This window comes from Juglans microcarpa x Juglans regia, chromosome 5D (genome assembly GCF_004785595.1).
Source record: "Juglans microcarpa x Juglans regia isolate MS1-56 chromosome 5D, Jm3101_v1.0, whole genome shotgun sequence".
Taxonomy (NCBI): Eukaryota; Viridiplantae; Streptophyta; class Magnoliopsida; order Fagales; family Juglandaceae; genus Juglans; species Juglans microcarpa x Juglans regia.
The window spans coordinates 12,703,372-12,847,550 of record NC_054602.1 but is presented as its reverse complement, the minus strand read 5'-3'; the positions used below and the strand labels follow the sequence as shown (position 1 = coordinate 12,847,550).

The 144,179-nt window shown below is 36.2% G+C and overlaps 8 protein-coding genes, 1 long non-coding RNA gene and 1 other non-coding gene across 13 annotated transcripts; 3 read left to right on the top strand and 7 right to left on the bottom strand.

The window, feature by feature from the left end:
- Positions 1–6,168: 6,168 nt before the first annotated feature.
- On the bottom strand, positions 6,169–8,411 carry LOC121264972 (WRKY transcription factor 28-like). Its single transcript, XM_041168389.1, is given in 4 exon segments — positions 6,169–6,887; positions 6,890–7,080; positions 7,520–7,663; positions 7,777–8,411. Coding segments are annotated over 4 exon segments (987 nt in total). The 5' UTR covers positions 8,232–8,411; the 3' UTR covers positions 6,169–6,690.
- A 10,792-nt stretch (positions 8,412–19,203) lies between these two features.
- Positions 19,204–23,653, bottom strand: LOC121266275 (two-pore potassium channel 3-like). The gene is made up of 2 exons (XM_041170055.1): positions 22,064–23,653; positions 19,204–19,907 (listed from the first exon to the last, which is right to left on the bottom strand). Exons 1-2 carry the CDS (start codon positions 23,200–23,202, stop codon positions 19,760–19,762), a joined length of 1,287 nt encoding a protein of 428 aa, XP_041025989.1. The 5' UTR covers positions 23,203–23,653; the 3' UTR covers positions 19,204–19,759.
- A 2,737-nt stretch (positions 23,654–26,390) lies between these two features.
- Positions 26,391–34,285, bottom strand: LOC121264322 (DNA-binding protein DDB_G0278111). 4 transcript variants are annotated; one of them, XM_041167449.1, is made up of 8 exons: positions 33,847–34,285; positions 32,435–32,500; positions 31,066–31,131; positions 30,910–30,959; positions 30,718–30,782; positions 26,907–26,998; positions 26,702–26,773; positions 26,391–26,618 (listed from the first exon to the last, which is right to left on the bottom strand). In XM_041167449.1, the coding sequence occupies exons 2-8, from the start codon at positions 32,450–32,452 to the stop codon at positions 26,580–26,582; spliced, it is 402 nt and encodes a 133-aa protein (XP_041023383.1). In that variant the 5' UTR covers positions 32,453–32,500; positions 33,847–34,285; the 3' UTR covers positions 26,391–26,579. The 4 variants fall into 4 exon arrangements, with proteins under 4 accessions (XP_041023383.1, XP_041023382.1, XP_041023386.1 ...); XM_041167448.1 differs by having other exon boundaries at positions 33,883–34,285; XM_041167452.1 differs by lacking the exon at positions 31,066–31,131 and having other exon boundaries at positions 33,883–34,285.
- A 13,425-nt stretch (positions 34,286–47,710) lies between these two features.
- LOC121264321 (probable methyltransferase At1g29790) lies at positions 47,711–49,173 on the top strand. The gene has a single exon (XM_041167447.1). The coding sequence runs from the start codon at positions 48,004–48,006 to the stop codon at positions 49,171–49,173; it is 1,170 nt and encodes a 389-aa protein (XP_041023381.1). The 5' UTR covers positions 47,711–48,003.
- A 2,867-nt stretch (positions 49,174–52,040) lies between these two features.
- LOC121265694 lies at positions 52,041–56,903 on the bottom strand. The gene is made up of 3 exons (XM_041169383.1): positions 55,261–56,903; positions 53,170–55,179; positions 52,041–52,666 (listed from the first exon to the last, which is right to left on the bottom strand). Exons 1-3 carry the CDS (start codon positions 56,768–56,770, stop codon positions 52,041–52,043), a joined length of 4,146 nt encoding a protein of 1,381 aa, XP_041025317.1. The 5' UTR covers positions 56,771–56,903.
- Positions 56,820–56,926, top strand: LOC121266652. The gene has a single exon (XR_005940873.1). It is a non-coding gene; the product is annotated as a small nucleolar RNA R71 (small nucleolar RNA).
- Positions 56,927–69,673: 12,747 nt separating this feature from the next.
- On the top strand, positions 69,674–73,793 carry LOC121264048 (coatomer subunit zeta-1-like). Its single transcript, XM_041167090.1, has 6 exons — positions 69,674–69,767; positions 70,923–71,082; positions 71,535–71,682; positions 71,793–71,870; positions 73,390–73,474; positions 73,684–73,793. Exons 1-6 carry the CDS (start codon positions 69,765–69,767, stop codon positions 73,741–73,743), a joined length of 534 nt encoding a protein of 177 aa, XP_041023024.1. The 5' UTR covers positions 69,674–69,764; the 3' UTR covers positions 73,744–73,793.
- A 21,229-nt stretch (positions 73,794–95,022) lies between these two features.
- On the bottom strand, positions 95,023–97,833 carry LOC121265693. Its single transcript, XM_041169381.1, has 5 exons — positions 97,605–97,833; positions 96,794–97,543; positions 96,507–96,708; positions 95,639–96,173; positions 95,023–95,421 (listed from the first exon to the last, which is right to left on the bottom strand). Exons 1-5 carry the CDS (start codon positions 97,831–97,833, stop codon positions 95,023–95,025), a joined length of 2,115 nt encoding a protein of 704 aa, XP_041025315.1.
- A 15,402-nt stretch (positions 97,834–113,235) lies between these two features.
- On the bottom strand, positions 113,236–115,697 carry LOC121265692 (myrcene synthase, chloroplastic-like). The gene is made up of 7 exons (XM_041169380.1): positions 115,440–115,697; positions 115,079–115,346; positions 114,617–114,992; positions 114,249–114,464; positions 114,035–114,173; positions 113,655–113,903; positions 113,236–113,550 (listed from the first exon to the last, which is right to left on the bottom strand). Exons 1-7 carry the CDS (start codon positions 115,680–115,682, stop codon positions 113,248–113,250), a joined length of 1,794 nt encoding a protein of 597 aa, XP_041025314.1. The 5' UTR covers positions 115,683–115,697; the 3' UTR covers positions 113,236–113,247.
- Positions 115,698–137,376: 21,679 nt separating this feature from the next.
- LOC121264095 lies at positions 137,377–138,935 on the bottom strand. The gene is made up of 4 exons (XR_005940452.1): positions 138,788–138,935; positions 138,633–138,693; positions 138,189–138,351; positions 137,377–137,449 (listed from the first exon to the last, which is right to left on the bottom strand). It is a non-coding gene; the product is annotated as an uncharacterized LOC121264095 (long non-coding RNA).
- Positions 138,936–144,179: the final 5,244 nt, after the last annotated feature.

Here is a 144,179-nt window from a genome sequence, read left to right as displayed (position 1 = left end):
TGGTTGTGACAGCTTGGGAGATGTTAAAAAAGCACCACTAGATCATCATAGTAAAAAATGCTGAAATTGACTTGTATATAACTTTCCCAATTATTTTGCAAATTCACTGCTCATCCCATGGAGATTTCAACCCATATTTTTTTCCAAGGTTGTTGTATGTATCAAGTATCGATTAGGACAGGTAACCTTTTTATTTATTTATTATTATTTTTTTAACGACAGTTTATATAACTATATTTTAGAATAACGTCATTGTTGCGGATGTGTTTCCTATTTAAGCGAACGACTTCTAGTAACTTGCAACAAAAAGATCAGAGAGGCTCAATGCATGGATAGTATTCCAATTTTTAGATAATTTAGATGTAATCTCAAGCATGTTTTTTGACCTCTATTTATATGAATTGGGTGTGTGATTTGAAGGTTTGTCTCATGGCTTGACCTTCTTTGATCCTTGTTGGATCGCAAATTAGTAGGACTCTAAAGCAGCTATTATGCTAGAAAGAATTGATAACAGTTAGATTTGACTTAAGTGTTGGTGTATTATGGAGGTTGGTCCTTCGATTTGTACTTCACAACCCTTTGACCTTTGGTTTGTGGGCCTCGAACCTCTATAGTCATGGGCTCGGCCCACTCTTTATGAGGAACTAATTGATCCTCTAATTACTTTATATAAATACTCGTGTTGTGTAAAAGGCTGTATGTATATCATACTATCATTTTCTTATAAAAATACATCTCAACCTTTACAACTTTAACTCAACCCTTATGGCTAGCAAGGTTACAGCATCCCCTCAAAATGTACACAATTTAGATAGAAACTAAATTAATTAATTAATCTGAGGGTAGGAATCTGGTCTTCAACATGCTGTTTTGTCTATATTGATGCCTTGCCTTGATTCCTGAAATTGCATGTGCATGGTTCGCCAAATAAAGCTAGATTCCTTATTTTATTTTTTTTAATATTTTATTGGTAATAGGGGATAAATGGTCCCTAATGACCAGGGATAGTAGCCTCTGGTACTGGGCTCTCCGAATCTTTACTCGGCCGGTTTCTTCCCTGCTTCTCGTATGGGTCTTAGCCCATCACTTGCCTTGCATTCCCAGGCCCAGGATTTATTTGGTCGTGTCATCATCATTTTAAGCCCAGCCCATCTCATATATGAACATTTAGGGTACTTTTAAGTTTTAACATCCTCTAGATTTCTTAAGGTAATCTATCGGATGGTTTTCTCTAAACTTTTAACTATTGCTTATAATTATAACTTAATCGCAAAGATTTTGACACGTCAACATCTATCACTTTGAGATTCAAATTGCTAAATATGTTATATACTAAGACAATAAATATTTAAATTGACTTCCAAAAAAAAATGCACTTAGATGCAATAAAACCCCTACCATTACCCACTTGTGGGTAGCCCAAGTGGTAAGGACGAATTTGTGTGCATGAGCCCCATGTCAAATGTTTGATTCTCCCTAGGATCAAACTGTAATTTAAGTGAGAGGTCTTGATGGTGGGTTGCTGTGCTTTGTCTCTTTGGAGGTTTAGGTTCAATGGGTGAGTCCTAAGGACTCTGCCGTAGGGTGGTTCCCATCTTTAAAAAATAAAAAATAAAACCCTACCATTGTTCTTACCAAAACTTAAAATAAGAATATGTTTGTCAATTTGATCTTCGTATATTTACGTGCAGTAGTTTTTATATATATATATATAAATAAGCACCTAATATTTAAATTAAGCAGCAGTCCTCCTTTTCGGGTAAAGTATGTACCTAATAATTAGCAATATTAGTCAAGGTTGTACGATATATTGGCCTCTTAAGCCATATATATATATATATATATACACAAACACAACTTTAATTAGGCAATTACTTGATGCTCACGACACATGATATATACATACATATAATAAGACATGTAATAATAATTAGCTTGGCAATAGGGATTCGGGAATACCTAAATTTTGGGTTTTATATTATTTAAGAGTACTTCGACCGTTTCTTAAGGGTTATGATCTACTAATGCTTCAAACAGCATATATATATATATATATATATATATGATCTTTTTATTAGTTAATTTTGGGTGTTGGACAGTACATTCATATATGCGTGTGTTGGATTGGCATTAATATTTGAGCCCCCTACGTACCTTTAGGCAATTACTTAATTGATGCTCACGGCACATATATATATGCTCCATTTAAAATATATATATATATATATATATATATTTATAGCTTAAGACATAAACAATATCTTTAATAGTTAGGATCCTGGAAGAGTACGTACCAAAGTTTTGGGTTTTACATTCTTAATTTATTTGGTACATCTTGGTCCTAATCATCTGATCTTAATGGTTACTAATTAATTAATCCTTCAAACCGCATCTTTCTGATTCTTTTGGTTCTGGGCATGCATGCATGCATGTTCCTATATTAATTATTGTTAGGAATTTGGACCTACCAAATTCACTCTCATGATTCACTTTTTTGTGAAATATGAAGAAAATCATAGAAATAATAACAACACAAGAATTTACGTGAAAACTCCCAAATGCAGGAGAAAAACCATCAGACCCAGAGAAGAAAATACACTATGTAAAAAATTATTACAATCACACAATTTTTCTCTTCACCCCAAATGACACCCACAAAGCTTTCCCACTAGTAAAACTTTAACTCTCACCTCTTTCATTTTTATAAGAAAAGGCTAATAGAGGACTTTTCTTAGAGTCACAAGTTACTAATTAAGCTTATGACTTGGTGTAATTAACTAAGAGGCCAAGCACCTTATTTATAGGCCATGAGGCCTGCTCATCAATTCTCTCCCACCGATGTGAGACTCCAAAGGAGCAAACCCAACAATTATATCATGTCTAGCGTGGAATTGTATCATCAATCAATAATTCTCCAAACAATAGCTAGCTATTTTTTAGTGCAATTAATAAAAAAATAAATCTTCTTATTAGTCACTGTGTCAAACCCCGCACCCCACACCCTATGTGTGAATCGGGTTTACTAATAAGTAAACTGGTTCTACGTTTTTCCCCTCCCTTGAGGAGAGAGAGGTCAAAGAGAGAGAGATTGAGGAGAAGGCAATCGGAGAGAGAGAGAGGCCGATGGGCCTGACAAAAAAAAAAGTTACGTCAACTGTGGGGTGAATAGTGACTGATATCTCGTTAATAAATATTCGAGTTCTATTATTTAAAGTATGGGTTCATGATTACAATTATAAAATGGGTGGAATCCATGTTTGAGACTAAAATTGAGTAATTAGTTATGGCGAAATCCCTTATTATATATTGCGTCGGACGATCTATTGATCTTTAAAGAACAAAAATATGATGAAATTTAAAAAGGGAACGAATTATTAGGTAGGACGTCCCTGAGGAGTCGGGGCCATCAGCCAATATGCATGCATGCAATGCCCTAAGGAGTAAGGGGTACGTACTCCTATCTAGTTGGCTTTAAACTTTAAAGTCTTAAATTAGGGGCGCTCCTCCCTAGCTAACTAGTTTCTTCCGGCCTGGTTCCCGCCGTTGCCGGTAAAGTCCATTTTTTCAAAAGTTAATACATTTCTTGCATAGTCAGTATGTGTGTGTGTGTGTATATATATATATATATATATATAATGAGCTCAAGCATGAGCTTTTTATTTAAGTAAACTTTAATTCATGATGAATATTACCATATCATAAATTAAAAAGTGTTATATCATGTTAATCTTTATTATTGTTTAAGGCTTAGTTTTCAGATTTTCTAGACATGTCAAATGCACCATGCATTAATTTATTTTCCAAAATATCCCAATATTTACTAGACAGTTTTTCATTCAAAAGTAGTGATCAATACATACACATATACATAATATATATATATATATATATATATATATATATGGAGAGAAATATTTTAGCCACAAAAGGATAAATATTAAATAAAAGTAAACCCATAAAGTAATATTATTTAATGTGGTACGCCGTATTGTAAAGTTACTTTTGTTATAAAGTAGATCTAATGGATGACATGAAACCATATCATTTTGTGGGTAATTTAATTTTTTATAATTCTTTCGTGTCTGTAGTACTTTTTCTATATGGAAAATGCTAATATGCCGCCTGACTTTGTCCGCTCATTTTGACCGCTCATGTATTTAAATTTGTTTTTATTTTTTTACTTAATGATTAAGGAAGTGATTTTTAGTATATTTGTATACTTTTTTATTTTTTAAAAACATTTAAATATGTTAAAAAATGTAAAAATAAAAAAAATGAAAAAAATGAAAATGGATATTTGTGCTTGTGGACACGCCCATCGATCAAAGCTGGGCGGCACGCTAACACTGCCTTTTATATATATATATATATTTATTTATTTATATTTATATTCCAAGAAAAACTAGCTCTTCATGAATTGTAATTTTATTACTTCCGAACTACCTATATATATATATATATATATATATATATATATATATATATAAAATTATTTAGTTTCAAAGTACTTTTAGTGGCTATATTTTTTCTTCATATGGTTTGACTTTCATTTAAGAGTTTTTCTTTGTCCCTAGCTATGAGACAATTCTATATATATATATTGGCTTTCTCACCCCTATATATTAATTATATATATGTGTGTGGGTGTATGTATAGTCTAAATAGACTGCATATACTCAAATTCAACTTACAAAATTAAAGTTGATCATTTAATATGCATGCCAGCCTGAAGAAAAATCCTGACTTTATCTCTAATATCTGTAAGGGAAGTAAAGTAGGCGTAGTACTATATATATATTAATTAACCTCATGAACTATATATATATATATATATATATATATAGTTCACCTATATATATAAGTACTCATGAATCAAGTTTTGGTATGATCTTTTACTCATGTATGGCAGAATGATCATGCATGCATGTGGTCTTATTTAAAGAAAATATTAAATTATAGGTAAATAAAGTGTAACAAGCTAAATATATAACAATAGCCAAAAGTCCAGATTCTTTCAGTACTTGCTCACCAAATTAACACAGCTGGTGTAGCGCGCAAGCTGACTACGAATCCTACACATAGAGAAATAAAAAGCTAGCATAGCTAAAATCCAACTTTAAACCTTATCATCGTCAACGTCAAAGTCGGGAACAACCACATATGACACATCAAATTAATGCACACCCGGCCCTTTCGATCGATCCCGCTCAATTGACAAGATTAATGTCATTCAGAGACAATCCAGCTGATCACTAGATGATGATCAGCTAGCTGTTTATATTATTAAGTTTGGCTAATTTGCATATATATATATATATATATATTATTTAGCTGCAAAATTAGATAAGGGGGTAGATCTAACTTATTATAAATGGGTGAGTTTTTCGTTAGGAGTACGTACGTACAGCCCGCCCAAAGCATGATTTCACCATCCAGATTAATTGGTGATCAGGGACCATTTCCTTACTAATTTATGGCTTGAATTAAATCACTGAAAATTCTTATTTGGTCCCGGATCCAATTAAAATTGACACTGCTTTAGGAGACAGAACGGTGCTATATATATATATATATATATATATATATATTTATATAGGTCTTGGAGCTGATCTTTCATGCTTTCATTCTTGACCCCTTTTTTTCATAGACTTGCCCCCACTTTTTTTTTGGTGAATAACGTGCAGTCTTTCTAGTTCATAATTTGAAGGAATCAACGGTACTTGCCAACATCTAGAAATAGGGCACGTAATTCTTGCATTGCTTGCACGTAATTGGCAAATTGCAATGGGATCGATCGGAGCATCTTTTTCAACATTAAGAGAAAGCGCGCTAATCAAATAATAAATGGCTTGTTAATTTGGAAATAGATCTCATCCTATCTCTTTCCCAAACATAAATCAAATACAATTTTTTCAAACTAATCATTACGAAAAATAAAAAATAATTCAACTTTTTCAAATCCCTAAACAAAAATAATATTATAAAACTATATTATAACAATATTTTAACTTTATAATATTTTTTATTCAACTTTTTTTTCTCTCCTTTCCCAAAATCCAAAAAATACTAAACTCAAGCTATCTCATTACTATTTACAAACTATTTTACTATTATTTACAAAATTATCATCTTATTCACTCTCCAAACGAACCAATCTGGAAATTCAAATTAAGACGGCAATAAAAATCCTTTATTATTAAGATAAATCGATCTAAGAAAAGCTAGGATATAGGTCGAATAATCTCTTCCATTTGATAATCCTCAAAGGATGATCATATATCATACATCAAACAAGCTGGATGCTAGCTAGCTCTCGGCCGATTGAACAGAATTCTATATATGTGCCGTACACATGTTCTTTCTCTGAAACCATGCACCAGTACTACTCATATAGGTAATGAAGTACTGCACCACGTACCAAAACCTCATCTGCTTCCATACATGCATCTCGCCACAGAGGCGTGCAATTTAAGCAGGTTACCTTCAATATAAAGACTCAACTTTCACAGCTTCTAAATCGACCTTGTGAAGTGGAGTTCTACGCTTCCCGAGAACAAAGATGATCAAGTGAAGGAAAACTCATCAATTACTCTCAGGGATTAAAGTCATCAGAAAGATGTAAATAATTAACTAGTAAGAATATTTACAATGAGATCAGAGAAAGAAAGAAAGAGATATTTCGATCAACGATCATGGCTCTTGTTGAAGGAACATAGAAGGAATAATGTCTTGCAAAAGTCCGTAGTCATGAGGAAGTTGATACTGCTGGTGATGAGGGTTATTAGGATTAATCTGCGAGTAATTAATGGAGCCAGGTGCAGTACCCCCACCAGCTTGGCTTGTACTAATAATATGAGGCATCTGAGCAAAAAAGTCTTGGGGAATAAAGGTCGGTCGTCCCCTATCGGCGGTGTGAACATGGAAGGTGGGAACATTGCAGCCGCATTTCCTCTAAGCGTTGCGGGGATTGGGTGGTTGTGCTGACCTTCGTATGTAGTAATCACGGTGGATGGATCTTGGAATGACCTCTCAACGCGTTTCTTAACCGTGCACTTCTGAGTGGTACACCGGTAGTAGCTCCTGCTTCATCACAAACCAATATTAGTGATCAGTTCTCTGGATCATTAATGTTATAATGATCATCTTGCTCCTTTTGGTTTGCAGAAGACTTTAGGGTTTCATTTTCGTTGCAGCAGTTATGTACGTGATGAAAAGGAGGGAGGGGGAGAGAGAGAGATCAGAGAGAGAGATCCACTTGATATGGGAAACTAGTAGCTAGGAATGAAGGAATCTTAAGCCAAAATGATCAAATATATACAACATCTTGCAGTAAAGTTTCAAGTTGCTTTTCTTTTCCCATGTGCTTTGGGAAATTAGGAGCACAAGGAATTAATGCAAGCAACCAAGCAGATGATATGCAAAATGAACCAATTAAGTTTATGAACAACTCATAAGCTGTTAACAAAAGGAACTTTTTCTCTAGCTGTGTGCTTTTGGGTGCAAGAAAATGACAACCAACCTTGGAAAAGGGCTATTCTTGACAGCCTTCTGTCCATACTTTCTCCATCTATATCCATCTTCCAGATGATCAACCTCACTCTTCGTCATAAAGGCGAACCGTGGCTCCCTTTGTTTCTTATCTCCTTTCTTCTTTGCTTTGCTCCTGTTCATGTTGATTTAATAACCATATCAATTCTGCACCAATATCCCATCCGCAAGATATTCTCGAAAACAAAAAAGAACATATACAGATTTACATTCAAGAATTAAACTTACACTTTCTTAGAGCTTTCCCCTCCAACTTCTGTTTCTTTTGGCTGCTTATCTTTACTACTCTTGCCTGAATCTTCTTCGGCACCAACCTCAGTGGAGGAGGAAGAGATCGAGGAGTTTGGAGTCACAAGAATATCACTACCAACACCACCTAAATCTCCAACTTCCATCGGCTTTGGGTTGCTTTCCATTGAAGCAAACACTTCGGAGGAAGAAGGCGACAAACCGAAGGCGCTTGCCATGGAATTATAGTCCATGGGTGTTTGCAAACACTCGGTGAAGCTCATGTAATTAGAAGGATCAAAACCCTGCGAACTGTAAGCAGATGAAGCAGCAGCAATGGAAGCTGGAGGCTTGTGATTGTACGAGCCAGTAATACTACTCCCACTGGCAAGATTCTGATTATCTTGGAACAGATATTCATGGAAGTAAAGCTGATCTTTAGATTCATCAGACATGGAGGCCGAGGTAGGAATAAAGAGAAGAATTAACAGATGATCAAGAAGCTGGAAGCTTTGACGGGAAGCTTGTTTTTTGATCAGGTCCTTTAATCTTGTTCTGTTCCAAGACTTCTCTAGCTGTCTAGACTTATCTCTGTCTCTCTCTGATCTCTCTCCTCTCTCTTCTCTCTTCTCTCAGCTGGTAATAATGTAGTCTGAGTTTTATATATATATATATATATATATATATATATTTATATAAGGAGTATTAGAAAGAGGGTGGGGATGCATGGGGGTCTAGGTTTGAATGGGACTTGCTAATATCACTTTAATAGAGGAGGTTGACAAAACACCTTCCAATCAGAAGACCAAAAAGTGCTTTCTCAGACGGAACATTTGCTGGGCCATGACTCCATCCATCCTACCCTCATCCTAAATGCATATATATAATAGTACTACTAATCTCAGAGTTCTCTTATTATAATCAGTTTCTCCATTGGCTACACTTCGAAAAATACCAAATTATTATTTTTTAGTATTAATTAATAATTAATTATATAAAATGGCGATCGAGAGGGTAAGAGTACGAGCTTATATTAGTCCTCTAATATCTGATGAGTAAGACTTTTTCCATCATCAGTTTAATTAAATTATATTATTGCATTGGCCCTCATGATGAACTTTCCTAGATATCATAAAACTCGATCTTGTCATCAGCACTATATATATTGCATGATCTTAGTACTCATGATAATGTTTAAAATTGGAGCACTACGTATATATAATCTTAATGTTAATGCAGCTTTTTAAGTTTGATCGAGTAAAAATGCATGTTAATGTAGTACTTTCTGGTCAAATACAATATTAATCGGTCTCATCATCATGTGTTATAGTTTTATTTGTTTGATAAATCACGATCTGATCATGATGATCATGCTTAATGATCAACTAACTCTATCAGCCCAAAAATAAGATCCGATCATTGTGATCGAAAGGACGATCAATGTGCATAAATTACTACATACACGAATGAGAAAATTAAGGCAGTACTACGGACTAGTTAATTAGTTAGGGAAAAGAAAAAAGTAATTCTACATACAACCATAAAGTACTGTTAATCCTTAATTCTAATGAGATGAATATAAGTAGAACATGTTTATTAATTTGAAAAAAGAAACAAAAATGCATGCATGCAATTACTATCACACCAAAAAAACAAAAAGAAGAAAAGAATTACAAGATGCTCGAGTTAATTAAATGACTAAATCAATTAATGTTTGGTTTCTTGTTTTCTTATAATTAATATTAGGTGTCGAGAATTAATTATTATTTCATCGTGGAAATCCCATTTTCTAGTCATATATTGGATATCATGAGAGTGTTTGATCAACTCATATTTTATGGAAAACCATGGAGTTATTTAATATTAGTAGGAGGTGATTATGTACGTACGTAGCTAAAGGTTAATTGAATGGTACAAATATAAAAATTAAAAAAGTTTAAATTTGAGTACTAGAAGTACTTAAGTAGATTCACACATGATGATCACCACTAATTATTAATCGGTACATGATGAGTCTTGATCTCGCCTAAATATAAGCGGGATCGATAAAATTGATATTTTTTTCTTATTAATTAATTATTAGAAGTCGAAAAAGTCCACAGATTAGTACAAAAGTACAAAGATTGATCGAGTGGCACATGAGACTCATACGTGGTTAATGAAATTGCCAAATATTCCTAGACTAATTGTACTCATACTCCCAAAGAGATCATTTGCCATGGCTTTTAACCATTGTGTGACTTTTAAATTAGGGTTAGCAGACAATTTGGAGAGAATTTAAATGGGAGATGATCAGCTCATGAAAGTCTTAGCCTATGTTTGGATGTCAAGATTGTCTCAATACATCTCAAACCAATCTTTGATACGATCCATTACTTATTTAATTTTTTATAAAAAATTAAATACATCTCAACCTATTTTATACATTTTAATTTATTTACATTAAAAAATATATCAATGAGGCTTGCAAAATACAACTAATAACAGATCGACTTAAATCATCTGAAATTAGCTCAACATCTACACGCAATCTAACCCTAAATTAATAAAAAGAGCTCATCATGTATAGGGTGATCTACTAAGCTAGTCGAGGGGAAACGCACAGGAAAAAGAAGAAGAAAAAGAGAAAATGTGTGGTAAATTCATGGGTGTAGATTAGAAATGCCGACTATATGCAATAATATTAGGTTTGAAAAAGATGAATTAAAAAGCACGTGGCAAGGAAAAAAATTAATGGAACTAGTAATCGTACTGCATAGGGAGGGATCGAAGGGCAGAAGCGTGAAAAGGTAGGAAGAGCAATTTAGAGATCAGCGTGAGAAAAGCATTTAATTGGATGAAAAAGTCAGCGAAGACTTATGAGCAAATGGGGCGCAGTCAGTCACGGGGGGTGAGGGGGGGGGGGTGGGGGGATAGCGATTTGGCCTTTTGCTTTTTTGTTTTATTTTATTTATTTCGGGGGGGAGGGGTAGGGTCAATCATTCAAACTTCTTCACCATTTTCTGGATTATTTTTTCATGGAGATTAGCCATACACGTGTCCACAACCCTCACCGTCATTTGACCGTAGCCGACACAACACCCGGCACGTGTGAGACTCTCTTCGATCAACCTTTTCCTGCTCTAATTGCTTGCTGATTCTCTTCCAACGTCAGCAAAGTGGTGGAATGATTTATTTATTGTCTTTTTCTCGTGCTTGTTTGCTAAAAATCTTCAAAAAATAAAAAAGATTTTTATTGAGACTAATATTCGTAAAAAAAAAAAATCTTGAGTACTCATGTCCAAAATAGATTGCAGTTGACTCCGTACAGTATATATATATAGAGTTTTGAATCTAATTAATTCTACCATATCTGAATGACACGTGGCCATGATAACTTGAGATCGATCGATGAGATCAATTGAATACAAATTTTTTTATTATTTATTTTAAATGAAAACAGCTAATTATTATTATTATTATTATATATATATAGGTTATCCCATGACTAGATATACAGCTAATGAAAAGACCAAAGAATTCAACATGCCTAACTACGTGTCTTATATCCGTTCACATGATATAATTTTATTTATTAATTATAATTAATATAATCAAGTTTTTAATTAATTAATTTCTTTCGTGGCCGTTTGAATGTGAATGATATTCTTAAATAAATTTATGTGCAGTTAATATATATCACTAGCTAATTGAGTATTGTTACAGAATAATTACTGCAGTTGTGCACAAATTATACGTTACATGATTATTTCTGATCTTTTATTTTTTGTTTTTTTGTTTTTTTTGTGCAAAACGCACCAGACTTTTTGGCTTCTTCCCCTCTCTCTCTCTCCAACGTCTGTCTCATCAGCTTTCTCTCTCCGACTCTTTTCTGTCCTCGACTTTCTCTCTCATCCCTCATCGTCTCTCTCATTGTCTCTCTTTATCATCTCGGCTCTCTCTCTCACCCCGACTCTCTCATCAAATCTCTCTCTCATCCTTCATCGATTCTCTTTCTCATATTGGTCTCTCTCTCATCAGCTCTCTTTCTCTCTCATCTCTGCTCTCTCTCATCTCTGCTCTCTCTTATCTCGATCTCTCTCTCATCGTCTCTCTCTCATCATCTCTCTCAATCTGGTAGTAATTTCGAATTTAAAAAATGTATAATTTGAATGATGTTACGTAAGATATGTAAAAGTGGCTACTTCCAATAGTTGTTGCTCCCAATATTTTTTCCTAGCTAATTATATTAATTAAACCATTATCTGTATTTACAGTGAATGAATGCCTACAACAAAAAAGAAGTAAAAGAACAAAATACCCTTGAAATTCTTGAGATTTGGTCAAAAATAGAGTAGCTTAGAAAAATCAAAGGGCAAAAAGATAAATTCCACCGCTAAAATACAATCTAGCTAGCTAGTAGCCTAATATTATCGTTGGTATTAAAGCAGTCAAAACACACGATCATGTACATACGTGGTGAGCAACTGATCAGAATTAAGAGGAAATAAACTCTTAATTTCTTTCAATGGCATAAAATACATCGAGAATTATTTTTTTGGATATAAAGTCGTCGATTTAAAATGAAGTTGTAATTAAAATAATTTCATTTATAATTTACAACCTTTGCGCGATGCCGTAATTATAATTAGATGAATATTATTCATTTGAGCAATAATCAAATAATTAGAAATTGAATTAATTAACCACCTAGCTAATTTTCCTTAATTTTATTATTTGGTACTAATTAATAATTATTGATCATCATGTACCATATATATATATATATATTATATAAGTGCAATATATCTACCTGTTGTGTGACATATACCTACCCGATGAGTACGTAACAAAATTATCGGCCAACATTTTTGTCTGAAGAATGCTGAACTATTATTTTGAAATTAATCTTAAGAAGCTAGCTAGCTGGTTGATGAGATGATCGAGCGGTCACATATTCATGATGAAAAGACAGCCATCAATTTTTTAGGTCTAACAAGATATAATATCACATCTAACGAAATAATATATATATATATATATATATGTATATGCTGAATTACAAATTTTAAAATAATAATAATAATAGAAATTAATATTTTAATAATATTTTATTCAACTCACCTAAAATTATTTCAACTCACCTCTGAATCTAAATAAAAAATCAGAAAAGGAAACATGACCTGTAAAAATCACTACTCACACGTTGTGTATAAATGATGTACTGTTCCATAACATACATACATACTGTATACATATATACATACATATATAAACTCATGTCATCATGTGGGTTTATAGATGATTATTAGGACGTTGAATCCAGCTTTCTAGAAGGGTAAAGATTGTTGTTTTCTACTTGGATGAGGTTAATTAATCAAAAGAGAAGGAAAATATTTTAACTATAAATAGATTATATAAAAATAAATATATAAATTGATGTAATTTGATGTTATATGTTAGATTATAAAATTATTTTTATTATAAAATAAATCTAATATATTTTATAAAATCATATCAATATGTAAATTTATTTTATATAATACCTTTGTGTTTATAGTAATTCTCAAAGAAAAACATGATGGCTGCATGCACATCAATTATATATGGAAAGTGTGCAAGTATATACATATTCCAACTTCATAGATGAGAAGGTGATCATGAGGTATACGGAAGCACGCAAATGGCTATAGTATTGTTATAAGAATACATGGCATGAGGGGCGGTTGCTTCAGTGAGAAGACTTTGATCGAATTGCCGTAGAGCTTGAATTCTTCTTCTTTTTCTCCTTTTTTTTTAAAGCTAGAGCATGATATTGTTGACCATCATTTGTTGTTGTGTGTGTGTCCATTATATGTGACATAAAGTATGGTTTGGTATTGGTATTGGGAGTCCCTGTCAATGTAGAAGAGGGCAGGTTTTTTGTTAGGTGTGCACTGAGAAAAAGAAAAGAAAGAATCTTTTAGATGTAGACGCATGCATTTTGGGTAGATCAGCTAGCTTAAATATTATTGCAGTGTGTGTATATATACACAGTACTACCCAATTAACCCCTAATTTAAGGAATTGTTGATAATCATGCACCTGATTGATTATATATCTATCTGATCTTCTCCCAGCTTGATGATCATTTCCTATAGCTAGGCGCTGCTAGCTGCGCCTCATGTAAACGTCACTGCTTTCACTAATTTGCCTAACCCCATGACTGCGAGAAGGTGAAAAGAAAGGTAGTACGTACAGATTAAGATAATTGCGTCTGCTTGTTGCTAAGCTGGTTTAGCCCTTTAATTTAGGCGCTCTCGTTATCTTTTTGGGATCCCAAACACCCAATCGGAGTAAAAAGGTTTTGTAAAGCAGCCAATCTCAACACATTGCTTAAGACATGAGATTTGCCATTGGTATCTATACTCATGTTAATTAATTGGCCATTATAGCCTAATTAATTTGTCACACAGTAGTGCATATATGGGAGTTTTACAAGGTTTATACATACATACATACATACATATATATATATATATATATATATATATATAAACATGCGAAGATGTCTCTCTCTATTTGTTTTTTCTATTTTTCTGGGCATACATGCAACTGTTTTGAGAACTTAAATGATAAAGTGATGTCTCTTTTTCTTTAGTTCCGGCCATATATTTTCCCCCCAAAAAAAAAAAAAAAAAAGAACTCTCTCGTGATCATTTTAATTCTTGTCCAGTTTTGAAAATCTTATCATGAGGCCTGTATCATCTGTTCCGGCCATATATTTTCCACCAAAAAAAAAAAAAAAAACGTCTCTCGTGATCATTTTAATTCTTGTCCAGTTTTGAAAATCTTATCATGAGGCCTGTATGATCTTCAACATCTCCATCTTCATTCATGCCTTTGTATAGCTCGCTCATGACTTTGACACTCGGGATGATCATGAACTGGGTTTGGTGGCTGGTAGGCCTTGAAGTCGAGTCTTTCAGAGAAGCACTACTAGTCTGATCTTGACTATATACAATTATTGTTAGGTCACTGATTGGATTCTTCATTGGGTCCTTGCACCTGTTTGGTGGGGGATATCCACTATTTCAACTATAGTTACATTACTGGTGTAGATTAAGCTTACCTGCAGTACTAGTACTAGTACTAGAACACGAACAGAGGCTGGCTGCCCTAACACGTACAAGGTTTAATTTCCAGTAAAAGCTAGATTCTGACCTTTCACTTCACTCTTATTATTGAGACATGACGTCCAATTATCTCAGCAGTAAAAACTACAACCGCACGTGCACATCATGCAGCAGCAAGCTCCAGTGTACATGCATTCATTTTTGATATTTATATATAGGAACACATTCCCTACAACGGTGTGGGCACAAATATTAGGATTGATCAGTTGTTTTGTAGATCCAATTAAACCCTAGTTTTAAAGAATAGGATTGATCAGTTGTTTTGTAGATCCTATTAAACCCTAGTTAATTTCTTTAAAACAAGTGCTACATATATCCTTATGATCATCACCTAGCTATTAGTAATCCTTGTGCATGTCCTTGAAAGTTGTGTGTGTATATATGTGTGTGTATATATATATATATATATATATACCGATGCATGCATGTCGACCTTGAAAGTGAGTGTCAATTTGACCTTAATTTTTTTATGAGACCTGAAATTCCAAACTCATGGGACAATATACTGTAGGAAACCAGGAGAGACTTTTTTTTTATAAGGGTTTGCCATCATGACAAGTTTGATGACACTTCATATATGCATTAATCTGTTTGGATCATAAATATATATATATAAAAAGAGGAAAGATTATCTTTTCCTCGTTTCTTTCTGAGATATTGGATACTGATATGAGGAGATCGTCATCATGTACTGGTTCTGGGAGAAAATGCAATCGATCGAGCAGCAATCTTTTGGTGGGGGAAGAAGAAAATTTCAATTTCATGTGGGCAAGCATATTATGATCAGAGTACATCAATCCACATCACTGAAACTTTTGACACATTCAAAACTTTTATTTTCTTCATGATATTCTATATATATATATATATTATATATATATATATATATTATATATATATATATATATATTATATATATATATATATATATATATATATATATATATATATATATATAGATAGATTTCTATTGACTTGAAAGCGAAAGTCAGCATGCAGCTAGCAGTCACTATATATAAACCATCCACTCCACTTGGAATGTTCCAAATAGGTCAATATTTCCGGTTTTTTAAAACATCACGATGCAGATCATTTAATAAGAAAAACACATGTTTGGGTCTTTTCTCTATTAATCCCTGACCTGCTGGCGTTTAAGTAGCTCATGATCTCTTGCTCTAATGTGAAAGGTCTTCTTCTGGTTTGATTCTTTCATAGGTCAAGAATTTATTTGACTGATTTTAACTACTAAGAATTCGGTTCGATTATAGTTTTATAATGATATTAATACATCAAATTATATAAGACGTGTCACATTTATCATTAAATGATAAAGAATAATTTAATAAATAATTATTTAATTAAGATAAATATATTATATCTTATATAATAAGATAAAAATGAGATACAGATAGTATGGTATATTGAATTTTTCATTTTATAATATTAATTATTTACGGATTTCTTATAATATGCCCCCACTGTCTTTTTTTAAAGAAATATGGCCCACAATTTACTAACCGGTAAACCAGAAGATAGACAAAGAAACGACCTTTTTTCTCTAATCAAAATAATTACTTGTTTATTACTGCGTCATCAGCTGTCATGAAATCACAAAAATATATAAGACGAGTTGATTGACCGGCTGCGCCACACCATATATATATATAAATATATATATGAACTTGTTGTTTTTATTTTTATCTTTTGATTTTTGGCTTTGATCTTCTTATATATTCTTCTTCCTCCTTTTTGGTTAATGCTTTATAATAATAAAGTAGAAACAGTCTTTGCTCGCCCAGTCAAGATCACCACCGAAGACAGTCCACTTCATTATAATTCAAAAGTTTGGGAATGATTCCTTTAGCTATGTAATTCATGAGAGAGAGAGAGAGAGAGAGAGAGAGAGAGAGAGAGAGAGAGAGAGAGAGAGAGAGAGAGAGAGACTTGGTATGCACTTCTTCATCATGAAAAGTTTAATTAATGTCCTAAAAGGATGTTGGATGTGGAAATTCTTGTTAAAACTGTGCATGATAAACTTTCGAGGGTCCAAGCACGTGCTTGATCTTTTCATCCAAAATCAAACTTCATGACCAGGATTTTACAAAAGGGAGGTACGGACTGCTTAATTTGATGCGGAGCTTTGAAAAAACTTTTCAAAGTGATCGAACTAATTTCAAGGAAGACATGATCAATGTTAACATGACCATGAGGCCGGCCATCTACTTTTCTTTCATATGATCTTCAACATGATTATAGTTCACAGAACGCTTCTTGTGGATTACGATCGAAGGATTTGCTTTAGGTGCATTACTTAAAAAGTTGCAAAGTTAGTACGTACGACTGCCAACATGAGATGAGAGAGAGAAAGATCAGATTGACTCGGAAAGGTGCAAGTTGATGGATTCTTTTGTCAATCCAAGCTATTATTGATGTGGGTTTTCATGTTTTTGCAAAAATGACCATGGATATTAATGATTATGAGCGGAAAAAATGAAAAAAAGGCACATGATACACGCACAAACTACACACATGACAAGATCAATGAGAACAAAATAATAGAGTTTCGGCCTTTTTCATCATGATTGGTATTAATTAATTGGTAACAACACCCTCACCGTTTCATGATACCCTCATTTTACTGACCATCTTGAATTGTAATAATTAATATATGTATGCTAGCTAGCTATACATCATGATTATGAAGCTAGCCTAGTTTGGCTTTGAGGCTCTTCGGATTCCTCTTTCTCGGATTCTAATAGCTATATATGCGTGGTATGGGCTACCACCTCCCCTTTTAGTTAATTCAACCATAACGATCATTAAACAAACAGCGCGCTGAACGAGTATGGTCAAGATTACTATATATGAATCGACGGAGTTCATGAGAGCTTGGACTTCAAAATCAAATTTTCAAGGCGTTGACAGATTCTTGTAGCCTTCGTAAAGAGCTGCGTTTGTATATGGACCCCCAGTACCCCAACTTGGTCTCTCTCTCTCTCTCTCTCCAAATGCGTAGACCCTTTTGGAAAAAAAAAAAAAAAAAACCCATAAAAGAATGGAGTAGACTCGATCGAAAATATATATGCTAAAAAACAAACGAGTTTACGCATAAGAAGTACGTAGAAGTAGCGGTGCAACTCATAAAGTCACGACGACTGATGAATTGTTTCAGACTATATCTCAAGTACAGGGCATTTAATTGGGAAAACAATGGCTATATAAAGTCGCATATTATAAATTCAGCAGTAAGCAGGATGGTTCAAACTCTACTTATATAAAATGAATGAACGTCGACCAAACGATTTGGGTCCGCACTCATGGTCGTCTCTCTAGCTAGCTATCCGTCAAATGGACGTACGTGGTCCGCGTGTAATACTACTACTACAGCACTTAGTTTTCATGAGGATAGGAGTCGGGACCCCAAAAAGGCCTCTGGTTTATTCAATGCTGCCCTTTGAGAATTGAAAATTTCGAAGCTAAACTTGGAGATCACCTCTCAGCCAGTAAGTTGTATAAGGACCTGAATTCCCGCATGATGCATGGACCGGCAAACCCAGGTGACCAAGTCCCATGGAGCCAGTCAGCCACCATATCTAAAAAAGTACAACACTTTCCTGCGTCTATTGCTTTCATAGAAAAATAATAATAATTTAGGAAGTGAAATCCCGATTACATTACCGCAGGCCAAAATTTGATTCGGAACAGCAAGAAAGAGAAAACAAGCGTTGAGATTTTTAGGCAGAATTGGCATAATTATTACCTACAAGATTGAGCTGCCGAAGAATATTTGAATCCATATTTTGGGCTGGAAAATAAGATTTATGCAGTTCATAGAAAAAAAAAATAAAAGAAAAAAAGAAAAATGCTAAATGTACTTAAAAAAAAAAACTTACAAAAAATTTATTTCTCCACATGTCAGATATTGATACGTTGAAAATCATAAAATTTGAAATTTAAAATTTAAAATTCAAAGAAAACTAACAAAATGAGTCTGATAAGTAAACGTGTAAATAAAACTGTAAATACATGTAGCACTACTCAATAAAAAAAAAAGATTATGAAGACAAATGCTCTTTAGATGGGCAGTTGAATAGGGAGAGAAATCCTTTTTTTTTTCTCTCCTTCATATTGAATGGAACCCAATCAGGCCGGGAGATGGAGATAGATTTTAAATGCTGCATAATCCCGACAAAACTATCTTTCTTTGAAGAAAATTACAAACATTTGCAATGTAAACCCCCCTCTTCCCTACCTACCAAAAATAAAGAACCAGTGATCATAAACTTTCATAATTATTGAGTTTAGATTCTTATCCTCAGTTTTTACAAAAGAATAAATCCAAACCCATTTGTACAGAAGCAAATATATATAGCTTCAATCAGCAAAATTGTTCTTCATACTTAAACCCCTCATGATCTATCACGTACTATAACATGATGGGTATGAGCAAGTTGGAAGAAGCAGTAACTTTCACCATCTAACCGGTTTTTGCACAAGTGAACAATAGAACCATGGGAGCTAGGATGCGTTTTTAGATGCACTTGTATCCATCATGCTTCATCCAGTACTGTTATTCTTGTTGAATAAATTCAAACCAATACCCAGAAATCCCACTAAGAGAAAAATTAAAATGCTTAGCAATTTGAAGAGTTGAAGTTTCAACGGACATGGAAGAGGAACAACTGATAAGACAGTGAATCTCATCCATCATCTGTACGCAACTTGAATAGAATTAGAAACTGGCCCTCGTTCAAATCAACTCTATAGCTGGTAGTATTTTTCTCCCGCCTTTCTGTGGTGCTATAAGAAGAACCTAGAGTACTTTAGTATCAATGATGACTCCCCATGAGATCAGCAAGAGTTATCTTTCCACAGTTTCCTGTGTCAAGCCGATCAAATTTGTTGCAGATCTGCATAATGTCTTTCTCAGATACCTTTCCCATCTCCTTGAGCTTGTATATGACATATTCTGATTTACTGCACATAAAAAACCAGCATAAATACTCAACAAAGAGTCATCCTAACAGCTTGGGTTGACTTCAACTCAAGAAAAATGAAAAAATACATGACTAACTGAGAACTAAAAGAATGAAAATTGATGGTGATATCAGAGATCTGAAAAGGTAGGAAGTATGACCAAATAAAGGGACTATACAGCTAGTATCTTCAAGAAAAAGATTCAATCAGATTGAAGATGATATATCTGGGGGCTTTTTCACTGTTGCCTTACAAAAGACCTCTGTTTCCAAGCCAGAATAGGTGTTGCAAATGAAAATTAAGCAGCCTCGTACATGGAAAGTGAGGAATTCCATCCTTTATTATCGGCAAGATGCCACATTAAAACCACCTCCTTTTAATATAAACCCACAACAAAAATAATTAACCAAGTTATTCATCAACACAGAAAAAAGTTGCATGAAAGTATCAAAACACTGCAGGAGAGATCCTAAGGACCTAAACACAGACAAAATGAACAATCATTGCATTCATAATCACCATCTAATCTTGGACTTTTGGCCACTTTTTTTCGTAAGTAATAGATTTCATTAAAAAGCTCAAAAGGCATATACTAGGTATAGAGGATTGTATAAGAGAAGAAACCCCTATGTAGAAGTAGAGAAAGAAGAAAATCATGAAATTTATGCCCATTAAAAACTTTTAGCCATGTTTACTTAGTAGTCAAGGGTAATTTTATAACCTCAAATTTGATTGAAGTGGGCAGTAACAGAACAAGGCGAGATTGGTTTATCAGCCTAATTATTGAAATGAGGAAGTCCAATACCTCCTAGAGTCAGGAAGCATACCTAATTATCCAAGTACCCTCCAATGATCATTTAGGCTTGATTACCGAGATTATAATTGTTTTGGATACTTCAAGGCAATGGTTATTTAGCTACTCTTTTTCTCCCTCTTCTTTCTTTCATCCTCTTCCCAGTGTTTCTGCACTTTTATTACCCATTTAACCCAGGACCAAGACCCTATCATGGCTCCTTTAACCTTGATATATCCTTACTTGATAACACAAGCCTTTCCCCATCACAGCTTAGTCCTTGACAACCCCAAACAGGAAAAAGAACCAAATTTTCTACGATAGCCTCAGATTGGGTTTAAGTTTTACCCTTTCCCTCCTACTTTACAGCTCAAATCATACCCCTCTCACATTTTTTCCAAGCCTTAACACCCCCCCCCCCCCCCCCCCCCCCCCCCCCCCCCCCCCCCCCCCCCCCCCCCCTTTTCCTCGTTCCTTCTCAGCTTTAGCCATCTGTTCATCCGTCAAAAGTTCAGAACAAACTTTAAATAACCATTACCATTGCTGCTGCCCAGAAAACTCAACTGGTTTCTTCTTACTTGTCAACATTTGCCTCCAAACCCCCTTATATGCTTAACACTGTTCCGACTAAAATCCTTAAATTCCATTCACTTTAACGGTGCCAAACCCTAATATAATTTTCCAAATTTTGTTATCAGCAAAGCCAGTCGGTGAAATGATTTGGCATGGGCTCAACAAGTGAAGAACAAGTATCCCCAACAAGTGTATTCCCAGGGTAATGCGTTCATTTCTGCAAATCATTTACCAATATTATGTGAAAGTCCCACTAGCATTATATGCAAGAAACTGCCATGATTCGGAGAACTTTCATCAAGTATTGAACAAATTCACTCAATTAGAAAGGTAACGCAGAGAAAGGGGCTCTAACCATTTAAATTGCAATTACTGGAACCCCAAAAGCAAGAGAAATTAACCTAAACTTCATTTGAGACCCTAAGAGGGCCAAAACATTTCCAAACCAACCATCATTTTAGGAAAATAAAAGGAAGGCGGGAAAAGAAAAGAAGATTTTCCTACCTAAGAATAAGAAAAAACGTTAAACTTCCTAAGAAATTGGGAACTGGGATAGTGTAATTCAGGAAATGTGAGTACCATGCCCGCACTGGAAAATGCTACTTGAACCATTTCTGTTTTAGAGATTTATTAGAAAATCATTTGATTGTGTCCATCTGTTACGACAGGAATGTACAGCACCAATTCATTTTGTATGTATGATGACAAGCCAATCCCAATCAAGTTAACAGAGGTACAAAAAATTAACTAGCTGCAAAAGGTTCAAAAATTAATTGAGACCAATATATACCTCACAAAGCCATTGTTGTCAATGTCAGCAGCAAGAAACTCAGAGACAGTCATATCCTGACCAAGAATCCACTTTGTCATCCTTCTATGCCGCTTATCCACTCTTGCCTCGGCCAAGTACAGAAACGCTCGAGCAACCGCGAGTGTCGATACAAGCAACCAAATGGAAGCAAAAAGACGACCCTGCAAGGACTTAAATGCCCGGTCACCATATCCAACGGTCGTGACTGACATAACCGAGAGATAAAACGAATCCAACCAACCAAGCCTCTCCACAAAATGCATTACACACACACCAATCCCAATACAAAGAACGACGACCCCTAATGCCAATGCCACCTTCATCCTAATCCTCATCCTCCCTTTCTTCACATCAACTATGTACGACCTTGGGGTATCCGTCCCACCCTTACTTTTCACGGTCCTCAACAAATAATTCTCCTGCAAATCAAGCACATAGCTCACCATCCCAGTAAGCAAAACGTCCATAAAACCAAAGCCCACCAACACAAACAGTATCGAAAACAACTTGGTTGCTGTGCTAGCCGGCGTAATATCACCATAGCCGATCGTGCACATGGTCACAATGCAAAAATACAGAGCATCCACTACCGGGTGGGTCTCATCCGCCACGAAATCGTCCTTATTGAACGAATATATAACCACTCCCAAGAACAAATACAATATAAGAAGAACAAACGCTTGGCGAACGATCGATTGGGACCCGAATTGCGGTCTAGGCGGAGAAGGGTGGCCAATATCGTTGATAACCGCCATGGCCGGCGCTGTTTTGGAGCGGTGGAGATTGGTCTTGGTCCATGGATAATTGGGGTCAACGAGCCAACTTTTTGGGGACTGTAACAGCGATTGTGATTGAGGATCTTGCGGGGAAGCGGGTTCCATGGAGGAAGAAGAACAAGAAGAGAGTCTTGGGGAGCTAAGAGAAAGGGTTAAGGCATCGACGAAAGGGGAAGCGTCTTGCAGGGAAGAGGAAGCAGGGCCAAAAATGAGGCGGTCTTTGAGCGCCGAAGGGGTTAGAGGGAGAGAGATCTCGTCGTGCTCCGGGAGTGGTGCTAGGACCGGCGGTGGCAGAGGTTTCTTTCTCGGGCTTAGATACGGCAGGAGAGGCTCTTTCTCCATATGGGGGGATCACCAAGATTACCACTTCTGGAGCTACCGGGAAGCAAGAAACCAAGAAGGAGGTTTCTGAACCGAAATTAAGGATTTTTCTTTCTTCCCTTTGAGGTCTCTAAGGTTGGTTGTCTTTGAGAAATGGTCCTTTGAGAAAAATATGTACACCCAAAAAAATATACTAACCAAGGCAATGAAAGCACCGTTTTCCGAGCGAGAAAGAGGTCAGTGCATGTCTGTTTGATCTTGAGAACGAAAAACAGTTTTTTTGTTTGATCTGTTTTGTTTTGTTTTGTTTTGTTTTTGCTGAGAGCGAAGCCAAAGAAAGCGGGGAAGTCAGAGGACGGAGAGAGAGAGAGAGAGAGAGAGAGAGAGGGCCCCGAGAAAGAAAGGTGGGGACTGTATCTATGTAAAGAAAGGTGGGGACTGTATCTAAGTTCCTTAAAATTCTTTCATCTCAGATATTTCTCAAGATATAAATTATTAAATATAAATATTTATTGTTTTCTTTTAAAAAAATGGATTATTTTTGCAATTTTCGTCCTTGGGATAATAGTAGTCACAGGTTAAACTTTATTTTCTAAATGTGGATGATATATGTTTTTTTTATTATAATTTATAATTATTCATAAAGATTTCATTTAGATAGTGACATAAGATTAGATACTTTTTAGATGAAAGTAAAATAAAATTTTATTTTTTAATATTATTATTATTTTGAGATTTAAAAATATTAAATTATTTATTATATTTTATTTAAAAATTTAATAAAATTATAATGATGAAATAAAATAAAATGAGATCTTAAAACTAATTTTTTGAACGGAACCATTCCGTACAATACAATAAAAGAATGAGAATGTGAAGAAGATCAGATAAGGCCACTACAATTGTCTTATTCCATAATACGATCCATGTATAGCAATTGTTCACTTTGTCGTTTGCATGTATCCTAACCCAAAAAGAATATAAAAATGTTAATGTCGGAGAGTTGGACAGTGTTAGAGGTTCGTGATGGATTTAGATTCTGTTTGGATTAAAAGATGAGATAAGATGAATTGAGATAATTTATAAATAACAATAAAATTTATGAATTAAAATTTATAAAAAATAATGAAATGAAATTATCTCTCGATCCAAACCAACTCTTAGCAAGACTTCAAATAAAAATCAGTCTAGAAATGTTTTACAAATCCTTTGAAGCAGAGTTTATGATTTGAGTGGGAACTCGGTAAGTAGTGACTAATTCCAAATCTCTAGAAAAGATTATTGAAGAATTGATAGGCAGAAGGTGATTTTCAATCTGCAGCAGTATTAGGAAGTATGGCCACCATATAATAATCATGATCCATGAGTAGGACGATCCATCTATTTGTGCCTTTAGGCTTTAAAGGATCAACAATCATTAACAGTTGATTATAAAGCATAGCCCATTCCCTTATAAACCATGAATTCAGATTCATATAGTTTTAGGAAATCTGAAAAAGAGAAATATATGATTTAATCCCTTCACTATTTATTTTAGCATTTAAAAAGTTTTTTTCAAATCTCAAGTAGTTATTATAAAATCTACTTTATCTGTATCTATCTTTGAACTCAAGTAGCTAGTAAAAGGGCGCGCCTAAGAGCATTGATATTGAATTATGCAAATGTAAATAAAATAAATAATTTAGTTAATAGAAGATAAAAATAGCCTGCATTGAATTATGCAAATGTAAACCAAAATGATTTTCAGCTACAGTAAATCATCTCTTGTGGTTATATTTGACCTTCACTGTAGCTTAACAAAATCTATTAAACAATTATTTCTTCAGTTTGAACGCTCTCTCTCTTCCTACTACTGAATTGCATTTTGGTTAAGAAAATGGTCCAACAACCATGCGCATTCTTGACCCAGTCATTTGCTAGCAAGTACTAGTTCTACCAACCACTAAAAAAAAAAAATGTAGCTCTACGATTCTACCTTGTGCTGCAATTGAGCAGGTTTTTTTTTTATGCTTATACCTTGTGTTTGTCTCAGGTTTTTTTTTTCTAGATGAAAATGTAATAGACATGTTTTTTTCGATAGTATTGTATGAAATATTTAGAATGTATTACTACACTCTAGAACCCATCTACATTTTTATCCAAGTCTCATATTATATAATATTAATATTTTCATATAGCTCTTAATTTAAAAAAATTAATAGAGCGAAAAAAATTAAAAAAAAAATTATTAAATTTATAATATTTTATTATTATTTTGACTAATATATAGATAATCCAACGTGAGAATAAGTTTGAAATGAAATAAGCAAATGCAAAATCACGTCATATTATGTAAATTTTGCATTTTTATTTGCATAATCCATTAATGCCCTAAGAACTGGATGTAAGTATAGAATATTTACACCACCCAATTAATGCGTGACATGTATGGGTTTTAGTTAAAATAAAATAGTATTGGTTGTAGGGAACAAATCGACTTCCTTCCCCCTTCGTAAAATCTGTGTTTCTCCCATCTCTCTTCATCCGTGAATCTCGCTTTCACCCCTGTCTCTCTCTCTCTCCTTCCTCTGAACCCGAAGGTCTTGCTCTCACCCCACCTACTCTCTCTCTTCTCCGATCTGATTCTCGACCCTCCTCTGCTTGAATCTTTTACAAGCTTCTAAAATATTGCTCCTGTGACCAAATGCACTAACCCTGAGAAACCCTTCGCCAACAGGTCCGAAACCACTGCCGAGGGTGGTAAAAACACAAGTTTTCTCCAGAATCTCACTGAATACATCCCATGAACTTCGGCCGAAGAAGTGGACCCACACATATGAAACCGATCACCTCATGCATTGCCTTCAAATAGTATAAATTTAACAGATGAAAGGCAAGTTAGACCACCAATTTCGGCAATAGGGACTGTAGCCTGTTGAGAAGAGGGAAATGGACGAGTTCACGAACGAGAGGAGACTAGATCTATCGAGTTCACGAGATGAGAGAGAGAGACTGGATCTGTTGAGTTCACGAGATGAGAGAGAGCGATTGAAGCCTTCGTGAGGATGATAGCCGGAAATAGGGTAAAATGTCTTATCAACTCACACGCACGGTAAATTACGTGAATCTCTTACGTGTCCGTTTTCTATTGAATGGTGTAAATTATATCTTTACACCAAATCAGCTTTTCTCCAGTAAAAACTCCAAAAGGTCCAAATCCATAAAGTATTACACCCAAAAGATACGAATATTGAAACCAGAAGTATGAGAACTTCGAATCGTCAACATAACATTACATTGCACTAAGCAAAATACGATTCTGCATTTTGTTAACAAACAACCAACAAAGCATTGCATCGTTACCGAACCACACTCAAAAGCATCATGTTATTTACTTTAACACAGTTCCAGATAAAGAGCTAATCATCGTCTTCGAGAACGCTCCGACGCCTCTGGATCTGGAAAATGTTGAAATATAAGATAACAAATTGGATTATGCAGTAAAATTTGAAGGACCTTCAATAGATAATGATGTTCTTACTGTGACTCTGGTTTGTTTAGATGTTTGGGTGTTAATTTGCTCCAGCAATGATATGAGCCTTTCTTCAGAAACCTTAACATAAAAATGTAAAACATATGATGGTCAGACTGTTCTTTTATAATTGATATTTAGATAGATATACCACCACAGACGGTGAAGTAGCATGCAAGATATCGCACTGAAATGCAAGGTTGATTCCGTGTACCTTCTCAACTATCTGACCTCTTTGCGCAGCATTTAGTATAACGTCTTCAACACCTCTTGCTTTCTCAGGCTTTACCAAAGCTATTCGAGCAACTGCACATACAGCTTAGCATCACAAATTACATACTGCTGATTTGCAAAGAGATATCTACAGTCATTAAAAGCTTTTAATAGCCTTATGGATAATAAGCAATACCTTTCAGTGGTTGTTTGGCCAGCAAATACTAGGAAAATTACCATAAGAAGACACTTGGACTACAACGAAGTGGTGGAGGTTCTTCCCAACGTAATCATAAGTAAAACATAAACCATTTATACAAAAGCCCATTTGCAACACTAATTTATAACTTACATCTGGTGCAAAGCACATGCACATCTGTCATGTATCATTCATGTAGCAGGTCGTCTTCACTTCTTGATGTTTAAAAAATAGTTAATCTGAAACTTGGTTTTGAAAGCGTTAATCAAAATCAGCATCCTATCCTAGAATTTTAGTCATTGGATCAAAGAGCTCTTCTCCCGATGTTTGAATATAATGCAAGGGATAAGGCCGTAAATTCAATACCATAAGGACAATGATTAATACTTACCCTTTTTTAATGAGTAATATTTCCTTTTCTCCTTGAGGGAAAAAGAAAAAGAAAAAGAAAAAATTATTTAAGAAACAGATCCACCAAAAACTCAATGGCATACTCCTTATTCCGGTTCTACTCAATCATTTTCCATCATAAAGGTGAAGCCTAGTTCAGTTAAGAAAGCATGCGGCCAAGGAAACCCCTTCCAGTTACAGATGATTCTCAGGCAATCAATTTTTCAAGCTATCAAGTGTTAGTCAAGGTAGCTCTCTCTTTTTCCTTTTTTATTTATTGGCACCTGTTGTACGAGAACAAAGTCTCGACTAATCCCGAGGATGCACATGCCCTTAGGTAATCAAGAGGAAGTTCCTCCCAATCCGATGGCCCCTAGAAATTGTTTGCACCCAAAAGAATTCGAACTTTAGACCTAGAGGGAGCATACCACCAAGACCAATGCCTTTACCACTTGAGCCAACCCATAGGGGTTAACTCTCTTTTTTTATGGGCAATATTATCATCTCTTGATTCATTCACAGTAATAACCCAGAGCCAACCTCATGCTCTATTCTATCTAAAACCAAACCTTAGAGATAAGGAGGTTGAAAAAATTTCCTTGTGGCTCAATCAACACCTTTTCAATGCAACAATTCTAACTCAATCCTTTCTATATCAGTAACCTCAACAATCATTCTATCAGAAAGTTAGAATTGACAGAAAAGAGGTTTCAAAATGAAGTTTAGCTTTAGAAAATTCTTAGTTTAACAAAAGCATGCAAGTGTAATAAATGACATCCCCTTGAAAAAGAATCCTTTACAACTGGACAAACAAACACAAGAGAGATGAAATAATCAACCAGTTTGGGGTTGCATGGTTCTATAATTAGTTGTTTCGTCTTGAGTGACGAATCAATTTATCTTATCCTTGCTTTATGTTAGTTAAGATTCCACAACCTTTTTAATGAATGGAATAAAAACATATGGGGGTTCAATCCATCAGCAACATGCAGCACTAGACAACTAGAATCTAACCAAGTATCGGACCTTTTGGGTCCAATGTAACTATTAGAATGATAAGATTTGCCATGTACAAGTTTACAATTGTGGGAGTTTTCATTAGTGTCTTAGCTAAAGCTTCTATATTCCTGTCTAGTTAAAGTTTTTACTTGGCTAAGCAAGAGTTTCCAATGTAGGGGCAACCAAACAAGTTTTATTTATATTTTTCTTGGCTCTTGCTTCTGCAGGAGCAAGTCTAGTAGTGGTAAGCAAAAGGTTTTTTTTTTTTTTTTTTGGGGGGGGGGGGGGGGGGGGTTTGGGGGGGTAAGCAACAACCGAATACGTTTAATATGAGAATTTCATTTTGAGTTTTCTGTGTTTTAATGGTAACACTCGCATAAAAATTCTTATGAAAGACTCATTGAAGACACTGATAAAATTCTTACCAATTCAAACTATTTCTTCCTTATTTTATTTCATTTTGAGTCTTTCATTTGAGTTCTATGTTTTAATGGTAAGACTCACATAAAAAATTCTTCTATGAAAGACTAATTGAAGATACTAATAAAATTCTTAACAATTCTAACTCTTTCTTCCTTATTTTATTTCATGCACCACAAATTAGAGCTCTCGGCCACAACAAACCGATAAAGACCCAAGGAAAGTTTAAGTTACATCTAGACTTTTTTTTTTATAAGTAATGTTACATCTAGACTTATGCACCGAATCATACTAGAACTAATCTTGGAAATGCCTCCCACTTCAAATCTAGTATGATTAGAACATTTCTCCAAACTTCTCCTTACATGCTTCCATAATCCCACCCCATATGATCCTTGGACCTCATTAGAACACCACCCACCCCACAAACATGATAGTGTCAATTATTGCTCTCCTCAATGCCATGCCTCTGACATATATCACCAAAGTCATTTCCCCAAGATTGTATGATTGGCTAGACCTTTTTGGATTATAAACTCAAAAGTGGGTTGGGCTTTCCTTCTTTTGTTACAAAAGGTATAAGATGCAATTTCAGCTAGCAGTGTCCCTTGAGCTGTGCCACTTTAAGCAAGCATGAAAAATACAATAGGAATTTGAGTGAATAGCCTGAATTCAGTCTAGAATGGTGGTGAATAGGATCTGACTAGGGGTGGCAAATCATTTTAATGGATCGTGTCAATTAAAATAACGGGTTGACACAACACGACCCGTTTCAACCCATTTATGTAAATGGGTTCAATTGACACAAAGAATCCATTTGACCTGATTAACATAATTTTACATAAAAGTTAAAATCACAATACCTCCCAAAAATATAAAACTAACTACATAAGTCTAAAATTACAATCCAAACAATAAAAACACCAAAATTAAAATCCAAAGGAAGTGTGGGAGGTGGTTGTGATTCTTGAGAGCTGACTCAACTAAGAACTGCAAGAATTAGGAAATACAAAATAGGGTTAGGGTATTTTTGTTTTTAGGTTAAAAATGATATAATTGTAATTTTGAGTAAATTTAACGTGTCACTAATAGGTTAAGCAGGTTGACCCTTCAGTGAATCGTGTCTTAACAGGTCAATCCATTTTGACCCAAACTCGTAATTTCGTATCGTGTTCTTGTTGGGTTAACAGATCTTGTCACATAGGGGGGGCGAAGCACTTGGCTTTAATGATGTTTCCAGGCATTCAAAATGTAATTTTTTTTAATTGGCACCGAGTGTCCAAGAACAACATCCCGACTAATCTCGAGGGTGTACAAGCTCTCGGCAAGGAGTTTCTCACAAGTACACATCGGTTAATTCAAGAAAAAAATACCCCAGTCCGATGACTCCTAGAGATTGTTTGCATCTAAGGGGATTTAAACCTTAGACCTGGGGGGAGCATACCCCCAAACCCAAGGTCTTTACCACTTGAGCCAACCCCTAGGGGTTTCAAAGTGTAATATTGACTAATTCCTTTGGAGTGTAAGTCCAAATGGGAGTTTTGACTTTCCCTGGGTCGCTAGGAATGATATGGTAACAAAGAATGCAACATCAACTTACATACCTTACCCACACAGAGTAGAACACAAACATAAAAATAAAACAAAAAAAAAATAAGCTTCCTTTAGATAAGCAATGCCCAAGAGTAAATTATGCTGGTAAAAGAAAGCGCTAACAAATGTATGAAGGTATGACCATCTATTTGAAGACAACAAATGTGTCTTGATAAATGGCTTCAACTACTAATTTTGAATTTAAACTTACGTCGTTCTCGTGCTTCAGCTGACAAAATCTGACTAAGCATCATTTGCCTCCGTTCTTCTGCCTCCCTAAATTAATTCCTCATTAAGATAAATATTACTTGCAGAATGTTTGTTTAAAAGTAACAGTAAAAACCCTACAACTGACAGAGCATTCGAGGCATAACGCAGTTCACAACTAAATTAGAAAGAAAACCTCTTGGCATCTTCCTGAGCATTCTGCTGTTCAGAATTTTGTTGATTTCCCTAAATATCAATAAATGTGGTAAGAATCAACACCGAAGCACAATAATCAAGTTGCAATTCCATTATGTGAACGAATTTGTATGAATTCAAAGAGGTGATTGCTTACCACTCCATGTTGAGCCATAAGCTCCTGCATTCTTCTGCGTCTAATTGCTTCTAACTCAGGATCAGCCTTTTTTTTTAAAAAAAAAAAAAAGTGATTTAGAAATCCAAGTAAATATTCAAGGAAATAAAAACAATAATGAATTGCAGAAGTGAGAACGTTCAAATTCATAGGACCATACCCAAAGGCATCATATTCTAGAAAACCAATATATTTTTTTTATTGGCACAGGGTGTCCAAGAGCAGTGTCCCGACTAATCCCAGGAGTGCACAGGCCCTTAGCAAGGAGTTTTCCGCAAGTGCATCTCAGGTAATTCAAGGGGAAAATCCCTCAGTCCAATGGCCCCTAAAGATTGTTTGCACCCAAGGGAGATTTGAACCTTAGACCTGGGAGGAGCATAGCCCCAAGCCCAAGGCCTTTACCACTTGAGCCAACCCAGGGGTTCTAGGAAACCAATATATGTGATTAACAAATCATATCAGCAAAAGTGAGGTGCTAACGTTTTGCATCTATTAGGTTATATTGCACAAAGAAAACTGTAACATCCCGCTATGACACCATAGTCAACTATCACAATTTGATTGAACAAACATATTTAATATTGATGTAGGACTGTGAGCAGCATGGTTAGTGTGAAGACGCAAAGAGTGATGAAGAGAGAATATTTGCGCAAGTCTCAAAGTAATATTCCATTTCAAAATCAAAACACACATTTCAATTCCAGCATCACACAGTGTAACTATGCAAGTATGTCACCAACTACTAAACAAAAGTCTATTGCTTCAATTCGAGCGTCACGAAGTCGAAGTATGCAAGAGCAAACCCACTTTTTTATGGATAGAATGCAAGACCAAACCCATTTAAGCCTATCCCTCAATTTTGAACTAATAAGCTTAACACCGAGAGATGATGACTTTAGGTATGCAAGAGCAAACCCACTTTTGTATGGATAGAATGAAAAGATCAAACCCATTTAAGCCTATCCCTCAATTTTGAGCTAATAAGCTTAAACGCGGAGAGATGATGACTTTAGGCTCACACACACACACCTCTACCTTGGTTAAATAAGTGCGAATCGAACATGAACAGTGAATTTTCGTCCATTATTTTTTTTCCTGATTTGCCCCTGCTTTTATCACAAAATTCCATTCTGTTCTTTTTCTGCTCTTCGTTTGCCAAGTTAAGTTTTTGGTCTTTATATTTCTAGACGTCTATCTGTTTTTGGTCTTTTTATACTTCTGCTGTTCAGAATTTTGTTGATTTCCCTATATATCAATAAACGTGGTAAGAATCAACATTGAAGCACAAGAATCAAGTTGCAATTCCATTATGTGAACGAATTTGTATGAGTTCAAAGAGGTGATTGCTTACCACTCCATGTTGAGCCATAAGCTCTTGCCTTCTTCTGCGTCTAATTGCTTCTAACTCAGGATCAGCCTTTAAAAAAAAAAAAAAAAAAACAGTGATGTAGAAATCCAAGTAAATATTCCAGGAATTAAAAACAACAATTAATGGCAAAGGGGAAAACATTCAAATTCATATCACCATACCCAAAGGCATCATATTCTAGGAAACCAATATATGTGATTAACAAACCATATCAGCAGAAGTGAGGTGCTAACATTTTGCATCTATTAGGTTATATTGCACAAAGAAAACTATAGCATCCCACTAGGACACCATAGTCAACTATCACATTTGATCGAACAAACATATTTAATATAGATGTAGGACTGTGACCAGCATCGATACTGTGATGGCGCAAAGAGTGATGAAGAGAGAATATTTGGGTAAGTCTCAAAGTAATATTCCATTTGAAAAGCAAAACATCACGCAGTGTAACTAGGTAAATATGTCACCAACTACTAATCAAAAGTCTATTGCTTCAATTCGACCGTCACAAAGTTGAAGTATGCAAGAGCAAACCCACTTTTTTATGAATAGCATGCAAGAGCAAACCCATTTAAGCCTATCCCTCAATTTTGAACTAATAAGCTCAACACGGACAGATGATGACTTTAGGCCGCCTATTTCTTTTTCATTCATACATACAAATATATATATATATATATATATATATATATCTACCTTGGTTAAATAAGTGCGAATTGAACATGAACAGTGAATTTTCGTCCATTTTTTCCCTGTTTTGCCCCTGCTTTTATCACGAAATTCCGTTTTGTTCTTTTTCTGCTCTTCGTTTGCCACCTAAGTTTTTTGTTTTTTTATATTTCTAGACGTCTCTCTGTTTTTATTTGATCTCAACTTTCAAGAGACACTTTCCTTCCTCTTCCTCGTGTTTTCATCTATTTGTATTCCTCAATTTTCCACACAAACTTCTCGGTGGGCTTCCGCTTGGTTTTCGTTCTTGTGAATCTCGGCATCTCTTGGGTATGCTTTTTTTTTTTTTTCCTTCTCTCATGCGCATATGCATGAGACCCAAATGAAACCGAAACACAATCTGTTCATATTTGTACAATTTCAGTAAAAAAATATACCCATATACATGAAACCAAACCAAATCCGAACAGAATCTGTAATACATGTGTACATTTAAAAAAAAAAATTTAATCCCTTCAGTCGATTCCAGAAACAGGGGGTGGGTATGAGTAAAAAAAAATCCAAACACAAACCAAAGCCAAACAAAATCTCTAAGATGTTGGAATTTCTACAATTTGAGTAGAAAAAGCATACCGATGTAAACCAAAGCAAACCAAATTAAAAAACGATCGGAAATATGTGTAGATCTAAACAAGAAAATAAAAAATTTCTCAGATGATTACAGAAACAGAGAGTCGGAAGATCTCAGAGATCCTTACACCCAGACCCGATGGCTGCCGTTTTCGTCGTCTCTGATGAAACCACACCCTGTTTTGTGTGATTTTATGCAAGGTTGGGGTTGCTCTTGGTGGAAAGCTGATGGATCAGAGAGAAGGGAGGAGAGGTTGGGACTGAGTAACGGCGAGAGAAAAAACGAGAGGGAGGCGGAACAGAGGATTTCTGAGACGGAGATAGACCGACAGAGGAAGAGCGTGGCGGCTTCTGTTGGTGGAACCTCGGCGAGCCGGCGATGAGAGGAGAGAAGAGGCAGTGTTATTCAGTAACGGAGAGAGAAAGTGAGAAAATGGTGAGGTAGTAGGCGAAGAGGAGGAGAGAGAGAGAGAGAGAAGAGAAATGAAGCTTTTAGGGTTTGGTGGTCAAACGGTGTCGTGTGGAAATTGGGGGGAGGGGTGGAGGGCGGAATGGGCTGGGCTTCTCGTGTAAAATTGGGGAGGGAAGGTTGGTTTTCACTTTTATTTTTTGGGCTTGAGGTTCAGAAATAGATAATGCTATAAATGAGTTTGAGCTTAACAATTTAGCTATAGGACTCGATTGGATATAGAATCTATCTCATTTCATCTCATTATTATAATTTTTTAAAATTTTTATAAAAAATATAATAAAAAATTTAAAAATTTTAAATTTCAAAATAATAATAATATTAAAAAAATAATATTCTAATAATATTTTATTCAACTCATCTCATCTCACTATTCAAACAAGCCTTGTCTTTTCTTTTTTCCTTCCAAATTGATACTAATTGTTCATAAAACTCAAATAAAAATAAATTTGTGAAAAATTAAATTTTAATATTGTGCAGAATTTTATTTCCTTTAATTTTGAATTATGTAAATATTGAACTGAGTTGTTATATTTTAATAGAAATATGTAGTTAGTTATATATTATATTTTTCCTTTTATTAATGATTTATTAAGATATATAATTTCCAAACGTAAATATTTATTTCATTCTTAGACAAATTTAATAGTTTAATAACTAACCTGAAAAATAATTACACTATTTGAGGTAGAGGTAGGGTGGGCTCTGACTCTGATGGAGTCGGAATTCCCAACTCCAACCTCTGACTCCAACCAAAGTTGGAGACAAAGTTGAGCTCTAACTCCGACTCTAAATAGGAGCGGATTCCAACTCCGATTAGAGTTGCCGGAGTCAGAGTCGGAGTGTCGAAGCCCAACTCGGAGCTAGGCTTTTTCTTTTCAATTTTCTTACCACTTTTCCAGCATCCAAATAACACCCAAAAATTCCAAACAACACACAGTATACAAAAAAATCAATAAATCTCTATATACATGGAATTATGAATAAAATTTAGGGGCTATTTTGAATTTTGAAAAACTTTTGGGGAGTCATAGCCCCCTCAAGCTATATGTAGATCCGATATTGCAACCACATCAATATTAGGCCTTAATACTTGCTGCACCCTATCAGCAAGAATTTCAAGGCCTGACCAAGATACCCAATTTGTATTCTCTCTCCATTTAGCTTCCTCCCTTGAAACATTCAGAGAACAACCTCGACACTTCCTGCACACTCTTCTGAGGAATTCTAAGAACAGAGAGCAAATACGTAACGTTGAGCAAGCTACTCAAATCATGTTTCATAAGAATCGACTTCCCACCATTTAACAACAAATTAGTCTTTCAACTAGCTAGTTTTCTCTTGTTTTAACAAATAAGCATGCTTGTAATCTTCCCATATGAATCAGTGCCCCAAATAAAGATTAGGAAAGGGGGAAAACACTATTTATTTCGATTTATTCACTAGATATTCAAAACACTTTCAAAGAAGCTCAAAAGCCATTAAAAAAAATCACTCTAAGGTCTAGTTTGGATAGCGAGATAAGATGAGATAGTTTTAAATGAGTTGAATAAAATATTATTAGGATACTATTTATTTCGACTTATTCACTAGCTATTCAAAACCCTTTCAAAGAAGCTCAAAAGCCATTAAAAAAAATCACTCTAAGGTCTAGTTTGGATAGCGAGGTGAGGTGAGATGAGATGGTTTTAAATGAGTTGAATAAAATATTGTTAGAATATTATTTTTTAATATTATTATTATTTTGAGATCTAAAAAAATTGAATTGTTTATTATATTTTGTGTAAATTTGAAACAGTTGTGATGATGAGATGAAATAAGATAGTTTTTGTATCTAAACGAGCACTAAATCATCTGCATAAATCAGATTTGAAATAGTAGAATAGCTTTTATAACAATGAAAAGCACCGTCTCCTTCCTCAAAAGATGTGATTATATCATATCTTTCATCAGAAAACAACAATGTTTTGGAAACTCGTTGTAACACCCATTTCCCGTAGGGTAGAGATATTATTAACATACATAGCATAATGCCCAGTAAAGAGACTCAAAACTTTGAAATACCTCTTTTATCGGAAGGCATAAAAAAAGACATTAAAACTGAATTGAACATAATTGTCTTGAAACTGAATGTAAAGTAAAAAGAACATAAACTAGTCTTACGAATTACTTTTATTCAAATAACATAATAGAAATCTAATTCTTGTGTGAATAACACTTATTTCTGTCTAAGTCTTTGTACTAGATCTACTCCTAGCCATCTAGCTCTGCGTCATCATAATCACCATCTATGAGAATTAAACATAGAAGAAAACATAAAGACAAACAAAAATCAGTCGAATACTCAGCAAATAGCATATCATACCGTAAACATGACTCAGCTTAGCATAGACTTAATTTTTGAAGACTCTTCATAACATACATATATCATCACAGATTTACATAGTGTATCTGATCATTATCATCGACATGAGCGAAATCATACATTGTCATGACAAACATGTAACGTGATTGTATAAATGACTGACTACATGTGCTTCCTAACAATCATACATGACTTGTTCATTTTGTCTTTCACTTATTACATATGGTGAACCACGCTTGAGTCTGTGACACCGCATAACTTATCTTGTAGTGAAAAACGTTTGAGTCCGTATTTCACTTAGTCTTGCATAACTTGTTATAACATAGAATGAAATACGCTTAAGTCTGTATTTCACTTAAATTTGCATAACTTGTTATAACATGGAGTGAACACTTACAGCTCGTTTGTTTTCGCAGATGAGATGAGATGAGTTGAGATTAAAGTTAAAAAGTTGAATAAAGTATTGTTAGAATATATTTTTTAATATTATTTTTGTTTTGAGATTTGAAAAAGTTGAATTATTTATTTTATTTTGTATTGGAAATGGGAAAAGTTGTAATGATTAAATGAGATGAGATGTTTTCTGAAAACAAACGAGGCCTTAACTTGCATAACTTGTCATAACATAGAGTGAACATGGAGTGATACACGCTTGAGTCCGTATTTCACTTAACTTGCATAACTTGTCATAACATAGAGTGAAACACACTTGGGTCTATGACTCACTTAATTTGCATAACTTGTCATAACATGGAGTGAAACAAGCTTGGATCCGTGTTTCCTTAAAACATTTATTTTTCTTAATGCATGAGAATTTATTAAACATAAACTATTCTAGCATGACATATTCGTGTACATGACATTGCATAACATGGCATGGCACAACATGATCTAAACATTTTATAACCTTCCATGGCATACATGATCTAAGCACTACATGAACATTACATGACATATGTGATCCAACTACGTCATGAACATTGCATGGCTTGCGTGACTTGAAATATAAATATGTTCACGCATGGCCTGCGTGAACATTACATGGCATACGTGATCTAGCTACTTTATTACATGGCCTTCTTGACTTAAAATACTACGTGAACATTACATGGCATTGATGTGATTTTTTTTTTTTATAACATTCAATCCATCAAGCAACAAATCCACACATACAAGCATAATGTTATAATCTATCAAAGATCATAAAAGAGATCTAACCTTGACTTGGCTCTCAGTGTAGTGTAGGTAACATCATATTTTCATACATAACAATAATATTTACAATATGCATGTAATTATATGATCATACTATTTATCTCTTAGCACTGCTTCCTAATTTCCAACTTGTAGAGTGTTACCTATACGAGGTACTTGATGTTACTAATTTTCTAGATAAACGTGCCATGGTTCTTTACTAATTAAATACAAAATTGAGAATTTAACATAGTAGTTATCTTGTTTCCATGTAAAATTAATGAATACTTGTAATATATAATTAATCTTGAATAAATAACTTAGTAGTATAATTAAGTTTAATATAAATCTGCTAGATAAATAGTGTAAAACTAAATCTGAAATTTCAGGTTTTATCATGTAAAAATATATAAATTAAAATACTGCTAAAGATAAATTTGAAATAGTTAAAACATAATAACCTAATTAACTCCTAAGCATTGTCAATATAATACAAAGGATTTCAGCCTACTAACATAAGGTGCTGAAAGGAATTAGGATTGGGCCTAGTACAAGACAAAGCCCATCTAAGAGTTTAGCTCTCACAAGAATAAAGTTACAAGGCCGAATGGGCCTCAGAGCCCAAGGCCTAAGGCCCACTTTAACATCAAGGCAGAATACACAAGTCTGAGAGAAGTTTGTGAGAGGGGAGGTGTCATGCAATACTCACCGAGAGAGGTGGCTCTAGGTGTTGAGGGTGGTTGGCAACTCAATAGCAGCTCCTCTAGTCAGTGTGGTGCGACGTAGAGAGGGAATTAGAGAGATGGAACTGAAAACTCAATTACCAAGAGGGAGGAAGGGTGAGTGCGATGACAGTGGCTTACCTAAGGGAATGGGTGTGACGAGACTAGGATGGCTGGTAGTTTCTGGCATTATGGGTGGTGCTCTGATTTCTTGGCATGATTGGCGGTGGCTGGGCAGAGGACTAAGCTATGCGAGAGTGAGTTCTTCCTCCAAGTATTTTGTGTGTTTAATTCAGAGGGTTTCATGGAATTCTTATAGACGATGGAGAGGGAAATGACGAGAGTCCTCAGGAGATATGCTAAGGTTTGAAGTTGGGTATTGGTTTAAATTTAGGAATCTATTCAAACTGGAAACTAAGAGATAACTATGTCGATAAGGAAACTTCCTAATACAAACCCTTTTAATCTGATTAATTGTCAAAATTTGAAAATAATAAGAATAAGAATAAAAATAGATAAATAATAATTAAAAAATGAAATAAAACAAAAATTGATCTTAAGTCCTATTTGGGTTCGTATGTTACAATCTCCACCCCTTACGAAAAATCTCGTCCTCAAGATACGTACCTTAATAAAATAAGTATGAATATTTGATCCTCATGTCCCCTTCTAGTTCCCAAGTGGCCTCTTTTTCTGTGTGGTTGCTCCAAAGCACTTTGACCCTCGGAATGGTCTTCTTGTGGAGTATTTGAGCCTTTTGCGCAAGAATTCCTATTGGAAGCTCCTAATAGGTGAGATCCTCGCGGACTTGGAGAGGTTCGTATTCTAGTACGTGTGTAGTGTCCGGAATATACTCTCGAAGCATGGAGTCATGGAAAACATTATGAATAGCTAATAATTGTGATGGGAGGGCCAACATGGATGCTGTAGCTCCAATCCTTTCTAGTACATCGTAAGGGCCCACAAACCTTGGACTCAGCTTACCTTTATTTCCAAATCTCATAATTCCCTTCATCGGCGCTATTTTTAAGAATACTTTGCTTCCTACTTCAAATTGAAACTCTCGACACCTCTGATTTGCATACTTTTTTTGTCATTGTTGTGCAATGGCAAGCTTCTTCCGGATGATTGCTACCTTCTCATGCATATCCTGAATAATCTCCTGCCCAAGGATTCTATGTTCTCCCACTTCGTCTCAATAGAGGGGTGATCGACACGTGCGGTCGTAAAGAACTTCATATGGTGCCACCTAAATGCTCTCTTGGTAACTATTATTGTACACGAACTCAATCAAGGGTAGGTATTTAACCCAACTACCTTTGAAATCTGTAACACATGCTCTAAGAATGTCCTCCAATATTTGTATTGTCCTCTCTGACTGTCCATCTATCTGGGGGTGGAAGGCTGTATTGTAAGTCAACTCTGTCCCTAACTATTTCTGTACACTCCTCTAGAATGTTGAAGTGAAATGGGTGTCCCTCTTCGACACAATCTCAGAGGGGATTCCGTGCAATCTGATGATTTCGCGTACATACAGTTCCACCAACTTGTTTATAGAATACGTTATTTGAATCGGTATGAAGTGAGCTATCTTTGACAATCTGTCGATGTTACCCAAGCTACATCTTGACCTCCTAGTGCCTTAGGAAATCCCGACACAAAATCTGTACCAATTTCATTTCACGTCCAAACAGGTATAGGGAGTGGATGTAATAACTCGGAAGGCCTCGGATGCTCTGCCTTGACCTGTTGGCAAGTTAAACACTGAGCCACGTTGCTAGCTATCTAGTGCTTCATACCGCTCCACCAGAACTATTGCTTCAAATCTCTATATATCTTAGTACTACTTAGGTGAACGGTATAGAGTGAGAGGTGAGCCTCTCTCAAGATTACCTCTCTAATTTCCTTAACATTCGGAACGCATATTCTTCCCTTGAACCTTAAGGTGCCATTCTCTGATACTGTAATTTTGGGCCTTTTGTCTTCTTGAACCTCTCCTTTGATCTTCACTAAGTCTGAATCATCAGTTTGGGTAGCCTTTATTCGGTCTATCAACGACGATCCCAAGGTCAAACCACTCAATTGCGCCTGTGTATCCATAACCATCTTTATCCCTGCCTGCTCCATATCCAGTAAAATATGCTTCTGTGGGGTATACATAGTAGCAAGAGTACCGGAGGACGACTTCCAACTTAAAGCATCTGCCACTACATTAGCTTTACCCAGATGGTAGTTGATGTTGCAATCGTAATCTTTCAGAAGTTCTAACCATCTGCACTATCTCATATTCAAGTCTCTCTGAGTAAAGAAATACTTTAGGCTTTTATGGTCTGTATAAATCTCGCACTTTTCCCCTTAAATATAGTGTCTTCATAACTTCAAGGCGAACACAACAACTGCAAGCTCTAAATCATGTGTCAGATAATTCTCTTCATAACTATTGAGTTGTTGTATTGCCCGAGGGAATAGTGAGTACATGTGCTATCACTAGTCTCTTCTTCAGCTCTTGAAAGCTTCTTTCACAGTTTTCAATCCACAAAAACTTCTTGTTTTTCCTCGTTAGCTTAGTCATCGGGGCTACGATACTTGAGAATCCCTCAACAAACCTTTTGTAATATCCTGTAAGACCTAAGAAACTTCTGACTTCATTCACATTGGTTGGCTTGGCCCATTTCACAACTACTTAAATTTTCGCTAGGTCTACTAAAATTCATTCTTTTGACACGACATGCCCCAAAAAGGTAATCTCTTGCAACCATAAATCACACTTCTTGAATTTTGCGAACAACTGCTGCTTTCTTAATATCTACAACACATCCCTCAAGTGTCATTCATGATCTGCTTGGCTTTTTGAGTAGATGAGAATATCTTCGATAAAAACAACACCAAACTGATCAACATACTCCCTGAACACTCTGTTCATCATGTCCATGAAAGCTGCGGGGGCGTTCGTTAAACCGAATGACATGATTGGTCGAACAAATCATCAATTCTTGGAAGGGGTATTTGTTCTTAATTGTCACCTGATTCAGTTCTCGATAATCAATGCAGAGTCGCATTGAACCATCCTTCTTTTTCACAGAAAGGATTGGTGCGCCACTTGGTGACACACTAGGGCGAATATAACCCTTCTCCAACAACTCCTGCAATTGCTCCTTATGCTCATTAACTCTACTGGAGCCATACAGTATGTGCCTTTGATATAGGTGCCATCCCTGGTAGGAGGTCAATTGAGAAATCAACCTCTTGGTCTGGAGGCAACCCTAGAAGATCATCCGAAAACACATCTGAAAATTTCCTGACAATGGGAATATCTTCAAGTTTAGGTCCCTTTGCAAGTGGTGTTACAAGACTAGCTAGGAACTCAGAGCATCCTTGTCTTAGTAATCTAGTCACTTGCAAGGCCAAGATCAATCAAGATGGGGCGTTTCGTCTTTCTGCACAAAGGCTGAATTCTTCTTTGCCCAGGGGTTTGAAAACTACTTCCTTTTTAAAACAATCTATGCGAGCATGATTTCGAGATAATCAGTCCATTCCCAAGATTATATCAAACCCTAACATCTCAAATACTACCAAGTCTGCTGGGAGGTGCCTCCCACTAATATCTATAGAGCAATTCTTAAGTATGGTGTCGCAAATTATGTGCTCATCGATAGGCGTTGCAACAGATAGGGAACAATCAAGACTTTCTAGTACTCTTACATCCAAACAAGCATAATCACGTGCTATAAAAGAGTGTGTGGCACCCGGGTCAAACAAAACAGTATCATAACGAGAAAATAAGGAAAGGGTACTTGTAACCACATCATTAGATGCCTCAGCAACTCCTAGAGTAAGGGCAAAAACCCTGGCTAGGGCGGTAGCCTTCTGGCCACCCTCTGTAGTTGGAGACAGCGTGCTCCTTGGGCAATCTCAAGCTATATGGTTTGGTTGCCCACACCTAAAGCAAACATTATGGCCCACTAAGTAGTTTTCTTGATGTCGTTTTCTGCAATTCTTGCAAACTGGATTCGTTAGAATACTCTGAGGTGATTGTGGCCGGTAGCTGAGGGCAGGCTTCTTGTTTCTATTGGACTCAGGTAGTGGTTGTTGGTGTTTCCTTTGATTGAATAGTTCCATATTCACCCTCATGTCTTTTTCTATCAAAGTGGCTCATGTAACCAAATCGGTGAAGTTACGAATCCTCAAGGGTATCAGGTGACTTCAAATTCTTGGATGCAAGCCCTGTTCAAACTTTTTGCATTTCTTTTCCTCATTCGAAACTAGATAACTTGCAAACTTCGATAATGCCACAAATGTCATGACATAGCGTTCCACTTTCATGGTTCTCTGTACTAGGTCAATAAACTGCCTAGCTTTTGCATCACAGAGTGCTAGGGAAAAGTATTAGTCCAAAAATGTCCGCTTGAAACGATCCCAAGTGATGGGTACCCCCTCGCCAAGTTCGAGCTGTAGTAGTTCCCGTGTAGAGGTCCACCACTCATCCGCCTCATCTGCCAGCACATAAGTGGCATATTCCACTTTCTGTTCATCAGTACATAAAAGAGCCATGAAAATCTTCTTAATTCTTTTGATCCAACTTTTCGCATCAAGTGCTTCTGCCTTGCGTCAAAAGTTGGAGAATGATGTTGTGTAAACTGGTTTAGGGTGCAACCGACCCTGGAATTTGTCGTTCTTTACGTGATTAAATACAAAATTTGGAATTTAACAAGGTAGTTATCTTGTTTCCATGCAAAATTAATGAATACTTTTAATAAATAATTAATCATGAATAAATAACTTAGTAGTATAATTGAGTTTAATATAAATTTGCTAGATAAATAGTGTAAAACTAAATCTGAAATTTCAGGTTTTATCATGTAAACATATGTAAATTAAAATACTGCTAAAGATAAATTTGAAATAGTTAAAACATAATAACCTAATTAACTCCTAAGCATTGCTAAAAGGAAAAAGGATTGGGCCTAGTATAAGACAAAGCCCATCTGAGAGTTTAGCTTTCACACGAATACTGTTACCAGGTCGAATGGGTAGAGTCCAAGGCCCATTTTAACATCAAGGCAGAATACACAAGTCTGAGAGAAGTTTGTGAGGGGGGAGGTGTTGTGCGATACTCATCGAGAGAGGTGGTTGGGTCCGAAGGTGGCTCTGGGTGTTTAAGGGTGGCTGGCAACGCAACAGTGGCTCCTCTAGTCAGGGTGTTGTGACACAGAGAGGGAGTTAAAGAGATGGAACTGAAAACTCAATTACCGAAAGGGAGCAAGGGTGAGTGCAACGATAGTGGCTTACTTGAGGGAGTGAGTGCGACGAGACTAGGATTGCCGTCAGTTCTGGCACCATGGGTGGTGCTCTGATGTCCTGGGGTGATCGGCGGTGGCTAGGCAGAGGACTAAGCTATGCGAGAGTGAGTTCTTCCTCCAGGTATTTTGTGTCTAATTCAGAGGGTTTCGTGGGATTCTTATATACGATGGAAAGGGAAGTGGCGTGAGTCCTCAGGAGATATGCTAAGGTTTGAAGTTGGGTATTGGTTTAAATCTAGGAATCTATTCAAACTGAAAACTAAGGGATAACTATGTCGATAAGGAAACTTCCTATTGAAATACAAACCCTTTTAATCTAATTAATTGTCAAATTTTGAAAATAATAAGAATAAAAATAAAAATAGATAAATAAAAAATAAAAAATGAAATAAATTTTTTTTTAAAAAAAAACTGATCTTAAATCCTATTTGGGTTCGTATGTTACACTCGTCCTCACTGCATAATCAATATTATGGTTAATTACTATTGTATCTAACTAAACTGCAAACATGCATGCTGGTGTGGGGCTTGAACCTCAAAACCAGCTTATCCAATTAATTGCTTAAAAAAAAAAAAAAAAAAAGCTTATCCAATTAATTATTTCTATACCAACTTCCTAAGCTCCTTTCCGTTCAAGTAGAAAAATAGCTCAAGAAAAATATTGTACTAACTTTGAACTCTTCATTTGAGGACTGATTCACCATGCATTGGATTTATGTGAACATGCGCGCGTGTGCGCACAACACACACACACACACACATATATGAGACAGTTCCGCTTTGAAGCGATCCAACCGAAATTGTGGGTATAACAGCCTCCCTCTCTGCTTCTGCCACGTCAGAAATTTCACCAAAATAACAATAGCCCAGACACACTACATTGTATCTCACAAAAGCAGAATACGCCCCATTTCACTGAAGCTTTCCGTCGCCAATAGCCCCCTTAAATTTATGTCTCTTTGCACTGCCGCACGACACCACTTCCGCTATGCATCAGTTCCGTCGTCTCAGTCATTCGCCCACATTGATTTCGCACCATTCTTTGCCTACACCTAGACCATCAGTTCTGCTGCCACTAGTCCGTCGCCCACCATCCCAATCGCCAACTTCGCCTATAATAATTGATAACAAGAAATTCCAAGCAACGAACAAAGCAAAGCTTTCTGACTAGTAAAAGATTACCCAAATTTCAAGAACGTCAAGAATCCAACATTGCAGAAAATTCAAGTCAAGTATCCAAGAGAAAAAAATAGAGAGCATCTTCAAAAGTTATTCACACACTGCCTATAGCAATTGGTAATTAAAAGTGGGACCCTCATCTTCACGTTCAAAACAAAAGTTGCATTTACTATAGCAGTTGGTAATTAAAATCGAATAGAAGCTAAAGACAAAATAGATATCACAGATGAATTTAGGAATTTGGCATGTTTGAGGGCTATGTCGTCGTCGACGACAACTGGTAAAATGTCTCGCCTTCGAAAGAGACAGGAGTCAAGAAAATCAGGGGGCTTCGAGGTTTTGGTCCAGGGAGAGGTCTATTGACTCTCGATTGACCGTCGCGAGAGAGGGGCGATGCCGTGCGAGAGGGAGGCGAAGCAGTGCGTTTCACCTTATCGTGCGAGAATGTTGTCCAGCGATTCTGTGAGAGAGGGGAGAGGGGAACAAACTTCAATCCCCTGAGTGCGTCCACGTTAAAATTAATTTGTGAAACCTACGTGTCATTCAAATATTGGAGGGCTATTATTTTGGATATGTTGGATGGACCGGTTATAAGATTTACTCTATATGAGATCTTCCAAAAACATAGAAGAGTGAAAACCATCGAAGTTACATATATAAATCACATATGTCCCAACATTGAACAAGCATATTCCAACATGATACCTGCTTTGAGTAAAACATATTGTCAAATATATTACCTTCAACAATAAATAGAACTAATTAATTCATACCTACCTATTTGCTTGTTTATCCAATTAATTCACTCCTACACTAGCTTTCTAAGCTCCAAATAGTTCAAATATTAAGAAATTAAAAAATAACAGAATTTGTGGAAATGAACTACAAAGACAAAATGATTGACCTACCTGCCAGAAGGATTTCATAAACACGATGAATCAAGAATGGGTTTAAAAAGTGAACTGCAAAGGGTTTCAAGCTTAATTGGTCATGGATCAAGAATGGGTTTTGAAGCTCAGTCGGTCGTGTTGGTAGAATGGGTTTCGTGAATCAATAATGGGTTTCAAAGGGAGTCCTTCATTCTGGGGAAGGGATTCAGGGCCTCAAAAGAGAAAGGGGGAAGGATTAGGGTTTCCAAGGGAAGGGGGAGGGGATTCGGGACGTCTGAGGAGGCAATGAATATTTTTAAAAAAATTATTCTTTACTAATGGGACCTACTTTTTTACAAAGAGTTTGCATGTGATTTGTCTATTTGAAACTTGTACGTAACATTACCCTTATGTTAAAATTCATGGACCATAAGTTTTCTCATACATTATTACATATTTTTCACTTTTCAATTTACACTCCAAACTAGCTTTATCTTATACTGTGTTGAAAGTTAATTTGGCAAAATCTAGTGGCTAGCATTCTGTGTTGATGGCAATGGGGTGTGATAATTTGACAATATGATGAATTAATGGTAACATAATGGGGTAACAGTATCGATAGTTTGGCTGAGATTTCAGGTCACAAAATTTCATAGTTACTTAATGAAGTATCTTGGCTTGACGTTGGGGCCACTTCAGTAGTGGCCAATAAAAAAAGAGATGGAGTGATTTTAAAAATTGAATGATGGCTAACTAACTCGAAAGTAATGAAGAGTTCAAATTTCTCTGAGTAACTTGGGCACATGTATGAGTTTTTATCGTTGAAGGTGGGTTAGGAGTATGGAATTTGCTATTGTTTAATCTTGCACTTCTAGAAAAGGTTGATCGAATTGGGATTATAAAAAATATAAACGTTAGAAAATATTGGAAGCTTTCTAACCATACTTGATTTGAAGTGGGAGATCGAGCTATCATTAGATAATGGTACGATGTAAGGTGCGGTGATATGACTCGATGAAAGCTTTTCCCTATGTATACAGTGTTGCTCATGTGAGGAAGCATTTGGACACAAATTTTTCAAATAGTTAAGTCTTGTTTAAATTGTTTTTAAAAAATAAACTCCATCTTAAAAAATTATAAAAAGTTATTCTTTGTTAATAGGATTTATATTTTTAAAAGACTTGTAAGAGATTTATTTATTTATAATTTATATCTAACATTATTATTTGAATAATAACCGCCCTCGACAAAATGTAAACTTTATCAGAGCATTAAAGATTGAGGGTAGAGATCTTTATAGTAAGAGAAGTATTACAATCATAAAATGAATTTTTTAAACTAAGCGTAATTTCATCTAATTTATTTTTGTGTAATATTCTTTATCATTAAAGCATTTCTCTTATTATAGTACTGTTTAGGATGTTAGATTCCATTGTTCGAATGGTAGAGAATGATTGAAGGTGAAGACAAGATCCCGTGAGCCCCTTTCGGTGAAGACAAAAACACCTAGAAACATGGTATTTCTTAACTGTAAACAATAAAATATCCATATCCCGACTAATCGCAAGGAGAGATTTGTATTCGTAATCTATCTCAACTCATTTTAACTCATCTCATTATTATTTATTACTTTTTATCAATTTAACTCATAAATTTTATTATTATTCATAACCAATTTCATTACTATTCACAATCTATCTTAATTCATTTTCAAATCCAAATCACACCAAAACAAATAACAACTTGGTCCCTAATTCACGTACGTACCTCTGCCCCCCCGGTTGTATTTCCCCCTTTTCTTTTGCATCTATCAAATTAAATTAAATTAAATTTTATGCTTTGTCTGCACAGAAGTAAGTAGAACCAAGGCCAAGAGTGTCCTAATTGCCGATCCATTCATCGGACTTTGACTTTCTTCCTGCTGCATCCCAACAAAATCTACCAGATTTGCATCAAACCTAGTGAGCGGATAGATTCCCAGGCCCCACAACGATACAATCCAACGGCTATAAGAGAAAAACAAGACATGACACCATAAGTCCTGCCACATAGTATCAGAACTCCAAATCTGCATAGCAAAAACTTGCTGCACTGATTAGTCAGACGGAGAGTCAAACCTAGATGCAAGAACAATCTTAAGTACATATTAATATGGATAGACAGCGAAGGCCAGGCAGCAGTGCAGAGCCCAAGGCAAAGCCAAAGATGGGTTTCACCATGGGTCTGAACATGCTGCTTCTCCTGACCATGGTGGCCACCAATATCCTTTCCCTCTACCATCTCTCCTCCACGATTCAAACCACTAAGAAGCCCCCCGCTCCAGTACCTGTCCCTGACCACCTTCTCCACCAGCTCAACACCATACGCGCCACCATCAACCACCTCACACGCCTCCCACCCTCCGCCGCAGATTCCTCCACTAAAGCCGCCGTCTTCACCACCACTTCCCCACCGGATCTCCTCCTCCACTCCCAACTCTCGCCCATCGCCACATCTTGCCACAACCACCCTGACCTCCTCCATCGATATATGGACTATACACCATTCTCTCCCTGCCCTCCAGATTCCGACGAGCTCGCGGAATCACTCATCCTGCATGGCTGCCACCCACTCCCTCGCCGTCGGTGCTTCTCCAAAACCCCACCAAAACCCACGTCGTCTCTTTCCCACAACTCGTTTGCACCTTCGCTGCCGGACCAAAACGTTATCTGGCATAAGTACAATTGCAAAAGCTTCAGCTGCCTCGTGCGCTCCAACCCGAAACTGGGTTTCAACCTCTCTGGGGAAGCCACTCGATTCATGAGCTACAACGACGAACTTGACCTCCCGGTCCTACAACTGTTGCATATTGCCAAGGCAGCAAACTCTGTGCTCCGTCTCGGCATCGATGTCGGTGGCGGTACCGGGACTTTCGCGGCAAGAATGAAGCTTTACAATGTGACCATCGTGACAACGACGATGAATCTCGGCGCGCCGTACAACGAGGTCGTGGCGCTGAGGGGGCTGGTGCCGCTACACGTGCCACTGCAGCAGAGGTTCCCGGTGTTCGACGGGGTGGTGGATCTGGTGCGTTGCGGCCACGCCGTGAATAGATGGATACCGTTGACGGCGATGGAGTTCTTGCTTTACGACGTTGATAGAGTGTTGAGAGGTGGAGGTTACCTGTTGTTGGATCATTTCTTTAGCAAAGGGGTGGATCTTGACAAGCTTTATGCGCCGTTGATTGGGAAATTGGGGTACAAGAAGGTGAAGTGGGCAACAGGGAATAAGGCCAATTCGAAGAACGCGGAGGTTTACTTGACCGCGCTTTTGCAGAAGTGATCAGCTTTTAATTTTGACTTCCAAGCGTAGAAGCTGTCAAAGTAATACAAGGGTAAATCCCAAGATCGAATTCACAGGGACAATGAGTTTAGCAAACATTTCATTTTCGCAAGACAACATGTTAACGTTTGGAATGACACGAAAGTTTGAAATGATAAGAAAAGATTAAACTAAATGAGTTAGCAATTAACAAAAAAAATAATAAAAAAAAAGAAAAGAAGAATAAATTTTAGAACTTAACCGCTAACTAGATTCACACCTAAATGGGGCTATTTACTAAATGAGCGTGGAATGAATTATAAGAGAAATTGTCGGGAAGCTCAAGCAATAGTAAAGCTGAAAATAACAGTGAATCTATTTTTCTAAAATTGCTAAGAATCAAGAGATTTAAAGAAAATGTGCGGGAGTTGACTTAAACTTGTAAGAAGCAATGGAACAAACACTTGGGATGCAATTTTCGCCCACTAATTTGGTGATGGATTTACTTCTCTTTTCATTTTCTCTCAACCATTTTTTCATTCCTAGAAAATCATGGTCGGATGATATAGCATTGAACCACCATTTTTATGCTAACAAAACTACTTGACAAATTATATGACAATTTTATAAAAGTGAAAGAAAAACATCAAAATCATGTTACTTGTTTAAGTATCAATTGTGCCTTTACGTCTACAATTGATCTAAACCAAGAACAAAGAACTCTAATCTTTTCTAGATGCACATTGAAATATAATCCATCAAGTTAATCATTAAAAACACTAAATATTGAAGAGAATCCAACCCCAAATTGTCATGAGTTACTCATTGAATCCCAAGCTAAAAATCTAGCCTATCATCTCTAGATTAACAAAATGTTCAAGAAGATTAAAATCCAACATCACTAATTACTGCACTAAACAAAAATTGCAAAATGAAAATACTGTAGTCTCCAAATGTGCTGAAAACCCAAATGCCGAAGAAGAAGAACCAGCAGCAGAAAAATAAAATCGAAAAACAAGAAAGTTTCAGAGTAAGAATCCTGCGGAAAAGGAAGACGGAAACGAAAAATAAAAACAAAAAAATCCGAGAGCGGCGCATGAAATTTTTCTTTCTCTTTATACTCTCTCTTCCTCCCTCAGCCCTCTCAGCTGTGCGTTTCGGTGCAGTGCAGTGCAGCTGCCGTTTCGCATCCATTTTCCTGCGTTTTGAGCGTCCGTGAGTCAGCCCGAGTCTCGTTCCAGCTCCCCGCGTTTCACGTCTGCAGTGCCTGCGTTTTGCTCCAGCCTGCTGCGAGTTGCGATCCACTTCGTGCGCTTCTGTCCGCGTGAGTGCGTTTCTGTGCAGTGCAGTGCAGCTGCTCGAGCCAGCCCCTGCTGTGCAACGCAATACTGCGTGCGAGAGCCTGTTGGAAGCTGCTATCCGCATGTCTGCCCCTCAGTTCAAAGTGTGATAGCGTGAGTCTTCAAGCATTCCTTGTAGTTGCTGTGTCAGTTGGGTAATTCCGAGAATACCCATATATTTTTAACAACTTTCCCACAATGCCCTGCAATTATTAACAAAAATATTAGAATAAAATTTGAGATATTAGTCATAATTTAACATTGAGTCAAGCATTAAACTTTACTATATAATTAAGTGCTTAATTCATATTTTGGTTAAACATATGGTTCATTTTAGCAACTTAATCATGTAATTTTTAACACTTTATCACACCCCCCAACTAGCTTTTTGCTAGTCTCTAGCAAATAATGCGATAAAAATATTGTAGGATCCAAGTCTGAGGTACTAAATTCAAAAATCTCTACAAAAGATCAATCATATTGAAATCATGGGCATTAGAATAGAGTCAAGTCTAGTTTTAGCTCAACACAAAAGCTTATAAAATTCTCAAGAGCTCAAACAAGGGAAATGTACTTAAGCTGAAGATCTTTGAGTGCACCAAGTGTGTGACAGATTTCTATTTGTTAGTTTCAAGATTTCTCACAATAGTTTCACCCTAACAACTTTTACAAGAAAAACCAAAAGGTCTTCACTCCAATTCAAAACCATTACATTAGCGGCTTTCACGCTATCACACTTTAAAAGACCCTTTTTTTTTTTTTTTTTTTTTTTATATATATAGATCCCGGTGATAGGCAGCCTTTTCCAATGTACTTGCACAACCTTTTTTTTTTTTTTTTTTTTTTTTTTTTTTTTTTTTTGTGCATGATCTCTAGCTTGCCCCTTTTCTCATGTGCTTTTTTTTTTTTTTTTTTTTTTTTTTTTTTTTTTTTTTTTTTTCACTTTTCCTAAGCTATTAAGATATGGTTCATTGTAGTTCTTGCTAGTTGCTTAGAAGAAACCACTGATTGTCATCAAACAAACCACAAAAAGTATCTGCTTGTGTCAATTAAGGTCATCAATCAATAGCTTTGGAATAACTTTCCCAAGTTTGAGTTGCTAAGACATATCACAAGGTCAAGTGTCAAACTTAAAACCAACCAATGGGAATTAGTGTAGCCCAAAACTGCAACTATCTGATCTTAAGTAGAGAAGTGTGAAAATAATAGCTTGGTGGCAACAAATATTCAGACCCCACAATTATTAATCTTGAGAGACTAACGGTAGAAGGCTCTCTTACCCCCAACTAAAAATGGGCAGTGTCCTCAATGCAAATCATGAATAAAACGAGGGATGAAAGAAAATAGGGTCGAAGGAAAATACCTGAGATGGCTGAAAGGATTATGAACGTAAAAATGAAACCATAAAGGAATAAACAGTGCTGATCCTGAAAAGATATACTAAAGAAAAAGAAAAAGGAAAAAAAACATAGAACTGAAACAAATAAAAACAGAAAAAATAAAAAGGAAAAGAAGAGAAAAGAAAAAAAAAATCAAAACAAAAATGAGCTAAGGACCCTGAGAATAAGTGGGATCTTCCAAAGGAATGGAAGCATCCTCATGTGAAAGTTTTGCCAAAAAATGTTTAAGTCGTTGGCCATTAACTTTGAAGGTGTTTCCATTTTGAGGATTAGTAATCTCAACAGCTCCATATGGAAACACAGCCTTAACTACATAAGGCCCACTCCACCTCGATCTTAATTTGCCTGGAAATATATGGAGGCGGGAATTGTAAAGTAAGACTTGCTCATTGGGCTCAAAATTCTTTCTTTGGATGTGCTTGTCATGTAATACCTTCATGCGTTCCTTTGATAATTTGGAATTGTCATATGCATCTCGCCTAAGCTCATCCAATTCTGAAATCTGAAATTTTCTCACAGAACCAGCATGGTCAATAGAAAAATTAAATTGTTTAATAGCCCAATATGCCTTATGTTCAAGCTCAACGGGGAGATGACATGCCTTTCCATATACCAAGCGATAAGGAGACATGTCAAGAGAGGTTTTAAAAGCTGTCCTATAAGCCCAAAGTGCATCAGTAAGCCTTAAAGACCAATCTTTCCTGTTGGGGTTGACTGTTTTTTCTAAGATGTGCTTAAGTTCCCTATTAGCTAATTCAACTTGCCCATTCGTTTGTGGGTGATATGGAGTGGAAATTTTATGGTGTATACCATATTTTTTCATGAGGGCAGCAAATGGTTTGTTGCAAAAATGAGTTCCATTATCACTAATAATAGCTCTAGGCATGCCAAATCTAGCAAAAATGTTTTCTTTCAAAAACTTAAGCACAATCTTATGGTCATTTGTTTTACAGGGAATGGCTTCAACCCATTTAGAAACATAATCAACAGCCACGAGGATATACAAATAACCAAAAGAAGATGGAAAGGGCCCCATAAAATCAATCCCCCAACAATCAAAAATCTCAATGACCAAGATGGGTTGTAAAGGCATCATGTTTCTCTTGGTGATCGTGCCTAGTTTTTGACATGGCTCACAAGTTTTGCAAAAATCATACGCATCCTTAAACATACGCGGCCAATAAAACCCACTTTGTAAAATTTTCGCAACGGTTTTATTTGCAGAAAAGTGCCCCCACAAGCCTCATTATGACAAAAAGAAAGAACAGCTTGTATCTCATGATCAGGCACACATTTCCTTATGATTTGGTCAGAACAATATTTAAACAAGTAAGGATCATCATAAAAGAATGACTTCACCTCATGCTTGAATTTTCGTATGTCTTGCGCACTCCAATGGGGTGGAGTTTGTCCTGTCACCAAAAAATTAACAATGTCAGCAAACCAAGGTAAATTTTCAACTGACATTAATTGTTCATCAGGAAAAGTGTCAAGGATAGGGATAGTGTGATCCTTTTCAGCAAATGTAAGCCGAGACAAGTGGTCGGCAACCACGTTTTCTGCACCCTTCTTGTCTTTGATGATAAGGTCAAACTCTTGTAGAAGAAGTATCCATCTGATTAACCGTGGTTTAGCATCCTTCTTCGACAATAAGTACTTTAATGCTGCATGGTCAGTGAAAACAACTACAGGAGAACCAAGAATATAAGTTCGGAACTTGTCTAATGCAAAAACTACAGCAAGCAATTCCTTTTCAGTGGTAGAATAATTTCTTTGGGCTCCATTTAAAGTTCTACTTGCATAAGAAATGACATGTGGGAACTTATTTCTACGCTGTCCAAGGACAGCTCCTATGGCTACATCGCTAGCATCACACATTATCTCAAAAGGAATAGACCAAACAGGGGGCTGCATGATAGGGGCTGTGGTGAGCAAAATTTTCAGCTTATCAAAAGCATCTTGACAAGAAGAGGTCCATTCAAAAGCAACATTATGCACAAGTAACTCACACAAGGGCTTAGAGATAGAACTAAAATTTTGAATGAATCGCCTATAAAACCCAGCATGCCCAAGAAATGATCTGATTTCTTTCACTGTTTTGGGTATAGGAAGCTTGGAAATAAGTTCAATCTTAGCTTTATCAACCTCAATACCTCTTGATGAGACTATGTGACCAAGAACTATACCTTGTTGAACCATGAAATGACACTTTTCCCAATTGAGAAGCAAATGCTTCTCTTCACACCTGGCTAAAACAGCTTGTAAGTTAGTCAAACATGTATCAAAAGAACTGCCAAACACTGAAAAATCATCCATGAATATTTCCAAACAGTTTTCAATCATGTCACTGAAAATACTAAGCATACATCTTTGGAAAGTAGCTGGTGCATTACATAGTCCAAAAGGCATTCTTCTAAATGCAAAAGTGCCAAACGGGCAAGTAAAAGTTGTTTTCTCTTGATCTTCGGGGGCTATTTCTATTTGGTAAAAACCAGAATATCCATCAAGAAAGCAATAGAAATCATGACCCGCAACTTTTTCTAGCACTTGATCAAGAAATGGCAAAGGGAAATGATCTTTCCTAGTGGCGGCATTCAACTTCCTATAATCTATACACATTCGCCAACCAGTAGAAATCCTAGTAGGAATCAGTTCATCTTTCTCATTTTTCACAATGGTAAGCCCAGATTTTTTTGGTATTACATGAATGGGACTTACCCACTTGCTGTCCGCAATAGGGTATATGATTCCCACGTCAAGTAATTTCAAAATCTCTGTTTTTACCACCTCTTTCATGGTAGGATTTAATCTCCTTTGCATCTCCCTAGAGACTTTAGCATTTTCTTCTAAATAAATCCTATGAGTGCACACAAGAGGATTTATACCTTTTATATCTGCGATTTTCCACCCAATGGCACCTTTGTGTTGCTTTAAGACTTCCATCAATTTCCCTTCTTGGTCATGAGAGAGTTGGGCTGAAATCACCACTGGAAAGGTGCTGTCCGGTCCCAAAAATGCATATTTCAAGTCACTTGGCAATGGCTTCAGCTCTAGTATTGGAACTTCATGTGCTGTCAACGGTGGGAGTTGCTCAATCTTTGGCCTCCATTTAGTCTCCAATTTATTTTCTGCATTAAAAACATGAGAAACATCAATGGGGGTGTCATCAGGGAGGAGTTCACAAAAATTTTCTAACTCAAACAGCAGGTTAGTGGGCTGGTATGCCAAATAAGTCTCCTCCTCAAGGATGCTTTCCAACAAATTCACTTCTTGTACATCTTCCAAGTCTTGAGGTTGCCTACAAATATTGAAAATGTTTAGTTCAAGGGTCATATTCCCAAAACTCAACTTTAAAACACCACTCCTACAATTTATTAATGCATTTGAAGTAGCAAGAAAAGGTCTCCCAAGAATCACAGGAGCTTGAAAAGAAGATTTTGGTGTCAAGTGAACATCCAACACAACAAAATCAACGGGATAAAAGAATTTATCCACTTGAACCAAGACATCCTCAACAACTCCTCTTGGCATTTTGATAGACCTATCCGCTAGTTGTAAAATGATAGGAGTTGGTTTTAATTCCCCCAAACCAAGTTGCTCATAAACATTATAAGGCAGTAAATTCACACTTGAACCAAGATCTAACAATGCTTGACCAATTTTTGAACTTCCTATAACACAAGCAATTGTTGGTGAACCGGGATCTTTATATTTTGGTGGGGTATTGCTCTGAATTATGGCACTGACCTGCTCAGTAAGAAAAGCTTTCTTTTGCACATTTAATTTTCTTTTAACCGTACACAAATCTTTTAGAAACTTAGCATATGCAGGAATTTGTTGAATAGCATCTAACAAAGGGATATTAATCCTCACATGCTTGAATATTTCTAAAATTTCAGATTGGTGTTTGTCTTTGTGCAGAGGAACCAATCTTTGAGGAAAAGGAGCAGGTACAGGACATGAAATCTTTTCAGTTTCAGTTTCATTTTGTTCAAACTCACCATTTTCAGCCTCATTTTGTACAGGTTTAGAGACCTTACCAGCATTGTCTGAACCTTGAGCCGGAATGTTCACTACCCTACCATTTCTCAAAGTGGTGACCGCCTTCACTTGCCTCACATTTGAACTCTCAACTGCCCCTTGTGGTGGCTGACTTTGTGGATTGGGTTGAGGTTGTGCAGGAAGTTTTCCTTTCTCTTGAGAGCTCCATGCCGTAGTCATCTTTGTAAGTGTGCTCCGAATGTCATTTATCGCTTGAGAGTTTTGATTGTTGATTGTTGCTTGACCTTGCATAAACTGCTGCAAGGTGTTTGACAATTGCTGTACTGTCTCTTCAAATCCCCTCTTTTGCATTGGAGGTGCTTGAATTGCGAGTTGAGAGGGTCCCGGAGCCAAGGCTGCTGGAGCTACTTGCTGGTCATTCCTCCACCCAAAATTTGGGTGGTTTCTCCATCCTGGATTATAAGAATTAGAATAAGGACCAGAATATGGTTTTTGTATCATATTTACAGCATTAGATTGGTCTAACAATACCTCTTTGAATGCGGGGATCGTGGGACACTCATTAGTTGAATGCCCATGATCCTCACATATGCTACACTTCTCTGAATTTTTATGGACATCATGCACTTCATTTACCTTTTTTAATTCCATAGCTTCCATTTTTCTAGACAACAAAGTTAATTTAGCACGCAAATCATCATCTTCTTTCAAAGTATATTTTCCATGACCAGACTCAACTTGCCTAGACCTATCATGCACATCAGTTGTGTCCCAAGATTGAGCATTTTCAGCAAGGTAATCAAAATATTCAAATGCTTCCTCAGGCTCTTTGTCAAAAAATTCTCCATTACACATGGTTTGTACAAATTGGCGCATTTTAGGTGTCAAACTTTCATAAAAAAAACTTATCAAACGCCAATTTTCATAACCATGATGAGGACAAGCATTTAAAAGATCTTTGAATCTTTCCCAACTTTGATAAAAAGTTTCAGAATCTTTTTGGGTAAAGTTCATGATTTGTCTTTTAAGTGCATTCGTCCTATGTATTGGAAAGAATTTCTTCAAAAATTCAGTTTGCATTTCTTGCCATGTGCCTATGGTTCTAGGTCTCAATGAATTTAACCATGTTTTAGCCTTATCTTTCAAAGAAAATGGAAACAACTTTAGTCTAATAACCTCCTCAGTGCAAGTTCGGTCCATGAATGTAGAACAAACCTCTTCAAACTCTTTGATATGAAGGTAAGGATTCTCGGAATCCATGCCATGAAAATGTGGAATTAATGGAATCATTCCAGGTTTGAAGTTAAAGGCATTTGCATTCAAAGGTTGGATTATACATGAAGGTGTGCTAGTTCTGACAGGTTGCAAATAATCTCTAAGTGTCCTATTCTGATTCACTACTTCCCGATCATGATTCTCATTTTCAGCCATGGTACTACTAGTGTCGGAAGATGACTCAAGAGAAAGTGATGCTGAGGTAAAAGATGCTTGTGATTCTGTCCTAACCAACCGAGAAGTTTGGTCTCTAGTCCAACCAGTCATACAAACAAGAACAGAAAATAAAAGAGTATGCAAAATAAACACAAAAAAAAATAAAGTAAAATAAAATAAAGAAAAATGTCACCCAAGCTGTGAAGAGGTTCACAGCACTACAAACGTCTTCTCAACAATATGAGAATGCTCTGATAAACACCAGTTGTCCCCGGCAACGGCGCCAAAAACTTGATCAGCTTTTAATTTTGACTTCCAAGCGTAGAAGCTGTCAAAGTAATACAAGGGTAAATCCCAAGATCGAATTCACAGGGACAATGAGTTTAGCAAACATTTCATTTTCGCAAGACAACATGTTAACGTTTGGAATGACACGAAAGTTTGAAATGATAAGAAAAGATTAAACTAAATGAGTTAGCAATTAACAAAAAAATAATAAAAAAAAAGAAAAGAAGAATAAATTTTAGAACTTAACCGCTAACTAGATTCACACCTAAATGGGGCTATTTACTAAATGAGCGTGGAATGAATTATAAGAGAAATTGTCGGGAAGCTCAAGCAATAGTAAAGCTGAAAATAACAGTGAATCTATTTTTCTAAAATTGCTAAGAATCAAGAGATTTAAAGAAAATGTGCGGGAGTTGACTTAAACTTGTAAGAAGCAATGGAACAAACACTTGGGATGCAATTTTCGCCCACTAATTTGGTGATGGATTTACTTCTCTTTTCATTTTCTCTCAACCATTTTTTCATTCCTAGAAAATCATGGTCGGATGATATAGCATTGAACCACCATTTTTATGCTAACAAAACTACTTGACAAATTATATGACAATTTTATAAAAGTGAAAGAAAAACATCAAAATCATGTTACTTGTTTAAGTATCAATTGTGCCTTTACGTCTACAATTGATCTAAACCAAGAACAAAGAACTCTAATCTTTTCTAGATGCACATTGAAATATAATCCATCAAGTTAATCATTAAAAACACTAAATATTGAAGAGAATCCAACCCCAAATTGTCATGAGTTACTCATTGAATCCCAAGCTAAAAATCTAGCCTATCATCTCTAGATTAACAAAATGTTCAAGAAGATTAAAATCCAACATCACTAATTACTGCACTAAACAAAAATTGCAAAATGAAAATACTGTAGTCTCCAAATGTGCTGAAAACCCAAATGCCGAAGAAGAAGAACCAGCAGCAGAAAAATAAAATCGAAAAACAAGAAAGTTTCAGAGTAAGAATCCTGCGGAAAAGGAAGACGGAAACGAAAAATAAAAACAAAAAAATCCGAGAGCGGCGCATGAAATTTTTCTTTCTCTTTATACTCTCTCTTCCTCCCTCAGCCCTCTCAGCTGTGCGTTTCGGTGCAGTGCAGTGCAGCTGCCGTTTCGCATCCATTTTCCTGCGTTTTGAGCGTCCGTGAGTCAGCCCGAGTCTCGTTCCAGCTCCCCGCGTTTCACGTCTGCAGTGCCTGCGTTTTGCTCCAGCCTGCTGCGAGTTGCGATCCACTTCGTGCGCTTCTGTCCGCGTGAGTGCGTTTCTGTGCAGTGCAGTGCAGCTGCTCGAGCCAGCCCCTGCTGTGCAACGCAATACTGCGTGCGAGAGCCTGTTGGAAGCTGCTATCCGCATGTCTGCCCCTCAGTTCAAAGTGTGATAGCGTGAGTCTTCAAGCATTCCTTGTAGTTGCTGTGTCAGTTGGGTAATTCCGAGAATACCCATATATTTTTAACAACTTTCCCACAATGCCCTGCAATTATTAACAAAAATATTAGAATAAAATTTGAGATATTAGTCATAATTTAACATTGAGTCAAGCATTAAACTTTACTATATAATTAAGTGCTTAATTCATATTTTGGTTAAACATATGGTTCATTTTAGCAACTTAATCATGTAATTTTTAACACTTTATCAAGAAGCCTGTGTCAAAATGAAGGTGAAATTTGAGGTAAAGAAAAGAACTTCTTCCGTTTTGTATGTATTTGCAGAATTTCATAGTGCTTTACTGAACATGAATTTAAATTCCCAGGTAGAGTTTAATATGCATTTAATACCAGTTGGTATTGTGTTTTTTGTTGAATATAAGTTGGTTGGACCCAGCATTTGTTGGTGGGTGGTCATAAAGTGAGAGATACCGAGTATGCGGGCTAATTTTCCTGGTAAGAAGATTAGTGAGAATAGAGGGCGGTGTTTTCGAGTTAGCGGAGAATTCTTCTTGTAAAAGACTGAGGCCTTTTGTTTTCAGAAAACATCTCATCTCATCTTATCATTATAACTTTTTTAAATCTTCACATAAAATAAAATAAATAATTCAACTTTTTTAAATTCTAAAACAAAAATAATATTAAAAAATATATTCTAACAATATTTTATTCAACTTTTTAACTTTAATCTCATCTGATCTCTAAAAATAAACTAGCCCTAAATCTCCAATTTTATTAATAACCCGGAGGGAGGGATACCTTCTCCAAACGGGGAAGGGCTTTGGGGTTTACGTAAATCCCGAAACCAAAGCCGGAAACTATACAATTGTTTCAAACTATCTGTCATAAGAAAAAAGTATAATAACACTAGTATCTAAAGTGAGGACGTCTTGCTTTATCCCAGACATATATACCATATAAGTGTTTTGGTAAGTGAAAATCTGAGTGAAGATAAGCATCTACACCATAGTTCCGAAAATTGCTAAAGCATCAACCAAGTTATTCCCTTTTCTGTAAGTATGAATTAATTCAAAATGAAAAAAAGAATGGATGCTGAGTATATCAGTCCACATTTCAAAATGCTTCCAAGCAAGCTCTTGTTTTTTGTTAAACCAATTCACAACAAGTATAGAATCTATCTCCACAACTGATTCTAAGATTTGCCGCTTATAGCATAATAATAAACCATATTTCAAAGCAGAAAGTTCGGTAAATATGGTTGTCCCATGACCCAGATGGCAAGAAAAACCATAAATAATCACGCCCCCACAACTAGCTATGCCAGGATTTTCCTTTGAAGCCCCATCAATGTTCAGCTTGAATTTACAAACAGGTGGAGGATAACATTTGACTAACAAAGGCTTAAGAACTCTTGTTGGAAGCAGTTAGCGGAGAATTTGGTTGTGGCATTATATACATATTGATGATCTCTGCGACTCGGCCAATTCCATTTGATTTGACGAAACTTTTTCCACATCATTGGTTATGTTCTTGACCAAGAGAGTTAAATGATGTCTGTATGCAAACTGAAGTTAACTTTGAGAATTTACAATACTTAGAAGTGCTAGCTGAAATGCACGTACCTGTCTTGTTTGCATTAGTTTGTTCCATTATCACCCAGTTATTTAGTGCCACATTAAAATTTACTAACTACTTGTCCTGGTGGCCCTCTCTTTTGATGTGTCTAAGTTTAACGTTGAAAAGCAATATCCATGTGACCCATTCAGGAAAAATATCTTGAGCCCTAGATCAATAACTCTCATCTGAGTCCCTATATGGCCATGTTTTGGTTACTAGTTTTCTTGATATCTCCCTCTCAAAACAGAAGTAGTCTTTCTTTCTGGGAGTGATATGAGTTTTCCTGGGAAGAAAATATTTGTTTCTAGGCACACACACGGTGGATTCAACGGTGATAAAGAAAGTTAGTTGACATGCTTGGCATCAAACTCAATCATCCCTTCAAAGTACATATCCCCTCGGTGGGATTAACCTGTATTGTCAAAAGCATAAATGGGTGCCTTGGAAATCCAAACAACCTAAAGATAGATCGGATTCTTGTTTGGTTGTGGGGTGTAGTTTCATATTTTCATTATGCACCATGGTTGTTTGACCTCTCTGTGAGTTATACTTCTAGTATATACGGATTGAGGGTTGTGGAGAATTCATTTCATTTATTTTCTTTCTGTTCTTTATTTTCCCCTAATGAAACCTAAAAGGAATTTATCCAAATAAACAAACGTGTGTCAAAACCCAGAACTGTTTTTAGTGCTACTTCAATTCTGACTTCTTTTGGTGGATTATGGTTGGCCTGCAGGTATTCCTGAGAAAATTGCCTCCATCAAAGGATTAGATTCCAGATACTCCTTGGAGATGAGTTATCAAGCAGAACTTTTATTCCCACTGAGGTGGGTTTTACACTTGTAGAATGGAAAGAGTTATTTTTTCAAGTCTGGATAGATCCACTCGGGATTTTTGAGGTGGATAAGCCTTTTCTGGTCTTTTGAGTGATTGTTAGATTTATTTGTTTACCCTCTCTCAATAATCCATGCTAAATTGTTATTCCTGTTAATTATATAGAAAGAAACCTTCAGAGCAGTTACAACTTACACTTCTTTTATTGGTGGCCTAAGTCCAGAAGTAATGGATACCGGTACATGTTAAAAAGCTGCAAAAGAAAGCACAGAGAAAGGGCAACAAACAAACAATACATGAAGGATGATCCAACCTTATTCCCATTTCAGGTACCATTGCCAGTGATCTTGTTAGACAACCAAAAATGATTCTCAAAAAATCAGATTAATGGGCATTTCAATTAATGATAGTCCAAAAAATGATGTCAGTTGAGTGGTAAATGAAACATCAAACTATACCCACATCAGCTGAGCGCAAAACAAAGAGAGGGTGGAGAGCCCATCCCTACCCCTAATCCTATCCAATTTAAATAATGAAAAAGCTAAGCTATTTCATCTTCTAATTACTTGTTTCGTTGGTCATGTGACAATCCTTCGACCAATTATCATGATGAAAAATAAACTATGCCCGTTGAAAAGCATGATGTTGGTGGTGTTAGAATATTACCGAACGATCACTTTACTGCTTTTAAAGGTTCAAATATGTTCAATTTGTTTTTGTTTTTTTATAAACAAGTTAATTTCATTAAACAGGAAAGGTGATATATGAGGAGGGGGTGAGGTTCTCAAACAATCGCCCCAAAGCAATAGAAAACAGTGCAAAATGGTGATACATGAGGAGAGGGTGAGGTTTATTTGGGACCAATTTCTTGGTCCCTACCCCTGTCCTACAATAGGACGCCATCTTATAGAAAGTCAGATGTGTTCACAAAAAAGCGAACAATGGAACTACTGTCAGTTCCTTTGCTGGAAGCGGTGAAGGTGGCGGGTGCACTGTCACATATTGTTTGGAGTTGATTTTTGGAGAGGTCTGTGATCCCTCTTACAAGATCACTTGTTAGGAAAAATGGTAATAAATAGTAATAGGAATCCAAGCCGAGTCGGCGGCAACAGACCAACAAAGGTGGTGGCGGCGCGTGTAGGACATGTGCCACCTGCAGAGGTGAACAGATGAGCAAATCTAGGGCCTCTGAAGCAGATGGGACCGCGCGTGCCCGCCAAAGTTGCTCTAGTACACAACTGCAATTGAAAAATCTGCACGGCTGTGGCCGTGCATGCGTTGAACACACCAAGCAGAAGCAGATTTTTCTTCTGCGAACATGAAGATCGGCGACCAGAGAGGTTGAACCGGCATCGCGTGTTTGTTGGAGGTTGCCGGAAGGCAGTAGATCGGGGAGGATCGACGCTAAGGAAAGAAAACTAAAGGAAAAGTTAGGGAAAAAAGACAAACAACAAAACATATAAAGGGAAAAGCCTCTGGGGCTGGCTAGGGGGGGAGGTGGTCGGAGCCTAAGCTCCGAACCCCCTCCACCCAGTGAAAACAAAGGGTCTGTAAACTTCAAAGAGAAAAAGTCGACTGAGAGAGAAGAGGAAATCAAATAAAAAGTCAAATATGTTCAATTTGACCTGGTCTTGTATATGTTTAAAATCAAAGATTTTAGACTTGCATTTAGAACATTGCAGCAAGTGATCAAGCTTGTATATGTCATTCAAACAAATAGGTGGGACACATCTTATTAGGAATTAGATATTGATAAATACACAACTCTTTGAACAACCATTTATTGTATGAAATAAAGTGTATTGTAAATTAATAGAAATCTAGAGTGGAAAATAATTGAAAATCATAGATATTTATTGTAAGGGAATTTTCCCCACAAGGCCAAGAAACCCGTAAATGAGAGGAATCAAAATAAAAAACCCGACCCAGAGTAATGAGACCCTAACTCAGCCTATGGGAAAGCTCCTCTGTAGACAACCTGCAGGAGGGATGGTATTGTAAAGGATGAGACTCATCGATCTGAGGCCTTCTTGAGTAGTGTCCAGCTCTCGAGTGCCTGCTTGGACAATAGACGTGATATACAGGGAGCCTTTGTTCTACTGACAGAAACGGGATGAACGAGCCATAAGGAAGATAGACTGTGAGAAGGAGGTCAGATAACCACGTCGCATTAATAGCTCCACCACCTGGACAATATGCCACATTAATGATGTCGTCGTAAAGTCACGCCGCATTTAAAAACTGACACAAGGAACAGTACGGGGGACGCAGACATCATGGTAGCAGGCACTATCTGTTCCTCAGGTTTGTAGTATAAATAACTGATTTCAGGTACGAGAATATTTCTCTTATTTCTAGACTCTTTTGCCTATTTGCTGCTCTCCAAGAATATTTACTAAATTTGGCATTGGAGGTTACCTGGCCCCTAGGCCGCTCTCTCAAACCTATAGTCTTTTCTATATTGTGCAGGGCTAGTTTTCGAAGACTTGAGTTGTCGTAAATTGGCTCAAAGGTATGCAAAACACGATATTAACACTTATATTTCCAAGCATAGTGAAGCACCTCAATTTGTGGGTTTTCAAATCTTTAGGGTACGAGAAATATGATTGGTTTTTTCTTTAAGATTTCATATTTCCATATGAGAATAGTTTAGGAAAAATGCTAATTTGTCCCCTGGTTTTGTCCTTTCATTTTGACTGCTCATGTATTTTATTTTTTTACTTAATGATTAAAGAATTGAGTATTAGTAAATTTGTGAATTTTTTAAAAATGTTGAAAAAAGAAAAAAAAATGTAATTTGCACTAAAGATACGCTCAGCGGTACACATTTGGCGGCCTAGAAGCAGGATCATTTTCTTATTATATTGAAGAGAAAGTGAAATAAGATGAGCATTTTTCACAATGATTTCCTTTACGAAGATCGTTCTTCTAGTGGTCTTTTTAAGGTGATAAATTGCTGTAGACTATAGATCTTGCTCATCTTACTTCACTATCTCTTCAATATAATAAGATATACAATCTTTTATACAATCATTTATAAAACCATATTTTAAATAAAGGTATTTGGTAAAATAATTTATAAAAGTAATATTATTTTACAAAAATATCTTTGTATTAAAACACGGTTATATAAAAAGATTTTAAAAAAGATTGTATGTATCATTACTCAAATAATAATAACTTCTACTGCATTTTATTACTTTCTTCAATAGTTGACTTGTTTTATTGTTTATGGTTGATGTGAAGAGTGTTAGGGGTGATTAGGAACTATCGGAAATGACCGACACTGGTGGAGAATTGGTCGGATAGCGGTCCAAAACATTGCTAACCGACATCGGTTGGTTTAGTTCCAGTTTGAACCATGTTCAAACCGGTGAAGCGATTGATATAATATATGTTTTATTTTATTTTTATAGAAACCGATGTCATTTAACTTAAATGAGCTAAATGATGTAGCTTTATAACTTAGTTTTAGAAAAAAAAAATAATAATAATACAAAACGGTGTCATTTTAGGTTAGGGTTGAACTTTTTATCCCGAGCTTTCCCCTCCATTTCCTCCTTCATTTCTTCTCCTTTCCACGCCATTTCTCTCTCTCATCTCTTAGACTCAGTTTGGATTGAGAAACACTCTCAATCCATCTAATCTCATCATTACAATTTTAACAAATTTTTACATAAAATACAATAAACAATTCAATATTTTCAAATATCAAAATAATAATAATATTAAAAAATAATATTTTAATAATAGTTTATTCAACTTAACTTTTATCTCAACTCATCTCATCTCACTATCTAAACCTAATCTTAGACTTCTCTCCGCTCTCCCTCCGAACTTTGTCTAGTTATCCGCGAGTGATATCCACCTCACTCCGACACTACCTCACGTCCCATCTCTCTCTCTCTCTTGGTATATTTTGATTTTTCTAGATTTGCTAAGTTTGTTTCCAGCCTTCCATATCTGTGATAAAATTTTGCAATATGAATCATTAAATATCTAGTATATTTAAAGTTTTCCATATTTGTTACCTATGTAACCGATCATGTTATTGTTTAACTTTTCTAACTTTGTCGTTGTATAGTTTGCTAACTTTACTTCAATTTATGTTTGTTCAAGGAGCAGCCAATTTATTTCAAAAAAAAAAAAAGGAAAGAGCAGCCACTTGCTACGGAAAATCGCTTAACCGACCGGAATTGATTGGAACTAGGGCTGTAAATCGGTCGGTCCGGATCAAGAAAACCGATCGGTTCGGTTCAGTCTGGACCAAACCGGACCAAGAAAAGGCTTGCTCGGTTTCGGTCCTAGGAAAATAGGGTTTTCGGTCTTCAGTTCGGTCTCAGGTTGGGGGGTTTTCAGACCGGACCGGACTGACTGAAAAAATAAAATAAATTTTTTATTCTTTATATAATAATTGTATAATAAATTATGTAATTTTCATCTAACCTACGCCATGTACAATATAAAAGTTTAAATATGTAATTACAAATTTACAAATTAATATTCTATTAATTGTATATTATCAATTAACCTATCATCAATTCACTATTAATTAATTCCTAACATCTACATCTATCTAAGTTATTAGATAACTTTTTTTTAATATATCTAAGTTGTAAGTAAATATAAAGCAATTAAAAATAACTAATGTAAATTGTAATTAACTAATGTATGACATGAATATCAATTAACTAACCTATCACTAATTCACCATTAACTAATTACTAACATTTACATCTATGACCTAAGTTGCAAATAAATATAAAGCATGTATGGATGTATGACCTAATTAAATTATCTATGCTTATTACTTCATATCCAAAATGTAAAAAGTTGTATATAACTCACTATGCATTTTAACTCAGAACTATCATAAATTATAATACATTGACATGCTCTAAGTTAGTAACAAAGTAACAATTAACATCATCAATATAATTATAACTAAACTAAATCACTATAACTATAATTATAAATTTATAACTAAATCAATGTAAGTCTATAACTACAAGTATATAGTATCAATATCACTATGACTAATGAGTATTACTAATGACTATATCACTATGAGTCTATGAGTCTATGACCATATATTACTATTAGTATAGTATAGTCCATAATTTAGTATCAATGTATCAATGAGTTAAGAGAATAATCACCATTAAATAGTTTACTTAATTTTACTAATATCAATAATTTTTTTAATTAATTTATGTGCTAAAAAGATAAAAGAATCACAAGTTAGAAACACATCAAATTTGCCAAACATCAAACGGCGCCGTTTAGTACGAAATTGGACTTAAACAATGGTGCTTAATACTAGAGTCACACGAATTCACCCCTATCACTAATTCACCATTAACTAATTACTAACATCTACATCTATGACCTAAGTTGCAACTAAATATCACTATTAGTATAGTATATAGCATTAGTAATAATTTAGTATCATGTATTATTATATAATATATAATATATATTCCATAATATATAACATATAGTATTAGTATCACTATATCATTATAAAATATAATATATATATATATATATATACTATATGTATAACATATAGTATTAATATCTCAAGTTTTTATAAATCGTTGAGATAAAAAAAAAAAAAAGTTTAACAGATTTTCAATCTTCATTCTGTTCCATAAATGCATTTTATCTTCCATAGCATTTTTCCATTTTTTTGACTCATGATGAAGAAAGGCCTAGATTAAATTAGTTTTAAATTTAAGTTGGTTTTAAATTTGTTTTATTATATTTATACTCTTGTTTATCTATTTTAGTTAGTTATTTTAAAGTGTTTAATCTCTAACGTTGAATCTAGGTTGAAAATCCTAAATGATGAAGGACCTAGATTAAATTAGTTTTAAATTTAAGTTGGTTTTAAATTTGTTTTATTATATTTATACTCTTGCTTATCTATTTTTGTTAGTTATTTTAAAATGTTTAATCTCTAACTTGAATCTAGGTTAAAACTCCTAGATGATGAAAGACCTAGATTAAATACTCAAAGGAAACCCTAGATCCTTATTTTCCCTTCTTCTTCTTCTTCTTCTTCTTCTTCTTCTCTCTCTCTCTCCTCCAGCCGCAGCCCCTCCTCTACGATTTTCCTCTCCCTCTCCTCTGCCCTCCAGCTGCAACGCTGCATCCCAGCCACTCGTCGTCGACCGCATAATCAGCTCCTTCTTGCCGACCAGATCTCCTCCCCAAATTTCAACGCAGCCCCCTCTCTCTCCCTCGGGGCTTCTCCACGTCATCGTCGCATCCCAAACTTACTATTTCAAATGTATTTTTCTTTTGATGGAATTTTTTTTTTTTTTTTGATGGGAGAAATCTTGTATTTTTTTTTAACTAATTTACAATATAAACATTAAACATCAAACGACGCCATTTTGTTTTTGTGCTTTATTTGATTGATAATTCATTGTGGGGTTTCTAAATTGGTTCCTGAAAGCTAAAATGGTGTCCCGAATGGATTTCTGGAAGGCATGGACCAAATGAGACCGACCGGATCGGACCAGACTGTCTCGAATGGGATCGGACCGGACCTTATAGATTTTGGTCTGGTCCAGGATAGAAAAACCCTGGACCGAATAGGTCCGGTCCGGTCCACAAAATCTTCTCAGGACCGACCAGACCTGACCGAATTCACCCCTAATTGGAACCAATCAGATCCATTTTTTTCTACTTAGGGTTGGTTTGAATAGTGAGATGAGATGTAATGGTTTTAAATGAGTTAAATAAAATATTGTTAGAATATTTATTATTATTATTATTATTTTAGAATTTGAAAAAGTTAAATTATTTATTATATTTTGTAAAAAAATTTGAAAAAATTATAATTATAAAATGAGATGAATTGAAAATGTTTCTATATCCAAACGATACCTTAATTAGTCGGTTTTATATAAACAAAAATACGGTTGGTTCGGTTTTCAACCCTTGAGCTTACACATTCTGAAAATTGTATTATTATCAAAATATGATAAACAATATAAACTAAAATGATAATTAAATAAAGTAAAAGAAAAAGAAATGTTATTAGTATTTCTTTAGAATACCGTTATACAACAGTTCCTATATCTCACTCTGTTAGTTTTTTTCTCTCAATTTTTCCATTTTTTCAGGTTCCCCTTTTTCCATCCAACCGGAAGGGAAGAGAGAAAATCGAACGGAATGGAATGAGAGAAAATCGAGAAAAGATCATGAAATTTCATTAGAATGGAAGAATCGTAAGCTGACATGGACTCGTTTATTTTTTAGATAAATTATGAGATAAAGATAAATTAAGATTAAAATTAAAAATTATATAAAATATTATTAAAATATACTTTTTAATATTATTTTTATTTAAAAAAAGTAAAAGAAAAAGAAATGTTATTAGTATTTCTTTAGAATACCGTTATACAACAGTTCCTATATCTCACTCTGTTAGTTTTTTTCTCTCTATTTTTCCATTTTTTCAGGTTCCCCTTTTTCCATCCAACCGGAAGGGAAGAGAGAAAATCGAACGGAATGGAATGAGAGAAAATCGAGAAAAGATCATGAAATTTCATTAGAATGGAAGAACCGTAAGCTGACATGGACTCGTTTATTTTTTAGATAAATTATGAGATAAAGATAAATTAAGATTAAAATTAAAAATTATATAAAATATTATTAAAATATACTTTTTAATATTATTTTTATTTAAAAATTTTAAAAAATTAAATTATTTAAAAATTTTAAAAAATTATAATAATTAAACGTGAGAAATTATGAAAACAAATAACACATATTTCTCTTTAAGAAATGCTAGGTACAATTCTCAAATGGGGACTGTAATGTAAGTCTAGACAATTTTAGCTTTAAAAGTTTTTAAAATTACAAAACTATTCCTCTTAAAATGATGTTTTCTCTCATTTAATAAAAGGTCTGTACATGCAGTCCCCACTTGAGACTGCAAATAGAATTTCTCTTTCTCTTTATCCGGTGTGCTATTTCCAAACCGGCTGTTGACCAGAATTTATGATTTATTTAAGATATCAAATATTTAAAAGATTATTTATTTTTATTTACATTTTAATTAGGATTATTCTTCTTCTTTATTTATTTATTTATTTATTTATATTGAAATCAATTAGGATTATTCAGTAGTACCGCATCGCATATGTGCACATATTATATTCTTCTCTCCCGTCGAGCCTGAACGATTGGACACTCGGCCTCAAGTCCAAAGATTTTCTCGGAGAATTTCGCCAAACAGCATGGTCAGTTTCTTTCCGCGCTCTCTCTGAGCGAGTTACTTGCTCGCATTCTCTTTCTAATCAGCTTCTTTTATTCTAATATCATTAATTTTGTGTAGAGACAATTGATCCGACTTATATGTGGTAGGAGAATTTTAGGATGGTTAGTATTAGGTGTCTGTTCACGTAGATCTGACATGCATGAATAAAAGGTGCTTGATCTTTCATATTTTCTAACAGTTAGTCTCAAATCCATGTTTCTTAGAACTGGATCTTGTTTGTTTCCCCAAAAATAATTTAAAGGACGTACATTTACTATGGAAATGTGTTTCTTGTACTGTAAATCTACTGGAAATGGTCTCTATGTTTCCTGTTTATCGTGTTTTTCTTGCTGATTTTAAGTCACCAATTTTAAGAAAATTTATACAGAATCAGAGATACTTTCCTATCTTGCACAAGGATTTGCCTAGAAACATACTTAATACTGATCCCTGCTAAAAACAGGATGAAATTATAAAAGAAACTGAAAATTCATGATCCCAAAGAATTCTATTGTACCTCAAATTAGAATTGGAAAAAAAAAATCTTTGTTTTGTTAAACCTGCTTCTTGTGAAAAACTTCAGCCATTATTAGATATTGGCATGTCATTACTTATATGCAGGATCCGGTTTGTATACTTATCGTTTAACAGTGAGCCACTGTTGGGAGCTCATGAACTTTCAATTGGGTTACCACCACGGGTCATATTCTAAAAAGTAACAATTTAGGATTGCTAGAATCAAAGTTCCTATCAAACAATTTAATTTTGGTTATCAGAAAATATAATTCTATTGCCTTTAATTGTTCTCTCTGAAAAGCGCCAAAAACTTGTATAGCATTCTAAGCATTGGGAATAAAGAGTATTAAAGACGCTACTTTGATCAAAACCTAATATTACTGTACCACAGTCTAAAAATTAATGACTAATAACCTCACAAATGTGTCAAAGTCAGCAAACAGTCTTGTGCACCCTGCACACTTAAACTGCACTGCTAAACATGGAGAACTAGACATCTTACCGTGCAAGGGCTCTAGGGTTACTGTAGCTACTTTTGGCTGGGTTAGAATGGCAGTCACCTTGATACTGCTAAGTTCAGGTTTTTGGCAATCTCTAATCCTGCATGATCTTCATTTTGTAGGAGTCATGCCCTTCCATAAAAAATATCCTGCTTTTGGATTCTGAAGGGAAACGTGTCGCTGTTAAGTATTACTCAGATGACTGGCCCACAAATAGTGCAAAGGAAGCATTTGAGAAAGCTGTATTTACCAAGACCCAAAAGACAAATGCACGGACAGAAGGTATCTGTTTCCTTATTATTTCGTTGTGAAGTGCTTCATTTTTATCAAGGATGACTTTGCAAACATGCCTATCCCATTGCAATCGCACAAGCATTGGCTCTTGCTTAAAAGTTAAAACCCTGATGATTTTGACATTGATTGATATATTTCATTGATTTTGAAAGAATCATCCCCTTCTGAGAATAATGTTAGGTTATCTGCATTGAATCTGGTTTGTGAGAGATGCTCTTTTTGTGTTGATCTCTAGAATATGACTTATTCTCCTGTTCTCTGTCTTTATGGTTGATAAAAGCATCCATGTACATGTACATTGCTTAGATTCTTATTGTTTACAATTTAACATCTTGCTATTTTATTGCCTCTCAAGTTCTTTGATAAAATTCTCGATTACTTAAAAAAACATATTGCTATCCCGATTACTTATAAAAAAAATCTTGCTACTTTTTTCACAGCGGAGATAGGAATGTTTGAGAACAACATCGTTGTTTACAAGTTTGTTCAAGACCTTCACTTTTTTGTTACTGGGGGTGAAGATGAAAACGAGCTCATCTTAGCCACTGTTCTTCAGGGATTTTTTGATGCAGTTGGCCTTCTTCTCAGGTTTCTCGTAGTTGCTTTTGTTCTTCACCCTTGTTTAATAATTCAGTTGTTTTTATTATTCATTTATCAACTCTTTTATCTACTTTGATAAAACTATGTTTTTGTGATAGAGGTAATGTGGACAAGAAGGAGGCACTAGAAAACTTGGATCTCATTCTGTTATGCCTCGATGAGATTGTTGATGGCGGGTAAGTAATATGTTCTTTTGCTTATAAAATAAAGTAATATGCTTCTTTGTATATTTTTTGTCTTTCCTTTTCTTCTCAACTTTTCATTTATAAGCTTGTTGGTTTCATTTATGTGTGTCTTCTACTTTTCTTGGTAGCTAAAGCTCAAAATCTTCAAAAATCAGAGCCTAAAATCCCTTGACTGCAGATATTTTATGCAGTGAAATTAGTTGTGGAAGTTTTATTTGTGAAACTTAGTAATTATATTATTATTGCAAGGCACATCATGGATGTGAGTCCATGAAGATTTCTAAAACAAGTGATGTTCCTTGAATCATTTTCTTCAGTATTCTGTTTATGTGGTATCCACTTAGTTGGGGAGTTATAACGATTGAACATACTAGTTTTAGCTGGGCCTGAATAAAACCTTTTGAAGCAAGGGGAGTGCCATCTGGTACCATAATGTTCTTCTATCATGTTGTTAAAGAAACCTTTTTTTTTATAGTTTGCAGTCATTATCTTCAATTTTCTGCAATTATCATATCATGAAAGAAAGAGCTACTCACCTCAGAGTAAAAAAAGTTATATTCAATTAGATTTTCTTGGACATTACACAATTTCTATAGTTGTTTAATGCTATTTAGAATCATAATAGCTCTTATATGAGTTCCAAATTTTGATCTTGTCACATTCATTAAAAGAAACTGCGTGCGTGGAGGTATTTTCCTGGTTATTTATTCGAAAGTGTTTGCAAGTTTTGTGAATTCTGTTGAAGTTTAATGTTGACTCCCCAACCCCGGCCCTCTAAATCCCCCAGTACCAAATTCTGAGAATTATCAGTGGCCTTTTGACTCCTCATGAGTAACCAAATTTCTGTTAAGTTATTGTCGTGCTTGGCTAGTTGTCTTTTAGATGTTAGGTGGCCGCAACTCCTCTGGGCTATATGCTCAAGAAGCAAGGGCTTTAGTTCAAACTCATTTTGATTGAGAATTATCAACCTTGCAAATTTGAGCAGCAACCTGATTAGTCCTTAATGGCTCTTTTATTGGATATTAATTCATGATGCTTTAACAAATTATTGGCCTCTAAATAGTTGAGTTGATTATTTTCTTAACTTCAACGGGTTTTCAAGAAATATTTGGGGTATTTTTTGAATGAATGTTCTCTTTGTCGTCCAATATGAAATTCATTTTTTTTGCAAGTCCAATATGGAATTCATGTAATCATTCTGTAAAATGTCATTTTTCAAAACAACATATTGGAGATGGATGGGAGACACGGTTAAACATTTGTAGTCCCATTTCTAATTTAGTCCTTCACCAAAAGCCAATACCAAATCGTAAAAGACACTTCAACAGAATGCACTATAACTTTTGGTAGGAGGATATGTCTCTCCATGTATAGCTGCATACCGTAAATGTTTGAGTTTCTCTTTATCCAGCTCATGTTTGTTTCTCTTTCCTTGGCTTGTGTTTCTTACTCAGTCAGCAAAGAGCGCACGTCTTCCCACCCAGATTTAACTAACTTGTATTTGCTACAGTATTATTCTTGAGACAGATGCAAATGTCATAGCAGGGAAGGTTGCAAGTAATAGCATAGATGCTGGAGCTCCTTTGTCTGAGCAGGTATTAAGATCCCGTTCTTCTCAACCCCCCGTCCCCCCCTATTCCTTTCTTCTCTTTCCCTTGAAAATGAATTAAAGTATGGAAGAAAATTATTTTCGTTAACAAAAGACTAGCACTGATTGCTACCATATTTAACTTGTATCATTTGTTTTATTTGTAATTTATTATTATTCTGTGTTTCTTTTGTTTTTTTTTTTTTTTTTTTGCAGACAATAAGTCAAGCATTAGCCACCGCACGTGAACATCTAACAAGATCCCTTCTTAAATAATGAATCTTTTTTTTTTTTTTTGGGGGGGGGGGGGGGGGGGTGGTGGTTGTGTTGGGATTGAATGTTTTGATGTTTCTTTTGTTTTTTTTTTTTTTTTTCTTTTCTAGCAACTACATGGACAAAAACTCAAAAGCAAAATGCATATTATGTTCAATGAATCATCCATTTTATAATTTTTTATTTTTTTATTTTACTTTTTTCTCCATATGGCTTTTTATTGGTGGTCAAGGAACATGTAAGTTTTGATTTAAAAAAATTAAAAAAATAAAGTTTGAATGTTACATCAACATTTTCATAATATGTAGCCTTCGATTTTTTTTTTTAAAAAAAACCAGGTGCAACCTGGAACCCGAGTTTTGGGTTTTTAAAAATCGGTTTGAATCTGGGTTTCGGCCCGATTTTGAAACTCGCATTCCAGTCTGGGTATATCTGGGTTCCCTAGTTGGAATCGGATGAACAGTAATCCCCCCCCCACCCCCAAAATAAACTTGGGACATCAAAGGCCAATGAAGGTGGTATAGAGTTTGAGTATGGAATTACGTGTTAATTTAACACTTTTATAATAAGATCGAGCAGGAACATAGGCACCTGTGTGGCGGGCTGTGCCCACACATATATAGAAGCATTTGTGCCCATATTTATAGAATCCTTGGCAGCTAAAGGGGACTTTTTGCTTTCAGAAATGTTGCAGAGCGGTCCTGCTGTTAAGCCTAGAATAGCAGCCCTCCAATCAGATGCTGACATGTAGGCAAAAAAACAATAAATCCTTTAGACCTCACCACACAGAATCACGAGCTATTCCCTTCACAGAATCGGTTTCCATTTTTCAACTCACATTTCTTTTTTTCTCTTCGTCCACTTCCAGCCCACCTCTTGCTACGCCACCAAGCTCGCCGCCCACCGACCAAGACTTGAGCACCACCGTCGGAACCAACCAAGGTTATTTTCGTATGAATCTCAAAGTACATGCAATGAAGATTGATAGAATAAACAACTTAGATTGTTGTTTTCGTAAGAATTCTTAGTAGAGGTTTTTTCCTCAACAAATTATGCAGCAAGCAATATTGACAAAAGGGCTTTCCACTACAAGTTAGAATCAATTTATTTAGCCGAACCAACACTTCAACCTTGAGGGAGCTTGGGGGCGGCATCGTTTTGGCGATTTCATATGGGAGAGAGGAGAGAGGTGAGGGAGAGGGGAGTCCAGCGTCGATGAGAGGACATGAGCTTGGGGTAGAGTAGATGGGAGCGATGGGAGAGAGGAGAGGGGGCAACGTTGATTTGGGCGATTTAATATGGGAGTGAGGATAGGGGTGAGGGAGAACCCAGTCCGGAGTCGATTTGGGTGATTGAGGAATCTGGTTGAGCAGGGTGATGGGAGAGAGGAGTGGGGTGAGGGATTTGATTTTTGATTTTTTTACTATTGGTTTGAACATTCGTCTCGGGACACGGCCACCGTCTGGGTCGAGTAGCGTGCGGGATGACAGTGTTTAGATGTTGAGTCCGTGGGTTCCTCAGGAAGAAGTGGAAAGGGCAGACGAATATGAGAGTGAGGAAGGTGTAATGAATTGAATGATCGGGTGTCTGCAGATGTAAAAATTTCACAATAAGTTGCCTACGTGTCGCGTTGTGATTGGAGGGTTGCTATACTTTACTTAACAGCCGGACCGTTCCCCAGCTTTTCTCTTTTGCTTTTATGGAGAAATTTTTTTACAACAAAAAAGCTTGTGCTGGTTTAGTGTGCAACTTTGATAAGGCCAATGAGGAAGTTAACAATGTGACCTAAGATCGATGGATGAAGTATTTTCTTGATTCTTAGGCCTCGTTTTGATAGTAAGATGAGATGAGATGATTTGTAAATAGTAGTGAAATGGTTCGTAAATAATAGTAAAATGGTTTGACTTGTGAGATGTTTTGTGAGGTTTTGGAGAGAGAGAAGAAATTAAATAAAAATATTATAAAGTTAAAATATTATTAGAATATAGTTTTTTAATATTATTTTTGTTTTGGGATTTGAAAATTTTGAATTGTGTTTTGTTTGGAAGTTTGAGAAAATTGTGATAATTAGAGTAATGATTAGATGAAAAAGTTGAAAATTTGAAATTGAAAAATATTTGTGTTTGTGGTGTTTGGATATTGAGATGAGATGAGAGAGTTTTGCTATCCAAATTAGACCTAAATCCTAACTACTGATTATAAATCCTAAATCTAGTTAGTGCGCCAAAGTGGCAATGAAAAGTGGTCTATAGTTTGTTGGTGAAAACTTTAATTTGCTGATGATTTGCATACACTTTTGAGTACGCTAGCTTTTTTTTTTTTTTGATAAAAGGAGCTTCATTCATAGATAAACTCAAGTTACAAATGAGAATTGTCCAACCAAACGTATTGAGCAACAAAAGAAGGAACAAAATGCATCCACATCTCTACATCTTGTACTCTCCAAGCATGTCTAGCTAAAAAGTGAGCCACTTGATTCCCCATGCGTGAAACATGTTGTACCCGATGTTCTTGGAACTGCTTTAGCATATTCTTCACCTTAGAGATGAGGTTACCTAGCATTGATAAGGATTCCTCAGATACTTGTAAAGTCTCGACTAAGAGCAAGCTGTCACTTTCTAAGATGATCTTAGTTATTCCCAGTTGAGAGCTAAACTGTAATCCTCTAAACATTGCCAATAGTTCCATTGATTCAACTTCCACCACCTCATGTTCTGATTTGCTAACTGCCATGACAACCTGACCATTCTCATCCCTTACTACAAAACCCACCCCTGCCTTTTGATAGTCAAAGAACATTGCCCCATCCACATTTAGTTTAAAGAAACCTGTGGGAGGAGCATTCTAGCATGGAATAGGTTTCAAACCGTGTCTTAATGGAGGATGAAACAGAATTTTGCAGACTCAATGCATGATTAATCACAGACTCTGGAGACAACTTAGCCTGCTCATAAATCAGCTTGTTACGCCTATACCAGAAGGCCCATGCAATGAAGAAGAATCTTTCTAGCTGTGATGAGTCTCCATCATCCAAAATTTGCCTTGCTACACGGTTAACATAGACAACATGAGTAAATGTCCTCATAATAGGCATAACAGATATCCAAACAGCAAGAATATCAGGATAATTGATAAGAGCATGACGGAGATCTTCACTCTGGAAGCCATAGAAGTCACACTGAATAGAATCCACAACCTTTCTTTTAAATAAATTCTGTTTAGAAGGTAACCCTTCCTTACAAGCCTTCCATGCAAAAATCTTGATCTTTCGAGGGATATGCATTTTCCACATAGATTTCCATAGTTTCTTATCTTCACAAGCTATAGAATTTTCTGGTAAACCCTAAGATGCCATAGCTCTCAAGAAGCGATATGCACTCTTTACACTAAAGTTGCCAATTCTCTCATGCCTCCAAAATCATACATCCTCATACCTACCAGGACTTAGAACAATCTTCAAAATATCAGCAGCAATATTTGGATTGAAGAGGGCTCTAACCTACTCAACATCCCACCTCCTCGATTGGCTATCAATTAGGTTTGCAACCTTTATTGATAGATCTGTCTCATCACTAAGAACCATTTCTGTCTTCAAGGCTTGATGTCCAGGCACCCATATATCCTTCCAAATTCTAGTAGTGTTCCCATCTCCAATTCTCATTTGACAACCTCTCAGCAAGATCCTTCTAGCCTCCCATATCACTTTCCACGCATAAGATGGGTTAAACCCCAGTTTTGACTCAAAGAATGAACAATAAGGAAAATACTTAGCTTTATACACTTGATGGAGTAGGGAATCTTCATTCTTTAAAATCCTCCAAGCTTGTTTTGCAAGTAGAGCAGAGTTAAACAATTTCAAATCTTGAAACCCCATTCCACCTCTAGTTTTTGATTCACAAAGTTGATCCCATTTGCACAAGTGAATTTTCCTCTCCTCAGTTCTCTGGTCCCACCAAAACTGAGCCACTAACCTCTCCAAATCTTTACATAAACTTGTTGGCAATTTAGAACAACTCATTGCATAGGAGGGGATAGAAAGAGCCATTGCTTTTATTAACATTTCCCTTTCACCTATAGACAAAAACTTATCCTTCCATCCCTGCAATTTCTTCCATACTCTCCTTCTAATTTCAACAAATGCTATTGACTTTGATTTCCCCACAACAGGAAGCAATCCCAAATATTTTTCATACTGCCCCCCCCCGCCCCACATAGATAAGATACTCCTCTTGATAGATTCTGTTACATTTATACTAAAAAACATTGAGGTTTTATCTTGATTGATTCTTTGACTTGATACCATTTCATATTTATACAAAAGCTCCTGAATATTTGTACAAGTAGCCACATCAACCTTGCAGAATATGACTGAATCATCTACAAACAGTAGATGATTAACTCGAGGAGCTCCCCTACACAGTTTGATCCCAGGTACAGTACGTAACCCATTAGCTTGTCTTAGCAACCTTATTAATCTCTCTGTATATAATAAAAATAGGTAAGGGGATAGAGGGTCCCCTTGCCTAAGTCCTTTAGAAGGTACAATAGGAGTAGAAGACACTCCATTTATCATCACAGAGAAAGAGATAGACTTTACACACTGCATAATCAACCTAACCAGATTGCTACTAAAACTCAGCCTCAACATGATCTCTTCCAAAAAGTCCCACTCGACCCTATCATAGGCATTTGACATGTCCAACTTCAAGGACATAAATCCATTCTTCCCCTTTCTTTTCTGTTTTAGGAATTGCACAAGTTCATATACCACAAGGACATTATCTGTGATCAGTCTGCCTTGTACAAAGCAAGACCGTGTAGCAGAAATGATGGAAATGAGAACACTTTTAAGTCGATTTGTGATACCTTTAGAAATTAGTTTGTACATGACATTGCACAAACTAATTGGCCTAAAGTCAGAAACATGAATAGCATTCTTCTTTTTGGGAATTAATACTAACAATGTATGATTAAGACCCTCAGGAAATACACCTGTATTAAGAACATTAAGAACTGCAGCAACAACATTACCTCCAATTAAATGCAAATATTTCTGAAAAAAGAGAGAGGACATGCCATCAGGGCCATGAGCTTTGTTTGGATGCATTTGGTTCAAGGCACATGTCACTTCTTCAGCTGTAAACTCCCTTTCCAGCTCCATATTCATCTCAGGTGTGAGTCTATGTTCCATATCCTCTAAAATCTCCATATCACCCCTTTTTGATGAGGATGAAAAAAGGGATTTAAAATAATCTGTAATTAGGCTATCCTTACTTGCACCTTCTCTCCAATTGCCTTCACTATCCTGAAGCTTCAATACAGAGTTCCTCTTTTTCCTCTGGGAGGCCTTAGAATGAAAGTATTTGGAGTTTTTGTCCCCACTTTGCAGCCATAATACTCTTGACCTTTGCTTCCACAATAGTTCCTCTCTCTCCAACCAAAGTTGGAAATCATTTCTAGCAGCATAGAGATCTTCAGTTCTTGCACAGTTAAGGTCTAATTCCTGCAGTTGTTGTAGTTTTTCCTTTGCTGAAGCTAAACTTTTGTGGACCAAACCAAAAGAGGTACGGTTCCAACCAGCCAACTTACTGCTGCAATCCTTAATTCTTCTCATGGTATCAGTCATGTTCCCATTACCAGACCTGTCTTGCCACACATCTGTTATAATTTGTTCATAATCTATATGGCCCACCCACATAGGTTCAAACCTGAACAATTTCTTCCTTCTGTTTTGCTGTGAGACACCCTCAGTATTTAACCAGACAGGTATGTGATCTGAATAAGACACAGACCCGTGAGTAATCTCAAAGTCAGGAAATAAGTCCACCCATTCAGAAGATGCTAAGCATCTATCCAATCTTTCACATATTCTATCATTACCCTCCCTGTCATTACACCAAGTATAAAAGGGCCCTTACTAAACCCCAAGTCCTGCAAATTATAGTCAAACATAATAGAATGAAAAGGCTCCATAAGGCCATTAGGTCTCTTGTCCCCCCCCCCCCCCCCCCCCCCCCCCCCCCCCCTAAAAAAAAAAATTCTCCTTTGGCTCTAAAATCTCATTAAAATCTCCCATTAGTAACCAATGACAGCTAACAGAATTAAACAAAAGGCGCATTAAGTCTCAAGTTTCATGCCTACATGCTGTGACAGGATGACCATCAATACCAGAAAGCATCCAATCCCTTCCTTGATCCAAATCACATTTAATCAGAGCATGAATGTGATTGGAGGAGTAGTTAATCATATGTAAGTTCACCTTAGATTTCCACATGAGCACTAAACCTCCATTTTTGCCACGACAGTCTACAGTTAAACAATTAACATAACCCAATCGAAATTTGTACCTTTCCATAACACTAGAATTCACCTTTGTCTCCTGCGAGAAGACAATGTCGAGATCTTTCTTGATGAGGTCAAGAAGTGTACGCAATCCTTGTGGGTTCCCAAGCCCATGAAGATTCCAGCTTAAGCACTTCATGGCTCCCGACGGGGCTGACTCTTAGCCACTGCCAATACATCATTCACACCATCTTTGTTCAAACATTGAGGTAAGTTCAAAGATAGTCTCTTTGAAGCTCTAAGATCACCCTCTTCCAGTAGAAGTGCTTCCCTCTTCTTTGATAACTTGACCGTTATAACCTTCTCAGTCATGTTCAAAATTAAAGTGGTCTTGGGATTACGGCTCTTTCGTTTAGGAATAGGCCCAACAGGACGGGAGGCTTCAATTGTGATTGGGCCCATAGCACTGCCTTTACCTTTTGATAGGCCCGAGATAATATCTGTTGAGGTGGTTACATCATATAAAACGACATCATTGACATGATAGCCGTTAATTCACTCTTCGTCACGAGATTTCTGCACCTCCCCTGTTTCCGTAGAAACCTCCAAATTCGTAACTAATATCCTGTGCTATTGAAATTCAGAGACTTTTGGAACCTTATCGCCTAAGTTCGACCGTTAGACTGTGTTTGTCATTTGAAAACTTAGCCTGATCTTCCACTAAAACTGCAGTAGTGCCCTTTTTTCTCGCTGAAACATTATCCTTGGAATAACCATAGCCAACCAGACGACAGCGCCACTCTCAACCATTGCCCATACGGGAAAGTGGCAGAGGGGTCAGCATCTTGGCAAGCTTTCCAACTCCCACAATCCCGATGGCCATGCCCCAAATGGTCACACTGATAGCTGAAGTCCGGTAACCGTTCATAAGAAAAACGAACCCAACAATCTCTCTGAGCCCCTAAAGAAACTTTCTTATGTCGCAACAACAGTTTAGTAATATCCAGACTAACTCTAATTCACATGTACTTCCCCAAGCCAAATCATCTTGATCCAGATCAATTTCAAGTACCCTACCCAATGATTCACCAATACGCCTTCCCACATACTCATTAGAAGCCATCATAGGCAGATCGTGCACCCTAATCCAAAACGATGCTTCTGTGAAAATAATCTCATGAACCTGTAATTGGCCTTCAAATTCTTTTGTGAGGACTAACTGTTTGTTGAAAGTCCATGGGCCATCACATAACACCCTTTCCTTGTCCCGATTTTCCTCAAACTCCACTATCATGAGTGCAGGGGTGAGGTCCCTAACTTTGATGATCTTCCCAGGTCTCCAAATACGTCGCATAGTCTACTTGAAAGCCTCTCTATTAAAATGACGATTGGTGAACAGTTTTAGGAACAGATATTGCTCCCCTCTTGCTAGGGCTGAGCACCGACTGTTTCCTCCGACTCCGACTTTGTCGGAGGTCGAATCCGACCTCCAACTCCGACTCCGATACGTACAGAATCTGCTCCGACTCCGACTCCGACTTGTTGGAGCGGAGTTGGAGCGAAGTCCGATTTTTTTTTTTTTTTGTCTTTTTTAACTTCATATTTGACCCACTTTTTTTTTAAAAAAAAATTTTTGTGGGCTTTCAAATTTCAATTTTCTCAACATTGCAATCTAAACTAATTAAACTTTTGATTATAACAAAAAATACAACTAAATAAAACAACTAACATACTAACTTTTGATTAAACTTTTGCTATAGTGATTTTAATTTCGTATAACTATATAATAGTATTAGTATAAATATTATACTAACTATATCACTAATAGTATTAGTATACTAATAGTATTAGTATACTAATACTAATATATCACTATAGTTAATAGTACCCTATAGTAATATAACTATATTAGTATTAGTTATAGTGATTTAAATTTTAGTATAACTATATTAGTATAAGTTATAGTGATTTAGTATAGTTATAATACTATAAGTTATAACTATAGTCTATATTAGTATTAGTATTAGTTATAGTGATTAGCATAATTATATATTAGTATTTGCTATAGTGATTTTAATTTAGTATAACTATATTATAGTATTAGTATAAATATTATACTAACTATAGCACTGATTGTATTAGTACACTAATGTCTAATACTAGTATATCACTATAGTTAATAGTATCATATAGTAATATAGTATTAGTAATTAATACTATAGTGATTTATATAGTAATTTATATATAGGCTTAAAGTGGTTTACTAATTTATATATTGTAATTAATACTATTAGTAATTTATATGAATAATACTTTAGTTATTATACATTAGTATTATATGTTATTATAAATTTATAGATTAGTGTTTACCATTAGTATTACAATATTGCATGTTGATGTTATTATGCATCTTAGTGTTTATAGTATATTATATATACATTAGTATTATATGCTATTATATTTATACATTAATAATTTAGTGTTACATGGTAGTAATATTGTAAATTTGTAATAGTATGATATTTACATATAGTCATATACTAAACTATTATTAGTCAATTTAGTCTATATATTATAGTATAAATATATTATTTAACTAGTATATTATTGAGTTTAACTAACTATATAAGATATAGTTGTATAAAATTTAAATAATTAATATATAGAAAAACACATCTTTTTATAAAATATGTGTAAAATTGGAGGCGGAGGCGGAGTCGGAGGGCATGTCGGAGGCGGAGGCGGAGTTGGAGGGTCGGAGTAAGATCGGAGCAAAGCCGGAGTCGGTTCATCAATGACTCCGACAAGTCGGAGTCGGAGTCGGATTCGGAGTCGGATTGTCGAATTTTTGCTTAGCCCTACCTCTTGCAATCACATCCCCTAATAAGTCAGTATCCACAAACACCTCTGGCGATTCTTCCTCAGTGAGAGAGTTTCTCACACATATTACTTAAATCATTCGCCATCCTCTAAGAGGAAACCTATAAAACCCCATTCCCGTAGGCTATGAGTGTCACATGGTTTTTATAAAATAAACCCGGTAAGAGATATCATATTTAATAACATGAAATTAACATCTATTTCATAAAAGATTTGTCTAATAAAATGTCTTCCAAAAACTTAAATGAATAAATTGAATAAATTTATGTCATAAAAGAAATTTTATTCTAGAAAGTCTGAAACTAAATCAACTGCTCCTTCTAATCCTGGCCTGCTTGCTCGTGTTAATCATCCTCGCCTGGGTAGTTTAAAAACATAAAAAAAAACTAAAATGAGTCGAAGACTTAGCAAGAAATTCATCACAACGTAAACATAATAAACATAAGGTTTTCATAAAAGTTTTCACGCTAAGAGCTTAAAATTCATGATTGTTCATACTGATGTTTATGCTATGCATTAATGATTTATTTGAATTAACTGACTGATATGACTTAACTGATTGATCTAACTGACCCACACACTCAACCCTGTGTGTGAGGTTGTGCGCCGGCCCCACATCCCGCAGCCGCGAGGGGAGCTGCTGATAGTATTCTGGCATACTATGGTGGACTACGCTTGAGTCCGTGGCTTGCACAGCCACCCTGAAACTGAACTGCATTGGTACCATGCATCTGAATGGCCATCTGATTAACTGATCTGATCTTATCTTGCACTTGAATTTAAGATAGCTTACGTGTCTTATGCACATAAGACGTATGACATAATACATACATAATTATAATTTCTGAATCTGAACATGATGCGGAATGACATGATCGTATGCTATGTTGGATGACATGTTTGCATAAAACATGAGTGGTATATAAAAATGGTTGTCAAAGAACTGGCGCTAATAATAATCTATATAAGCTGAACTGTGATGATCCTAATTTGTGATCAAATTACTTACCTCGCTATGCTTCTTCTTGAATCTCACTTCGTAGCTCGTCACTTATATGCAGTATTAACTATCACTAAATCTGTCTAGGAACAACATGTACTAATATCCTACTTAATTAAATTCATAATCTAGAAGATAGTCAAATAAATCTTTATTTAACACCATAATCGATAAATCTTGATATTTTAAATTACTTAAATACTAATAACATATTATAATTTAGTAGAATACTTGGGCTATTTTAAAGAAGTCATAAAAATCCCAATTCTTAAAATAGGTTTCCTTTCTTAACATAATTATTCAATCTTATAAGAAATCTAATAAATATTAATATCATTTAAATATTCTTAACATATTTCTTAATTTCTATTTAAAATATAACTTAATAATTTTATTAAAATCTGGCTAAATAGACAAAGGGGAATATTAACTAAAATAATAGGCTCAATAGTATACTTTAAAATACATTTCAAATTCTTTAAGCATTTTCTAATAAAAATGAGCTTATGACTAATATATTTATTTAATAAAATTAAACTCAACTTAAAATGTTAAGCACAACCCAATTGCAAATAATTAAGCCCACATGAGGTCAAGCCCAATTAAAACCATATACTAGTTTATAAAATTAGTCCCTTTCAGAAAAAGGGGAAGGCCTAAGGCCCATGTGAGGAAGCCACTTAGGAACCAGAAGCTCTTGGTCGGATAGGCTTAGGGCCCACAGGCCCATCATGAAATAAAGAGTGGCTACTCTTTCATGAAACACACGAGACAAACATAGTTTGAAAGGGAAGGCAGTGCGATAGTAGGGGACTCGCCGAGGGAAGCGGCACGGCATGGCGACTAGCGGGGGTCACGACGACGAAATATGAGGCTCCTTTGAGCATCACCAGAGAGAGAGAGAAACCATTGAGTGCTGTTAAACCGAGAATCAGAGTAGATGAATGGAGTTTGCAATAGGGAACTTATGGGGAGGACGTGCGGCGGATCTTGTTTGACAGAGAGTTCTCGGACAGCGGTTTCTATGTTTACCTAGGTGGTTTCCAGCGCGATAGGTTGTGGGGGTATCAGGTTTATGTGTATGGGTCCTCCTACAGTGGTTCTCGGTATGCAAGTCGGCACGGGGTGGAAGAGATGTGGCTGGCCGTTGGCTTACGGTGGCTATCCAGGGCATTGGCGTACTTTTGGACACGGTGGTGATTTGAGTGGGGTGGTCAAATCAAAGGTTTGGCCTTCACGGTTGTGCTATGTTTTGATGAGAAAGAACAGAGGTTGCGTTGGTGTCTCGAGGGCTAATTTTGGTGGTTCCTTGTGGTTGGCTGCGGTGAAGGAGTAAGGTAACTCATGTCATGAGTCGTGGTGGGAGAGTCCTCCAAGGCTTGAGTGTATGCTATTCGTTCATTGGGAAGGGCTAGGGCTCTTCTTCTCCATCCGATCCAATGGTGGGTTGCTGGTGACTGGCCGAACTATAGTTTTCCTCTCGGTTTGGACATGGAGGATCATGTAGTGAAGGTCTCTCGATGTCGGGTAGTTTGAGAAGGACGGGAGGTTGAGTGGCAACCCTAGTTGTATGAGGGACCGTTGTGTGTGAATTTAAAACCTACGGATATAGATATATATATATATATTTATATATATATATATATCTATATATATGAAACCCTAGGTGCAAGTTCAGGCCAGAAGACAATGTATGTGGGGCTAAATTGAAATGATTGGTTTGCTGCGATGGTTTCACGTTTCAACATGGTTCATTATACGATAATTAATAATTAATAATTAATAATTAATAATAATAATAATAATATTAACCTCAATTAAAATTACACATGTTATTAATAGGATTGGATAAAATTCATAATAACATATGTTAAAATAAGTATTTTTGATAATATTTTAAAATTTAAATAAATAAATAATATATAGTTTAATTTAGGCTCAACATGACACAAACCTAAATAAATAATAGCCTATCAACATTCGATAACATTGGTTCATTAAACCTAATTTAGGCTTAATAAGATTATTTATATTCCATCCTTGGAAATATTGGGCCTGGTCGTTACAAATTTATCTCTTTATAAAAATTCCGTTCTCGAAATTTGCTGGTACCTCAAGCAACCTACATACTTGTCCGTCACATTCTTTTCATGTTTCCATTTTAAATCCTCGATCATTTAGTCGAGTCTAACATTTCAAGATTTTAGTCCTCCATTACTTATTTCTAAACCTCGCATATTTTCCTAATCCTTTTACACGTACACATTCGTGCACTTACTGTCAACCATCACACACTTCGAAAATACAATACAATCCAAAAATGTAAATCTCGACAACAAGATTGATTAAAAACCTAATAATAGTATCACCCAAACCATTATCTTACTCCAATAAATAGTAAGTAACAGTCTCCACATAAAGTAAAATAATAATAAAAAAATCTCCACATAAAAAAAAAAAAAAAAAATTCTCCACATAACATACTAAAATAAATTATTCACATAAAATAATAACTTCAAATAATAACAGAATAAAACTTTTCAAAGTTCGCAGTCTCTAAAAATGTCTCGATACTAGAATCTTTAAAAATGAATTACCACTACAATCCTGGCCTATGGGTTTTGGGCCCACATCTCCAATGTGTCACTCTTAATATGCTTGTCTAGCATTCATGTGTAGTCCATTAACATGTATCTCAATTATACATTTAGCGACCTTAACCAACTCCAAATATTTCATCGCACTCCTATTGTGCTCATTCGATCATTAAACCTATCATGTGTACATCTAATGCATACACATACTTAAATCAATCATCTTCTCTTTATAAAATTTAAGTCTCCACACCTCAAAAATATATTGACTTCACAATTTCCTTTTATAACTCTATTGCTATGTAACACCACAATATTTGAAATTTTCCTATAATTTTTTTATCCCATTCATGCTAGGCGAGATAAATCATATTACCTAAAGAACATAACATACCTTCCATCAATAGTCATGAAATACCAAAACACCACATGCAAATTTACGCCATAACTCCAAAACCTACTAACTAAATTCCCAAATTTCCTTAAATAAGACTCCATCAAATATAATTCAATCTCCATCCATTCTCATGAACCAGATACACTATCAATCTTAAAAGCAAAAGCTTCCTAACTTCACATTCCTTCAATCAATTACATTGTCGTAACCATATATGTTAACACAAAACCCACAATACACGTAATATCCATAAAATTCTACATATCTATGCTACATAAAATTATCTGGTGCCAGGTGTCATATTCTAAGTTAACCAATAACATATAGTGCTATCTATTGAGAGCTAATAAGCGATTTATCCAAATCTAAAAATATTCGAATAACTCTCGAGCGGGTTAGGAGCATCCTAGGTGACCTTATCCTAGAATTAATAAAATACTAATTTTCTTTTCAAAAGTCTACAGAATCTCTTGACCGGCTCTGATACCAAATTGTAACACCCATTTCTCGTAGGCTAGGAGTGTCACGTGTTTTTCAGAAAATAAATCTGGTAAGAGATATCATATTTAATAACACGAAATTAACATTTATTTCATAAAAGATTTGTCGAATAAAATGTCTTCCAAAAACTTAAATGAATAAACTGAATAAATTTATATCATAAAAGAAATTTTATTCTAGAAAGTCTAAAACTAAATCAAATGCTCCTTCTAATCCTAGCCTGCCTGCTCATGTTCATCATCCTCGCCTGGGTGGTTTAAAAATATAAAAACAAACTAAAATGAGTTGAAAACTCAGCAAGCAATCCATCACAACGTAAACATAATAAATATAAGATTTTCATAAAAGTTTTCCTGCTAAGAACTTACATTAAATTCATGACTGTTCATACTAATGTTTATGTTATGCATGACTGATTTATCTGAATTAATTGATTAATCTGACTTAACTGACTTATCTGATTGGCCAACACACTTAACCCTGTGTGCGAGGTTGTGCACCGGCCCCACGTCCTGCGGTCGTGAAGGGAGCTGCTGATAGTATTCTGGCATACTATGATGGACCACGCTTGAGTCCGTGGCTTGCACATCCACTCTGAAACTGAACTGTATTGGTACCATGCATCTGAATGGTCATCTGATTAACTGATTTAATCTTATCTTACACTTGGACTTAAGATAGCTTACGTGTCTTATACGCATGAGACGCATGACATAATTCATACATAATTATAATTTCTGAATTTGAACATGATGTGGAATGACATGATCGTATGCTATGTTGGATGACATGTTTGCATATGACATAAGTGATACATAAAAATAACTGTCAAAGAACTAGCGCTAATTATAATCTATATAAGCTAAATTGTGATGATCCTAATTTGTGATTAAATTACTTATCTCGTTGTGCTTTTTCTTGAATCTCAATTCGTAGCTCATCACCTATACGCAGTATTGATTATCACTAAATCTGTCTAGGAACAACTTGTGCTAATATCCTACTTAATTAAATTCATAATCTAGAAGATAGTCAAATAGATCTTTGTTTAACACCATAATCGATAAATCCTGATATTTTAAATTACTTAAATACTAATAACATATTATAATTTAGTAGAATAGTTGGGCTATTTTAAATAAGTCATAAAAACCAAATTCTTAAAATATGTTTCCTTTCTTAACATAATTATTCAGTTTTAATATCATTTAAATATCCTTAACATATTTCTTAATTTCTATTTAAAATATAACTTAATAATTTTATTAAAATCTGGTTAAATAGAAAAAGGGGAATATTAAATAAAATAATAGGCTCAATAGTATACTTTAAAATACATTTCAAATTCTTTAAGCATTTTCTAATAAAAATGAGCTTATGACTAATATATTTATTTGATAAAATTCAACTCAACTTAAAATGTTAAGCACAACCCAACTGCAAATAATCAAGCCCACATGAGTCCAAGCCCAATTAAAACCATATACCAGTTTATAAAATTAGCCCCTTTCAAAAAAAAAGGAAAGACGTAAGGCCCATGTAAGGAAGCCCACTTAGGAACCAGAATGATATGAACCCGCGGGAATGGAATCTCTTGAACCCACAATCAATTTGAAAACTCGCTCAAGAAAGCCAAAATCAAGTCAATGAATGGTGAACCTAGATCCGTTGAGAACTCGTTTCAAGAACCTAGATTATATTAAAATCTAGACCCGTTGAAGAACCTGTCTCAAGAACCTAGATTACAAGGAGGAACGCCACAAAAATTTTGATTTACCTTTGATAAGGTCAAAAGTTCAATTAAGAACAAGTGGAGATAAACTCAACTCATAATGAATAAATTCATCAAATTTCATAAACTGATTAAAATGAGGATACAAAGAGTATTTAAACCTAAACCTAATTAAAACCCTAGCCAAAATAAAGCCCTTTCTTTCAAAACTACTCCTGGATGAATAGTGCCACGCTACAGTACCGCGGCTATAGTAACTCGCTACAGTACCTCATTAAACCCTAGTTCCTAAAAAGTAATTTTCCAAATAAGCCCTTGGTCAAGATACAAGGCCTTTCTAAAAACCCTAGTTCATAAGAAGAAAGACATATGTGGGCCAAACATCCTCAAGCCCACTTATTCTAAACTAATAAAATAAATCCTTTAAATGATTTTAATAAATTGAAAGTCTTTAATAACAATAGGCCCAAACAATAACTCTAAGTTATTTCTTCCATAGCATGTATCAACTGGATCAAAACTGGTTCTTCTTCTTTTGAGCCCATCTTGTGAATTGGTCGCTTACTAGTTTCATCCAAAGTGGATTGCACCAATTCTTGCTTTACTTCCTTGATTTTCTTAGCTTTTGATATTGTAATTATCCCATTTGGAACTTGCAAATGATCTTTAAAACTAGGTTCACCTTGGTTCTCATTTTTCCCCTTTCCTCAAAAGGATTGGACCTCAAATCTCCACTTGCATCAAAGGGAAAAAGGTTTGTAACATTGAAAATAGCAAAAACATGAAACTTACCTGGAAGATCCACTTTATATGCATTTTCATTAATTTTCTTCAGAATTTGAAAAGCTTAATCCAAGCTACTCTTGTCATCAACAAGTAAAAGCATCAAAGCTAAATGAGTAAGTGGGTTAAAACTATAAACAATTTCAAATGGAGAATAAGAAATAGTGGTATGTAAGGTTTTATTATATGCACACTCTAATAAGGGCAAAGGATACTCCTGCAGACGTCCATGTAACAATTAAATGAATGGCAAATGATACTCCCACAAATGTTCATGAAACACACAAAAAACTTTCCTTACACCAAAATGACCACTCCAATTATATGCAAACTCAATGAATGGCAAACAATACGCCCGCAAACGATCATGCAACACGTTAATGAATAACAAATGATACTTCTACAAACGTTTATGCAACACGTCAATGAATGGCAAATGATACTCCCACAAACGTTCATGCAACACAAAGAAAGTATTCCTTACACCAAAGTTACCCAACAAACCACCATGTCTATCACACACAAGCAACTTACGCATAAAACTAGTAGGCACACAAAATCTATTCTCTCTAAACAAGTACCAATCTAGTTTATAGAACTTACCAATCGATGACTTCTCACATGTTCCATACACACTAGCAAAGTCATCATCATTAGCAAGCAATTCCTTACCATAGTCAAGTCTCAACAATTTTGCATCTAAAATGAAGATAAGGACATACATTCTTGCTAAAGCATCAAGTATAAAATTTTTCATACCTTGTGTGTATTTGAATACAAGAGGAAAGGTATCAATGAATTCCTTCCACTTGGCATGCTTTCTATTCAACTTACCTTGTCCCTTCAAGTACTTCAAGGACTCATGTTCGTCAAAGAAAGGTCGGGTAAGAATTGTCGCACACGGCACACAATCAATGTAATGATCTATCTCTCTAATAGGTGGCAATTCACTAAACACACCGCTAGGAAATACGACCTCATATCCCTGCAACAAAGAGACAACAATACTAGGCAAAGATACGTCAAATTCATTAGTATTAAGACTCGCCTTAGCATAAAAACTCACTTTTCTCTTTGTTTTTCTCTCACTTTCTTCACTCTTTCTTTTCTTTCCACTCTCTTTTTCTTTTCCATTCTTTTTTTCCCTTTCACACTCTTTTTTCTTTTCACTCTTTTTTTTTGTCACTCCCTTTTTCTTCATCTTTCTTTGTACTCTCGACCTCACAATTATTTTTCAACTTATTCTCTTTTTTTCTTGAGGTCTCAGTCTCACCCTTTTCTTTTTTCTCTCTCATTTTTCTCTCTTTCTCCATTTCGGCCTCACTATTACTTTTCAGCTCAATCTCACATTCACTCTTACTTTTCAACTCAATCTCACTTTCACTCCTACTTTTTAGCTCAATCTCTTTTTCATTTTTTCTTTTTTGATCACTCTCACTCTCACTTTCTTTTTTCATCACTCTCATTTTCACTCTTTCTTTTTTGAGCAACCTCACTTTTCAGTTTCAATTGGTCCACATGGACCTATGTTGGAGTTAAATGAGCAAGTTTGATTGTTTTTCCATCATTTTTAAAATTGTACATGTTCCTTAACCCATCATGGATCACCTTCCTATCATACTGCCACGGCTTCTCCAACAAAATATGGTCAGCATGCATAGGCACTACATCACAAAGCACCATATCCTAGTATTTCCCAGTTGAAAAAGAAACTAGCACTTGCTTATTTACCCTAACCTCCCCATAATCACTCAACCACTACAACATGTATGGTCTACGGTGTTTCAAGGTAGGTAAATTCAATTTCTCAACTAGAGTAGTGCTAGCCAAATTAATACAACTCTTCAAATCAATAATCATACTACATATCTTGTTGTTGATGTGGCATCGAGTATGAAAAATATTCTCGCTTTGCTACTCTGTATCATCCATCTTAATTTGTGAATTGAGTGCACACCTAGTAACAAGAGAATCAACATACTCTTCTTTTTCATACCCATTTTCAACACTAGACTCACGTCACCTCCTATCTCTCCTGCCTTGTAGATTTTGAATTACCGTATCTTGATGATCCATCATATCCCTCACTTCACCCAACACCAAGTTCAACTGCTCAAACTGTTGTTGCATGGCTTGCAACACAAAGGATGAGTTATCTACCATCTCCTTTGGTGATGAGTCACTCCTATGAGACATCGTAATGTGCTGCACAAAAATAATGTTAGTAGAAAACCTCACACACTCCCTTACGTGTTTACACTCGAATAATGGCACTCCACTCGTGTTTCACTCTTAATTGGCTTTTTCCCGATAATAGTCTCACACTCTCTTGCTTTTTACCTTAATAGTTTTCCCGCTCAAGTTCTTTAAGAACTAGTTGAACTAAATCAAGACAATACAACCTTGTATTATTCCAACCAGTAATATAGATCTAAGAAACAAGAAACAAGGAAGGAATAAAATGACACGAGACTCAAGGAATTTATACGAGGGAAAAAGTAATTATAAAACAAGAACTAGAAAGATATATTCTGCCCCTTTGATGATAATGCTCAATCAACAAATATTTTTCTTTCTCTTTGTTGTAACTATGTAGCAACCTTTGAATATGCTACTTTTTCTTTTCTTCTTCTTCTTTTTTTTTTTTTTTTTTTTTGTTTTTGAATTTTTTTTCTTTTCTTTTCTTTTCCTTTCCTTTCTTTTCTTTTCTTTTCCTTTTTCTTCTCTAACTCAATCACAAACAGTGACTCAATTGTAAAAATAAAGCAATTGAATTCAACACACAAGAATTGACAACGAAATAGAAGAGAATCAATGGAACAACACTCCAAGCAATTGATAAACTTAGAAATGCATTAAACCCTAGAATTTTGAAACCCTAGGTGATGCAAATTTCAGATAAATGAAAAACCCTAAGAATTTCGGCAGCCTACTTTTTGTTCATTTTTTTTCCAACCCTAGAACAATGAAACCCTAGAATCAAAATTAAAGATGCAAGAATTAAAGATAGAATCATACCTGATTGGAAATCTTGCTCTGAATACCAAATGATATGAATTTACGGGAATAGAATCCTTTGAACCCACAATCAATTTGAAAACTCACCCAAGAAAGTCAAAATCAAGTCAATGGATGGAGAACCTAGACCCGTTAAGAACTCATTTCAAGAACCTAGATTATATTAAAATCTAGACCCATTGAAAAACTTGTCTTAAGAACCCAGATTACGAGGAGGAACGCGACAAAGGTCGTGATTTACTTTTGATAAGTTCAAAAGTTCAATCAAGAACAAGAAGAGATAAACTCAACTTACAATGAATAAATTTATCAAATTTCATAAACTAATTAAAATGAGGCTACAAATAGTATTTAAACCTAAACCTAATTAAAACCTTAGCCAAAATAAAGCCCTTTCTTCCAAAACTACCCCTGGATGAATAGTGTCGCGGCTACAACACCGCAACTACAGTAACTCGCTACAGTACCTCATTAAACCCTAGTTCCTAAAAAGTAACTTTCCAAATAAGCCATTGGCCAAAATACATGGCCTTTCCAAAAATTCTAGTTCATAAGAAGTAAAACATATGTGGGTCAAGCATCCTCAAGTCCACTTATTCTAAACTAATAAAATAAATCCTTTAAATGATTTTAATAAATTGAAAGTCTTCAATAACAATAGGCCCAAACAATAACTCTAAGTTATGTCTTCCACAACATGTATCAAGTGGATCAAAACTGGTTCTTCTTCTTTAGAGCCAACTTGTGAGTTGGGCTCTTGCTAGTTTCATTCAAAGTGGATTGCACCAATTCTTGCTTTACTTCCTTGATTTTCTTAGCTTTTGATCTTGTAATTATCCCATCTAGAACTTGCAAAGGATCTTTAAAACTAGGCCCACCTTGATTCCCATCACATAAGCTCTTGGCCGAATAGGCTTAAGGCCCATGGGCACATCATGAAATAAAGAGTGGCTACTCTTTCATGAAACACACGGGACAAACATAGTTTGAAAAGGAAGGGCGTGCGATAGTAGGGGACTCACAAGGGAAGCAGCACGGTACGACAGCTCTGGCGACTAGCTGGGGTGACGGCGGCGCAACAGGAGGCTCCTCTAAGCATGGTGGTGTGATGCAGTGAGAGATAGAGAGAGTTAGAGAGAGAGAGAGAGAGAGAAACCATGGAGTGCTGTTAAACCAAGAATCAAAGTAGATGAATAGAGTTTGCAATAGGGAACTTACGGGGAGGACGTGCGGCAGATCTTGTCTGACGGAGAGTCCTCGGATGGCGGTTTCTGTGTTTACCTAGGTGGTTTCCAACGCGATAGGTTGTGGGGGTATTGGGTTTACGTGTATGGGTCCTCCTACGGTGGTTCTCGGCATGCAAGTCGGCACGGGGTGGAAGAGACGTGGCTGGCTGTTGGCTTACGATGGTTGTCCAGGGCATCAGCGTACTTTTGGACATGGTGATGCTTTGAACGGGGTGGTTGAATCAGAGCTTTGGCCTTCATGGTTGTGTTCTGTTTTGATGAGAAAGAACAAAGGTTGCGTCGGTGTCTCGAGGGCTAATTTTGGTGGTTCCCTGTGGTTGGCTGCGGTGAAGGAGTGAGGTAACTCATGTCGGAGTTGTGGTGGTGTCGAGCGACGACAACGAGAGTCCTCCACGACTTAAATGCATGCTGTTTGTTCATTAGGAAGGGCTAGGGCTCTTCTTCTCCACCCGATCCGATGGTGGGTTGCTGGTGACTGGCTGAACTGTAGTTTTCCTCTCAGTTTGGACATAGAGGATCATGTAGTGGAGGTCTCTCTACGTCGGGTAGTTTGAGAAGGACGGGAGGTTGAGTGGCAACCCTAGTTGTATAAGGAACTGTTTTTTTATTTTTTATTTTTTGGATAAACTGCAACACATTTCATAACTTCAAAATAGTCATGCACAAAGCATTTCAGAAACAACCAAGTCCTCTATCACAGAAGGACCCTCTTCTACCAAAATTTTACAACCAACCCTAGATAAAGCTTGCTTAGCTAACAAATGAGCTACCCCATTACTAGACCCACGAATAAAAGAGGCTTTCCAATGTAACATAAGTTTGAAAAGCTGCTTAACATCCTCTAGCACTTACCCATACCAGGTCCAAAGTTCTTCATCTTTGTTTACTGAATTCACAATCACTAAAGCATCTCCTTCAAATTGCACCTTATTAAGGCCTAAATCATAACATAATTGCACAGTTTTCCTCAAAGCTAAGCTCTCAGCCATTGCAGAATCTGATACTAACTGCACTTGATCACTACAAGCTGCCTCAATCTGGCCTTCCCAGTCTCTGATGATTATTCCCAGTCCAAGAAGCTTCTTTTGAGCATCAATAGCAGCATCAAAATTTGCTTTGAAAATCCCTTCTGCTGGCTTCCTCCACTTCTGTAGGTATGTTCTTTCTCCTCCTTCAGCAACAAATCTCCCACCATTCTTTTTTTGAGCTTCTTTATATTCATTTAGCTGCAAAGCATCTTTGACTACCTGTGAAGGATTAAGAAACAGGTTATCAAAAAGATACTTATTCCTTCGATGCCAAATTCCCCTCAAAATTGAAAAGTTTCCTCCAACTTTTCTTTGTCTAGATGGCAGCACAGCTTGTCCCATAGATCCAGAAAATTATTTCCAGTAACTGTCCATTTCTGTAAACACTACCAGATTCAGTCCAAATATCATTAGTTGTAGGACATTGCCATAACACATGCATAATAGTCTCTTCAGCACTACCACATATCGAACACTTAGAATCTTCACAAATTTGCCTCCTGCATAATGATGCTGTAGTAGGCAAAGCACTTCTAACAGAAAATTTCCCCTCCTTACTCCAATTCCAGATCTGTTTGTCTTGCCCCCTTCTGATACTAATAGGTAAATTATAGATCATTGCAGCCTCTTCTTCGTGAAAATGAGCTCGGATAATCTCTTCCTTCCATTGATGAACCTCCTCATCAATAAGATCATAAACCTTTGCCTCAGCTCCAAGAGATGAAATTGGAGATTGAACACTAAAACTTGAGGGCTTTGGTAACCACTTGTGTCTCCATATGCTAATTTGTTTACCATTACCAACACGCCAAATTAATCCTTCTTGCAACACCTCTCTAGCCATCCAAATGCTTCTCCAAATATATGATGGGGAGTTACCTAGCTTTGCATCAAGTATACTCTCTTTGCTGAAATATTTACTTTTAAAGACCTTGGCAACTAAAGAATCTGGATTCTGCAAAAACCTCCAACTGTTTTTAGCAAGTAGTGCTAAATTGAAATCTTCTAAATCTCTAAATCCCATCCCACCTCAATTTTAGCCTTTCCCATAAAACTCCAGCTTTTCCAATGCACCCCTCTCCTATCTTTTTTCCCCCACCAAAAATTAGCCAACATGGCAGAAATTTCGTGGCAAAGCCTCTTGGAAAGCTTAAAAACATTCATTGTATAAGTTGGTATGGCTTGCAAGACATCTTTTATTAAAATTTCCTTACCAGCAGTAGTTAAAAAGTTGTTCTTCCAACAAGAAATTCTGCTCCATATACGATCTTTAATGCATCTAAAGGAATTATACTTTGACTTACCAATCATTAGATGGCAATCCCAAATACCTTTCATAGCTCCCACATGCTATTGCCCTTACGTCATTCACAATCTGTTGCTTAAAACTTGCATATGTATTTGTACTAAAAAAAACTGAAGTCTTGTTCCTGTTTAACTTCTGACCAGATGCTATTTCATAGGTCCTTAAGATGTTGTAAATTATCCCAATCTGATCTCCTTGCTCTGCAAAATAAAACATAGTCATCTGCAAAGAGCAGATGACTAATTCTTGGGCTTCCTCTAGCAACACTCACACCCTTAATCAAACCTTTAAGCTCAGCCGCATTGATTAGAGTAGTCAAACCTTCAGTACAAATAATAAATAAGTAGGGAGATCCCCTCAAACCACAACTTGGAACAATCTCACCAGTAGGATTCCCATTTACTAGGACTGAATACTTTACTGACTTCACACACATCATCACCAAAGAAATAAATTTCTGCTCAAAGCCAAGTTTAACCATCATAGCCTCCAAATAATTCCATTCGACCCTATCATAAGCTTTTGAAATATCAAATTTTAAAGCCATACTCCCCACTTTCCATTTTTGTTTAGTCCTCATAGAATGAAGAACCTCAAAAGCAACCATTATATTATCAGAGATTAATCTACCTGGTATAAAAGCACTTTGGTTGCTTGCAACTAAATTAGGTAGAATTCTCTTTAATCTATTTGATATAGTCTTTGAAACAATTTTATAAAGAACATTACAAAGACTAATGGGTCTAAATTCCTGCACTGCATCAGGTTTGGAAACCTTTGAAATCAATGCAATGTATGTATAATTCAAAGAAGAGGAAAAGGAGCCATTGTTCAAAAAGTTAAGAGTTTCGGCACAGACCTCATCCCTGACAGTATGCCAATGTTGTTGGAAAAAACCTGCACCAAATCCATCTGGTCCTGGTGACTTTAAAGAGGACATTTGATTTAGAGCTAATTCTACTTCTTCTGTTGTGTATATTCTTCCAAGGGCATCATTCATCTGATCTGATACCTTAGTCTGAACATTATCCACCACTGCATTTATATCTTCAGAACATTATCCACCACTGGTAATCGATAAATGCTTGCTCAATACCCTCTTTTCCATATCGTAGAACCTGATCTTGATCTTTAATCTTGGTAATGAAACCCCTTCTCTTCCTCTCCGTTGCACATGTATGGAAATATTTGGTATTTTTATCCCCTTTTTGATACCATTGTAACTTAGCTCTTTGCCTCCATTTCTGATCTTCCTGTTCCAGCATAGTTTCCAATTCTTTCTTGGCTGCTCTTAATTCCTCCACCTTGTGCATATCCTCCTCCATTTGTATTTTCCTAATCTGTTCAGTCTTATCTTGAATCAGTTTTTCTCTTCCCCTGAAAATATGCTTACTTCATCTACTTAAGGCTGTTTGACAAGCCCTTAATTTTTCCTACGCCCTGCCAATTGCCTCTCCACCCCCATTATCTCGATTCCATTCTGCTTCCACAACTCGAGCACAATCTTCCTCAAGAGCCCAACAGTTTTCATATTTAAACTTGCCTTTGAAAACAAAAATATGTTCATGACTTTCACTACAGTTCAATAAAAGAGGACTATGGTCTGAGTTACATACTGCCAATACCTCAACAACCAAATCAGAGAATTTCTCAGACCATTTAGGGTTGGCTACTACCCTATCTAGCCTCTCTTTAGTGAAAGATACATCAACATGATTATTACACCAAGTATATAAACAACCTTTCCACCCCAGATCACACAACCTGCAATTCAATAAAGTCTGTCAGAAAGGTTCCATCTGATTTTCATTCCTCATACTGCCTCCAAACTTTTCTTCCTGGGAAATTATTTCATTAAAGTCCCCTACAACACACCATAGATGATCATCTAGTGGTCGAAGGTTCTCCAATAAAGTCCAGCTATCCTTTTCTGTTACTCACCTCTGGATTACCATAAAATCTAGTAAGCATCCATGTATTATTAGTTTCTCTATTGAAAACCCAGCCACTAATATGACTATGTGAGTAATTTATAATCTCCACATCTACCTCTTCCTTCTACAAAAGAACTAAACCCCCACTTCTTCCAACTGAATCAACCACAAAACACCCTTGATATCCCAATTTAACTTTTAAAGAATCAAACTTATTGGCAGTGAGTTTGGTCTCCATTAAAAAGACCAAATTGGGTTTCTTATACTTTATCAAGAAGTAAAGCTCCTGAACTGTCTGGGGTTCCCAAGTCCCCGACAGTTCCAACTTAAGATTTTCATTGTTGTTGGCGGGGTTGCTGAGCAACCTCCGCCAATTCATCAGTTTTTTCAAGAAATGAGACTCCCTTTGCATCTCTTAGTTTCTTGAATGGAGATTTGTCACTGCCATCTTCTCCACCCTCTCTCAAAATACGTTTCTTCCTTAGTTGGACAGAACAAGTCACTGGTTGTATACCTTTCTCTCGTGCCTTTCTTTTCCAGACTAATTTTTGTAGGTTACTTCGATCTTGCACACAATCTTGAGCCAATATTTCCTTTCTGGCAGTTAGTTTCTCATCATACTGTTCAATCATGTCCTCAGTGGGCTTGCTATCAACTTGCCAAACTGCTGACCCATGATGAATGGGCCCCCACTCAATCTCTATCCCATGTTCATGTAACCAAACCTTTTCACCACCAGATACCTTTTTAGCTACTAATCCCTTCTCATGTAAACTGCTTCCACCCTTATCTACATTAACTGCTACACTTTTTGAAACTTCCAAGCAGTTAGAGCCTTTCCCTTCTATTTTATCAACTGCTCCTTGGTTTTTGGTAACTTCTTCTTGGTTCTTAACCATAATCAGTTCTTCAGAAGTAATTGCTTTCTCAGCCCCAGTAACCACCCTAACTGCTTTCTCAGCCCCAATCACCACCCTAACTGCTTTCTCAGTTCCAGTCACCACTGTTTCTACTTTCTCAGTCACCATCGTATCTGCCTGACCATGAACCATCTTCATCACATCAAAGTTCATACTGCTGGACTCTGCAACAACACTAGGCTTCCCTAAAAAACCATCAAAATTAGAAAACATACGTCACCCACCAGCTTCTGCTCTCAGCCATGTCCCAAACTATGTAGTATTGCCATCACCCTTTTCCTTCAGACTTTGACACAACAAAGTGTGATGCAGAATACATCCACAAGTAAAACATAATCGTGGTAACTTCTCATATTTAAAGGGTATCCAAACCTTAACTCCATTGATGCATACTGTTCTTCCCCTTGCTACTGGCTTTGTTAAGTCCAAATCCACTTTCATCCTGAAGGATTTTCCCCACCCAATTCCGTCCTCATCAACATCAATCTCCACCACTTTCCTATTGAATTGCCTATCTTCCAACCAGTATTCCAGGTCATATTAGCCAGAGGCAAATTATACATTTGCACCTAGAAAGCTTCATGGTCAAAGACCATTTTAGTTGGTCGGGACTCCCCATCAAACTCCTGAATTATAAATAAGCAATTATCAAACAGCCAAGGTCTCCTTTCCTTGATCCTCTGTTTATCAGCATGGTTATTGAAAGCAAGTATGAATAGATTCAGACCTACTTCCATGAAAGTAGCTGGTTCACTCAGACCCCAGACTCTCGCCATTGTTGAAGCAATCACTGTTTTACTTATAGCCCTATCAACACAGACCTTCCCTATCAAACACTTATCACCCTTCCGCTGAACTGCCTCTGCTTCTTCTACATCCAATTCAATCATCAACCTTTCTTCCTTCGTGAGAGTCATTTGTTCCCATTGCTTTTCTAGTTCCTCCATCATATCCCTCTATAGCCACCTTCGTATCACAAAAAAACCCCCAAGTTGACACTATTACTCTACCTTCAGTTTTGCACGAAAGAGAAAACTTTCGAGAGAGAAAAACCAAAGAAGAGACTTTTTTTTTAGGTGGAGACTTATGTATAAGGGACTGTTGTGTGTGAATTTAAAACCTACGGATATATATATATATATATATATATGAAACCCTAGGTGCAAGAAGTTCAAGCCAGAAGATGAACGTACGTGGGGCTAAACTGAAATGATTGGTTTGCTGCAATGGTTTCACATTTCAACGTGGTTCGGTTATATATGATAATTAATAATTAATAATTAATAATAATAATAATATTATTATTATTAACCTCAATTAAAATTACACATGTTATTAATAGGTTGGATAACATCCATAATAATATATGTTAAAATAAATATTTTTGACAATATTTTAAAATTTAAATAAATAAATAATATACAGTCTAATTTAGGCTCAACATGGCACAAACCTAAATAAATAATAGCCTGTCAACATTCGATAGCATTGGCTCATTAAACCTAATTTAGGCATAATAAGATTATTTGTATTAATTTCATCCTTGGAAATATTGGGCTTGGTTGTTACAAAACCACCAGTAGAGGAAACACCCTAAGAAAGGGAGAGAAAAGTCTCAACTAGCGTAAAACAGTACCCTACACGACGACAGGAGAAAAAACCACTACTCAGTTCGAGAACAGAGAGAAGAATAAAAGTTATAATGATTAAATGAAATGAGTACGCTAGCTTCTACAAAAATGATGACTAGATATTTTTTTCACTTTAGCTTCTTTTTAAAAGAAACTTTAACTTAGTATATTTAAAAGATATTTTAAAAGATTGGGCATTTTACTTTTTTGTTTTTTTGGCATTTTGTGAGCGAGTTTCTTTCTGTAGTACACAATTTATGCACGACATCTAAAAATTCTGCCGATTCATTTTGTTCATAAAATTTGAAAATATTCGAGTAATCAACTCGGTTTCGGCATACACAACAAATTCAACTAAGTGTAGCAAGCAATACATCTACGGTACAACACAGTCTTATTCATGTTTAAGCAAACCAAGCTAGTTTGGGTTTGGCTTTTACATCACGTATCTTTGTAAGGGGCTAGATGTGACTTGTCAAATAACGTAATTTTGAAGTCAAAGCTTCAATTACGCATGCATATATATCAATCATTCATCAACCTCTAGGTAGAGGGATGGGATGAATAAGTAATGTTAACACTCGGTCCTTACTTTCACGATTTTCAACGCTGTGCCCATCTCCGTACTGGTACATGCATTGGGACATCCTTGGAAAATTCAATCTAATCTGAATAAATGCTTCACAAAAGGAAAAACACCAGCGAGTTCTTTTCTATACTTCTTCCAACACCATTTAAATCACTTAAGTGAACTTGTGTTGCTTTACTTAAGATATATATTATATTAACCGGTTTGGCTATATGAACCTGGTTTCTGACTCCGACGACAGGTTCCGTCGGTTTCTGTACACCTCTAAGTAGGACTGAGTAAAAGTTCAAAACCCAACTCCGAATTTGGCTCCATTTCGACTTTACTCCGACTTCACTCTAACTCAGACAAAACGGAGTCAGCATCGGATTTTTGTTTTTAATTTTTCAGTTGGAGTCGGAGGTGTTGCTGGACCCACTCCAACTCTAATATTGTATATATATTATAAAAATATGTATTTATCTATATATTTATCATATATACTATTATAGTTAAATAGTTATATAACTAGAACTTATATAGTTAAATTCAATAATATACTATTATGAGCTTATTATTATAAAATAATATACTTATACTATAATATAAATAGACTAATGATATTTTAGTATATGTAAATATTATAGTATTACTACCATACATAATCAAATATAGAAATAAGTTAGATACTAGTATTTAAAATAAGTCTAGTATAATAAGTTAATAAAATATATACTAATTAACTAAAGTATAATAATATGTATTTAGACACTAAAAATAATATGTAATATTATAGTATGATAATATGTAATTAGACACTATAGTATAAGTCTAGTATAAAAATAAGTTAGATATTAGTATAGAAGTAAATTAGCAGTGAATGATTTAGTTTTAATTTTTAATTTTTTGAAAAAATTGAAATTTGAAGGCCTAAAAAAAATTCTTTTTTAAAATGGGCTAAATATGAAGCTAAAAAAAGTCCAAAATTGGAAGCCCAAATCCGACTCGTCTCCAACAAGTCGAAGTCAGAGTTGGATCGGAGTCTACATAAGTCGAAATCGGAGTTTGGATTTAAACTCTGACAAAGTTGGAGTGAAGTCATATTTAAGGGAATCCGACTCCGACTAAGCCGACGCTCACCCATACATGTAAGTTGAGCAAATATCTAAGATGGGTGGTGTGTGCATTGTAAAACATTGTTCTTGGAGGCATAGACCTCGGTTGGCTTCTGAGCGATATAGGGTGACTCCAATGTTTCCTAAAATTCAGTGATTCTAACCCAATTCTCAAGCCCATTTCATAGGTTCAAGTTAGTGGGTGTATATTTGGCCCATCAGTAGTTAAAAAGTGCCTTATTTTGATCAAGTTAAATGATATTTGTAGTCTCAAATTGTACAAGTTCAGAGTACTCCCTTTGAAAAGAGTGAAAGAAAATACTAGTTTGTCCCATGCTTTTGCTCCCTGGATTTGACCGCTCATGCATTTTAATCTTTTTTTCTTCGTTAATGGTTAACCAAGCCCCCATGGGCCATCTTAGATTGGAGGGAAGAAGTATAATAACCCCCAACCAAGCCCACCTCCAAAGCTTACACAAATGGCCCAACAAGCCCAACTCACAAGGCCCAAAAGCCTTGTCTTTTATTTTTCTCCTTCTAATTCAAACCCACATACACCATACCATTGATTTCCCTCAAGTCCAAGATGTGCCTCACGCCTCTAGGGTTCCCACCTAACCATGGTTAAGCTTCTAACTTGAGTTAAGAAGTACTAATCACCTCACACATGATTAGTAACCTCTAAATCATGTTTTTAGCTTAATTTTTCTATTGTTGATTTGCATTGTTCTTAGACTAACTTAGAAGATTCGGCTTGACCCAAGACATGTCATTAGGAGCAAAGCCATGACAATGCCCAAATGAGCACTAATTGCCATGTGCACGTCATCAAACTAGCCCCTAGCCCACGCCATTTCTATCATATTTTCAATCGTAGTTTCACCAATCACATCTCACCACATCACTCAAGGTTTAGACCTCACATTGGAGGAAATACCTCCAAGAAACCAAACCAAAATCCAACAATTTCCTTGGAACATCTAGTTGGAACCAAACCAAATTGCCCTTAGTTTCTTCAAGAATTTTTCTGCTCTTCTTTGAGCCACTCCACATGCCACCACCCCTTCCCTCCAATCCTTTAGAATTTCCTCAAAGAATCATTGTATTTTGACTAAGCTTTCCCCCAAACAATTGCCAAAATTGATTGGCAATGGCACATTGAACCATTCAACAACCACCTCACTTCATTCCCTTCCATGAGCTGTACACACATCTTCACTTGGTAGCCAATCTCTCCACCTTCTGCCACTTGAAAAGGCCATCAAGAAGTGCCATCATACTTGCACAACACAACCATGGAGAAATGACAAGAAGATGAGGCAAGCAAGTGATGAAAGCTGGATAGTTTTTGAAGACCCTACCTTACGGCAATCTAGCATGATCTCATTTGCCATTCATTTCATTTTTGTTATGTTTTTCTAAACCAAACCAGCCCCTGCACCCATAGCCTCATTGTAGCACCTGAAAATGTAGAAATGATGGGGGTTTGAATACTATTCACCTGCACAAGTGATGATACAAGCTTAAACTTGTATCACCACACTCCACTGCCCACTTCAACCAATTCCAAGCCCCTTCATCATCCAAAGCCAACATCCTCCACCCTTCTTAAAGCCTATAAATACCTCCCTCACTTCCTCACACCCCTCCTCAAAGCATTTCCTCTAGTGTTCTTGAGAGCAAACACTTCTTGTGTGAGAAAAGAGTTGAATCTGAGTAGGTTGTGTGAGTGATCTTGAAGTGAGTTGTTCTTGGAACTTAAGGGTCATGAAGTTTTGTAAATGTTCTTGCCTTATCTTTTGTTAAGTGTTAGAATGATATGTTAGGTTTCAATTTATGGCATGAGAATGAAGTTTGATTTAATTTAATTAAGGTTTACCCTGCTAAGTGCAAACCGGGTCAATTTGGAAGTATTGGATGAAGAAATTGCTTTGGGATGAATTTTTAGCCATGACATGTCTTGATATAATTTATATGATTCACTAATGTCTTAGACTGAATTTTGAAAGTTTGAATTTGAGGTTGAAAACATGCCATGATAGGCTTTAAATTCATATCATGTGTTAATCATCTAGCATGCACCAGTTTTGCTTAGTTTATGTTTAGCTTATGGAGTTTTGATTAATTTACCTAGGCTTGAATAATGTGCATTTAGAAAAACCTTGTGATTGAGATAAGAATGAAAATGCATGATTTGATTAAAGTTTTAAAACATCTATTGGTAAATAAAGCTAGAAACATCATGCATGCTTAATGGATGATTTAGTGATAATTAGGTCTTAAGCCATGTTTAAGTGTTGTGATGAATTTGTATGACCTGAGCCTAAGATTTTAAATTGTCCCTAAGGTATTCAAGGTTGCATTTGGGGAAATTTGAAGCACACATGCATCCATAGAGGTTTTTAAATTGAAATCACACATAAGCCTTAAAAGGATGAATGTCACGGGTTGGGTGTAATTGACATGGTTGGATTTGAATCTTACAATTCTAATGGAATAGATGATCCTTCAAGGTAGTATAGTGACAGGTCACAGGTAGTACATTGTGTCCTTCAAGGGAGTGCAATTCTAAGGGCATGATCTTTATTTCCTTCAAGGCAGTACAGTGACAAGTGGAGTTGCAGTGTCTTTTTCAGATGATCCAGACTCATACATTACTCATTTATGGCACATGCGCTTGGGTGGTATGAGTAAAAAGAGAATGTCTATTATAAGTAAGCAAAGTTTAATGTGTGATAAGAAGTTAGAGAAACTTGAATTTTATGAGCATTGTGTCTTTGGGAAATGGTGCAGAGTTCAGTTTACTATAGGTGCTCATAGAACCAAAAGTACTAAGGACAATATTCATTCTGATCTTTGGGGTCCATCTTCTGTTCTATCAAAAGGTGGTGTTCAATATTTACTCATGTTTATTGATGAATATTCGAGAAAGGTTTGGGTTTATCTTCTGAAATAAAAGAGCGATGTATTTGCTAACTTTAACTAGTAGAAGGTTTTGATTGAAAATCAGATAGACAAGAAGGTAAAGCGACTTCGAACTGACAATGAAATGAAATTTTGGGGGGTTAGTTTGATGAATTATGCAAAGATGAACGTATTGTTAAGCACCTTACAGTCAAACACACTCCACAACAAAATTGAGTAGCTGAACGGATGAATATGACTCTTTTGAGGAGAGCCGACAGTAATGTTTTGAATGTCGGCGTCTCTAAAGGTTTCTGGGCTGAAGCAGTCAGCACAACTTGCTATTTGGTTAACCGCTTTCCAGCCATAGCTATTGAATTGAAAACTCCAAAAGAGGTATGGTTTGGAACTCCTGGTGATTATTCAAATTTGAGAATTTTTTGTTGTTTTGCATATTTTCATATTAATGAAGGAAAAGTTGAGCTAAGGGCAAAGAAGAGCATATTCTTTGGATATGCCAATGGAGTAAAAGGATTCAGGTTGTGGTGTACTGATTCTAAATCACCCAAGTTTGTAATTAGCAGGGATGTGGTATTTGATGATTAATCTATGTTTAATCCGATAAAGGAGCTTTTTGTTTCTATAGGAGAAAAGCAGGGTAATGGCAAGAAGGTGGAGTTGCTAGTTGAAGCTTCACAAGGAGTGTCAAGTAGCACTCAAGATCATGCTATTGCTGATGAGCATGATTCTGAATCTGATAGTGGTGCACGGGGTGAGCAAAACTACAATATAACTACTAGTAGACAGAGGAGATAGATCAGGGTACCTCAAAGATTTGTTCATGCAGACATGGTGATGTTGCTTGCCATGGTTGCGTTGTATGATCTAGAGTTACAACAATTTGATGTTAAAACAACATTTCTACATGGTGAGCTTGAGGAGACCATTTATATGCATTAGCCAGAGGGATTCATCGTTGAAGATAAAGAAGATCATGTGTGCAAATTGAAGAAATCACTATATGGTTTGAAGCAGTATCTGAGGCAATGGTATAAGCATTTTGGTACTTTTATGATTAATCATGGTTATTTATGAAGTGCCTATGATAGTTGTGTTTACCACAGACAAGTGTCTGATGGGTCTTTCATTTATTTGCTACTATAGGTTGATGACATGCTTATTGTTACCAAAGGCATGTCTGATGTTAGTTTGTTGTAAACCCAACTCAGTAATGAGTTTCAAATGAAAGATTTGGGCGCTGCAAAGAAGATTTTGGGGATGGAAATCCACAGAGATAGGAAAGTTGGAAAGTTGTACTTGTCCCATGGAATGTACATTGAGAAAGTTCTTGAGAGATTTGGATTATCCAATTCCAAACCAGTAAGTACACAACTTGCTATACATTTTAAACTTTCAGCATCACTATCTTATCAGATTGACGAGGAGGAACAGTTCATGTCACGTGTTCCATATTCCAACGCAGTGAGCAGTATCATGTATGCAATGGTTTGTACGTGTCCAGACATTTCACAGGCAACGAGCGTTGTTTGCAGGTATTTGGCTAATTTGGGTAAGATTCATTGGCAGGCTGTGAAATGAATATTCAGGTATTTGAAAGGGACTTCGAATTTTGGCTTAGTCTTTGATAAGGAAAATAATTTCAGTTCAAGGGTCGTGGGTTATGTTGATTCAAATTATGTTGAGAACTTAGACAAGAGAAGATTACTAATAGGGTATGTTTTCACTTTGTGTATTCTGTTTATGTGGTATCCACTTAGTTGGGGAGTTATAACGATTGAACATGCTAGTTTTAGCTGGGCCGGAATAAAACCTTTTGAAGCGAGGGGAGTGCTATCTGGTACCATAATGTTCTTCTATCATGTTGTAAAAGATTTTTTATTTTTATTTTTTATTTTTTTTATAGTTTGCAGTCATTATCTTCAATTTTCCGCAATTATCATATCATGAAAGAAAGGGCTACTCACCTCAGAGTAAAAAAAAAGTTATTATATTCAATTGGATTTTCTTGGACATTACACAATTTCTGTAGTTGTTTAATGCTATTTAGAATCATAATAGCTCTTATATGAGTTCCAAATTTGATGTTGTCACATTCATTAAAAGAAACTGCGTGCGTGGAGGTATTTTCCTGATTATTTATTCAAAAGTGTTTGCAAGTTTTGTGAATTCTGTTGAAGTTTAATGTTGACTCCTCAACCCCGGCCCTCTAAATCCCCCAGTACCAAATATTGAGAATTATCAGTGGCCTTTTGACTCCTCATAAGTAACCAAATTTCTGTTAAGTTATTGTCGTGCTTGGCTAGTTGTCTTTTAGATGTTAGGTGGCCTCAACTCCTCTGGGCTACATGCTCAAGAAGCGAGGGCTTTAGTTCAAACTCATCTTGTTTGAGAAATTGGAGCAACAACTAGATTAATCATTCTATAAAATGTCATTTTTTCAAAACAACATATTGGACATGGATGGGAGACACGGTTAAACATTTGTAGTCCCTCACCAAAAAGTCAATACCAAATCGTAAAAGACACTTTATCGTCCGAATACACTATAAATTTTGGTAGGAGGATATGTCTCATGTCCATGTATAGCTGCATACCGTAAATGTTTGAGTTTCTCTTTATCCAGCTCGTGTTCGTTTCTCTTTTCCTTGGCTCCTGTTTCTTACTCAGTCAGCAAAGAGTGCATATGTCTATTTCCCACCCAGATTTGACTAACTTGTATTTGCTACAGTATTATTCTTGAGACAGATAGCAAATTCTGACAATGTTTGTAAAACCACCACAGTTTTGGTGGAGTCCGAATGTATTATAAATAGACAAGTGTAGCTATACAAGTAAGGAAAGAATAATGAAAGATTACAACGGTTACAAACCAACAATTAAGGGTCAACTATTACAAAGAAGGAATGATGTCTAAGAATCAGGAGAGGATTCTGAGGAATCCTTAACACCCCCCCACAAGCTAAGCGTGGGATTAGAGCACACACGTAGCTTGGATCGAAAGAACGTGAAGAGAGGTCGTGAGACACTCTTTGTAAAGACATCAGCAACTTGAAGTGTGGTAGGAATATGTTGAGTGTGGATTCGACCAGCGACCACCAGTTCTCGAAGAAAGTGATAGTCCAGATCAATGTGCTTAGAGCGCTTGTGAGAGACGGGGTTGGAGCTTAAGAAGATGGCACTCTTGTTGTCACAGAGAAGAAGCGGACGAGCTGGAGTGGAAACACGCAGGTCACGAAGAAGATGGTCTAACCATAGAACTTCAGCAGCAGTGGAAGCCAAGGCACGGTATTCAGATTCACAACTGGAGCGGGACACTGTGGGTTGCTTTTTGGCACTCCAAGAGACAAGATTATCACCCAAGTAGATAGAGTAGCCTGAAGTAGAGCGTCGAGTGTCAGGACAACCGGCCCAATCAGCATCAGAATAGGCAGTAATACTAGCAGAGGAGGAGGCAGTGAATGATAAACCAAAGTGAAGAGTGCCTTTGACGTAACGAAGGATGCGCTTTACAACCTGAAAATGTTCATTAGTAGGAGCATGCAAATATTGGCTAACAGAATTGACCGAGTGGGCAAGGTCAGGGCGAGTAATAGTCAGATATTGCAGTGCACCAACAAGAGAGCGATAGAGAGTAACGTCCTCAAATGGAGAACCATTGGAGGAGAGGCGCTGGGCAACAACCATAGGAGTTGTGATAGGTTTGCAATCAAGAAGCTGAGCGCGCGCAAGGACATCGCGTGCATACTTGGTCTGGCTGAGAAAAAGACCTGTCGAGGTGGGAGTGGCTTCGAGACCCAAAAAATAGCTAAGGGAACCCAAATCCTTGGTGGCAAATTCGGAGTGAAGCTACTGAATGAAGTGGTTGAGAAAAGACACATTATTGCCAGTGAGAATAATGTCATCAACATACAGTAAGAGATAAATGATGTGCTGCTGGCGATGAAGAATGAATAAGGATGTATCCGCACGACTACAAGTGAACCCAAGCTGCAAAAGAAATGAGCTAAAACGCTGAAACCAAGCACACGGAGCTTGCTTGAGACCGTAAAGGGCCTTCTTGAGTTTGCATACATGATGAGGGAAGCGAGGATCAACATAGCCAGGAGGTTGCTCCATATAAACATGTTCCTGCAAGATGCCATTGAGAAAAGCATTTTTAACATCAAGTTGGCGAAGAGGCCAACCATAAGTGACAGCCAAAGAGAGCACAACACGGACAGTTGAGGCTTTGACCACTGGACTAAAGGTATCGGTGTAATCAAGTCCAGGAAGCTGAGTGTAGCCTTTGGCAACAAGACGGGCCTTGAGGCGGTCAACAGAGCCGTCAGATAGATACTTGGTGCGAAAGACCCATTTAGAACCCACAATGTTCGTTTTGGGAGGCCAAGGAACAAGATCCCAAGTGCAGTTATCACGAAGAGCTTTAACCTCTTCATCCATAGCAGCAAGCCATGCAGGATTTTTAGCAGCAGATTTGAAACCACGAGGCTCAGATGTAATAAGAAGAGCATGTAAGAGACCCGAGACATGATGACTGAGGTAGGTAGGGTACCGTGGTCGGAAAACGCCCGCCTTAGCTCGAGTGACATTGGGTGAGAAGAGGAAGGTACGGATGAAGTACTAGAAGCTGGAGCATCAGACGACGGTGGATCCTGTACTGGAGAGTCATGAGCAAGAGGCTCAGTAGAAACCTGCATAGGCTCAGAAAAAGAGTCAGAACATAGTCGACATACATGAGACCCAGACCGAGAATGCGGATCAGATAAAGTTGTGGGGGGCAATAGGGTAGGAGGTGGGGGAAGATCATGTGTTTGCATGGGTTCAAGAAAACAGGAGAGATCAATGGATGCAGGAGGTTGGGCGATAGAAGTGGGTAGGAGTGGAAAATTTTGTTCATCAAATTTGGCATGATGAGTGACGTAGATTTTAGAGGTGAGGGGATCTAGACAGCAGAAGCCTTTATAGGAAGGACTATATCCTAAAAATAGACAAGGAGTGCTGCGAGGAGAAAATTTGTTAGTGGCATAATCACGTAAACAGGGATAAACTCGACAACCAAAAGGATGAAAGTTGGTGTAAAGAGGAGGTTTACCGTGTAAAACTTCAAACGGAGAAATACCGCCAAGAAGTGGGACGGGCAACCGGTTAATGATATAAGTCGCAGTACTAAAAGCGTCAACCCAATAGCAAGTGGGTACACGGGAATGAAATAAGAGCGCAAGGCCCATTTCAGTCACGTGGCGATGCTTGCGCTCAGCGCGTCCATTTTGGGAAGGAGTGTAGGGACAAGACATTTGGTGATGAATGCCAGAAGAGCGGAGTTGAGATTGAAAACGATTGCTACAAAACTCAGCACCACCATCACTCTGAAAAATTTTAATTTTGCAAGAGTATTGATTTTCCACAAACGACTGAAATTGGAGAAAGATGTCAATAAAATCAGATTTAAATTTCATAGGATAAAGCCATGTAAAGCGTGAGTGGTCATCAACAAAAATGATATAATAAGTGAAACCCATTTTAGATTTAACAGGGGCCGGGCCCCATATGTCACAATGAACAAGACCCAAAATTGAGGTGGATCGAGTAACATGAGTGGAGAAAGGAAGCTTATGGCTTTTCGCAAATTGACACGTAGCGCAAATAGCAGGATTAGGCAAAATAGAAGTAAGAGATAACTGTCCCTTTTTATTTAATAATGAAATGATAGAATGATTAACATGCCCAAGACGCGCATGCCATAGATCATACGACGCCGTAAGAGCAGATTTATTAAGGACAGAAACAAAAGCATCATTGCCACGCTCTAGTACATAGAGACCGCCATCACGTCTTCCGGTTGCCACCACATTTCTTGTGATCTTGTTCTGAATGACAAAAGAAGAGTTAGTAAAGATGACTTGAAGAGGAAAGTCGGAAGTCAACTTACTAATGGAAAGGAGATTTTTTGTGAGGTGGGGAACTAATAAGACATCAAGCAATTTTAAATTTGGAGAAGGGTGAGAAGTACCCGTGTGAGTGATGGGTAAGGATGCCCCATTACCCACGACCACTTTATCCTTACCAAGATATTGCTCGGAAGTGTCAAGTGCAGTCGAATCTGGCGTCATGTGAGCGGAGGCACCCGTGTCAAGATACCAGTCGGAACTGGAGGAACCATCAGCAAGAGAACAATGTTGTTGAAAGGCTTCAGCAAGCTGGGCAGATGGTTCCGCACGATCATAACGATTGCGGCATCGATCTGCAGTATGGCCCTCTGTTTTGCAGATTTGGCAGCGAGGAGTGTATGGGCGACGGGAGCGATTGTTGGAAGGGTGGCCACCAGATTGAGACCCACCCGTGCTACCATTGAAGCCACTTTTGGAGCGCCGAGTGCCAGTGGAACGAGACTGACCGCCAAAACCAGAGGGGCAGTTTGCCAGGAAAGCTGCATGGGAAACAGAGTGAGTTTCAAGAGATTTTTGAAATAAATCATAGCTTTCGGCCAGAGGAACCAAATCATGGAAAGAGGGCAGTGGCGTGAGAGCCATCTGCGTGGAGGAGAAACCAGCGAACTTGGTGCCGAGAGCACGAAGAAACCAATGGGACTTGTCGATTTCATCAACTGGACGTCCAATGGCCATTAACTGGTCACAGAGTCCTTTGAACGCACGGGCAAACTCAGAAACAGGTCGGTTTCCTTTCTTCATGAGTTGTAGTTCATCCTTCAAACGCAACTCACGAGTTTTGGAGCCGTGACTGAAGGCACGTTCGAGTGCAACCCATACATCCCGAGAGGTTGCGTGACCCACAGCAGCTGCCATGGCTTCTTCAGAGAGGGAGGACAGCAACAGGCTGAGGATCCTCTGATCTTTGAGTTTCCATTCCAGAAACTTGGGGTTGGGCATGGAGGTGCCATCTGTGGGGTGAGGCAGTGTTTCAGATGGTGTGGTGAATGAACCATCAACGAAACCGAGACAACCTTGGCATTGAAGCAAGGGCATAAGCTGGCTTTTCCAGAGTAAATAATTGGTTGCCGAGAGCTTAATGGTGACCATGTGAACCATGGTATTGAAGGAAAGAGGTTCGGCCATGAGAGGGAAAAAAAAAATATGTCGGAAGTGATTCCTATAGGGCTCTTGATACCATGACAATGTTTGTAAAACCACCACAGTTTTGGTGGAGTCCGAATGTATTATAAATAGACAAGTGTAGTTATACAAGTAAGGAAAGAATAATGAAAGATTACAACGGTTACAAACCAACAATTAAGGGTCAACTATTACAAAGAAGGAATGATGTCTAAGAATCAGGAGAGGATTCTGAGGAATCCTTAACAAATTCAATTAAGAAGTGTAGCATGCAATACGTCTATAGTACTACGCAGTCTTATTCATGTTTAAGCAAACCAAGCTTGTTTTGGTTACAGTATTATTCTTGAGACAGATAGTAAATTCAACTAAGAAGTGTAGCATGCAATACATCTATGGTACAACACAGTCTTATTCATGTTTAAGCAAACCAAGCTAGTTTTGGTTTAGCTTTTACATCATGTATTTTGTAAAGGGCTAGATGTGACTTGTCAAATACAGATCAAAGAAAAAAATATTTCTTCGTAATTTTGAAGTCGAAGCTTCAATCACGTATGCATATATATCAATCATTCATCAATCTTTAGGTAGAGGGATGGGATGAATAAGCAATGTTAGCACTCGGTCTTTACTTTCAAGATATTCAACGCTGTGCCCATCTCCGTACTGGTACATGCATTGGGACATCCTTGCAAAATTCAATCCAATCTGAATAAATGTTTCACAAAAGGGAGAACTTGCAGCGAGTTCTTCATTATACTTCTTCCATGTCACAACAATCAAATTCCTTATATACTCACGAGCATCTTCTTCACTAGCACCAGTATCATTCATGTAACATTGAATTGATTTGGGATTATCACCTCTTTCGAACTCATCCTGATTTGCAAATTAACACAAATATAAGCATGTTATCCTATGTTCATGTGAAGAAGACCGAAAATATTTTGGCGAAAGACTTGGGATAGTGCGGTTTTGCAAACCTTAGATGTTCCGAGATCATCTGCAAGTCGTACAATCATTCCTTGCCAACGAATTATATTGGGATAGTCTTCCAATAAATCCAAGGTTTCCTTTGTTATGGGATTCGTGACAGCAAAATAAGAATGCACCAGTAAAAGTGGTGCTGATATTGACAGCCATTCAATTTCAATGTACTCTTGAAGGCTCGGTGTATATCCGCTGTAGTACCACCTCGCCTCCAATAGATAACATCTACATAAATCTGCCCACTGAAACATTTATGGTAGATCAATGAAGCAGAAGAGTTAGAATGTACAACAAATGCTAGAGTAAATAATGTTGAATATATATATATATATATATGTGTGTGTGTGTGTGTGTGTGTGTGTGGAGATCATACCCCCTTCTTAAGGTAGTGAATGTTGTTGAAACCTTTTTCCTTGAGGGTGTCCAAAGCCAGTTCATTAACTGAGTTGTGGAGGGTAAGGAAACATAGCTGCATATAGTAAGGAAGTTTTTCCATTGCATTGACATCCCATCTACATCACAAACATTACGTAAGTATTTGGGTTAAGAAGCAATATTAGAGATGTACCACTGCCATTAATACAAACCTCTCAACAACTTCTGTGAAGAGCTCAAGTTCTTCTAAAGTGCCATAGACATCATAGGCATCATCTATTATTGTTATCAGTGCACCGAGCATTGCTAACAATCTCCTCACAAATCCGAATTGGGGCTCAAAGGATACTCCCACTGTCCATAAGAAATTCTCCACCACCCTATCCCTCACAAAGCTCAACTCTCCAAGGCCAGTGCTCCTCCACCACCTTTGTATGAGACAAGGAAATAATATCAGTTCTAGAACTATAGAAACGAAATTTTTTACCTTTCTAATCCTATATATAAACAGTAAATGCCCACATATATTTTCTGGCTGAGTGTCAAATTACAAGATCACGAGTATAAACGTCCCTTTTACCTTGACACTTCTTTAAGATCTTCTTGGTGGACTGCTTGTACTACGTTGAAATCCAATTCTGCAAGCTGAAGCAAGATAGGGTCCATATCTTCTCTACTCCTATATACATCAATGAACCACCTCGCTTCCAATCTTATCACCCTCCAGTGCAATGGAAACTCCAGAGCATGGTTCACCATCGCACGAAGATTTTGATCTGTGCTTTTCTCCACATAGTCTTTGAGATGTTTGGTTGTAAAATCTCTTGCTTCCTCCAAGATGCTTTCACCTTCTATCAAGAGGAAGGAGGCTTCGTACAAAGCCAACATTCCCTTGACATCATCGCAAAGATATTCTTTGAAATTCCCCTTTTCATTGGTAAAACTCTTGAAAATATCTGCAGTCAACAAATTAATTAAGTTCACTAGTTAATAAATGATGTGTTTATTTATTTTTGTCAAGCATTACTAATATGTTGTTTACCTTGAGGTAAATTATATTTCTTTTGTCTTAGCAATCTAAATTCGAGAGCTGTGGCATATAAACTTTGCTCCCAGCAAACATCACCTCCATAATGAGTTTTGTGTATTTTGTCCAGCATCCTCCTTATTTCATCTTCGAAGTGGTAAGATACTCCAAGTCTTTGCAAGATGTCAATCTTCTCAACTTGCTTTAAAGGATCCACGATTTTGTGAAACATCTTTGTCACTTCTTCCTTCAAGTTCTCAATTTTTCTGGTGTATGACTCCGCCTGCCAATCCAAGTTTCATTGATTAGTCAGGCACCGATAATGCAAGAACTATTGAGATCAACAATAAAAACTAGTAGAGATAGCAAAAGTTACCCTGTAGTCACTTTCTAATGACTGGATGTAATCATCATGCCAGATGGTAGGATGAAAATTTCCTGATCGTCGAACAATAGTGGAGTCACTTGAGTTTTCTGCAAGGGCCATGCTTTGGAATGGATGAGGAGCATCACGATTTCCTTTTGTTACATGTGCGACAGGTTTCTTAGATGGAAGCAATGTAGAGGGATTGCAACGTTGTACTGAATCAAGAGCGTTAAGACACATTGAGTAGGCCATTAGCGAGGCTTTAGTTTTCGGATTAAATGGATTAACCTATGGAACATACGATTCACATATGTGCCTTTATATATCCTTGGGTGGCTATCATCTCTATGTCACGGCATTGAAAGCACACTCTAGTAGATTTCAAAGATTTTTTGTTCATTTAGACAAGGCAGGCAGGCTAAAGGGGTTGGTGGCCATATATTGGTTACTTACCTAAAGGACCTTTCAAGAGCCACCCCCAATAGAAAATGTGGTTGTATGTTGCCTCGAATGGCTGTTTTGAGAAAAATATCGCATGCAAGGGAGGTGGCATCATGTTTCGAGTGCCTAAAGGGATAGACGAAGAGGTGAAACCCTAAGCAATTTGAATGCAAAGCACACTCCAATTCTATTTCTTTTTTCCATCTTTTGGTTCTATTGATTCTTCTAACTTAATTCTTCATTTTATATTTCTATTCCCTTTTTTTATTTTTATTTTTTATTTTTTAGGCAAGCTTAATTATAGTTATAAGCAAGCTTTTGTGTAAAGAATTGTTTTTTTTTTCTCTCTCTCTCTCTAGACAAGCTATTAAGAATGGATTCAATATTTAGAAGACATTATTTTTAATCAGTTTTACAGCATAATCATATCAAAGTCAACACTTATGATGATCTCTTTGATCAGATCCGTTGTTTGTATACCATATTCATAATAGTCTTTAATTAATTGGGTATTCTCCAACCAATGAGATAACCTTAAAACATTAAACACCGACTTCTCATATTGTTCAATACTTGCAATATTCCATATTTTTCAATATAAATAAAGTTGGTATACCAAGCTAACCCTAGAATGTGTTCAGTGTTTAGGGTGTACAACAATTGGTCAAATTACCCTATTAATACGTAAAAGCCAAACCAATAAGAAAGAAACTGCATAAATACATTTTGAATAATTGGTATGGTTGATCTCTGAGTTTAGGACCACCCGAACCACCGAGTAGATTATTTGTATAATCTAGTTTCTTTTTTAAGTGTCATCACTTAGATGAATATTACATGTTGGTTAAAGATACTACCCACAAAATTACATTTTAATACAAATCCAGGGCCTGAATGGAGTGAGTTCGATTAATATCATGGTGAGGACACATCTTTTTAGATCAGTTTTGGTTGGTTAGTTGCAGTGTACATCTAATAAAGGATTGTACAAATGGTTTATCTATTGTTGTCTGCAACTATGGAGATGGTAGTTGTGGATCTCTATTCTATTCGTACCCCCTATCATGAATATGAGTGAGAGAGAGAGAGATTCTTAATTTGGATGTGTATTATATTTTTGTATGTATTCTGTTTTTGTTTTTGTTTTTTTTTTGTCTAAAACCTTATTCGCCGGAAATATTTCTTTGCATCAATTAAACTTAATTTCAGAGATCAGTTATTGCCACAAAATATCAATTTCGGCGACAATTACCTGCTGGGAATACATAATTGCGACAATAATTGATAATCGCTGGAAAAAAAAAATCAAGGCAATTTCAGCCATATAATAACCTTTTGCGACGATATATATATCGTCACAATTAACTTTTCTCAACGATTTAATAGTAAAAGGAAATGCCATTTCCGTCGGTTTTTGGGACATTTGTGATGAACTAAAATCACCGGGAATAGTAACTTTTTGTGACAATTTTTTCCTATCGCTGAAATTGATCAGAAGTGGCGTCTTTATTTCGTCGAAAATGCAGCGTTTTAAAAATTGCAGAAAATTATCAAATGCAACGATTATTAAGGATATTTGCAACGATTTTGAGCGCAGGAAAATGCCTGTAGTGAGCTTTCTTCATTTTATATTTCTATTCCCTTTTTTTATTTTTATTTTTTATTTTTTAGGCAAGCTTAATTATAGTTATAAGCAAGCTTTTGTGTAAAGAATTGTTTTTTTTCTCTCTCTCTCTCTAGACAAGCTATTAAGAATGGATTCAATATTTAGAAGACATTATTTTTAATCAGTTTTACAGCATAATCATATCAAAGTCAACACTTATGATGATCTCTTTGATCAGATCCATTGTTTGTATACCATATTCATAAAAGTCTTTAATTAATTGGGTATTCTCCAACCAATGAGATAACCTTAAAACATTAAACACCGACTTCTCATATTGTTCAATACTTGCAATATTCCATATTTTTCAATATAAATAAAGTTGGTATACCAAGCTAACCCTAGAATGTGTTCAGTGTTTAGGGTGTACAACAATTGGTCAAATTACCCTATTAATACGTAAAAGCCAAACCAATAAGAAAGAAACTGCATAAATACATTTTGAATAATTGGTATGGTTGATCTCTGAGTTTAGGACCACCCGAACCACCGAGTAGATTATTTGTATAATCTAGTTTCTTTTTTAAGTGTCATCACTTAGATGAATATTACATGTTGGTTAAAGATACTACCCACAAAATTACATTTTAATACAAATCCAGGGCCTGAATGGAGTGAGTTGGATTAATATCATGGTGAGGACACATCTTTTTAGATCAGTTTTGGTTGGTTAGTTGCAGTGTACATCTAATAAAGGATTGTACAAATGGTTTATCTATTGTTGTCTGCAACTATGGAGATGGTAGTTGTGGATCTCTATTCTATTCGTACCCCCTATCATGAATATGAGTGAGAGAGAGAGAGATTCTTAATTTGGATGTGTATTATATTTTTGTATGTATTCTGTTTTTGTTTTTGTTTTTTTTTTTTTTTTTTTTTTGTCTAAAACCTTATTCGCCGGAAATATTTCTTTGCATCAATTAAACTTAATTTCAGAGATCAGTTATTGCCACAAAATATCAATTTCGGCGACAATTACCTGCTGGGAATACATAATTGCGACAATAATTGATAATCGCTGGAAAAAAAAAATCAAGGCAATTTCAGCCATATAATAACCTTTTGCGACGATATATATATCGTCACAATTAACTTTTCTCAACGATTTAATAGTAAAAGGAAATGCCATTTCCGTCGGTTTTTGGGACATTTGTGATGAACTAAAATCACCGGGAATAGTAACTTTTTGTGACAATTTTTTCCTATCGCTGAAATTGATCAAAAGTGGCGTCTTTATTTCGTTGAAAATGCAGCGTTTTAAAAATTGCAGAAAATTATCAAATGCAACGATTATTAGGGATATTTGCAACGATTTTGAGCGCAGGAAAATGCCTGTAGTGAGCTTTCTTCATTTTATATTTCTATTCCCTTTTTTTTATTTTTTATTTTTTAGGCAAGCTTAATTATAGTTATAAGCAAGCTTTTGTGTAAAGAATTGTTTTTTTTTTCTCTCTCTCTCTAGACAAGCTATTAAGAATGGATTCAATATTTAGAAGACATTATTTTTAATCAGTTTTACAGCATAATCATATCAAAGTCAACACTTATGATGATCTCTTTGATCAGATCCATTGTTTGTATACCATATTCATAATAGTCTTTAATTTATTGGGTATTCTCCAACCAATGAGATAACCTTAAAACATTAAACACCGACTTCTCATATTGTTCAATACTTGCAATATTCCATATTTTTCAATATAAATAAAGTTGGTATACCAAGCTAACCCTAGAATGTGTTCAGTGTTTAGGGTGTACAACAATTGGTCAAATTACCCTATTAATACGTAAAAGCCAAACCAATAAGAAAGAAACTGCATAAATACATTTTGAATAATTGGTATGGTTGATCTCTGAGTTTAGGACCACCCGAACCACCAAGTAGATTATTTGTATAATCTATTTTTTTTTTTTAAGTGTCATCACTTAGATGAATATTACATGTTGGTTAAAGATACTACCCACAAAATTACATTTTAATACAAATCCAGGGCCTGAATGGAGTGAGTTGGATTAATATCATGGTGAGGACACATCTTTTTAGATCAGTTTTGGTTGGTTAGTTGCAGTGTACATCTAATAAAGGATTGTACAAATGGTTTATCCATTGTTGTCTGCAACTATGGAGATGGTAGTTGTGGATCTCTATTCTATTCGTACCCCCTATCATGAATATGAGTGAGAGAGAGAGAGATTCTTAATTTGGATGTGTATTATATTTTTGTATGTATTCTGTTTTTGTTTTTGTTTTTGTTTTTTTTTTTTTTTTTTTTTGTCTAAAACCTTATTCGCCGGAAATATTTCTTTGCATCAATTAAACTTAATTTCAGAGATCAGTTATTGCCACAAAATATCGATTTCGGCGACAATTACCTGCTGGGAATACATAATTGCGACAATAATTGATAATCGCTGGAAAAAAAAATCAAGGCAATTTCAGCCATATAGTAACCTTTTGCGACGATATATATATCGTCACAATTAACTTTTCTCAACGATTTAATGGTAAAAGGAAATGCCATTTCCGTCGGTTTTTGGGACATTTGTGATGAACTAAAATCATCGGGAATAGTAACTTTTTGTGACAATTTTTTCCTATCGCTGAAATTAATCAGAAGTGGCGTCTTTATTTCGTCGAAAATGCAGCGTTTTAAAAATTGCAGAAAATTATCAAATGCAACGATTATTAGGGATATTTGCAACGATTTTGAGCGTAGGAAAATGCCTGTAGTGAGCTTTCTTCATTTTATATTTCTATTCCCTTTTTTTATTTTTTGCAGAAGTCTTAGCTTACAACTTGTCATACATTTACATGCCTGCTATTTACATACTTACCGTGAGATGCAAATCTAAGTATCCAGTTAACTGCAAATTTAAGTTTTGTTAGGATTAGGAAGGATCTCTAGAAAGAACTGGCAAATCTAAGCGATGTGGATGGTGTGTTCTATAAACCGACTTACAATATTATCCATGCATTTTCAAAGTATTGATCTAGAAGGCTGCTAATTGGTGTATGTCTAATATTTTTGTAGTACCACTTTGCCCCCAACAAGAAAGGTCTATATGATAAAGAGTACTTTTATACATATGTCCTTCTTTCTCCAACACCACACATCGATTGTGACATGACCTTTTTTTTTCTTGTTTTGAAAGCAAAACGCACGTTTTACCCTCCCTTAGGCCTCATCTCCATCCCAAGCTCCAGTACCCATTTTGAATTTCTTTCCCCCTCCCCCACTTTGTGCACGTCTTCGCCCCTCATACCACCGTCTGGCGCTGTTAACAAAGTCGACCGACTGAACAAATCAACAACCAAGTTTTACACTTCGTCCTCTTCTTTCTTCTTTGCATTTTCTCTCTCTAGAAAATCTCTCTCACTATACACTCGGTTTTATACTCATTTTTCAGTACTCTCTCTCCCTGTACATCGCGGGATCCAAATATTGATTATGCACAATTTACAGGTCTTCTCTTATTTATTTTACTGCATATTTTCTTGTATTTATATATGCACAATTTTTGGAGTAGAAAAGAAAGAACCCATCTTGGATAGAAGAGAACAACGGTCTGAGGAGAGACTCCTTAAAATCACTCCTGAGTAATTTTCTTTTGTGGGATCGGTATCAAGAAACAAAATCGAAAACTCTCTGCTCTTGGTATCGCCTCTTTTTCCTTCTTATTCATTTCTCTTGTATGATGTTTTTAGTAAAACAAATTGAATGACTAAAAAAAATAGTAGTACAAATTGCAAAGCTTGCGTATGTGGTAATTATTCATTTGCTTTGCTGAACGAGTTCATGATTTTAATGTTTTCCTTCTTTGCGTGATTCATGATTATGGATATTTCAGAAAAAATAAATTTGCGTGAGAAAGGAATACGAGGGGTCAAGAAAAAAAGAAAAAAGAAAAAAAAAGATACAAGGGAAAGGAGTGTAAAACCGTGATGTGGAGACCAGATCGGGTTCACCACGTCACGGTGTGTGGTGTTGGTATGTAAAAGGGACAGGCTTAGGACAAGATTTACTCTGATAAATCTGGCTCATGACTAAAAAATAAAAATACTCAAATAGTACTACCTTATATTCTCCGAAACAGTAATATTAAAGCAGGTACGCTTAGATAACGCTAGCTAATTAAGAGATTGCATGCCATGGGAAGCCACGTACCATGACTACCAAAACCTAGCTTTCACGTACGTACGTACCAAGTTCATGAGCTCATCAAGAATTGCATGCGTTACGAAATAAAGAACATGCATGCAAGGAATGTTATTATAAAAAAATTATTTATTTACGATCAGTTAATTTTAACGAAATGATTATTTGTAATTAAAATTAATTATAAATAGTCTTTTAATCGTAATAAATTAATTAAAAAAATCTATTTTTTTTGTAATGCGTGCATGTTGCATAATTATATATAATTCTCAGCGGACCCAACAACTTTAGAGTACGGGTCCCGACTGCCTAGTTAGTACAAAATGCATGCAATATTGTTTTTCGAAGACTCTTTCAATCAGGCTGATCAAGTTTGGGCCTTTCAAACAAATTAAAAAGAAAATATTGTTTGGTTTCAAGCGTATAGCCAATTAGATAACGTTTGAATAATGAGTTGAGATAATATAAAAATTAAAAATTATATAAAATATTATTAAAATATTATTTTTTAATATTATTAATATTTTGAGATTCGAAAAAGTTAAATTATTTACTATATTTTATATAAAAATTTGAAAAAATTATAAAGATGAGATGAGATGAAATAAAACACTTTTACCATCCAAACAGGATCTTATAATTGTTTTCCATTAACCTCAAATTGGATCGAAGAACTATATGCATGATTACGTACCCAATTAAGATGCAAAAAAAAGTTTATATGCATGATGTTAAAATCTAACGTTCATGAATTTTATTCTATCTTTTATATATTTATAAATATATATATATTTATAAATATATAAAAGATAGAGCTAGGCCTCCCATTCAAACGCAATTCTCCTTTTAAAATTCGAATTCCTTTAAAATTGGCGTTTGTTTCTATTTTTCAACCCTTTAGCATTAGATCAACGTCTATATTATATATTCGGACACCAACACCAAAGATCATGATCAATTTTTTCTACAGAAAATCCCAAATATACATAAATCAAAGAAAACTTTGAGGTTACCAGATCATACGATGCAATTAATCGGGGGTAAAATGGTCCAATATAAAAAATTCAAAACATTAAAGATCGATGACTGCTAGAGACACATAGGGATCCCACAAATTAAGGGATCCTACAAACTGACGTGTCAATACCACGTCCAGTTAAGTTTTTCTTTTTCTTTTTCTTTTTTTCCCTCCCCAGCTAGCCCCAATCCCCCTTTCCCCTCTCCCTCCCTTCCCCGTCGCAAACCCACGTCGTTGTCCCCAACAAAGAGCCAACATATTTGTCGGAGCCAGCCCCCAGAAAACAACCAACGCCGACGTCGCTGCCGCCGTTCCCATCCCTCTCTTTCTCTCATATTCATTCTATTTTTCTTTGCAATTTTCTTAACAAACAAACAGATTAGGATTTTCCCTCTCAACAACCAAACACAGAACAAATTTTATTTTCCATTCATTTTCTCAACAACCCAACAATAACAAGCTACGATTTTCCCTCTCAACAACTAAATATAGTCGGCGATGAGGTTGTGGGCGACGGTGGTACTGCGTTGACGCCAGAAAGACGTCGACAGTGGCACTAGGTAGAAAATCTCATCGGCGGCACTGGGAGGGTCATGATCGTCGGCTGGCAGTGAGGAGAGTGGCGGAGGAGGGGGCTTCCGTGCGTTGTCGGCGAACAAGAGTCACGATCGTCTGCGGTGCTGAGGAGAGTGGCCTTCGTAAGGGTAAGGGGGAGGAGGGGAAAGGCATGGGGAGTCAGGGAGAAGGGGAGAGGGAAGAAAAAAAAAGAAAAAAAAAAAAAAGAAAATAAGAGAAAGAGACGTCGGGGAGAAGGGGAAAAAGAAAAAAAAATAGTCACGTGGCACATTATCAGTGTGCCACATCTGTTTGTGGGATCCCATTGTGGGATCCCTTTGTATCTATAGTATTTTCCTTAAAGATCAGGCTCTTTCCAAACATGAGAATAGATTTTAAATGAACTTCTAATTATTGTATGTTATGTATTTCAATTTATTTCCATGTTTTAGACCTCATCATTAAGATTCCACCACAGGTCCATTTTTCCTTACATTAGAAAGATTAAGACCTCGTTTGAATAATGAGATGAGATGATATGATAATTTAATAGTAATGAAATGGTTTGTAAATAGTAATGAAATTGTTTGAATTGAGATATTTTATTCGATTTTGGGAAACGAAAGAGAAAAAGTGATAAAATTATTATAAATTTAAAATATTGTTAGAATATAATTTTTTAATATACATTTTTTTTTTTAAATTTGAAAAAGTTGAATTATTTTTTGTGTTTTGTTTGAAAGTTTAAAAAAGTTGTAATGATTATGGAATGATTAAATGAAAAAAAGTTAAAAATTTAAAATAAAAAATTGTTTGTCTTTGTGATGTTTAAATATTGAGATAAGATAGAATGAAATAAGATGAGATTATGTGAAATGAGATGGGTGGCTTTTAATCGGTCTTAAAGTGATGGGAGTGTTTCGGAGATGTCATCTATTGTAGGCGCACATTTCTTTCTAGAGGGTATTAAATGAATGAACATGCATGCCATAATTTTGGCTAGGGCTCCGTGTTGACTCTTTTCTGTTGGTTGTTATAAGTCGTTTTCAACCGTCTTCTAGAGTTCTAGACATGGACTCTGCTAGGCTTGCACACCGTCCAACCCGCATTGATTTTGGACTTGACCCGACCCGACCCGACCCGATTTCCAACCCAACTGGAAAAGAACCGAGCCGACTTAAGTTGGGTCAACCAGTCTGCCAGTTGACTTAAAAGTCGAAACTGATCTCCCATGCCCAAAACGATTTCTTTTCCAGGCCCTAAAGATTCCCATTCAATCCATTCCTTCCTCCCATCTCATCCCCCATTTCTTCTACACTGCAAAAACAACCACCTTTCCCTTTAGCAAAAAATGGACTAGGTTTAGTGCAATCTTCTTCTCAGTCAAAATCAAGAAACAGCTAGCTAGCCTACGTCGATCTTTGATTGTTATTTTGATAAATAAGCTTGAACAATCAAGGCAAGGGCACGAGCTGTCTATTCCCTTTCACAATTTCTTTTTCTTTGTAGGCATACAATCCTCCATTCTGAGTGATCTATTCAATTTCTTTTTTTTTTTTTTTTTTTTTTGTGGAATATTCTTCAAGAAATTTTTCATGAAGACTGCCCTCCAAGGCAATCCAGGTATTTTAAAGAAATATCTCTATGAATCACTCTGCCACTTTTCTAAGAGGATTAATCTAAATTAATCTGCTTTGAGTGGTCGAGTGACTTTATGGGGGTTACTGCGGAGAACTTATTAAACGAGTGCCAACAGTATGGTGATGCGACTCTGCCCCATATCCTTCTCTTCTGGTTGCTTGGTGGACGAGGGCTACGGCAATCGCTCGGCGTCGGAGAATGCAAATCCTCACCTAGCAAAACTTCTCTTCTCATATTCGACTCTGCCTCATAAGTGAATGATGATTGTACTGTTTGAGTCAAAATGGCCATGTGATTTTTCTTATTTTCCCTCTGTTTGAGGTTGTGCTTGTTGCTTGTTGGAGTTGACGGGGAAGACGAACAGAGTCCACAGTGATGACAAACAGAGTTGACGGCAATGACGGTGATGACAGAGAGAAATGGGGAGGGATGGCAGCTAGGGTTTGAGATTTAGGGAGAAATGACAAACAGTTTGAGATTTGGAGAATTTTAGTCGGATAGTTAGCGGGTTTGACTCGCAAGTTAGTTCAACCCACTTATGTCGGGTCGGGTCAACGACTTTTCAGGACAGCCCTAGACTCTGTTATAGCCACCAAGACTTTCATCCGAGAGTCCTACCGATAAGTGTATTTTGTACTTTTTTGTGGTTTTTTCAAACATTTTTTAAATCACTTTAATTATTTGAAATAAATTCACAAACTCATTAAAAAAAATATTTCCTTAACCATTAAATAAAAAATATATAAAAAAACAATCGATAGAAACTCTCGGGAGAAAGTCTCGGTTGGCCAAGCATTTTCCTCCAGACATTTATTCTTACTACGATATAGTAAGAATAATTAATGCATGAGGTGGCCTTGTTGGTCTAACCTAACTGGTTCTAACCTCCATTATGCCTACTCTTTCAAACTTTCGCAGTCATACCTAAAATTGTTAAAAGATGATATATTTACAAGTCGGCGTAAATCAGAATATACTTTCCATACTGTTGACATGACATGATTGCCTATTCTTTAACACCTTCCCAACCATACCTAAGAATATGAAATGGATGGAGTTGTCTAATTTACAAGTCGGTGCAAAAGATATACTTTCCACACTATTGACATGATATGATTTGATATACAGTTATTTTTATTTCTGAAATAACTAAATTTTCTAACTTTATTTGAAAGAACACCATGCAATGGGACATTTCAATTAGGTTTGGTTTGTTAAGGGGTGACTACTAAAGTTAATTAGCAACACGTGAAAGGAAGAAGAAGGATTAAAAGAGCCCCACCATGGAGTTGGCAGGCAGGTTTGGCAATCATGAATTTCTATGCTTATAGATCTGAGGAATATTGACATTAAGCTTGAAGAAGAAGATGAAGCCTTAGTTGTTTTGTGTTTGTTGCCTATGTTGTTTGATAATTTTGTGAACTCAATGTTATATGGTAAAGATATTATTTCCTTGGCAAATATGAAATCTGTTTTGAATTCTAAGGAGTTATGAATTAAGTTAAATTTGAAGGGCACGGATAATCAATTCAGTGGTTTGTTTGTTAAGGATTCCTCTAGCGAGTGTAGATCCAGTGAACGAGGTTCAAAGAAGAGTATAGGTAAATCTAGAGGTAGTTCACAGTCAAAGTTTAACAAGAAAAATGTTAAGTGTCATTACTGTCATAAATTCGGCCATTACAAAAATGAGTGTCCTAGAATTAAGAATAAGGATGAAGGTACTAGTTCCTCTAATACCATTAGAGTTGCTGATGATAAGTCTAACGGTTCAGATATTGTCTTAGCAATTACCAGCTCTAACAATTGCTTTGGTGACAAGTGGGTTATGGACTCGGTTTGTACTTTTCATCTGGGTCCCAAGAAAAACTTGTTCACTTCCTATGAACCAGTCAACGGTGGTTCCATTTTGATGGATAATGATATAGCTTGTAAGATTAAGATGTTTAATGGGATTGTCAGATTTTTATCTAACGTTTGACATATTCTAGATTTAAAGAATAATCTTATTTCAGTGGGCATCTTGATTCTTTGGGTTTTTCGTATACTGGTGAAGTTAGAGCTATTAGAGTCAGTAAGGGCTCTATCGTTGTAATGAAAGGAGATCAAACTGATGGTCTTTATTTCCTTCAACGTAGGACACTGACAGGTGTACTTGCAGTGTCTATTTCAGATTATCCACACTCAGACATTACTCGTTCATGGCACATGCACTGGATTGTATGAGTGAAAAGAAAATGTCTATTCTAAGTAAACAGAGTTTGTTGTGTGATCAAAAGATATGAAAACTTAACTTTTGTGAGCATTGTGTCTTTCAGAAACAGTACAGAGTTCAGTTTATTACAGGTGTTCACAAAACCAAAAAGAACGTGCATGTTCATGTGGGCTTGGGTTGGAGACCACGAACGCCGGCCCCAGTTTAGATAGAGAGACTCCTCCTTCTTTCTAGAAACCACCACCAAATCAAAACCTGGGCAAAGGGAGGGCTCCTCCCTCCCTCCTCTCTCCTTCATCCCTACTCTCTCTCTTCTCTAGTTTTTCTTCCTTCATTTTTCTTTTTTAGTTTTTTCAGGGCTAGGTACGGAGGAAGGCCGATCTGCTGCTCTCCGGCGTCCGGCAACCACCACGCCCTACTGCAGGTCTCCCAAGGCGCCGATTGTTCAAACGGGCGAAGTATTTCACCAAATGGAGTTACGCATGACCCACAAGCGTAGTCCAAAATTGGTGCGTGAAATCTACGCGCCACCGCTAAGGGTGCTCTTATGCCGCCACGCGCAGCTTGTTTGGGTCCAGAGCCACCAGTTACTTCAGACTTGACTAACCGCCATACTCCTAGGGTGGCACGTGGCTCTCACGCGCCATCACAGTCACTTTGTTTGTAATTTTTTTCCTCTAATGTTAAAAATGTGGATCTATATCTTTCCAAGATTTAGTTCATTTTTTTCTCATGTATCTTTAATTTTTGTTACGTCCTTTGTTTTAGAAAAAAAAAAACACACATCGTCTCTTGGACTTGTGTCCATAAAGTGTATCATCTACTCCGTCTTAGACAGAGTATGCGGTTTGTTTTAACTCTGTCTTGGACATAGTTGTGTTGTCTCTCAGGTAGTCAGAGAGAGGTTTGTCGTATGGACTAGACCATGTCAGTCACAGTTGTGTACTGGAGAGCCATTAATATTGTAGTTGGCATATAATAAATATTTTAGATCAAAATTGTAATGTCTATTATTAATGAATGCACTTTATTTAAAAAATAAAAAAAAAATAAAAAAAATAAAAAGTCTTCAGAATATCAATGAACGCATTGTGTACTAACTACTAGGCAGTCGGGACCCCTTTAAAGAGGTACTCTAAAGTTGTTGGGTCCGCAAATAATTATATATAATTATGCGAAAATTCACGTTCCTTGCATGCATTTTCTTTATTTCCTAATGCATTTAATTCTTGATGAGCTCATGATCTTGGTACGTACGTACGTACGTGAAAGCTAGGTTTTAATTGGTAGTCATGATACGTGGCTAATTCCCATGGCATGCAACCTCTTACTTAGCTCGCGGTATGTAAGCGTACCTGCTTTCATATTTCTTTTTTCGGAGAATATAAGTAGTACTATATGAATTTTTTTTTTTTTTTTTAATTTGGAGCCATATATTCTTCTATTGCCAGCTTGGCTTTTATATGCATCATTGTATACTAGTCCAATTAAAATTTGTTGTGCATGATAACTTTTCTGGTTTGCTAATCCACCTTAATTAAATGCTTTAGTCATGAGCAGATTTATGTAGACCTTTCTTGTTGGGGGCAAAGTCGTACTACAATAATATTGGACATACACATGAAGTCTTCTAGAATACTTCAAAAATGCATAGATAACATTGTAAATTAGTTTATAGAACACATCATCCATATCATTTAGATTTAATAGTTCTTCCGAGAGATCCTTCCTAATCTTGACAAAACTTAAATTTGCAGTTAACTAATTGCGTTTGGTTCTCAAACTCAGCTGAGTTCAATCTAATTTTAAATTGAATCTAACATCCAAACACTCAACTTTTAAATTACTAAACTCATCCCAACTCAAAATCTTCTTACACGTAGAATCCACAACCTTTTTCAACTTAAAATATTTTTATACGTAAGGCCTATAACCTTTTTTAATTTCTCATAAAAAATACTAAACTCATTTTAACATTCAAACACATTTTAAATATAATTTAGATAAACTCTACATAACTTATTTTACTATTTAATTCATTATTATTTATAAATAATTTAATTTAATTAAACTCAATTTAATATCTAAACGCAACCTATTTGCATGCAGATTGATTTAAATAGCATGCATGTAAATGTACGACTAACAACCAAAAGAAGAGAGTCGACCCGCAGTCCTAGCCAAAACTATGGCATGCATGTTCGTTCATTTAATACCCCTGGCAAGAAATGCGTGCCTATAATAGATGACAGCTCGGAAACTCTCCCATGATTAAAAGCCACTCGTCACATAATTTTATCTCATTTTTTTTTATTTTAATATTTAAACATCATAAACGTAAATAATTTTTCATTTTAAATTTTAAACTTTTTTTATATAGTCATTCTCTAATTATTATAATTTTTTTAAACTTTCAAACAAAATATAAAAAAAAAATTTAACTTTTTAAAATTTCAAAACAAAAATTATATTCTAAAATCATTTTAAATTTATAATAATTTTATCACTTTTTATCCATTATTTCCTAAAATCACATAAAATATCTATATTCAAATAATTTTACTACTATTTATAAATTATTTTACTATTATTAAATAATCATCTCATCTCATTATTTAAACGAGGACTTAATCTTTCTAAAGTACGGGAAAATGGACATGTGGTGGAATCTCAATGATGAGATCTAAAACAAGGACATAAATTGAAATACATAAAATACAATAATTAGAAGTTCATTTAAAATCTATTCTCATGTTTGGAAAGAGCCTCTTTAATGTTTCGAATTTTTTGTATTGGACCATTTTACCCCCCATTAATTGCATCATATGATCTGGGTAACCTCAAAGTTTTCTTTGATTTATGCATATTTGGGATTTTCTGTAGACAAAATTTAATAGAGCATTATCTTTGGTGATCTGCAAGCCATTGTCTATCAAAGTTCTGTTGGTGTCCGAATATATAATATAGACGTATTCTATGCTAAAGGGTTGAAAAATAGAAACAAACGCCAATTTTAAAGGAATTCGAATTTTAAAAGAAGAATTGCGTTTGAATGGGAGGCCTATATATATATATATATATATATATATATATAAGATAGAGTAAAATTCATGAACGTTAGATTTTAACATCAAGCTAGCTGCTGGGGTACAATATTGCTCATACTCCTTTTGTGGGAAATTAGACTTTTTTTGCATCCTGGGTAATCATGCATATAGTTGTTCGATCCAATTTGGGGTTAATGGAAAACATTAAGACCCCGTTTGGATAGTAAAATTCTTTTATCTCATCTCATGATCTCATCTTTATAATTTTCACAAATTTTCACACAAAATTTTGTAAACAATTTAATTTTTTCGAATCTCAAAACAATAATAATATTAAAAAAATAATATTCTAACAATATTTTATATAACTTTTAATTTTAATCTTATCTCAACTCACTATCCGAACGTTACCTAATTGGCTATACGCTTGAAACCAAACAATATTTTCATTTTAATTTGTTTAAAAGGTCCAAACTTGATCAGCCTGATTGAAAGAGTCTTCGAAAAATAATGCATGCATTTTGTACTAACTAGGCAGTCGGGACCCCTTTAAAGAGGTACTCTAAAGTTGTTGGGTCCGCTAATATATAATTATATATAATTATGCGAACATTCACGTTCCTTGCATGCATGTTCTTTATTTCGTAATGCCTGCAATTCTTGATGAGCTCAGGAACTTGGTACGTACGAACGCGAAAGCTAGCTAGGCTTTGGTACGTAGTCATGATACGTGGCTTCCCATGGCATGCAACCTCTTAATTATATAGCTAGCGGTATCTAAGCGTACCTGCTTTCATATTACTGTTTCGGAGAATATGACGTAGTACTATTTGAGTATTTTTATTTTTTAGTCATGAGCCAGATTTATCTTGTAGACCTTTCTTGTTGGGGGCAAAGTGGTACTACAAAAATATTGGACATACACCAATTAGCCGCCTTCTAGATCAATACTTTGAAAATGCATGGATAATATTGTAAGTCGGTTTATAGAACACACCATCCGCACAATCTCAAGTGTTTCGCCAAAATATTTTCAGTCTTCTTCACATGAACATAGGATAACATGCTTATATTTGTGTTAATTGGCAAATCAGGATGAGTTCGAAAGAGGTGATAATCCCAAATCAATTCAATGTTACATGAATGTTACTGGTGCTAATGAAGAAGATGCTCGTGAGTATATAAGGAATTTGATTAGTGCGACAGGCGCGAAGAAGTATAATGAAGAACTCGCTGCAAGTTCTCCCTTTTGTGAAGCATTTAATCGGATTGGATTGAATTTTGAAGATCGTGAAAGTAAGGACCGAGTGCTAACATTGCTTATTCATCCCGTCCCTCTACCTAAAGATTGATGAATGATTGATATATATGCATACGTGAATCGTGATTGAAGCTTGACTTCAAAATTACGAAGGAATATTTTTTTTCTTTTATCTGTATTTGACAAGTCACATCTAGCCCTTTACAAAACACATGATGTAAAAGCCAAACCAAAACTAGCTTGGTTTGCTTAAACATGAATAAGACTGCGTTGTACCATAGATGTATTGCATGCTACACTTCTTAGTTGAATTTGCTATCTGTCTCAAGAATAATACTGTAGCAAATACAAGTTAGTTAAATATGGGTGGGAATTAGACATGTGCGCTCTTTGCTGACTAAGTAAGAAACAGGAGCCAAGGAAAAGAGAAACGGACACGAGCTGGATAAAGATCAGAAACTCAAACATTTACGGTATGCAGCTATACATGGACATGAGACATGATATCCTCCTACCAAAAGTTATAGTGTATATATTCGGACGTTAAAGTGTCTTTTACGATTTGGTATTGACTTTTGGTGAGGGACTACATTAGGAAAGGGACTACAAATGTTTAACCGTGTCTCCCATCCATGTCCAATATGTTGTTATGAAAAATGACATTTTACAGAATGATTACATGAATTCCATATTGGACTTGCAAAAAAAAAAAAAAAAAATGAATTTCATATTGGACGACAAAGAGAACATTCATTCAAAAAATCCCCCAAATATTTCTTGAAAACCTGTTGAAGTTAAGAAAATAATCAACTCAACTATTTAGAGGCCAATAATTTGTTAAAGCATCATGAATTAATATCCAATAAAAGAGCCATTAAGGACTAATCAAGTTGCTGCTCAAATTTGCAAGGTTGATAATTCTCAAACAAGATGAGTTTGAACTAAAGCCCTCGCTTCTTGAGCATATAGCCCAGAGGAGTTGAGGCCACCAACATGATCTAAAAGACAACTAGCCAAGCATGACAATAACTTAACAGAAATTTGGTTACTTATGAGGAGTCAAAATGCCACTGATTATTCTTAGTATTTGGTACTGGGGGATTTAGAGGGCCGGGGTTGAGGAGTCAACATTAAACTTCAACACAATTCACAAAACTTGCAACACTTTTGAATATATAACCAGGAAAATACCTCCACGCTCGCAGTTTCTTTTAATGAATGTGACAAGATCAAAATTTGGAACTCATATAAGAGCTATTATGATTCTAAATAGCATTAAAAAACTACATAAATTATGTAATGTCCAAGAAAATCTAATTGAATATAATAACTTTTTTACTCTGAGGTGAGTAGCCCTTTCTTTCATGATATGATAATTATCACTATAAGAAATTAGACATTTTCCAGCACTCAAAATCGTCGCAAATACCCCTAATAATCGTTGTAATTGATTATTTGCGGCAATTTCTAATTCGCTGCATGTTCGACGAAAATTGTCTCAAACTCAACAGAAATGGTCTTTCCATTTACCATTAAATTGTTGAGAAAAGACAATTATGGCGATAAAAATCACCGCAAATGACTCAATATTTTTCCCAGCGATTTTGAAGTATCGTCGCTATTATAAATTTGCAGTGGGTAATCGTCGCCACAAAAGAGTATTTGCTGCGACATATAATCGCAGCAAATAAGTTTAAGAGGCAATAAATATTTCTGACGAATTTGTATTATGACGCTAAAAATGTTTTGCAACATACGTACAATCATCACAAAATGTCATTTCCGACGATAAACAGCTCTTTTGCGGTGACGATTAAAGTATAATCTTTTACTAAAAAAAAAAAAAAAGAACTAGTGAAATGTTTCACTAGTATTCCAAACCATCAAGCAAAGTATTATTATCCGTATGATATCTTTTTGTAGTATCATCAATGAGGATTATAAAATAGATGAACTAAAACAAATAAGTTATAGTATAGCAGAGTACTATGTGATTGAAACACATGGAAACTTTGCATCCATATTCCACATGAATCTTAAACTACCTAAAAGGTAAGCTAATCACCTTAAATTCCACACAACAGAAGGTGAGGAGCCATCAATATTATAAAGTAGTGTATTTTAAACAACTCCAAAATAATTAGCACACCAACCTAGAACCACAACAAATAAGCACAAAACAGACCCACAATATAGATGCACAAAAAAAGAACCACAACTGTCTTCTGCACTACAATGCCACTGCACTAAAACATCACTGCACTAAAACAAAACCACATAACAGATGGCATGAACCACATGTAGAGCTCTACCTATCACTGCATTAAATCACCTACATGTTAAACACATGTAGAGCATCTGAAGGCATAAACCACATGTAGAGCTCTACCTATCAGTAAAAACAGGTTCTACCTGCAAGCAAGCATGTTTTTTTTTCATAAGTAACTACTTATAACCATCTGATAAAACTTTTTCCATTTTTCAAATTATATATAACTCTTCATACATTAATTAGCACAGTTTTATACTTGAATATTATATAGAAAACATATTGATAACTATATATTCCTAAAACATTGACAGCCACATGCAGTAATACTTGAGCTCTCTCTCATACATATAGATATGTTGGCATATATATATATATATATGATGTTGATAATCCTAATCCCAGAACAAGGCTAACAACCAAAATTATCTTTGTATTAAAAAGAGGAACATAGACTAAGAACAATACGACATTAAATGGAGAGACAACAGCATGATAGAAACTCAATAAGTGTCGCTGCAAAATCTGTGTTAATCAAGTTGGTATGCAGCATGACCATGACTATAATTAATGACTAAGAGAGGAGGAGAGGGCCACTAATCATGATTATTAATGCCAAAAAGTGTTTAGTCATTAATGTCTCTTCTGAAATATATAGGACACACCAAAGAGCATAACAAAATTTGCTATGCTAGAGAGACAAACAAGGAATCAAACATGTTTTGACCAGATGTTTAGCCATTAATGTTTTCCCCCTTTTGCAGATACATTTTTTTTTCTTTTGGGTGTGTGGGGAAGGGGGCAAGCAGAGCAAGAAAGCAAGACAGCAGAACTTAGATCTGTCCTTGATCATGTTATGGGTGACATACAGTCTCCAACAAAACCAAAACACATTTAGCAATAAATAGTTTGTTTTCGGTTGTTATGTTTCCTGGCTGCCACCCTTATGATCTCTAATCATTTCTTTATCATCTGGGTCAGTGGAAATAAAAGAACTTAAAACTCCACTAATGACTAACCAAATTATGTTCCCAAGTCAAATCTCTGTCATATATATTAATTATCCAATTTCTTTTTCAAATCTCTAATATCTCTCTCTTCTATGTGCCCCCTTAGACCTATTTAATTTACATGTACATGAGTATGAAAAGGCAATGTTCAACCACCAAGCTTGCTTTTTTCCCTATAATTATATTAAATGCTGCAAATAAAGATTAAAAAAATCGAAGAAGACAAACAAAAGATTAAATGCCACTGCACTAAAACATAACCACATAACATATGAAGTTTGTAGTGCATGCAGTCACAAAGGCTAGTAGAATGCACAAAACATAAGCTGAACAAAGTTCCAATAAATAGCACACAACTTATGTTAATTCACGAAGTAAGCAAGATACCTTTTCCAGAAAATATAGTAGGGATGCATAATGATCCAAGTGAAAGCTGGAAGCAGAAGCATCACTTTAGGTTAAACAAAGCGGCAAAACTATACACTACATTAGCATTTGGGGGTAGTGGTTTTTAGTTGTCTGAGATACGTACTAATGACCATATGAAGGCAAAAAGGGAAACCACTTCGCCGCTACATAGAAGCCAAGAAATCAGAATATGATTCCAAAATCTCCATTAAAACCTATTAAAAGAACCCAATTAAATTTATGCAAAACTAGCCACTCATTAAATAGTGTCAAACATAAAGATAAATATTGGAATTTTTATGGATCATCATCTAAGTAGTTCCTCCAGAATCAATGATTCTACCTCACTATTCTGTTGTACACAGTCACCATACGGCTTTTATCTCGATGGTATTCAAGGTGATAGCCTATGAGTTTTAGATCTTACTTCCTATGTCTCTAGACAGATTGTGCTGGTTAAAGTACTAACATTAATATGATATCCTTGTTTATAAAAGATAAAAGAAACAAAAAAATGAAGTTCTAATATTACTTCAGAAGACAACTTTGTAAAATGATATCCTTGTTTATAAAAGCAATACCTGCAATATCCAATCCTACAGCAATGGCGAACTATTGGACAAATGATCTCCTCCAATCTTACGGCACATTTACAATTGAAGATGCCCATCCAAGATAGCTCTTAAATCATTTATAAGCACTATTTACTCCTCCAACAAAGTTCAAGCCCTTCCAAGATAGCTCTTAAATCATTTATCTTTTCTTGTAAATTAATACACACTCAGAGCATTAGCACTGGATAATGAACAAACACTATAATCACTACAATAAACACTATAATCCCAACAAGGAAACAAGCAAATCAAACCAATGAAACAAATGAGTGAGAGAGAAATATATCTAGCACATGCTCTTCCACATTAACCTAAACCAAACAGAAATTTAAAAAAAAAAAAATCAAATCAAGGGTCCAAATTCTAAGAGCATCTAGGGTCAAGTCTTTAAATAATTAGATATTAAACATCTTACCCTGAGGTGTCTTGCCATGTCCTTCTCATTGCAATGTCACAAATAGAGCACAAGACAAGATAGCATTATAAAATCCATTCATCGGTAATACATTAGATCTAAAAATAATCTGTTACAAAAATAAATAAATAAAATACTAGTGAAACGTTTCACTAGTATTTCCAACACAAGCAACAACTTTATTTCCAATAAGCTCAGGACAGCTACAAGTCCTAGCCTAGTCATTGGGATGAAAGAGAGGAGGAAGCTCACACACCGCTTAGTTAGCTGTACAGAACATTTTCCCTACGCTGCCTAAGCAAGATTTGGAGACGGAGCAGTTATCCTCCTTTCAACAAGCAATTTAAGTGAAATGTTACCAAGCTATTCTCATATGGAAGATTCATATTATCAATCAACTATTCTTTTTTTGTTTTTCTAAATCTAAAAATAAATAAATAAATGACTAGAAGATAAAAGCAATACGAAACCCAAGCTGCATACACAACCACATTTGTACTGTGTTTCAAAAGCAGTGACTAGATGACATCAAGAGTTCATCTAGGTCATTTGTTATAGCAGACCTGTGTCTTTTACGCCAACTTCATTTTACATGCATATAAGTCATGTCTTTTATGTAAAGTAAATAAAGTTAACAATTGGTTCATAACGATATTGTAAATTATGAAATTTTTTTGGAGGTTCAAACTATAAAAAGTTTAAATGCTTGAAGGTTTTCAATTATTTGATTCATGACATGCACTTGGTTATAGATTTCAGGACGTACTAAAAAACAAAGATTCCATATATCAACAAAGTAATACATAAGCAGAGCCAGAATGGTGCAACTAGTATATCCAAAATGGTGCAACTAGACCCAAAGCCCAAGATGCTAAGCCCAAGATGCTGAAATGTTATAAACACACAATTATCTAAAAGGAAATACCATAAATTACTCATCACAATGGTCAAGTCAACCAATGTTTTTTTTTTATAAGTTCAGGTCAACCAATGGTAGAATATATTCAGTAGAGAACACAAAATCAAGCCTAAAAATCTTGATACACCAACTTGATATGAGGCCCTCATAATTCTTTAGTGTATACCCGATGTCCTGTGTGAGTCTAAGAGACTCCAAAACTCCCGGGCTGGAAAGTTCCTTGAGTTTCGTAAAAAAAAATTAATCACATGACACAAAAAAGATTCAGCAAAATCCAGAAGTCTGTACTTTAAAGGCCAGGAGCAAGGGCAAACCTGAAGCGGCTCATTTTCATCAATAGAACCAAGCATCTCATTCACTAGTAGCAAGCGTTCACTAGGAAAGTTCTGCAATAAAAGAAATATGAAGACAGAAAAGTAGCAGTGCCAATAGAATCTTCAGGAGAAACTTTAATTGCTAAGAAAAGAAGAATAAGTAATGGAATGGGAGGCTGGAAGGTAAAACAGATGGAAATAACACGCCCAAAGGACTAAAGAGCTAGAAGGCCAGAGAAGTACTCACTCATCTCAAAGGTTGGAGAGACTTAATTTAATTAGAGAAAGTACTTCAAATGTCCTAATTTCTTCATGTTTTCTCTTTACAATTTACCCACTTTTCCATTGGGTATATATCATATTGAATATACTCGATAGATGATCCATATTCTTCATGATAAGCTTTAACTCCTAATTTCTGAATATAGAATTATTTCAAAATGTCCCAAACTACTCCTTAGCTTGATGCCACAAGATTATAATGGGATAGCTTGGTCAATGTCTCAAAGCAATTATTGAGATTTAGATGAAGAAGTGACGGTGAAATTTCACTTCAAAAAAAGAGCCACGACAAATATTGTATCCAATTTCTATATAAACTTAATTTGGAAGTTATAAGAACATAGACACACATAGAGTATAAAGCAATAAAAAGGTGATGGAGACACTGATAAGGAGTTATCAGGACCACAACCCATTTTAATAGCTTACGGATAAACAAAGAAGACGACAATCACCACATAAATACAAGCAGATCCAAAGAAAAGAAGAAGAAGAAGAAGAAAAAGAAGCTAAAAGAAGAGAGAAATACCCTACCCATAGGCATGTTTAAATGGGCATTCCATGGTCCTCCATTTACAGCTCTCAAACCCATGTGAAACAGAAACTGATGGATAAAGGGGTCCTCCATTTCGATGCAAATTACGTTGCTTTACCCAACAACAAATTCACAAACCAGTAACACAATTTGACACCTATATCAAACCTTTGAAGACAAACTCAACACAAATTGGAATAATAATGTTCTTGCTCAACAGACTCTGCAACCCAGAGAAAGTGTCCATCACAAAATAGGGATTTCATGCAAAAATCCATCAAACCGTAGTGTGCAAATTAAAAATATCACCCAAAAATTATGAACATCTAATACCCATATCAACAAGTAAACAAAATGCAGCCCAACAAAATTTTTCTCGTGCAAAAAAGGACATGCTTTCAGATTCAAACATCCCGAAATTATATAAGAGAATCTTACCAATGTTAATCGGCAACAACCGAGTGGAGGAAAGGATGGAGAGGACGCGATCAACGAAACCCTATTAATCAGCTTAGAAAATGTCGAAACAGGTCAATTTTTGAAATGGAAATCGCAGAAAACCGAGAAATACACAAAAAAAAGTTGGTGTTTACCGTGCCAAGAGGAAATGTAGAACATGCTAGCCGCGGGCGCCAAATCGGTGGAGGCAGATTTGCTGTCATTGGTGGTTTTCAGTGGAAGAGGACAGCTGTGTGGCAACAGAAATGGGTGGGTATTGATTAATTTGCAGGTAGAGAGAAAATGGAGTTTTTGTGCGTATTCGCGCCTGCCTTTAAAACCACATTTCCAACAGTTATCATTCGCCGCAAATAAGCATTAATTGGCTAGATATGACTTTTACGAAGCCATTTTTTGCAGTAATAATGATTTATTATGGCGATTCCCTATTCGACGGAAATAAGATGCTGCTATAGTAATAATATATTTTTGCGACAACGTAAATCGCTGCAATAGATATAAAAGTCATCGCAAAAAGTAAAATAGTGGAAGTTTCTCCTGAAGTGCTTTCTTTAATTTGCACGCATGATCTTATTTACCTTCAACGATGAATCTCTCTGGCTGATGCATATAAATGGTCTCCTCAAGCTCAACATGCAGAAACGATGTTTTAACATCAAGTTGTTGTAGCTCTATATTATACAACGCAACCATGGCAAGCAACACGCAGTTTGACCTGTGTTTCACAACTTGAGAGAAAACTTCATTGAAGTCCACACCTTCTCTCAGACTGTAGCCCTTTGCAATTAAGAGTGCTTTGTACCTTGCATCTGCAACACCCTGGATTCTATCTTTTCTCTTGAAGACACATTTGCACCCAACAATCGTCATCTTCTAAGGCAACTTAACCAAATTCCAGGTTTGGTTCTTATGAAGAAACTCAATCTCTTCAGTCATCGTTGCGTAGCACTGTACAGACTCCTTACTCTTGATAGCTTCTGAATAAGTAAAAGGCTCCTGACCATCAATATCCTCTGTCGTGGTAAGTGCATACATCACCATCTCTGCATGAGCATATCTTTGAGATAGTTTGATCTGCCTCCTCTGTCTACTAGTAGCTATATTGTAGTCTTGCTCACTCTGTGCGCCACTATCAGAATCAGAATCATGCTCATTAGCAATAGTATAATCTTGAGTGTCGCCTGGCACTCCTTGTGAAGCTTTAACCTGCAACTCCACCTTCTTGCCATTACACTGCTATTCACATGTAGAAACAGAAAGCTCCTTTCTCAGATTAAGCATGTATTATTCATCAAATACCACATCCTTGTTAATTACAAACTTGGGTGATTTAGGATCAGTACACCATAACCTGAATCCTTTTACATCATTGGCATATCCAATGAATATGTGCTTCTTTGCCATTGACTCAAGTTTTCCTTCATTAACATGAAAATATGGAGAACAACAAAAAAAATCTCAAATTTGAATAATCAGCAGGAGTTCTAGACCATACCTCATTTGGAGTTTTCAATTCAATAGCTATGGTTGGAAAGCAGTTAACCAAATAGCAAGTTGTGTTGACTATTTCAGCCTAGAAATCTTTAGACACGTCGACATTCGAAAGCATATTGTGGGTGTTAATGTTTTAATTTTCACAATAGACCAGAATGGAGGAAAGAATTATTCTCGGCCCACAATGATGATTTGGGCTTCAATACGGTGCTCTTCGAGTTCATCCATAAAATAAATAGCAAATAAGTAAATAAAAATAAATAAATAAAGACACATGGATTTACGTGGTTAGGCTTAATGCCTATGTCTACAGCTTGTTCAGGGGCGAAATCCACTAGAATGGATGATTTTACAATCATTCATGGCCTCACATATCTCACAATATAATGGAAGAATTTAGGGAAGATCCTTTCGGGTCGCTGTGTGTGATGGAGTTTGGACGTAGGGAGCTTCAATGGAGAGCCTGTCTAGAGTCTGTCAAATTTGTAGGGATCATCTCCTTATATAGAGGTCTATTTCTTTAGAATGATTGAGTTCAACTTGCCTTGTGAAGCCTTCTTCTTTTAGAAGTCTGAGTCTCTTTCCTTATCTCTTCTTAGCCTTATCTCTTAGCTTGATTTTCGAATTTATCTCAAGGCTAAATTTTAGGTTGCTGATATGACCCTTACAGATGCCCACGATTCTTAAGGTCGATTTGCCCAACAAAAAGATCTTGAGAATCTTCAAGTCAATAATCTACAAAATAAATTTTGAAATTTGGTCCCTAGTTTCCTGTTTAGTCCATGGTTTTATGTTTGTTTTGTGCTAAGCGGTGAAGAGCTCAGCTTGGAGAGATATGTGGGGGATGTACTCGACCGCATTAGGTGTGAGCGTGGAGCTTTGCTTGGGCAGGAGGTGTACTCAACCATCATAATGGCGAGCGTGGGGCTTTGGCGGGAGATGTACTCGACTACATTAGGTGCGAGCGCGAGGCTCAACTTTGAGTTTGCTTATTTGTGTGGATATTTGCCTGAGAAATTGTTTATTGTCAATGAAGAGTGCATATTTCCATGATTGGTTCCTTGTGTGTATTTTTGTGATTGGTTCTTTGTGTGTATTTTCGTGATTGATTTTTTATGTGTATTTTCATTATCCTTTTTGTTATTGTTGGTAGTAAAGAATTTTATGCTCCTTGGAGTAAATCGCCATTTGATGTTCCCATTTAGAGTTGATGTTAGAGTTTGTTTGTAGTAATCCGCGCTTAAGTGGTCAGGAAACCCATAAACTCCCTAAGCCCACATTAGGCGGTTGTCGAGCCCATTGACTCGTTTCCTAAGGAAATCAGCGCAAGGCGATTGTGGAGGGTCGCAGCATCTTTTGACTTGTGCACCCGTTTTTTAGGGGTGGGGGTCTTTTGACCTACACGCCCATTTTTTAGAGTTGCGGGGTCTTTTGACCGACATGCCCTTTTTTAGGGTGCGGGATCTTTTGACCTACATGCCTTCTTTGAGGGTTGTGGGGTCTTTTGACCTATGTGCCCTTTTTGTCACTGTGAGTTTTTGGACTCGACTTTGGTGTTTAAGGGTCGCAGGGTCCTTTGGCCTGCATGCCCATTTCGAAGGTCGTAAGATCCTTTGGCCTACTCACCCCATTTCGTCACCGTGAGTCTTTGGACTCAACTTTGGTGTTTGGAGGCTTGGAGGGTCTATTGACCTGCGTGCCCTTTTCGTCATCTAAGTCTTTAGACTCGGCTTTGGTGTTTGGGGGTTGCAGAGCCTGTTTCATCACCGTGAGTCTCTAGACTCGTCTTGGTGGAGCTTAGTGAGGCTGTTCACCACGAGTTTAGGGACTCGACTTTGGTAGAGCCATTGTTCACCGCAAGTCTAGGACTTGACTTTGGTGAAGAGGATGCTCAACCACACTATTGTGGCCAGAGGCTGAGTTCGACCACGCTGCTATGGTGTGAGGTGGAGTTCGCCCGTCCAAAATAATTTAGTTGCTGCTACATTTTGTAATCGGGTGAGCAACTCGTTGTCTCACTATCACAAGGAATTCGTTGCCCGCCACAAGGGTGACAAGCTTGCTTTTCGTGCGTGCTGTCTGCCCAGGCCTATTGGCCACCAAAGGGTGGCGAATTAGCTTTCTGGGCATGTGGTGGGGTGAGGAACCTAGGCAAGCAAAGGTGATGGCAGCGACCTTCTCGATCCGTGGGGAGCAACATTTTGTGTTAAGGTGCTTCCACGTTGTGGGACAAACTCTCTCCATGGTCAGGTACCATCTCACTGGCGACAAAAAAAGCAGGCGAGTTGGGTGTGGTCAAGCTGGTTCCCTCAAGTGCTCAGCAATGTGCTCCTAGTGTTTGCACAGTACACAGCATGCACGGTGCTCCACTGCGGCGAATTAGGTGGCGAGGAACATTGTTGTGGTCCAGAACTACCATGCCGGCGACAGAAGAAGCTGACGAGATGGGTGGTGGTCGAGCTGGTTCCCTCAGGATGCTCGGCAATGTGCTCCCATTGTGCATAGTTCTCGCCATCGTCTGTGGTGAGAAATGGTGGCGAGAGAAGCCTCCATGGCTGTGGAACGTCTTGCTGGTGACAGAAAATGTTTGCCATTCATGTGGTGACTGGCGGTGGCTCTATCAGCTCACAAACGGCAAATGTGGATCTTTGTTGACTTGCATTTCCTTTATGCACATTGTACAGCATGCCCGATTCTCTTGGTTGAGGCTGTGGTCAAGGACCACCTTGTCGGCGATGGAGGATGTCTGAAGTTCAGGTGGTGGCAGGCAGTGTCCCCGCCAGCTCATGGCTGGTTTGTGGACCTTCATGGTGCTCAGTGACGTGCTTCCTTTGCACGCATTGTGCATGGTGTGCACAACCCGTCCTTGTAGCAGGGGGGTCAACAGAGGAACTACCAGCCCTATATCGCCGCCCCTGTATCACCGCCCTGCAGTGTGACCAGCCTTGAGCCACACTGTGCAACAGGGTGGTGGCCTGCAGGTCTAACCTTGTGTGGTATTATGTGCACTCTGCATGGCGCACGCACAGTCAGTGCATGTCATCCACTTCCTGAGTTCTTCCTTCTTTTTCTGCAACAATGCTATATAAAATAATAGATGAAAGGTTGAGGAGGTCTTATCTGCTTTCTTGGAGACAATCTCGTGAGCTGCAGAGTTTGCACCATGCAAAGGGGTGGCGGGCAGTAAGTTCGCCACGTTAAATGCTTGGGTGCATCTCGCATGCACCCGCTTTGCCCACTCTACTTGGCTTGCACAGTGTGTACGTGCACAATGCAAGCCATGCAGCCTAGTCCTTTATTTTGTAATGCCATGTACATCATGCATGTCGCATGCTCATAGTGCACACCCTGCTTTTTTTTAAGAAAGTCTCATAAGCAGGAGAATCATCATGCTCCCCTTTTCGATTCGAAGAATAAAAAGTCAATCACACAAATAGCACCAACTATTAATGTCTTAATTTGCACAACAGACCAGAAAGGAAGAAAGAATCATCCCCGACCCATGATGATGATTCAGGCTTTGAGCCGGTGTTCTTCACGTTCATCCAACATAAATAATAAAAAAGTTAATAAAAATAAATAAAGAGAGATATAAGAATTTATGTGGTTCGGCATAATGCCTACGTTCACAGATTGTTTGGGGTGAAATCCACTATAATGGGTGATTTTACAATTTTGCATGACTTCACATATCTCACAATATAATCGAAAAATTTAGAGGAGATCCTTTGGAGTCGCTATGCGTGGTGGAGTTTGGTGTATGAAGCTTCTGTGGATCCCTACAGAGGGCTAAATTTTAGGTTGCTAATTTGACCACTACAGAGGGCTCTCTCCAAGAGAGGCCTATTCAACTGTTCATCTACTCTATTTTGTTGTGGAGTGTGTCTGACTGTAAGGTGCCTAACAGTACGTTCATCTTTGTAGAATTCACCAAACTCACCCCCCCTAAAAATTCCATTCCATTGTCGTTCGAAGTCTCTTTACCTTCTTGCCTATCTGATTTTCAATCAAAACTTTCCACTGTTTAAAGTA

Bases quoted from the DNA above. Each gene is read 5' to 3' on its own strand.
- LOC121266275 (XM_041170055.1), bottom strand. From the start codon at position 23,202: ATGGAGAAAGAGCCTCTCCTGCCGTATCTAAGCCCGAGAAAGAAACCT. The intron at 19,908-22,063 runs GTATATATTGGT...TTTTATGTGCAG, and splicing joins GACAACAATGGCTTTGTGAG to TAAATCAGAATATGTCATAT.
- LOC121264322 (XM_041167449.1), bottom strand. The intron at 30,783-30,909 runs GTTTTCTTTCTA...GAATTAATTTAG, and splicing joins GCTCAGGAAGATGCCAAGAG to GGAGGCAGAAGAACGGAGGC. The intron at 26,774-26,906 runs GTACACGGAATC...TTTTATGTTAAG, and splicing joins GAGGTCAGATAGTTGAGAAG to GTTTCTGAAGAAAGGCTCAT.
- LOC121264321 (XM_041167447.1), top strand. From the start codon at position 48,004: ATGGATAGACAGCGAAGGCCAGGCAGCAGTGCAGAGCCCAAGGCAAAG.
- LOC121265694 (XM_041169383.1), bottom strand. From the start codon at position 56,770: ATGCGCCAATTTGTACAAACCATGTGTAATGGAGAATTTTTTGACAAA. The intron at 55,180-55,260 runs GTAGGAGTGGTG...GGCAACCTCAAG, and splicing joins TTCAAATGCATTAATAAATT to ACTTGGAAGATGTACAAGAA. The intron at 52,667-53,169 runs AGATACAAGCTG...CATATCACCCAC, and splicing joins GAAATGTGTGCCTGATCATG to AAACGAATGGGCAAGTTGAA.
- LOC121264048 (XM_041167090.1), top strand. The intron at 71,083-71,534 runs GTATCTGTTTCC...CTTTTTTCACAG, and splicing joins GACAAATGCACGGACAGAAG to CGGAGATAGGAATGTTTGAG. The intron at 71,871-73,389 runs GTAAGTAATATG...TATTTGCTACAG, and splicing joins GATGAGATTGTTGATGGCGG to TATTATTCTTGAGACAGATG.
- LOC121265693 (XM_041169381.1), bottom strand. From the start codon at position 97,833: ATGGAGGAGGATATGCACAAGGTGGAGGAATTAAGAGCAGCCAAGAAA. The intron at 97,544-97,604 runs GTATTGAGCAAG...ATATAAATGCAG, and splicing joins TCTACGATATGGAAAAGAGG to TGGTGGATAATGTTCAGACT. The intron at 96,709-96,793 runs GTTTGATTAAGG...TTTATTTTGCAG, and splicing joins CAATGCGGCTGAGCTTAAAG to AGCAAGGAGATCAGATTGGG.
- LOC121265692 (XM_041169380.1), bottom strand. From the start codon at position 115,682: ATGGCCTACTCAATGTGTCTTAACGCTCTTGATTCAGTACAACGTTGC. The intron at 115,347-115,439 runs GTAACTTTTGCT...TTGGATTGGCAG, and splicing joins CATTAGAAAGTGACTACAGG to GCGGAGTCATACACCAGAAA. The intron at 114,465-114,616 runs GTAAAAGGGACG...TCTCATACAAAG, and splicing joins GATCTTAAAGAAGTGTCAAG to GTGGTGGAGGAGCACTGGCC.